General features: G+C 38.7%; 3 protein-coding genes and 2 non-coding genes across 9 annotated transcripts; 4 read left to right on the plus strand and 1 right to left on the minus strand.

Annotated features, from left to right (window-relative positions):
- Positions 1-6,391: 6,391 nt before the first annotated feature.
- LOC133658049 (interleukin-17 receptor A) lies at positions 6,392-21,864 on the plus strand. Its single transcript, XM_062059660.1, has 11 exons — positions 6,392-6,490; positions 6,571-6,592; positions 8,729-8,872; positions 8,939-9,057; positions 9,114-9,234; positions 14,078-14,125; positions 14,207-14,346; positions 15,931-16,005; positions 16,080-16,161; positions 19,333-19,428; positions 20,873-21,864. The coding sequence occupies exons 1-11, from the start codon at positions 6,392-6,394 to the stop codon at positions 21,580-21,582; spliced, it is 1,656 nt and encodes a 551-aa protein (XP_061915644.1). The 3' UTR covers positions 21,583-21,864.
- Positions 21,865-23,785: 1,921 nt separating this feature from the next.
- Positions 23,786-66,188, plus strand: zgc:136858 (uncharacterized protein LOC678543 homolog). Of its 2 annotated transcripts, none has more exons than XM_062059661.1 (19): positions 23,786-23,794; positions 26,475-26,539; positions 26,606-26,720; positions 26,777-26,951; positions 27,025-27,136; positions 37,657-37,763; positions 37,827-37,953; positions 38,021-38,141; positions 39,476-39,561; positions 49,845-49,954; positions 51,221-51,280; positions 51,352-51,415; positions 51,488-51,582; positions 56,294-56,422; positions 64,442-64,556; positions 64,630-64,767; positions 64,836-65,002; positions 65,066-65,148; positions 65,209-66,188. In XM_062059661.1, exons 2-19 carry the CDS (start codon positions 26,482-26,484, stop codon positions 65,402-65,404), a joined length of 2,058 nt encoding a protein of 685 aa, XP_061915645.1. In that variant the 5' UTR covers positions 23,786-23,794; positions 26,475-26,481; the 3' UTR covers positions 65,405-66,188. The 2 variants fall into 2 exon arrangements, with proteins under 2 accessions (XP_061915645.1, XP_061915646.1); XM_062059662.1 differs by having other exon boundaries at positions 65,069-65,148.
- trnag-ucc (transfer RNA glycine (anticodon UCC)) lies at positions 38,166-38,237 on the minus strand. Its single transcript has one exon. It is a non-coding gene; the product is annotated as a tRNA-Gly (tRNA).
- On the plus strand, positions 45,068-45,139 carry trnad-guc (transfer RNA aspartic acid (anticodon GUC)). The gene has a single exon. It is a non-coding gene; the product is annotated as a tRNA-Asp (tRNA).
- A 3,537-nt stretch (positions 66,189-69,725) lies between the features above and the next one.
- On the plus strand, positions 69,726-91,127 carry cnot4a (CCR4-NOT transcription complex, subunit 4a). Of its 4 annotated transcripts, none has more exons than XM_062061356.1 (13): positions 69,726-70,007; positions 73,859-74,094; positions 79,415-79,612; positions 81,210-81,296; positions 81,760-81,861; positions 81,938-82,063; positions 82,147-82,271; positions 82,339-82,545; positions 82,615-82,669; positions 82,738-82,993; positions 85,766-86,302; positions 86,427-86,651; positions 89,488-91,127. In XM_062061356.1, the coding sequence occupies exons 2-13, from the start codon at positions 73,921-73,923 to the stop codon at positions 89,820-89,822; spliced, it is 2,427 nt and encodes an 808-aa protein (XP_061917340.1). In that variant the 5' UTR covers positions 69,726-70,007; positions 73,859-73,920; the 3' UTR covers positions 89,823-91,127. The 4 variants fall into 4 exon arrangements, with proteins under 4 accessions (XP_061917340.1, XP_061917341.1, XP_061917342.1 ...); XM_062061357.1 differs by having other exon boundaries at positions 85,769-86,302; XM_062061358.1 differs by having other exon boundaries at positions 85,805-86,302.
- Positions 91,128-132,068: the final 40,941 nt, after the last annotated feature.

Here is a 132,068-nt window from a genome sequence, read left to right on the forward strand (position 1 = left end):
CTTCAAATTAGCACAGGAGAGAGATTGAACCCTTCTGATTGAAAGTTGATGAAAGAGTTTTAATTACTGCTCCGGTTTGGATTTTATGAGCCCTCAAAGTCGGTCCCGTCCATCGCTGCTTGCAGCTTTAATTATTATTATTATTATTTTATTTTCCTCAATTGATGTACTAACATCAGCCATTTAATTTTTATTGACATCCAGCATCAGGCATTCCTTTCCATTACATCATATTTACATTACATCATATATTTGTTGTTTGCCCTAAATGTCCAAATATTGTTTTGTTTATAAAAATCAGCGATGCCCCTCCCCCCCTAAACTATGTACTAACATCATGTGGATTATACGTACAAACTTGGCATTTTATAAAACTTGTGAATTTGGACTCATGTAATTAATGACCAAAAAGTTATTAGGGATATAAAATGTTTCAGCATATTTCTGTGCTGCCATAAAATGTGTCCCCCCGCCCCTTTATTTTCCTCAATTGATGTAATAACATCATGTGTTTTATTCTGTAGATACTTCGCATCATCTACAACTAAAATTGTGAATTTGGACTCATGTTATTAATCCCGGGACGCCGTCACAGCAAAGAATTGTATTCCAAGTGCTTTAGTTCAGATGTTTACGTTGTCGACTACATTTCCCCACCTGTGCCCAGCAACTCCCAACCTGCAGGCCGGCGGCAGACAACTAAGGATGTCTTTGTTGTTGTATTTGTACCTGGAGCTCCTTGGCGAGGACTGGATGGAGCAGGTACTGTACCACCGGAACCTCTTGGCTTCACTTCATGTTCATGACGGACTTCATGTCTCCTGCACAGGAAGAAGGAAGGCAGAGGATTTAAAATATAGAGCTGCTACTTTCCCTATTGCATTGTCCTATCATGCAATAAAGTACTGCTACGGAAAACAAACACTCTGTGACTGATCATTAGTGACCAGGCCCTTGAGTTAGTCAACCGTTACCACCGTCATATTGAATAAAAAACTACTTTTTGTGTTTGCAAGCCTTAAAAAGCATATGTTTCCAGTAAAACTCACAAGAATGCATTATTTCAGGCATTATTAGCCATTTTTCATGTGTAGTTTAGGAGTTATGTTTAAATAACTTTCATATTTAGTATGACAGTTATACTGTCATACTGAGTAAAAAAAAAAAAACTTGTGTCTTTGCAAATCTTACAAAAGAAAATGTTTCCAGTAAAACTCACAAAGATACATTTCTCCAGGCATTATTAGCCATTTTGCATGTGTGGTTTAGGAGTTATGTTTAAATAAGTGTCATATTGAGTGTGACAGTACTGTCATAGTGAGTAAAACCTAATTGTTGTATTTGCAAACCTTACAAAAACAACTGATTCTAGTAAAACTCACATTTATTCAATATTATAGGCATTTTTAGACATTTTGCATGTTTGCTTTAGGAGTTGTGTTTGAATACATTTGGATTGCTTTTTTCCGCATTATCTCAGGATTCTAAGAACATTACTGTCTTATTGAGTAAAAAACCCATTTTTGTTTTTGCAAACCTTACAAAATGTTTTTTTTCCCCAGTAAAACTCACAAAGATACATTTCTCCAGGCAATATTAGCCATTTCGCATGTGTGGTTTAGGAGTTATGTTTAAATAAGTGTCATAATGAGTGTGACAGTACTGTCATAGTGAGTAAAACCTCATTTTTTTTTGTATTTGTAAACCTTACAAAAATACCTGATTCTGGTAAAACTCACATAGTTTCAATATTAAAGGCATTTTTAGACAGATTGCATGTTTGGTTTTGCATTTATGGTTGTATAACTTTCATATTTGGGGCGGTATAGCTCGGTTGGTAGAGCGGCCGTGCCAGCAACTTGAGGGTTGCAGGTTCGATCCCCGCTCCCGCCATCCTAGTCACTGCCGTTGTGTCCTTGGGCAAGACACTTTACCCACCTGCTCCCAGTGACACCCACACTGGTTTAAATGTAACTTAGATATTGGGTTTCACTATGTAAAGCGCTTTGAGTCGCTTGAGAAAAAGCGCTATATAAATATAATTCACTTCACTTCACTTTAGTATGACAGTTATACTGTCATATTGAATAAAAAAAATAACTTGTATCTTTGCAAACCTTACAAAAGATAATGTTTCTAGTAAAACTAACAAAGATACATGTCTCCAGGCATTATTAGTAGAGATGTATTATCGGTCGATAAATGCTTTAAAATTGTAATATCGGAAATTATCGGTATCGTTTTTTTATTATCGGTATCGTTTTTTTTTTGTTTATTTATTTTTATTAAATCCACATAAAAAACACAAGATACACTTACAATTAGTACACCAACCCAAAAAACCTCCCTCCCCCATTTACACTCATTCACACAAAAGGGTTGTTTCTTTCTGTTATTAATATTCTGCTTCCTACATTATATATCAATATATATCAATACAGTCTGCAAGGGATACAGTCCGTAAGCACACATGATTGTGCATGCTGCTGCTCCACTAATAGTACTAACCTTTAACACTTCATTTTACAAATTTTCATTCATTACTAGTTTCTATGTAACTGTTTTTATATTGTTGTACTTTCTTTCTTATTCAACAAAATGTTTTTAATTTATTTATCTTATTTTATAATTTTTAAAAAAAAGGACCTTATCTTCACCATACCTGGTTGTCCAAATTAGGCATAATAATGTGTTAATTCCACCACTGTATATATCGGTATCGGTTGATATCAGTATCTGTAATTAAGAGTTGGACAATATCGGAATATCGGATATCGGCAAAAAGGCCAATATCGGACATCCTTAATATATATATATATATATATATATATATATATATATATATATATATATATATATATATATATATATATATATATATACTAGGGGTGTAACGGTACACAAAAATTTTGGTTCGGTACGTACCTCGGTTTAGAGGTCACGGTTCAGTTCATTTTCGGTACAGTAAGAAAACAACAAAATATACATTTTTGGGTTATTCATTTACCAAATTTGCAAAATCTTCCACCAAAAATATTTTTCTTAGTGGAATATTTGATGTGAAGTAATGGGAACCTTGGATAGGTCAATAATTCATAATAACATTGATTTTGATTCAATATTATGTTTTGAGCAATGACAGTTTGAAAGAAAAAAAACAGCTTTGTTTTATTAGTCAACATTGCAACTTTTTCTAAATGACATTTCACCCTTAAGCTTTTTTATTTCACTTTTGTTATGTTTTTGTTTATTTTAATAGTATTTTTAGAATGTGCCGTGGGCCTTTAAAACATTAGCTGTGGGCCGCAAATGGCCTCCGGGGCACACTTTTGACACCCCTGCTATAGATAATAAAAAATGAAATGTGATAAATCTATGGATAAAAAGCAGAGCCTGGCGACGTTTATCATAACTCTCTCTCTCTGTCTGTCTCTGCCCCTCCCTCACCAATGCTGCTGTGCGCACAGTTTGTTTTGTTTTTAACCCCTTCTTAACCCTGAACGTACATTGAAAATACACGCAACCCTAACTCAAAATGCCGGACATTTGAGGCATTTAAGAAACTCCGCCCTGACAGCTCCGCAAAAGAGGACATGCCCGGTGAAAAGAGGACGTATGGTCAGTCTATCCTAGCCCGTTAGCTGCTAGCATGTGTGTGTTGTGCCTCGGTGTGCATTGTTTACACAACGTGCGTTACGCTACTTAATATGTCCGTGTGGAAACTCGTTCGGTACACCTCCGAACCGAACCGAAACCCCCGTACCGAAACGGTTCAATACAAATACACGTACCGTTACACCCCTAATATATATACATATATTGCTGTTTTTGTTGACATGTTAAAGGTGTACATGCATGTTGAACATATTGATGCCTTTCTTTCATGCATACAAGAATATAAGTTGGTATGATTGTGATGACTTGCATTGATTGGAATCAGACAGTAGTGATGATAACCTCCACATTTTACAATGGAGGAGAAAACAAGTCCTCCTTTCTGTCCAATACCACATGAAAGTTTGTCCAGCTTCCATACTCCTTTTTATGCACTTTACAAGAAATACATTGGCGGCAAACTCCATAGCCTGCTAACTTTCTGAGACTCTTATTTTGATAGCGCAGGCAGGATGAAGCAGGGCTTTTATTGTGAAGACAGGAACTGTGCAGTTGGTCTTTAGCATTTTGACGTTTTTTTAAAAAATTATGTTGAAATAAAAAGTGTTTCTGGCCTTCCTGTCAGGTTCAAACACTGATGACATCTATTAAACAAGACAAGAGGCAAAGAATTAAACAGAGAAATAATTAAATTTGGACTCAATTTGGACACACGCCTGGACACACTGTACTCTTGTACAGTGTGTCCAGCACGCTCTGCCAAAAGATTGCATGACTCCTTCTTTTATTTTGGACCCTCCCCAACAACATGGCTACTTTTGTTTCCAAAGGACAAAGGTTGGAAAAAGTAAACAGAAAAGGTCGTAAACAATTCACAGGAAAGGTCAGTTCAAAAAGAGTTCCATAAAATAGTTCAAAAAGAGTTCGTAAAATACTTCAAAAAGAGGTCGTCTGGAAATTGGGCAGATCCTGTCATCTCTCCCCTTTGAAGTCCTTGGGTTAGAACAATATCTTTATGTTGATTACCATACATGAGAGAAAACAGGAACACCTTCATCTTGCTCCCCACCCCCCCTTACACAGTGGAGTTTTACGAGCCTTACTCTTGGTAGGTTTCAAAGACAGCTTTTGTCTTCTTGTCAGGACCTCAATGTAATACAAAGTTTTTGTGATCATTTAGAAACAATTATCCAAACACTTCCTGTCGGTCGTTTTTTCTATAATAATGATGTCATCTCACAAGACCCTCGGGTGACGTGAATGTCAATCAAGTGACCAAAGTCACGTCTTGGTGAAGATTGATGATCCATCATTTTTAGCTCTATTTTTTTACTGCCTGGCTGGTGATGGACTGACACACCCTCCACCATCCACCTAATGGACACCCCTGGTATAGACAAATGGTGATGGACTGACACACCCTCCACCATCCACCTAATGGACACCCCTGGTATAGACAACTGGTGATGGACTGACACACCCTCCACCATCCACATAACGGACACCCCTGGTTTAGACAAATGGTGATGGACTGACACACCCTCCACCATCCACCTAATGGACACCCCTGGTATAGACAAATGGTGATGGACTGACACACCCTCCACCATCCACCTAATGGACACCCCTGGTATAGACAAATGGTGATGGACTGACACACCCTCCACCATCCACCTAATGGACACCCCTGGTATAGACAAATGGTGATGGACTGACACACCCTCCACCATCCACCTAATGGACACCCCTGGTATAGACAAATGGTGATGGACTGACACACCCTCCACCATCCACCTAATGGACACCCCTGGTATAGACAAATGGCGATGGACTGACACACCCTCCACCATCCGCCTAATGGACACCCCTGGTATAGACAAATGGTGATGGACTGACACACCCTCCACCATCCACCTAATGGACACCCCTGGTATAGACAAATGGTGATGGACTGACACACCCTCCACCATCCACCTAACGGCCACCCCTGGTATAGACAAATGGTGATGGACTGACACACCCTCCACCATCCACCTAATGGACACCCCTGGTATAGACAAATGGTGATGGACTGACACACCCTCCACCATCCACATAATGGACACCCCTGGTTTATACAAATGGTGATGGACTGACACACCCTCCACCATCCACCGAATGGACACCCCTGGTATAGACAAATGATGATGGACTGACACACCCTCCACCATCCACCTAATGGACACCCCTGGTATAGACAAATGGTGATGGACTGACACACCCTCCACCATCCACCTAATGGACACCCCTGGTATAGACAAATGGCGATGGACTGACACACCCTCCACCATCCGCCTAATGGACACCCCTGGTATAGACAAATGGTGATGGACTGACACACCCTCCACCATCCACCTAATGGACACCCCTGGTATAGACAAATGGTGATGGACTGACACACCCTCCACCATCCACCTAACGGCCACCCCTGGTATGGACAAATGGTGATGGACTGACACACCCTCCACCATCCAGGTAATGGCCACCCCTGGTCTAGAACAACTTGAAGACTTGAAGGGCACACACCAAAGTGTGCGTGTAGTTTAGTGTTAGCAGTGATGATTGACAGGTGACAGAAGTGGAACATCACCAGGCTGTTGAGCAACATTTCCTGTGCGTGGAGATGCAACCTGATCCGGATGTTCTTCATGATAACATCTGCAAGTTGAAATCACACAAGCAAACGTTGACTTCAGCACTTCTCGGGTGTTGTTGACGTGCACCCGCAAACGCCACAATGATCCACGCTGCACTTCTCTGCTCTTTTTTGACAGCTGGCCTTGCGGCTCCATCTTTTCTTCGGACTCTCAACCAAAAACTGGACTGCAACCAACCGGTATGAGACTCACTTGTTTCCTTCACCATAAAGCAAAGGCGTTATTTAAAACTTTGTTTCTGTGTTGGTTTTCCCTGTAGGGTCTTAATAACTGCAAAATGAGTAAGTCCTCTTACTAATGAAGATGTATTATGCCAGAGGTTATTCATTATTTCCACTACAGAGGGGGCCCGGGGCCCACTCAGATTTTAGCACTGAATTAGTCATCTTACTTTTGATTTTAATCGTATTCAATGATTACACTACCGTTCAAAAGTTTGGGGTCACCCAAACAATTTAGTGGAATAGCCTTCATTTCTAAGAACAAGAATAGACTGTCGAGTTTCAGATGAAAGTTCTCTTTTTCTGGCCATTTTGAGCGTTTAATTGACCCCACAAATGTGATGCTCCAGAAAGTCAATCTGCTCAAAGGAAGGTCAGTTTTGTAGCTTTTTCTGGCCATTTGGAGCGTTTAATTGAGCCCACAAATGTGATGCTCCAGAAACTCAATCTGCTCAAAGGAAGGTCCGTTTTGTAGCTTTTTCTGGCCATTTTGAGCGTTTAATTGACCCCACAAATGTGATGCTCCAGAAACTCAATCTGCTCAAAGGAAGGTCAGTTTTGTAGCTTTTTCTGGCCATTTTGAGCGTTTAATTGACCCCACAAATGTGATGCTCCAGAAACTCAATCTGCTCAAAGGAAGGTCAGTTTTGTAGCTTTTTCTGGCCATTTGGAGCGTTTAATTGAGCCCACAAATGTGATGCTCCAGAAACTCAATCTGCTCAAAGGAAGGTCAGTTTTGTAGCTTTTTCTGGCCATTTTGAGCGTTTAATTGAGCCCACAAATGTGATGCTCCAGAAACTCAACCTGCTCAAAGGAAGGTCAGTTTTGTAGATTTTTCTGGCCATTTGGAGCGTTTAATTGAGCCCACAAATGTGATGCTCCAGAAACTCAATCTGCTCAAAGGAAGGTCAGTTTTGTAGCTTTTTCTGGCCATTTGGAGCGTTTAATTGACCCCACAAATGTGATGCTCCAGAAACTCAATCTGCTCAAAGGAAGGTCAGTTTTGTAGCTTTTTCTGGCCATTTTGAGCGTTTAATTGAGCCCACAAATGTGATGCTCCAGAAACTCAATCTGCTCAAAGGAAGGTCATTTTTGTAGCTTTTTCTGGCCATTTTGAGCGTTTAATTGACCCCACAAATGTGATGCTCCAGAAACTCAATCTGCTCAAAGGAAGGTCAGTTTTGTAGCTTTTTCTGGCCATTTTGAGCGTTTAATTGAGCCCACAAATGTGATGCTCCAGAAACTCAATCTGCTCAAAGGAAGGTCCGTTTTGTAGCTTCTGTAACGAGCTAAAGTGTTTTCAGATGTGTGAACATGATTGCACAAGGGTTTTCTAATCATCAATTAGCCTTCTGAGCCAATGAGCAAACACATTGTACCATTAGAACACTGGAGTGATAGTTGCTGGAAATGGGCCTCTATACACCTATGTAGATATTGCACCAAAAAGCAGACATTTGCAGCTAGAATAGTCATTTACCACATTAGCAATGTATAGAGTGTATTTCTTTCAAGTTAAGACTAGTTTAAAGTTATCTTCATTGAAAAGTACAGTGCTTTTCCTTCAAAAATAAGGACATTTACATGTGACCCCAAACTTTTGAACGGTAGTGTATATCAAACATACTTACACTTTACAACCTTGTCAAATACAATAAAACCTTGTGTTAATTGCAAAAAAATCACTATTTATTCAACAGGGAAAAAAAACCTTAGGCTTAGGTCAGTCTGATTAAAAAAATAAGTATGTGTGGGGGCGTGGCCTGCGGGCCTGCAGAGAAGCGGGGCGAGTCATTAGCGGCAGAATGTTTCTCAACTAAACTGATGAATCCAGTCCATAGTGGATCTAACATAATAGTGAGAGTCCAGTCCATAGTGGATCTAACATAATAGTGAGAGTCCAGTCCATAGTGGATCTAACATAATAGTGAGAGTCCAGTCCATAGTGGATCTAACATAATAGTGAGAGTCCAGTCCATAGTGGATCTAACATAATAGTGAGAGTCCAGTCCATAGTGGTGCCAGCAGGACTACTGCCATCTGGCGGCTAAAGTGGATATTGCAACCCCTCAATTGGTGATGTTTCATGTGTCAGGTAAACCGTGACGAATATGAATTCCCTTCAAACTGTACCACAGCTGAGAAACAGATCTTTTTTGGGCTTTGGTTTAGAAACACTGTATTGTCAAATGTCAGATAACTGCTCAGTCCAACATGAGGTGGTACCCAGACAGCTGGCCCCCACCAAGCCTGAGTGGGGTCCAGACATTTTGGAGCTGGGTCTGGACGAGCATGGGCCTGTTCCAGTTCTGAACGTGACATGGAGGATACGGTCAGATGGTGAGGAAGATATTGTCACAAACATTGAAGCACTACTTCTCCTCATGTGTGTTCCCTCCTCCACAGCAAGTATGTTAGCACTCCAGGGGTCCCAGGTGCAGATTGTGGACCAGGACACCAAGCAAAGTCTGTGTGTGCGCTTCACTTACAGCATCCACCAGCAGCTCACTCCGAGCTTCAGCAAGGTAAACACTCTAACATGTTTCCCTTCAAGCAACCACTGAAGCACTACTTTGTTTAGTGGACATTCTGGTTGGATGGCGTGGTGTTGGATGCGGGCCACTCCTATCTGCTGTCAGCTTTTAACTTGCCACAACCCCACGTTGGAGAGTACAGGATCACAAAGCACTTCACCGTCCCAGGTGAGCTTTCACCAGAGTGCTGATGCGCGGTGTAGGACCGAGTTCTGCCAGAGTGCTGATGCGCGGTGTAGGACCGAGCTCTGCCAGAGTGCTGATGCGCGGTGTAGGACCGAGCTCTGCCAGAGTGCTGATGCGCGGTGTAGGACCGAGCTCTGCCAGAGGGTTTGAAGTTCATGGAGCGTACAGCTGCATGACCTCAACTTGTTCTGTAGCAGGGGTGTCCAAAGTGCGGCCCACAGATACTTTGTCACGGCCCACAGCACATTGAAAATATATGTAAATATTTATATATGTATATATACATATACATATGTAAAAAAAAAAAAAAAAAAAAAAAATATATATATATATATATATATATATATATATGCATTTATTCATATATGTGTATATAAATGTATAAATATATATATATATATACATATATATATGGTATGTATATATATATATATATATATACCATATATACATATATATATATATATATATATATTTATATATATATATATATATATATATACCATATATACATATATATATATATATATATACCATATATACATATATACATATATATATATATATATATATATATATATATATATATATATATATATATATATATATATATATATATATATATATATATATATATATATATATATATATATATATGGTATATATATACATGTATGTATATATATATATATATATATATGTATATATATATGGTATATATATATATATATGTATATATATATATATATATACACACAAATATATATATATATATATATATGCATATATTCATATATGTGTATATGAATGTATATATATATATATATATATATGTATATATATATATATATATATATATATATATATATATATATATATATATATATATATATATATATATATATATATATATATGGTATATATATATATATATATATATATATATATGGTATATATATATGGTATATATATATATATATATATATATATGGTATATATATATGGTATATATATATATATGTGGTATATATATATATATATATATATATATGTATATATATATATATATTTACAAATATATATATATATATATTTGTATGTATATATATATATATATATATATATATATATATATATATATATATATATATATATATGTATATGTATATATATATATATATATTTACAAATATATATATATATATTTGTATATATATATATTTGTATATATATATATATATATATATATATATATATATATATATATATATATATATATATATATATATATATATATATATATATATATATATATATATATATATATATATATATATATATATATATATATAGTCAAGTCAAGGTTTCTGTGGTTTATCCGTTCTCAATACCGCGGTAGAGCGGAATATACGTTAGATCAGGAAAAAACACAAGAAGCTATATCATCCCTACAAGCCTTTTTTTTTGCAGGTTTTCCTCATCAGGGGATTTTAATCTAAAATATTATTATAAACCTGCGAAACAGGCTTGTAGGGATTATATAGCCTCCTGTGTTTTTTCCTGACCTAACGTGTATATATATATATATATGTATATATATATATATATATATATATATATATATATATATATATATATATATATATATATATATATATATATATATATATATATATATACACTGTATATATGTATACATACATATATGTATATATATATCCATCCATCCATTTTCTACCGCTTGTCCTTTTCGGGTTTGCGGGGGGTGCTGGAGCTATCTCAGCTGCGTTATACGTGTATGTATATATATATACAGGTATATATATATGACAAAATGTATATATATATATATATATATATATATATATATATATATATATATATATATATATATATATATATATATATATATATATATATATATATATATATATATATATATATATATATATATATATATATATATATATATATATATATATATATATATATATATATATATATATATACGTACGTATGTATATGTATATATATATATATATATATATATATATATATATATATATATATATATACGTACGTATATACGTACGTATATATATATATATATATATATATATATATATATATATATATATACGTACGTATATATATATATATATATATATATATATATATATATATATATATATATATATATATATATATATATATATATATATATATATATATATATATATATATATATATATATATATATATATATATATATATATATATATATATATATATATATATATGTCTTAATTAGATTATCCAAAAAAAAAAATTGTGCTCGAGCGTAATATGTATGTGTGGGAAAAAATCACAGGACTATTTCATCTCTACAGGCCTGTTTCATGAGGGTTCCCTCAATCATCAGGAGATTTTAATGGAAGCATTCACACATACCATGGTTTATATAGGGCACAGGGCGGGTGGGTACAGGCAGGCGTGGGGGCGTGGTGATTGGCTCATGTGTTACCTAGGAGGTGTTTCCTTCTGTGACGGCATGCTGATACAATTTCGCTGCGCTTGTTGAGGGATGACAAGTCTGGACTGTATATAATAAACAGTTTCTCTTTTAAGCATAGGTTGCATCTTTTATTACCACTGTTGTAAGGTGTGCTGGGTGCAAGAATTTGCCATGTTATTGAATATTCAACATTATTGTCTTTGAGATTCCAAATGGGTTTGCTGAGTTCTGTAGTGTTCCGCAGGCTTTTGCTTCTGAAAGAAGCCTTGTGATTGTGCCATCTGGTTTTGAATTCTCCCTCAGTTAATCCTACGTATGTGTCGGATGTGTTAATGTCCTTGCGTGTTACCTTTGCTTGGTAAACGACTGATGGTTGTAAGCACCCCCCGTTGAGAGGGCAATAGGGTTTCTTGCGGCAGTTACAGCCTTTGTCGGTTTTGGTGTCGTTCTGCCTGGTGGTGGACGGCTCCTTTTCAATTGCTTTATTGTGGTTTGAAATGATTTGTCGCATGTTGTTCATGCAGCTGTAGCTCAATTTACCGATTTTTCCCACACATACATATATATATATATATATATATATATATATATATATATATATATATATATATATATATATATATATATATATATATATATATATATATATATATATATATATATATATACGTACATATGTACCATCTCTCACATCTGATGTAACTGTGACTGTCAATAGTATTGACAGTATAGTATTATAGTGTAGAATAGTATTTTGGGGTCCTCAAACTACGGCCCGTGGGCCTGATTTTGGACGGCCCACCAGCGTCCAAAATCAGGCCCACAGGAAGTCCCAAGTATAAAAAATGGTTTTATTTTTTATTTATTTATTTTATTATTATTTTTTTCTTATCTACTTTGTACCGCTTGCTACTCACGGTGTCTCCTAGCCGCTCAGGCAAATCATATTGTCTAAAAATGCATTCTCTCATCGATAACGTGACATCATCGCGCGCGGAAAGTGCGCTAATATACAGTATATCTAATATATATATATATATATATATATATATATATATATATATATATATATATATATATATATATATATATATATATATATATATATATATATATATATATATATATATATATATATATATATATATATATATATATAATCCGCAGTCTCATCACCCAGGAGGTCATAAATAATAAGACACTTTGTCACGTATAACACAAAAGTGACACCAAGATCTGTCTTTAAATATAAAGTATGTGATATGTGTTTTTAGCAGTTGTTACAAAATCAAAAATAATGTCAAAATGGCCGCCACATACTTTGATATTTCGTTATGCAGCCCTTGATGGAAATAGTTTAAATACTACAGATATTAGCTGATAACATTTTTGTTTAAAAATTGTTTGTCTTCCTTTGGTCAAAGTCAAAGTTTATTGAGTAATATAACAGCATTTTAAAACAGCCACTACAGCCTCAAAGTGTTGTACCCATTCAAAACAGAAAGATGATAGATTTTGAAAATAGTTAATAATGAAAATACAGTGAAAAGTACAGAATCAATCAAATGTTAACAACTAAATAAGTACTACACATAAACAACAACAAATTCACTATACATAGAATAAAATAAGCAATATGCATACTGTTGTTCTTCCTCCCAGGGAATCTAAATTACTGGTCAATCCCAAACTCTTTCGATGACATATATGCTGAGTAAGAAGGACCATCAAGACAGAATTGGAATATTTAGAGGTTTGGTTTCACATTCCTGATGGTTTAAGACAATAAACAGACAATCTGAAGACAAAGAGAGGCTGGTAGAATATACAAAGGAAAAGTACTAGCTGCTCCAAACATGGCTATGAATAGAGACATAACTCTAAAACATATATGCATCCTCCACAATACACATAGAAAAACAATCAAAAAAGAAGCTGTTTTGTATTTTCAGATTGTGCCTCTGGCCAACAAAAACCAGCTGTAGGCCACAACTATTTCCCTGTGGCTGACACGCAACCAAATACATCCTGCCGTGTTTACATTGCGGAGAATAACAAACACTTTGACGATGCCTGGTGTGATACATTGCGGTTGTCTACATCTACGCCTAACTGATTGACTCAGACCACTCTAATCTTCTTCATGCCATGTGTCCTGTACAGTACAGAATGTATACTGTGGTGGGGGATAAAATCCTGTACAAGTTTTTGATAGGCTCCAGCACCCCCCGCGACCCCAAAAAAAGGGAGAAGCGGTAGAAAATTGGATGGATGGAACTCTAATCTTGTGATATTTGCTGTCATGGCCAGGATGTGACGACAAGAGAATCCAAAAGGCCCAGATGTGTTTGGAAAATGGTACTTGTATTCCTATTTTTGAGTTGGTTTCAAATCCTGAAAGAAGAGCTCGATATTGTGGTATTTTGTTGGTTCCTTCAGGCAGCATGTGGCACCCTGCGCTCACCGCTGCTGTGTCGCTGCCGGCCGTTGTGGTGGGATTTGAAGCCGACAAGTATTGTGACCTCTACCAAGTCTCCATTGAGAGCGAGAGCGTCCATTTAACCAAGAATGTTTCCAAGGTAAAAAACTGTTTATGGACACACCCCAAAAGCAGTGAAGTTGTCAGGTTGTGTAAATGGTAAATAAAAAGAGAATACAACAAATCCTTTTCAACTTATATTCAATTGAATAGACTGCAAAGACAAGATATTTCATGTTCACACTGAGAAACTTTGTTATTTTTTGCAAATATTAGCTCATTTGGAATTTGATGCCTGCAGCATGTTTCAAAAAAGCTGGCACAAGTGGCAAAAAAGAGTGATAAAGTTGAGGAATGCTCATCAAAGACTTATTTGGAACATCCCACAGGTGAACAGGCTAATTGGGAACAGGTGGGTGCCATGATTGGGTATAAAAGCAGCTTCCGTAAAATGCTCAGTCATTCACAAACAAGGACGGGGCGAGGGTCACCACTTTGTCAACAAATGCCTGAGCAAATTGTTGAAGGACAACATTTCTCAACAAGGAATTTAGGGATTTCACCATCTATGCTCCGTAATATCATCAAAAGGTTGAGACAATCTGGAGAAATCACTGCACTTAAGTCATGATATTACACACCTTGGATCCCTCAGGCGCTACTGCATCAAAAAGCGACATCAGTGTGTAAAGGATATCACCACATGGGCTCAGGAACACTTCAGAAAACCACTGTCAGTAACTAGAGTTGGTCGCTACATCTGTAAGTGCAAGTTAAAACTCTACTATGCAAAGCCAAAAGCCATTTATCAACAACACCCAGAAACGCTGCTGGCTTCGCTGGGCCTGAGCTCATCTAAGATGGACTGATACAAAGTGGAAAAGTGTTCTGTGGTCTGACGAGTCCACATTTTACATTGTTTTTGGAAACTGTGGACGTGGTGTCCTCCGGACCAAAGAGGAAAAGAACCATCCGGATTGTTCTAGGGTGAAAGTGTAAAAGGCAGCATGTGTGATGGTATGGGGGTGTATTAGTGGCCAAGACATGGGTAACTTACACATCTGTGAAGGCACCATTAATGCTGAAAGGTACATACAGCTTTTGGAGCAACATATGTTGCCATCCAAGCAACGTTACCATGGACGCCCCTGCTTATTTCAGCAAGACAATGCCAAGCCACGTGTTACATCAACGTGGCTTCGTAGTAAAAGAGTGCGGGTACTAGACTGGCCTGCCTGTAGTCCAGACATTGAAAATGTGTGAAGGCTAAAATATGACAAGGGAGACTGTTGAACAACTTAAGCTGTACATCAAGCAAGAATGGGAAAGAATTCCACTTCAAAAATGTGTCTCCTCAGTTCCCAAACCTTTACTGAGTGTTGTTAAAAGGAAAGGCCATGTAACACAGTGGTGAACATGCCTTTTTTGCAATGTGTTGCTGCCATTAAATTCTAACTTCATGATTATTTGCAAAAAAGAAGAAAGTTTCTCAGTGTGAACGTTAAATATCTTGTCTTTGCAGTCTATTCAATTGAATATAAGTTGAAAAGGATTTGTTGTATTCTCTTTTTATTTACCATTTACACAACCTGGCAACTTCACTGCTTTTGGGGTGTGTCCATAATGCATAGAGCAGGTTCATATCATATATTTTCCTCAAATGATTATTTCATTTCCCAAATAGGCCAACAACACTTCTCTGAATGTGACGTTTGCTTTGGATGTGTCGCAGCTCTTAAAGTGCCAGTTGACGATAACGGTGAGTTGTGGCTCCTCCAAAAACACCTGAACTGAACACCACATTTGTCATCTTTTCCCTATTTTCTTTGTAAGATAACACCATTTTTCATAAGATGCCAGAAGGAGTCTTGCCGTCCGGAGCAAAGGATCATCAATCACTGCTTGTGTAAGTACTGTCATTTCTAGCTATCATGTGACTGACACCTGACACCTGACAGTCTCTCATCAGCTTCAAAGACAACCTCCTGATAGACAAACCCTGTTTCCATATGAGTTGAGAAATTGTGTTAGATGTAAATATAAACGGAATACAATGATTTGCAAATCCTTTTCAAGCCATATTCAGTTGAATATGCTACAAAGACAACATATTTCATGTTCAAACTCATAAACTTTATTGTTTTTTTTGCAAATAATCATTAACTTTAGAATTTGATGGCAGCAACACGTGACAAAGTAGTTGGGAAAGGTGGCAATAAACACTGATAAAGTTGAGGAATGCTCATCAAAGACTTAGTTGGAACATCCCACAGGTGAACAGGCTAATTGGGAACAGGTGGGTGCCATGATTGGGTATAAAAGTAGATTCCATGAAATGCTCAGTCATTCACAAACAAGGATGGGGCGAGGGTCACCATTTTGTCAACAAATGCCTGAGCAAATTGTTGAACAGTTTAAGAACAACCTTTCTCAAGCAGCTATTGCAAGGAATTTGGGGATTTCACCATCTACGCTCCGTAATATCATCAAAGGGTTCAGAGAATGTGGAGAAATCACTGCACGTAAGCAGCTAAGCCCGTGACCTTCCATCCCTCAGGCTGTACTGCATCAACAAGCCACATCAGTGTGTAAAGGATATCACCACATGGAACACTTCAGAAACCCACTGTCAGTAACTACAGTTGGTCGCTACATCTGTAAGTGCAAGTTAAAACTCTCCTATGCTAGGCGAAAACCGTTTATCAACAACACCCAGAAACGCCGTCGGCTTCGTTGGGCCTGAGCTCATCTAAGATGGACTGATACAAAGTGGAAAAGTGTTCTGTGGTCTGACGAGTCCACATTTCACATTGTTTTTGGAAACTGTGGACGTCGTGTCCTCCGGACCAAAGAGGAAAAGAACCATCCGGATTGTTCTAGGCGCAAAGTGTAAAAGCCAGCATGTGTGATGGTATGGGGGTGTATTAGTGCCCAAGACATGGGTAACTTACACATCTGTGAAGGCACCATTAATGCTGAAAGGTACATACAGCTTTTGGAGCAACATATGTTGTTATCATGGACGCCCCTGCTTATTTCAGCAAGACAATGCCAAGCCACATGTTACATCAACATGGCTTCATAGTAAAAGAGTGCGGGTACTAGACTGGCCTGCCTGTAGTCCAGACCTGTCTCTCATTGAAAATGTGTGTCACCTAAAATAGCAGAAGGGAGACCCCCGGACTGTTGAACAACTTAAGCTGTACATCAAGCAAGAATGGGAAAGAATTCCACTTAAAAAATGTGTCTCCTCAGTTCCCAAACCTTCACTGAGTGTTGTTAAAAGGAAAGGCCATGTAACACAGTGGTGAACATGCCCTTTCCCAACTACTTTGGTACGTGTTGCAGCCATGAAATTCTAACTTAATTATTATATGCAAAAAAAAAAAAAAAGTTTATGAGTTTGAACATGAAATATGTTGTCTTTGTAGCATATTAAACTGAATATGGCTTGAAAAGGATTTGCAAATCATTGTATTCCGTTTATATTTACATCTAACACCATTTCCCAACTCATATGGAAACGGGGTTTGTAGAAAATGTCGAAGCTGCATTTAGATATCATGTATGCGCTTTAAATTGGCTGGCGTTGGAATACTTTTATTTCCAATGAAGTCATCGGTGCTATTAATGCTGACTTACACTGCAAAAAGTCAGTGTTCAAAACCAAGAAAAAAAATACAAAAATGAGGGCTATTTTATTTGAACTAAGCAAAATGATCTGCCAATAGAACAAGAAAATTCGGCTTGTCAAGACTTTCCAAAACAAGTAAAATGAGCTAACCTCAATGAACCCCAAAATAGCTTAAAATAAGTATATTCTCACTAATAACAAGTGCACTTTTCTTGGTAGAAAAAAAAGAGACCTTTTTTTCTCAATATGTTGAAAAATATTCTTAAATGAAGTAAATGCTAGTGCCATTATCTTGACATCATGATATGCACTCGGCATCATGATTTTTCTTTTCATGCTTGAAGTAAGAAATTATTACTTTAAAAAAGAACCGTATTTTTCGGAGTATAAGTCGCTCCGGAGTATAAGTCGCACCGGCCGAAAATGCATAATAAAGAAGGAAAAAAACATATATAAGTCGCTCCGGAGTATAAGTCGCATTTTTTGGGGAAATGTATTTGATAAAAGCCAACAGCAAGAATAGACATTTGAGAGGCAATTTAAAATAAATGCAGAATAGTGAACAACAGGCTGAATAAGTGTACGTTATATGAGGCATAAATAACCAACTGGTATGTTAACGTAACATATTATGGTAAGAGTCATTCAAATAACTATAACATATAGAACATGCTATACGTTTACCAAACAATCTGTCACTCCTAATGGCTAAATCCCATGAAATCTTATACGACTAGTCTCCTACGTGAATGACATCAATAATATTATTGGATATTTTATGGTAATAATTTCACACATAAGTCGCTCCTGAGTATAAGTCGCACCCCCGGCCAAACTATGAAAAAAACTGCGACTTATAGTCCGAAAAATACGGTAGTTTTATACTTGTGGGTAGAGATGTCCGATATTATCGGCCGATAAATGCTTTAAAATGTAATATCGGAAACTATCGGTATCGGTTTCAAAAAGTAAAATGTATGACTTTTTAAAACGCGGCTGTACGGAGTGCTACACGGACGTAGGGAGAAGTACAGAGCAGTTGCGTCTCCCAGTCATACTTGCCAAACCTCCCCATTTTCCCGGGAGACTCCAGAATTTCAGTGCCCCTCCCCAAAATCTCCCGGGGCAACCATTCTCCGACCCCATTTCCAACCAGACAACAATATTGGGGACGTGCCTTAAAGGCACTGCCTTTGTGTGCCGGCCCAGTCACATAATATCTACGGCTTTTCACACACACAAGTGAATGCAACGCATACTTGGTCAACAGCCATACAGGTCACACTGACGGTGGCCATATAAACAACTTTAACACTGTTACAAATATGCGCCATTATACAAGTTAAAAAAGATAGCTGTTGCAATTAATGAGTATTTATGCATTGTAGATTATATAGAGGACATTTATTAGACATTTGTTTTCAACTAATAATCGCTCTTTGTTTTTTGTAGATTCTCCACGGCGGACTGTCATGATTAAAAGCACACTCGTGTTGGTCATTGTTGGCGTTTGCTTTGCCTGCCTGCTGTGGAAAGTCTCTTCCAAAGGTAATATTGCCTCCATCGTGCACTTCACTGTCAATCAATCAATGTTTACTTATATAGCCCTAAATCACGAGTGTCTCAAAGGGCTGCACAAGCCACAGCGACATCCTGGGCTCAGATCCCACATCAGGGCAAGGAAAAACTCAACCCAATGGGATGACAATGAGAAACCTTGGAGGGGACCGCAGATGTGGGCCCCCCGACAACTAATAAAAAGAACATTTATATATTTTCAACTGACAGGAATTCTACTTCTAACTACACAAAACATGTTGAAGTCAATTGTTTTACACACACACACACACACACACACACACACACACACACACACACACACACACACACACACACACACACACACACACACACACACACACACACACTACAATTGTAGTCCAAGAACCATTAAAAATAACTACTAAATAAATCAGAAGTTGGTCATCCATCCATCTTCTTCTGCTTATCCGAGGTCGGGTCGCGGGGGCAGCAGCCTAAGCAGGGAAGCCCAGACTTTCCTCTCCCCAGCCACTTCGTCCAGCTCCCGAGGCGTTCCCAGGCCAGCCGGGAGACATAGTCTACCCAACATGTCCTGGATCTTCCCCGTGGCCTCCTACCGGTCGGACGTGCCCGAAACACCTCCCTAGGGAGGCGTTCGGGTGGCATCCTGACCAGATGCCCCAACCACCTCATCTGGCTCCTCTCCATGTGGAGGAGCATCGGCTTTACTTTGAGCTCCTCCCGGATGACAGAGCTTCTCACCCTATCTCTAAGGGAGAGACCCGCTTGTACCCGTGATCTTGTCCTTTTGGTCATAACCCAAAACTAATGACCATAGGTGAGGATGGGAACGTAGATCGACCAGTAAATTGATAGCTTTGCCTTCCCGCTCAGCTCCTTCTTCACCACAACAGATCGATACAGCGTCCGCATTACTGAAGACGCCGCACCGATCCGCCTGTCGATCTCACCATCCACTCTTCCCTCACTCGTGAACAAGACTCCGAGGTACTTGAACTCCTCCACTTGGGGAAATGTCTCCTCCCCAACCCGGAGTCCTATTATTCTAAAGTACCGGTACTCTTACTTAAGGGTACTAGGTCATTATCAGTGGCCTAGTGGTTAGAGTGTCTGCCCTGAGATCGGTAGATCATGAGTTCAAACCCTGGCAGAGTCATACCAAAGACTATAAAAATGGGAGCTATTACCTCCCTGCTTGGCACTCAGCATCAAGGGTTGGAATTGGGGGTTAAATAAAATGCTCACTGCTCCCCTCACCTCCCAGGGGTTGAGCAAGGGTGATGGGTCGAATGCAGAGAATAATTTCACCACACCTAGTGTGTGTGTGACAATCATTGGTATTTTAACCTTAACTTTAAGTACAATTTCTGGGTACTCTCTGTACACAAGTAATAATGCTAATGACACTGTGACCACATTTGTATTCAAGATCCTGTCACCGCGTCGTCTTCTGCGGCGGATGAACATCCAGAAAGCTTTCAGGTGCCGGGAAGACGACAAGTACTCATCATCTACTCCCTCGACCACCCTCTGTACAAAAACATCGTCCTAAAGCTTTGCGCTTTCCTCACGGCCAAATGCGGCATCCAGGTGGTCCTGGATCAGCTGGACTCCACCAGACTGGGAATACTGGGCCGTGTTCAGTGGCTGGACTGGCAGAGGGAACAAATGGAACGCTCCTCGGCCAAGATCCTCGTCCTGTGCTCGGCAGGAGTCCAAGCTAAATGGAGAGCCATGTGTGGGGAGAAGCCGGTGCTCCTGAAGTCCGACCAGCGCTCACCCTCGGGTGACATGCTCACTCCAGCTCTCAGCCTCATCGTTCCCCGTCTGGTACGCAGTGCTTCCCTGGAGAAGTACATCGTAGCGTACTTCGAAGACATTTCCTCTCCTGAGGACGTTCCCTCGCCTTTCAACGTCACGGTTCGATACAAGCTTATGAAGCAATTCGAGGAGCTCTTCTTCCGAATCCTGGACGCTGAGAAGCACGGCCCGGGTCGAGTTCGTCACATTCAAGGTCTGTCGGAGGAAGAGTATCACCGTTGCCCCTTAGGTGGAGCTCTGCAGGAAGCTATTGAAGCTTTCAGGGAATACCAGGTGGATCACCCACACTGGTTTGAAGAAGAATGGGTGGATGACTGAGGAGAAACCACTCCTGTCAATTCAGTGTAGCATGCATTGTTTTACAAACAGATCTCATTGTGTAAGAGAAAATACATGCATTAGATCAGTGGTTCTCAAACTGTTCTCTCCAAATGACCGACATTAAAAGGCAATAGCGTAAATATTCATTAAAAACAAGGCAGAGGTTTTATTTAACAAGTGTAATATGTTTGGCCACTGCAACATTATACACAGTTTGAACAGTAACACTGTGTTGGAATATAGGGAAGTAAAACACTGACTCTTTGTGGTACGACTAGGTAGAGCCCAAGTACCAGCACCGTTTGAGAATCACTGCATTAGAATAATATCATCCCCACAGTCCCTTATGGGTCGCTGTTCATAGGATTTAGACATGACTCTGATAAATACTTTTCCGCAAAATAGTTCATTGCAGGCCCGGCCCTAACCAATCTGGCGCCCTAGGCAAGATTTTAGGTGGCGCCCCCCCCACATCGGCAGTGAAGTGTATATACTCACAAGAAACCAAATAGCTTGGTCTTTGACCTTTTTTTTTACTTAAAGAAAGCAAATTAACAATCAGAATAGTTAACAAGATAAAAAAAAATATGGATAAATAAATGAATACAAAAAATAAAAAATGAATATATGAAATACAATATTTTTTACATACATAAACACAAAATAAAACGTGTCAACAAGTTGCATAAAATAAATTAAAAATACAATATAAATAAGGCACTGCACAAAACAAGATATCAAACCAGTATGACTTTAACAACTATATTACAAAAAAGGGGATCCCACAGAGTTCTCTATTTGTGCTTTTTAATATTGCATTAACTAGAATGACTTACAAATTACTGCACACCAGGGAGTACTGTAATTACCTAACGTTACATTATTATTTTCCATAACAATTTAGCCCCCTCCACAATATTAACCCGACGTTAAAACAGAACTAGCTATTTATTGATTAGCAATTGCCGAATCATGTAACATTAGCTTAATGCTAAAAAGACAGGTTACTATCACATTCTGTAACAGACAAATAATTTCATGTAGGCTAACGTTACCTACCTGCTACCTCTGTCTTTTTCTCGTTTCTCCTCTTCTTTTCTCCCCTGGGCACCTGACAGTTTTGGCCGTTTTGACATCTTGTGTTTATTTTTTTTATGTGGTGACGTCCAAAAAGAGTCATGATACGGGAAGGGAGGGGGCGCACCGTGCCGGGGGGAGGGGGGGGGGGGGGGTGGGGGGGGCGTAATGTTGTAACAAATAATATTTCTATTAAATAGGCTTTACTTTGCATTTTAATTAACTTGGGATTATTTTATGTATTTAGAAATAATAGTACCAACTTTTTTTTCTTTTTTTTTTTTTTCCTCCAACATTTGTGGCACTGGCGTGGCGCCCCCTGATGGACGGCGCCCTTAGCATTTGCCTATACGGCCTATGCCACGGGCCGGCCCTGGTTCATTGTAATCTAAACATTGTCATAGCAGGAGCATAAAAAATGTTTCCAACTTTACAAATAAGTTTGTCAACTGATAAGAGTTCTCTAAACCCTTTAGTCTCCTTTACACTCTAAATCCAATATAATAACGCTACAAGAAACTGAGCCAATCAGTGGCCACGATACTAATTGTTACTTGAGTATTGATGTATTCAATTTGTTTAGCCATACATTGTTGCACTTGGAAATACTTCATTTAGAACATTTCAGAAGGAAATGTGGTGAAAGTGGATGTTTGAGGCGTGACGTGGCGAGGAACGACTGTGTGTTTAGGTGTACTGTACCATAGTTAGCAGAAACCTTTTTATGGCACAACATGTCATTATGGACTTTTTTATTGGCAAATAAAAAATGGAATATTGTATTTTTTGTCAAAATAAAATGTCGAATGAATGGACTTTTTATTTGTAATAAATGGCTTTTTTTGGTGCAAAAACTCTGATTATAGCCTTATTTATTTACAATCTCATTATATACTCTTTTAATGTATCAATTTTATTTGTTATTATATACATCGGCGAAACTAGAAATATCTTTATTTCCGTGTGTTTTGTGTTCTTATAGTTGATTTTTTAGCCCACAATGAGCCAGTTCTGGAGTAGTTGAGCAGCAGAGTATCTGGCCGATGCTCGCTGGCCGTGTAAACAGTGCTGGGGGGTCAAAGTTCAGGCCTACCGAGAGTCTATCTTCCATTTTTCTGTTGCAGTGGAGAAGGTAAGACACACATCATACACTCGTTTAGATGTATTGTTTTATTGGGTTATACGATTGATTGAAGTCTGATGAAGACCTGTTTTCCACCAGGACTGAATTAGGGCTAGAAAAAAACAGGTCCTGAGTATCTCCTGCACTAGAATTTGGGTGTCAGTTTCTAAAGCGTGTCCCTCTGAAGGTGGAGCATGGAGGACATTTTATACCAAATTATAGTTCCTCTTCTAGAACTTTACTCAAAATGTCTGGTTGCTGCTGTCATTTCCTCTCTTAGTTTTCTCCTTTTTATTTCCCATGCATGTTCCACAGACTCTACCTCATTGCAGCTCTCACATAATCCTTTTAGGTGTTTACTTATGAAGTATTTAGTATTTAATTTAGTGTTTGAAAGTATTTACTTTGGCAACACTAAATTGGCCCTAGTGTGTGAATGTGAGTATGAATGTTGTCTGTCTATCTGTGTTGGCCCTGCGATGAGGTGGCGACTTGTCCAGGGTGTACACCGCCTTCCGCCCGATTGTTGCTGAGATAGGCTCCAGCACCCCCCGCGAGCCCGAAGGGAATAAGCGGTAGAAAATGGATGGATGGATGGAAGTATTTAATTATTCAGTCTGGAGTGTCGTAATATAACGTGTGATATGATTCCTTCCTCTTTTGTGCTCCCCCTTACAGTTCTTCCCGCTCCTACTGTGTTCTGTATATTATATGTCCCAATGTGATTGCCACTCTTTTAAAATATGTTCTTTAATTCAGGATTTTTCCTCTGACTTACTGAGAGCTGGTCTAGCATTAGTGTCTGGTTTGCCAGCTGATCTGCCAATTCATTGCCCTTTATGTCTGTGTGAGCCGGAACCCGTAGGAACCTTAGGTTCGACAGCTAAGATCCAACTCTAAGTCTGAACAGTATTTCATGTATGTCATTAACTATATCTTGTCTGTTTTGCGACCTAAAATTTTGAATAGAGATTAACGCTGACCTTCAGTCCGAGCAGACTATCACCTTTTTTTAGCTGTGACTCTTCTTCGTTGTTCTTTCTTGAACTGCAATCCGCAGCCTTAGTACTAAAAAAGCAGAGCCTGTATTTCATGTGATTGGATCTTTCGATATGTCCGTAAATATTGGATTAAGCATTTTGGACTCCAACGGTCTTCAAACATTACTACCACCCTTCCACTGAGCTCTTGACCATTGGCTTTATACCGAGGCCAAATATCCATCGAAGCTGCAGGGAGCAACCATGTAGGAGTAATTGTTGAAGGTCTTGATAAAGGAAACTGCATTTGTGTTAATTTGATGTCTTCTGCCATTTTCCTGCTCCTCCATGCAAAACTTTCATATTGAGCTCCCTGCTCTCCCAGGATGGTAACATCACCCTTCTTGTAGGGCTCTGTATTTCAGAGTGACCTCAACTGCAATGGCGTCTCCACCTGGAGTGCAGAAAGAGGAGTTGTCCTGAAAGTCTCAGGGCTCGTGTCTGAACTGGTTCCAATATTTGAACAGACTGCTGACCCATACATGCATAGTCTAAAATCGCCCTTACCGTAGCGATGCAAAACCTTTTCATGGCTGCTCTGCTGGTGCCCACCCTCCTCCTTCCATGTTAGCCTAGTGTCCATCCACATACCCAAAGACCTACATGAATTGACTTGTTCTACTACCTGGCCATACGCAAGCACTCTCCTTTTCCATGTGAACACTATAATTGTTTTCTTCCCCACCGATAAGCCCATTCTTCCACCACACTTAGTGCCTCTTGAATGTTATTTGTGATGTGACAAACATTTCTAGCACGTTTCCATAAAGCGTCATCATCTGGAAATAATCAACGCCCATACTGCCTTCAGCATGTTCAAAGATGTCATCGATTGTAAAAGAAAATAAGATTGGGCAAATCACACTCCCTTGGGGAGTATCCGATAGTTCTCTGACCTGTACAAACCTAATCTTTAATATATCTCCAAGTTCGACCCGAGATACCCATCAACCCTAAGGTCTATGGATGTTCTCATCCATCAGGTCTTTGTCATCTCAGGGCATTCAATCGATCGCAACCGGACTGTTTGGCTTGTCTTTGAAGACGTTTGGCCTCTCATTCAAGTAGGCTTTTAAGACAAACCAAACAGTCCAGTTGCAACCGATTGAATGGCCTGAGACCATCAACCCTTACTTGATTATTAGTCGCTCCTTCCAGACCATGTCGTAAGCCTTCTCTGCATAAAAAATACTGCCAACACTGACTCTTTATTAACTTGAGCTTTCCTTATATGCGCTTCCAAACATGTTACAGAATCCATAGTTCCCCTTCCTCTCCTAAAGAATCCTTTTACTCTCCCCAATGTGCATTAGCCTCTCAGTAATCATCCTCTCCAGGACTTTCCCCGAGTGGGAGGTCAGCCCTATAGGCCTATGATTGCTCTGGTTAGTAGGATCCTTCCCTGGCTTTCTTGTCAGGACAATCACCACCTATGTCCAACTTGGAGGCAAAGTTCCAGCCTCCCACACTGTATTGTAAAATCCAAGAACTTCCATGGCAGCTATAGGCCCCATGCTGGCACACACGTTGTCCTTAGCCGGTGCTTGTAATATTGCCCTTCTCATTTCCCTGCTGAGGCCACAGGTTGTACTTTTAAAGCATGCAATATTTAGAATGTAAAAGAAAATGTGCCCTCTTATGTCGTCAAGAAGAGATATGCTGAAGAGAGCGAGCACACTGGTCCTCAGAAGAGGACTGTCAATATTGAACAATGGTGAGTAGTCTTTTAGTAAAGGAGTGTATTGTACACACGTATAATGACGAGGATGACTTCTTTTAGACGGTGTCTTCAGAGTTCACCCATCAGTGTCACAGGCGCTGGCGGAAAACCGACCGGTGGTGGCGCTAGAGAGCACCATTATCACTCACGGCATGCCCTATCCTCACAACCTCAGGTATGCAATGTGGTGAAGGAATGTGTTCTACCATCATGATGAGTGTGTCATTGCAGAACAGCTCAAGAGGTGGAGGCCATTGTGCGAGCTGAAAACGCCACACCCGCCACTGTTGGAGTGATTAGGGGCAAAGTTCACGTCGGACTGTCTTCAGGGGAGCTGGACTTCTTGGCCCGCTGCGACGGCTCCATGAAGGTGTCTCGACGAGACCTGCCCTATGTTGTCAGTCAGGTGAGCCTGCAACACTCAAAGCTGCGCATCGGCCTGCCACGTATTTGACCACCACACTTGACGTGTTCCTCAGGGGCTCTCGGGGGGGACCACCGTGTCGGCCACCATGATAGCAGCGCACCGGGCTGGCATCCCGGTGTTTGTCACTGGTGGCATCGGGGGAGTGCACAGAGACGGACAGAACAGTAAGATCTCAAAGCTAAGAACAATCTAAAGAAACATCGCAACTGGACTGTTTGTCTTGGACTTAAATTGGTCAGATCTAGTTTTAGGCTTAGATTGGTCAGATCTAGTCTTAGACTTAGATTGGTCAGATCTAGTCTTAGACTTAGATTGGTCACATCTGGTTTTGGACTTAGATTGGTCACATCTAGTCTTAGATTTACATTGGTCACATCTAGTCTTGGACTTAGATTGGGCACATCTAGTCTTGAACTTAGATTGGTCACATCGAGTCTTGGACTTAAATTGGTCACATCTAGTCTTAGACTTAAATTGGTCACATCTAGTCTTAGACTTAAATTGGTCACATCTAGTCTTACACTTAGATTGGTCAGATCTAGTCTTACACTTAGATTGGTCAGATCTAGTCTTGGACTCAGATTGGTCACATATAGTCTTGGACTTCGATTGGTCACATCTAGTCTTAGACTTAAATTGGTCACATCTAGTCTTGGACTTAAATTGGTCACATCTAGTCTTAGACCTAGAATGGTCACATCTAGTCTTACACTTAGATTGGTCGGATCTAGTCTTACACTTAGATTGGTCACATCTAGTCTTAGACTTAGATTGGTCACATCTAGTCTTACACTTAGATTGGTCAGATCTAGTCTTGGATTAAGATTGGTCACATGTAGTCTTGGATTTAGATTGGTCACATCTAGTCTTAGACTTAAATTGGTCACATCTAGTCTTGGACTTAAATTAGTCACATCTAGCCTTAGACTTAGAATGGTCACATCTAGTCTTACACTTAGATTGGTCAGATCTAGTCTTGGACTCCGATTGGTCAGATATAGTCTTAGACTTAGATTGGTCACATCTAGTCTTAGACTTAGATTTGTCACATCTAGTTTTACACTTAGACTGGTCACATCTAGCCTTACACTTAGATTGGTCAGATCTAGTCTTGGACTCAGATTGGTCACATGTAGTCTTGGACTTAGATTGGTCACATCTAGTCTTAGACTTAAATTGGTCACATCTAGTCTTGGACTTAAATTGGTCACATCTAGTCTTAGACTTAGATTGGTCACATCTAGTCTTAGACTTAGATTGGCCAGATCTAGTCTTACACTTAGATTGGTCAGATCTAGTCTTGGACTTAGGTTTGTCACATCTAGTCTTAAACTTAGATTTGTCACATCTAGTCTTACACTTAGATTGGTCACATCTAGTCTTAGACTTAGATTGGTCAGATCTAGTCTTGGACTCAGATTGGTCACATCTAGTCTTAGACTTAAATTGGTCACATCTAGTCTTAGACTTAAATTGGTCACATCTAGTCTTGGACTTAAATTGGTCACATCTAGTCTTAGACTTAAATTGGTCACATCTAGTCTTAGACTTAAATTGGTCACATCTAGTCTTAGACTTAGATTGGCCAGATCTAGTCTTACACTTAGATTGGTCAGATCTAGTCTTGGACTTAGGTTTGTCACATCTAGTCTTAAACTTAGATTTGTCACATCTAGTCTTACACTTAGATTGGTCACATCTAGTCTTAGACTTAGATTGGTCACATCTAGTCTTGGACTCAGATTGGTCACATCTAGTCTTAGACTTAAATTGGTCACATCTAGTCTTAGACTTAAATTGGTCACATCTAGTCTTGGACTTAAATTGGTCACATGTAGTCTTAGACTTAGATTGGTCACATCTAGTCTTACACTTAGATTGGCCAGATCTAGTCTTACACTTAGATTGGTCAGATCTAGTCTTGGACTCAGATTGGTCACATCTAGTCTTGGACTTAAATTGGTCACATCTAGTCTTAGACTTAAATTGGTCACATCTAGTCTTGGACTTAAATTGGTCACATGTAGTCTTAGACTTAGATTGGTCACATCTAGTCTTACACTTAGATTGGTCAGATCTAGTCTTGGACTCAGATTGGTCAGATATAGTCTTAGACTTAGATTTGTCACATCTAGTCTTACACTTAGATTGGTCAGATCTAGTCTTGGACTCAGATTGGTCACACCTAGTCTTAGACTTAAATTGGTCACATGTAGTCTTAGACTTAGATTGGTCACATCTAGTCTTACACTTAGATTGGCCAGATCTAGTCTTACACTTAGATTGGTCAGATCTAGTCTTGGACTCAGATTGGTCACATCTAGTCTTGGACTTAAATTGGTCACATCTAGTCTTAGACTTAAATTGGTCACATCTAGTCTTGGACTTAAATTGGTCACATGTAGTCTTAGACTTAGATTGGTCACATCTAGTCTTACACTTAGATTGGTCAGATCTAGTCTTGGACTCAGATTGGTCAGATATAGTCTTAGACTTAGATTTGTCACATCTAGTCTTACACTTACCGTAATTTCCGGACTATAAGCCGCACCTGACTATAAGCCGCACCAGCTAAATTTAGGGGAAAATACAGATTGCTCCATATATAAGCCGCACCCGACTATAAGCCGCAGGGTTTTGATGTGTAATTACCGTAGTATATAGGGGTTCCTGCTACCACGGAGGGGATTGTCGGGACAGAGATGACTGTTTGGGAACGCAAAGCGTCCCATTTATTAACAATAAATCTTTCAATCATTCAATCAAACTTTCACATCTTTGACATGGCGAACAGCATTCGTGCAGAGTACAAATAATATAACGGTGCAAAGTAATACAAAGTGCTCGCCTGTACGTTATCAAAATAACCAGCCTACCGGTATATGAAAAGTCAGTCTTTAATCATTGTGTCATCGTCTTCCTCCTGCGTACTAAAACCACCGAAATCCTCTTCGTCGGTGTCGGAGAAGAACAGGCCGTAAATAAGCCGCACCCTTGTATAAGCCACAGGGACCAGAACGAGGGGAAAAAGTAGCGGCTTATAGTCCGGAAATTACGGTAGATTGGTCACATCTAGTCTTACACTTAGATTGGTCAGATCTAGTCTTGGACTCAGATTGGTCACACCTAGTCTTAGACTTAAATTGGTCACATCTAGTCTTAGACTTAAATTGGTCACATCTAGTCTTAGACTTAAATTGGTCACATCTAGTCTTACACTTAGATTGGTCAGATCTAGTCTTACACTTAGATTGGTCAGATCTAGTCTTGGACTCAGATTGGTCACATATAGTCTTGGACTTCGATTGGTCACATCTAGTCTTAGACTTAAATTGGTCACATCTAGTCTTGGACTTAAATTGGTCACATCTAGTCTTAGACCTAGAATGGTCACATCTAGTCTTACACTTAGATTGGTCGGATCTAGTCTTACACTTAGATTGGTCACATCTAGTCTTAGACTTAGATTGGTCACATCTAGTCTTACACTTAGATTGGTCAGATCTAGTCTTGGATTAAGATTGGTCACATGTAGTCTTGGATTTAGATTGGTCACATCTAGTCTTAGACTTAAATTGGTCACATCTAGTCTTGGACTTAAATTAGTCACATCTAGCCTTAGACTTAGAATGGTCACATCTAGTCTTACACTTAGATTGGTCAGATCTAGTCTTGGACTCCGATTGGTCAGATATAGTCTTAGACTTAGATTGGTCACATCTAGTCTTAGACTTAGATTTGTCACATCTAGTTTTACACTTAGACTGGTCACATCTAGCCTTACACTTAGATTGGTCAGATCTAGTCTTGGACTCAGATTGGTCACATGTAGTCTTGGACTTAGATTGGTCACATCTAGTCTTAGACTTAAATTGGTCACATCTAGTCTTGGACTTAAATTGGTCACATCTAGTCTTAGACTTAGATTGGTCACATCTAGTCTTAGACTTAGATTGGCCAGATCTAGTCTTACACTTAGATTGGTCAGATCTAGTCTTGGACTTAGGTTTGTCACATCTAGTCTTAAACTTAGATTTGTCACATCTAGTCTTACACTTAGATTGGTCACATCTAGTCTTAGACTTAGATTGGTCAGATCTAGTCTTGGACTCAGATTGGTCACATCTAGTCTTAGACTTAAATTGGTCACATCTAGTCTTAGACTTAAATTGGTCACATCTAGTCTTGGACTTAAATTGGTCACATCTAGTCTTAGACTTAAATTGGTCACATCTAGTCTTAGACTTAAATTGGTCACATCTAGTCTTAGACTTAGATTGGCCAGATCTAGTCTTACACTTAGATTGGTCAGATCTAGTCTTGGACTTAGGTTTGTCACATCTAGTCTTAAACTTAGATTTGTCACATCTAGTCTTACACTTAGATTGGTCACATCTAGTCTTAGACTTAGATTGGTCACATCTAGTCTTGGACTCAGATTGGTCACATCTAGTCTTAGACTTAAATTGGTCACATCTAGTCTTAGACTTAAATTGGTCACATCTAGTCTTGGACTTAAATTGGTCACATGTAGTCTTAGACTTAGATTGGTCACATCTAGTCTTACACTTAGATTGGCCAGATCTAGTCTTACACTTAGATTGGTCAGATCTAGTCTTGGACTCAGATTGGTCACATCTAGTCTTGGACTTAAATTGGTCACATCTAGTCTTAGACTTAAATTGGTCACATCTAGTCTTGGACTTAAATTGGTCACATGTAGTCTTAGACTTAGATTGGTCACATCTAGTCTTACACTTAGATTGGTCAGATCTAGTCTTGGACTCAGATTGGTCAGATATAGTCTTAGACTTAGATTTGTCACATCTAGTCTTACACTTAGATTGGTCAGATCTAGTCTTGGACTCAGATTGGTCACACCTAGTCTTAGACTTAAATTGGTCACATGTAGTCTTAGACTTAGATTGGTCACATCTAGTCTTACACTTAGATTGGCCAGATCTAGTCTTACACTTAGATTGGTCAGATCTAGTCTTGGACTCAGATTGGTCACATCTAGTCTTGGACTTAAATTGGTCACATCTAGTCTTAGACTTAAATTGGTCACATCTAGTCTTGGACTTAAATTGGTCACATGTAGTCTTAGACTTAGATTGGTCACATCTAGTCTTACACTTAGATTGGTCAGATCTAGTCTTGGACTCAGATTGGTCAGATATAGTCTTAGACTTAGATTTGTCACATCTAGTCTTACACTTACCGTAATTTCCGGACTATAAGCCGCACCTGACTATAAGCCGCACCAGCTAAATTTAGGGGAAAATACAGATTGCTCCATATATAAGCCGCACCCGACTATAAGCCGCAGGGTTTTGATGTGTAATTACCGTAGTATATAGGGGTTCCTGCTACCACGGAGGGGATTGTCGGGACAGAGATGACTGTTTGGGAACGCAAAGCGTCCCATTTATTAACAATAAATCTTTCAATCATTCAATCAAACTTTCACATCTTTGACATGGCGAACAGCATTCGTGCAGAGTACAAATAATATAACGGTGCAAAGTAATACAAAGTGCTCGCCTGTACGTTATCAAAATAACCAGCCTACCGGTATATGAAAAGTCAGTCTTTAATCATTGTGTCATCGTCTTCCTCCTGCGTACTAAAACCACCGAAATCCTCTTCGTCGGTGTCGGAGAAGAACAGGCCGTAAATAAGCCGCACCCTTGTATAAGCCACAGGGACCAGAACGAGGGGAAAAAGTAGCGGCTTATAGTCCGGAAATTACGGTAGATTGGTCACATCTAGTCTTACACTTAGATTGGTCAGATCTAGTCTTGGACTCAGATTGGTCACACCTAGTCTTAGACTTAAATTGGTCACATCTAGTCTTAGACTTAGATTGGTCACATCTAGTCTTACACTTAGATTGGCCAGATCTAGTCTTACACTTAGATTGGTCAGATCTAGTCTTGGACTTAGGTTTGTCACATCTAGTCTTAGACTTAGATTTGTCACATCTAGTCTTACACTTAGATTGGTCACATCTAGTCTTACACTTAGATTGGTCACATCTAGTCCTGGACTCAGATTGGTCACATCTAGTCTTGGACTTAGATTGGTCGCATCTAGTCTTAGACTTAAATTGGTCACATCTAGTCTTGGATTTAAATTGGTCACATCTAGTCTTAGACTTAGATTGGTCACATCTAGTTTTACACTTAGATTGGTCACATCTAGTCTTACACTTAGATTGGCCAGATCTAGTCTTACACTTAGATTGGTCAGATCTAGTCTTGGACTTAGGTTTGTCACATCTAGTCTTAGACTTAGATTTGTCACATCTAGTCTTACACTTAGATTGGTCACATCTAGTGTTACACTTAGATTGGTCACATCTAGTCCTGGACTCAGATTGGTCACATCTAGTCTTGGACTTAGATTGGTCGCATCTAGTCTTAGACTTAAATTGGTCACATCTAGTCTTAGACTTAGATTGGTCACATCTAGTTTTACACTTAGATTGGTCAGATCTAGTATTACACTTAGATTGGTCAGATCTAGTCTTGGACTCAGATTGGTCAGATATAGTCTTAGACTTAGATTTGTCACATCTAGTCTTACACTTAGATTGGTCACATCTAGTCTTACACTTAGATTGGCCAGATCTAGTCTTACACTTAGATTGGTCAGATCTAGTCTTGGACTTAGGTTTGTCACATCTAGTCTTAAACTTAGATTTGTCACATCTAGTCTTACACTTAGATTGGTCACATCTAGTCTTAGACTTAGATTGGTCACATCTAGTCTTGGACTCAGATTGGTCACATCTAGTCTTAGACTTAAATTGGTCACATCTAGTCTTAGACTTAAATTGGTCACATCTAGTCTTGGACTTAAATTGGTCACATGTAGTCTTAGACTTAGATTGGTCACGTCTAGTCTTACACTTAGATTGGCCAGATCTAGTCTTACACTTAGATTGGTCAGATCTAGTCTTGGACTCAGATTGGTCACATCTAGTCTTGGACTTAAATTGGTCACATCTAGTCTTAGACTTAAATTGGTCACATCTAGTCTTGGACTTAAATTGGTCACATGTAGTCTTAGACTTAGATTGGTCACATCTAGTCTTACACTTAGATTGGTCAGATCTAGTCTTGGACTCAGATTGGTCAGATATAGTCTTAGACTTAGATTTGTCACATCTAGTCTTACACTTAGATTGGTCAGATCTAGTCTTGGACTCAGATTGGTCACACCTAGTCTTAGACTTAAATTGGTCACATGTAGTCTTAGACTTAGATTGGTCACATCTAGTCTTACACTTAGATTGGCCAGATCTAGTCTTACACTTAGATTGGTCAGATCTAGTCTTGGACTCAGATTGGTCACATCTAGTCTTGGACTTAAATTGGTCACATCTAGTCTTAGACTTAAATTGGTCACATCTAGTCTTGGACTTAAATTGGTCACATGTAGTCTTAGACTTAGATTGGTCACATCTAGTCTTACACTTAGATTGGTCAGATCTAGTCTTGGACTCAGATTGGTCAGATATAGTCTTAGACTTAGATTTGTCACATCTAGTCTTACACTTACCGTAATTTCCGGACTATAAGCCGCACCTGACTATAAGCCGCACCAGCTAAATTTAGGGGAAAATACAGATTGCTCCATATATAAGCCGCACCCGACTATAAGCCGCAGGGTTTTGATGTGTAATTACCGTAGTATATAGGGGTTCCTGCTACCACGGAGGGGATTGTCGGGACAGAGATGACTGTTTGGGAACGCAAAGCGTCCCATTTATTAACAATAAATCTTTCAATCATTCAATCAAACTTTCACATCTTTGACATGGCGAACAGCATTCGTGCAGAGTACAAATAATATAACGGTGCAAAGTAATACAAAGTGCTCGCCTGTACGTTATCAAAATAACCAGCCTACCGGTATATGAAAAGTCAGTCTTTAATCATTGTGTCATCGTCTTCCTCCTGCGTACTAAAACCACCGAAATCCTCTTCGTCGGTGTCGGAGAAGAACAGGCCGTAAATAAGCCGCACCCTTGTATAAGCCACAGGGACCAGAACGAGGGGAAAAAGTAGCGGCTTATAGTCCGGAAATTACGGTAGATTGGTCACATCTAGTCTTACACTTAGATTGGTCAGATCTAGTCTTGGACTCAGATTGGTCACACCTAGTCTTAGACTTAAATTGGTCACATCTAGTCTTAGACTTAGATTGGTCACATCTAGTCTTACACTTAGATTGGCCAGATCTAGTCTTACACTTAGATTGGTCAGATCTAGTCTTGGACTTAGGTTTGTCACATCTAGTCTTAGACTTAGATTTGTCACATCTAGTCTTACACTTAGATTGGTCACATCTAGTCTTACACTTAGATTGGTCACATCTAGTCCTGGACTCAGATTGGTCACATCTAGTCTTGGACTTAGATTGGTCGCATCTAGTCTTAGACTTAAATTGGTCACATCTAGTCTTGGATTTAAATTGGTCACATCTAGTCTTAGACTTAGATTGGTCACATCTAGTTTTACACTTAGATTGGTCACATCTAGTCTTACACTTAGATTGGCCAGATCTAGTCTTACACTTAGATTGGTCAGATCTAGTCTTGGACTTAGGTTTGTCACATCTAGTCTTAGACTTAGATTTGTCACATCTAGTCTTACACTTAGATTGGTCACATCTAGTGTTACACTTAGATTGGTCACATCTAGTCCTGGACTCAGATTGGTCACATCTAGTCTTGGACTTAGATTGGTCGCATCTAGTCTTAGACTTAAATTGGTCACATCTAGTCTTAGACTTAGATTGGTCACATCTAGTTTTACACTTAGATTGGTCAGATCTAGTATTACACTTAGATTGGTCAGATCTAGTCTTGGACTCAGATTGGTCAGATATAGTCTTAGACTTAGATTTGTCACATCTAGTCTTACACTTAGATTGGTCACATCTAGTCTTACACTTAGATTGGTCAGATCTAGTCTTGGACTCAGATTGGTCACACCTAGTCTTAGACTTAAATTGTTCACATCTAGTCTTGGACTTAAATTGGTCACATCTAGTCTTAGACTTAAATTGGTCACATCTAGTCTTGGACTTAAATTGGTCACATCTAGTCTTAGACTTAGATTGGTCACATTTAGTCTTACACTTAGATTGGCCAGATCTAGTCTTACACTTAGATTGGTCAGATCTAGTCTTGGACTTAGGTTTGTCACATCTAGTCTTAGACTTAGATTTGTCACATCTAGTCTTACACTTAGATTGGTCACATCTAGTCTTACACTTAGATTGGTCACATCTAGTCCTGGATTCAGATTGGTCACATCTAGTCTTGGACTTAGATTGGTCGCATCTAGTCTTAGACTTAAATTGGTCACATCTAGTCTTGGATTTAAATTGGTCACATCTAGTCTTAGACTTAGATTGGTCACATCTAGTTTTACACTTAGATTGGTCAGATCTAGTATTACACTTAAATTGGTCAGATCTAGTCTTGGACTCAGATTGGTCAGATATAGTCTTAGACTTAGATTGGTCACATCTAGTCTTAGACTTAGATTTGTCACATCTAGTCTTACACTTAGATTGGTCAGATCTAGTCTTGGACTCAGATTGGTCACATCTAGTCTTGGACTTAGATTGGTCACATCTAGTTTTAGCCTTAAATTGGTCACATCTAGTTTTAGCCTTAAATTGGTCACATCTAGTCTTGGACTTAAATTGGTCACATCTAATCTTAGACTTAGATTAGCCAGATCTAGTCTTGGACTCAGATTGGTCACATCTAGTCTTACACTTAGATTGGTCACATCTAGTCTTACACTTAGATTGGTCAGTTCAATTATCTGTATTTCCTTTGCTCTTCTATCACCTTCAAATATTTTTGCTGATTTTTTTCTTTTTCTTGTTGCAATTTCTAGACAATTACAATGCATTCATTTGTATACAAAACAAAGTTAAACTCCAACCTTGTTTACTTGCATGACAACCTCCTTAATCAATCAGAAATATCAAGCAGCTAAAATGTGCCAAACATGGATAAGTGTGGAGAAAGTATTTTGCACTTTTCCCATCATCCCTTGCGATGGATTTAAATGAGTGTCATTTAAAAAAATGTTTTATGTTGATTAGACATTTTTTTATAATAGCCACAAATTTCATTGAGCAGGTTGTGTGACCATTTGTGTTGACTTTTTTTTCACTGCGCCATGACTAGGGAAGGTTGTTTGGAGTGGGTCATATCAGTAAACGCTGCACACCAATGGAGTGAAAGTACAATTAAAGGCAGTTACTTTAGTTGGCCACCGGATGGTGACATAAATCAAACCTCTTGATGTAACAAAGATTCCAATGTTTGGTTAAGTTAAAGTACCAATGATTGTCACACACACGAGGTGTGGCAAAATTATTCTCTGCATTTGACCCATCACCCTTGATCACCCCCTGGGAGGTGAGGGGAGCAGTGAGCAGCAGCGGTGGCCACGCCTGGGAATCATTTTTGGTGATTTAACCCCCAATTCCAACCCTTCATGCTGAGTGCCAAGCAGGGAGGTAATGGCTCACATTTTTATAGTCTTTGGTATGGCTGGGCTGGGGTTTGAACTCACAACCTACCCATCTCAGGGCGGACAGTTGCTGTATTGTTATAATTTTCTAACATTATTTGTACTTATTTGTGCAGGTCTGGATATCAGTGCTGATCTGACAGAACTGAGCAGGACTCCCATCGCCGTGGTGTCGGCTGGCGTCAAGTCTATTCTGGACATCGGCCGCACACTGGAGTACCTGGTAAGATGTCTGCATGGTATTCAGAATGAATTCTTCTAAGTGTAACTGGAACTTTCCAATCAGGAGACACAGGGTGTTTGTGTCGCCACCTATGGATCGTCCAAGGAATTTCCAGCATTCTTCTCCCCATCGAGCGGTTTCACGTCGCCGTATCAAGTCTGCAATCCTGACAAAGCCGCAGAACTCATTGGTAGGTGACTATTTCCATGTCCTGCACGACTGAGGTGGGTCAACATCTTCGTCAAATGTCCCTTCAGAAAGCGCTCTTTCATTGGGCGTCCAGAGTGGCGTCCTCATAGCCGTGCCCATCCCTGAGGAGCACGCCGCAGCAGGCCAGCAGATCGAGGAGGCCATACAGGCAGCCCTGGAGGAAACAAAGTAGGAAAACAGCAACATAAGGTGTGCGTTGGCCGGGAATTGAACCCAGGTCAACTGCTTGGAAGGCAGCTATGCTAACCACTATACCACCAACGCTCTGACATGGTGTCGTTCCAGTTACAGTCAGTGTTCGCGATAACGGCGTTATTAAATAACGGCCTTAGTAAAGTGGCGGTCCGCTCGCTGTACGATCAGTGTCAGAGCTTGGTCCGCATTGCCGGCAGTAAATCGGACACATTTCCAGTGAGGGTTGGACTCCGCCAAGGCTGCCCTTTGTCACCCATTCTGTTCATTACTTTTATGGACAGAATTTCTAGGCGCAGTCAAGGCGTTTAGGGGATCCGGTTTGGTGGCTGCAGGATTAGGTCTCTGCTTTTTGCAGATGATGTGGTCCTGATGGCTTCATCTGGTCAGGATCTTCAGCTCTCACTGGATCGGTTCGCAGCCGAGTGTGAAGCGACTGCGATGAGAATCAGCACCTCCAAGTCCGAGTCCATGGTTCTTGCCTGTAAAAGGGTGGAGTGCCATCTCCGGGTTGGGGAGGAGATCTTGCCCCAAGTGGAGGAGTTCAAGTACCTCGGAGTCTTGTTCACAAATGAGGGAAGAGTGGATGGTGAGATCGACAGGCGGATCGGTGCGGCGTCTTCAGTAATGCGGACGCTGTATCGATCCGTTGTGGTGAAGAAGGAGCTGAGCCGGAAGGCAAAGCTCTCAATTTACCGGTCGATCTACGTTCCCATCCTCACCTATGGTCATGAGCTTTGGGTCATGACCGAAAGGACAAGATAGCGGGTAAAAGCGGCCCAAATGAGTTTCCTCCGCCGGGTGGCGGGGCTCTCCCTTAGAGATAGGGTGAGAAGCTCTGTCATCCGGGAGGAGCTCAAAGTAAAGCCGCTGCTCCTCCACATGGAGAGGAACCAGATGAGGTGGTTCGAGCATCTGGTCAGGATGCCACCCAAACGCCTCCGTAGGGAGGTGTTTAGGGCACGTCCGACCGGTAGGAGGCCACGGGGAAGACCAAGGACACGTTGGGAAGACTATGTCTCCCGGCTGGCCTGGGAAGGCTTCGGGATCCCCCGGGAAGAGCTGGAGGAAGTGGCTGGGGAGAGGGAAGTCTGGGCTTCCCTGCTTAGACTGCTGCCCCCGCGACCCAATCTCGGATAAGCGGAAGAAGATGGATGGATGGATGGATAGTTTTTACGCAACTTTCTGCTCTCTAACAAGGAGATCAAGATTTGTTTTTACATCATACTACTCAATTATCAGCTCCATGTTAGGACATTACATCTGCAATTGAAATATCTTCTTTGTTTGTGCTTCATTGTTTCCCTCAGCGCTAAAAGCATCAGAGGAAGAGACGTGACTCCGTACATTCTTCAGCGAGTCAATGAGCTGACCAAAGGAAAGTCCCTTCATGCCAGTATCCTTCATTACAATCTTTCATTCATTCTCCTTCTCCGGTCTTGTCCCGCTCATATATACTGTGGATAGACACCGCCTTAAAGGCCTACTGAAATGATTTTTTTAAATTTAAGCGGGAATAGCAGATCCATTCTATGTGTCATACTTGATCATTTCGCGATATTGCCATATTTTTGCTGAAAGGATTTAGTAGAGAAAATCGACGATAAAGTTCGCAACTTTTGCTCGCTGATAAAAAAAAGCCTTGCCTGTACCGGAAGTAGCGTGACGTCACAGGAGCTAGTATTCCTCACAATTCCCCGTTGTTTACAATGGAGCGAGAGAGATTCGGACCGAGAAAGTGATGATTACCCCATTAATTTGAGCGAGGATGAAAGATTCGTAGATGAGGAACGTTACAGTGAATGACTTGAGAGGCAGTGATGGACGTATCTTTTTTCGCTCTGACCGTAACTTAGGTACAAGCTGGCTCATTGGATTCCACACTCTCTCCTTTTTCTATTGTGGATCACTGATTTGTATTTCAAACCACCTGGGATACTATATCCTCTTGAAAATGAGAGTCGAGAACGCGAAATGGACATTCAGTGCCTTTTATCTCCACAACAATACATCGGCGAAATGCTTTAGCTACAAGCTAACGTGATAGCATCGTGCTTTAACTGCATATAGAAACAAAAAAATAAACCCCTGACTGGAAGGATAGATAGAAAATCAACAATACTATTAAACTGTGGACATGTAAATACACGGTTAATGCTTTCCAGGCTGGCGAAGGTTAACAATGCTGTGTTAGCGACGCCATTGAAGCTAACTTAGCAACTTAGCAACGGGACCTCACAGAGCTATGCTAAAAACATTAGCTCTCCACCTACGCCAGCCAGCCCTCATCTACTCATCAACACCCGTGCCCACCTGCGTTCCAGCGATCGGCAGAAGGACGAAGGACTTCACCCGATGCGTTTGGCGGCCCGGAGACGTAGGAAGTCAAGGTGAGGTCGGCGGCTAGCGCGGCTAGCGCGGCTAGCGCTCCAACAAAGTCCTCCTGGTTGTGTTGCTGTAGGCCGCTGCTAATACACCGATCCCACCTACAACTGTCTTCTTTGCAGCCTTCATTGTTCATTAAACAAATTGCAAAAGATATCCAGAATACTGTGGAATTATGAAATGAAAACAGAGCTTTTTGTATAGGATTCTACGGGGTACCATAACTTCCGTTACTCTGACTTCGTCACGCGCATACGTCATCATAATGCGACGTTTCAGCCGGATATTTCCCGGGAAATTTTAAATGTCACTTTATAAGTTAACCCGGCCGTATTGGCATGTGTTGCAATGTTAAGATTTCATCATTGATATATAAACTATCAGACTGCGTGGTCGCTAGTAGTGGCTTTCAGTAGGCCTTTAAATTGGACCTCAACTTTCAAAACTAATATCAACATTTCATCTTTTTATGGTTATATTACACCTGTTTGCTCTTATAGTTATTTTGTTTAAACATTTTGTTTTAGTCATAGCATTTTGGCTCCCGGGCCGCACTTTGGACACCCATGGTACAGAGCAAGGGTGTCAGGTTCAAACTTTGATGACATCTATTAAACAAGACAAGAGGCAAATAATTAAACAGAGACCGAATTCAATTTGGACTCAATATTGAGGAGAGTCGTCTGTACACTGTAACCTTTGACAGTATCCCAGCACGCGCTGACGAAAAAAGGTTTACGTCTCCTCCTTTATTTGGACACTCCCTGTTTACACAACAACATCTGCTTCCAAAGGAATGTAAACAGCTCTTGTTTTTGGTCACATTGAAAACAAAAGAAAAAGATGCCTCGGGCTTGGGCTAGTCCTGGATTCAGCTTGAGCAGGTCTTGGATGACAATAGATAACCCCCTCCCGTCTCCTCCCATCGTACACAATGAAATTTTCCAAGCCTTTGCTTGGTGCAACAAAGACAGCCTCTTGTCTGTTCATTGGGAACTCAGAGAACGGAAAGTTTTTTGATCATTTACATACAATTTTTCTGACAAAGGGTGTCCAAAGTGTGGCCCGGGGGCCATTTATGGCCCACAGTACATTTTCTAATGACCTAAAAATCCCAATAAAACCAAAACATAAAAAAAAAAAAAAAAGCAAACAGGTGAAATGTAACGAGAGTCCGTCGCAATTTTGACTCTATTAACACAAAGCTGTTTTTTTTTCTTTAAAGCCTTTGCTGCCCAAAAAATAATAATGAATCAAAATCACGCTTCACGTCAAAAATTACAAATTTAAATATTTTTGGTGGAAAATATTGCATTATTTGTGTGTTAGGCATACAAAAACGAAGTTTTCTTTGACAAAAAGAGCATAAAACAAACCATGAAAAAAATGATCAAAAAACTTATAGTAGACGGATAGAGCCAAAGTTGATCTGGAGACTTAGGTGTTATATATACTGTATATAAATGACTTATTTCTATCACTTTTTATGAGTGGGGCCCTTTTGGATGCTCAGTAATTTTAGTGGGACTTTTTTCTTCACTCACAAAGTAATAATGATTTAAAATCAATGTTATTAGGAATTGTTGACCTATTTAGGGTTGCAATTATGTTACATCAAAGGCTCCACTGAGAAAATGTTTTGAGGGAAAATAGCGCTTATTTTGTATTTTTGCCATAAAAAGAGGGTTTTTACAAAAAATGGCATAAAACATTAAAAACATAATTTGGATTCTATGACCTGAAGTTGATTCAAGCGTTTAATGAATAAAAAAAAAAGATGTTATTTTTAACATTTTTGCGACTGAAAGCCTTCCGGGGCCCCGGCACCACACTTGAAGGGAGCCCTAAAGGTTAAAAAAAGGATATATTGTATTGGTTTTTATAATGAAAAATATCAAAATGGCCCCCCTGCGTATTTTGACTTTTCAGTGTGCGGCCCTCTGTGGAAAAAGTTTGGACACCCCTGGTCTGGAGCGGAGGGTCCCCAACTTTTTTTTGCACCGGGGACCGGTTAAACGTAGGCATTATTTTCCCGGAGCAGCCTTCCACATGTGGCAGACAAATACTGCAAAAACAAGTGCATGCAAAATACAACTCTCCACTGCAAAATGACTAATCTGGCACATTTACATTTGATATCTTCATTAATGTGCAATGTGGTAACAAACATATAACAAATGAAAACTTAGCACAAACAATCCCTCAAAATCTTTGACCGAAAACCACAACACCACCATCACCGTTTAGTTCTCCTAAAATATAGATTGTTAAATTTTGCTCACATTCAAAGATTAGCATCAATACGAATGGCCCATCTAATCCTAAATAACACTGCACCAGCGCCACTTAAGCACTTTGTCCAGTTTTACATCTGCTGTGACAAGTAGAAACACATGAGCCTCCACCAGGGGGCAGTGTAGCATACCCAGATGTAAAACCTCTTTTGCACAATCAGCCTTTTCATATAAAGCCATAAAGGAATGGAACCACCTCACAACAAACTTGAAAAGTCCAACAGATGACTCTTCATTCACAATTGAAGTTAAAAAGTGGCTTTGGAGCAATCAAAGCTGCTCACACGGTCAATAAGGTGGCCACCTTGTTTGACACATCAACTTAATTAGTATTATATTTATCCATGAGAGCATTTTTGTTGTAACTTGTAAGGTGTGTCTGTTAAAATCATGCTTGTTTTTACAAATGATGACAGATGTGAACAAGAGCATGTATTGTCTAGTTATGATGTAAAGGAGGGGTGGTTGTAATGTATAATAAGTATGTGTCAATGAAAGGGCATTTTATGACTTTTTTAAATTTGATTACTTGCTATAGTATAATTTTAATGTTAAAATTGTATTGCATGATTTGTGTATTTCTTTAATTTAGGTAGCCAGGGACTGCAGATGGAAATTAGCTATTTAGCTGTAATCTGGTGCAGAACACATCTGTATTTGAGCTTAAAGGCCTACTGAAAGCCACTACCACCGACCACGCAGTCTGATAGTTTATATATCAATGATGAAATCTTAACATTGCAACACATGCCAATACGGCCAGGTTAACTTATAAAGTGCCATTTTAAATTTCCCGCTAAACTTCCGGTTGAAAACGCCTTTGGATGATGACGTATGCGCGTGACGTAGCCAGTGAAACAGAAGTATCGGTACCCCATTGAATCCAATACAAAATAGCTCTGTTTTCATCTCATAATTCCACAGTATTCTGGACATCTGTGTTGGTGAATCTTTTGCAATTTGTTTAATGAACAATGGAGACTGCAAAGAAGAAAGTTGTAGGTGGGATCGGTGTATTAGCGGCTGGCTGCAGCAACACAAGCAGGAAGACAGAGATGGATAGCAGACGCGTTAGCCGCCGAACTCACCTTAACTTCCGCATCTGTGATCGGGTGAAGTCCTTCGTGGCACCGTCGATCGCTGGAACACAGGTGAGCACGGGTGTTTATGAGCAGATGAGGGCTGGCTGGCGTAGGTGGATAGCTAATGTTTTTAGCATAGCTCTGTGAGGTACGGTTGCTAAGTTAGCTTCAATGGCGTCGTTAGCAACAACATTGTTAACCTTCGCCAGGCTGGAAAGCATTAACCGTGTAGTTACATGTCCCTGGTTTAATAGTATTGTTGATCTTCTGTCTATCCTTCCAGTCAGGGGTTTATTTATTTTGTTTCTATCTGCATTTGAGCCTGATGCTATCACGTTAGCTTGTAGCTAAAGTGCTTCACCGATGTATTGTCGTGGAGATAAAAGTCACTGTGAATGTCCATTTTGCGTTCTCGACTCTCATTTTCAAGAGGATATAGTATCCGAGGTGGTTTAAAATACAAATCCGTGATCCACAATAGAAAAAGGAGAGAGTGTGGAATCCAATGAGCCAGCTTGTACCTAAGTTACGGTCAGAGCGAAAAAAGATATGTCCTGCACTGCATTCTAGTCATTCACTCCAACGTTCCTCATCCACAAATCGTTCATCCTCGCTCAAATTAATGGGGTAATCGTCGCTTTCTCGGTCCGAATCGCTCTAGCTGCATTGTAAACAATAGGAAAATGTGAGGAGCTGTTCAATAGACTACGTCACGCTACTTCCGGTAGGGGCAAGACTTTTTTTTTATCAGATACCAAAAGTTGCGATCTTTATCGTCGATGTTCTCTACTAAATCATTTCAGCAAAAATATGGCAATATCGCGAAATGATGAAGTATGACACATAGAATGGATCTGCTATCCCCGTTTAAATAAAAAAAAAATCATTTCAGTAGGCCTTTAATGTCTCATAATGTCTTCAAATAAAGACTCAACTAAAGTAAAACTTTCTATATGAGGAGTTGCATTACGAGTTTATTAGTGTGTTTAGTCTGGGACAAACCAAAGTTCAATCGAAAAAAGTAGGAATTCTTTAATGTTTCCCGCTAGCAAATGCGTCACAGACCGCCAGTAACGCGAATCGCGATGACGCAACCTGACAAGCAGGGTTTATAAACTCTGTCTGACATGTGTTGGCATACTCCTCGTTAGTATAGTGGACAGTATCTCCGCCTGTCACGCGGAAGACCGGGGTTCGATTCCCCGACGGGGAGATTTTTTTTATTTCTTTCGGGAACACAAACATTGCTTGCTTTAAAGATGCTATACGTATGTACAGACGCTATAAATATGTAAAGACCCTATAAGTATGTAAAGTCGCTATAAGTATTTAAATATGCTTCAAGTATGTAAAGATGCTATAAGTATTTAAAGATGCTGTAACTATTTAAATATGCTATGGGTGAGGGCGGACCTACGTCACTTCCGCCTACCAATCCCCTAGCAACCGGGAATTGGTTGAAAACAAAGCAGCTCACAGCGAACACAGCATTGACAGAAAAAGCATTTAACGAGCGTTGTGGCTTGGAAGTCGGCGTTAAATCCTTCATTTACGCATTTTTACTTATTCGCATATCGTGTGAAAAAACGAAAATGTATTATTTGCGTCAGACTCGTCTCAGTGAACTTGAAAGCTTCTCAGGCTTAGCTTAGCTTGCTAGTTAGCTTAGCCTGCGCGCTACTAAGAAAGAGACGCGGAAGTTATCAACAACAAGATCAAGTGTTAGTGTATAAAATATTGAGAGATTTGAGGGCTACATGTATTGAATGGCAACATGAAAATTATAGGGTTTATTGTTTTTTAAAAACCCAACTGTTAAGTGCAAATTTAAACGACACCGGTTTTCGAAAATAGCTAGCTAGGCTATAGACTATATAGTATATTACTTACTTAACTTAATCCTCTTCTTCCCGGATGGGAAATAAGGCTTCGACGACTCGACGCCATTCATCTCGCTGCTGTGCCCGTCTCTGTGCCTCGCCCCATGTAAGCTTCATCTCTTTCAGCTCCCCTTCAACTGTTCTTCGCCAGGTGTTCTTTGGCCGCCCTGGCTTACGTTTTCCCGGTGGTGTCCATCTTAACGCTGCCTTTGGTATCCCCTCGTTGTCCGGTTTTCGAAAATAGCTAGCTAGGCTATAGACTATATAGTATATACCGCATGTTATTTTTGTACAACAACAACTTCAGCTGTCGAACGTTATAAGGTACAAATTCAACAAGTACAACATTAGCACGGACGTATAGCCAAGTTGTGGTTAAGAAGGTGGATTTTTGTTCCTTATATTTACCAGAAACGAAGTGATCCGAACACACGACCCGCCGGGACTTTGGGGGACTCCAGTGAGAACCGTCCTCGTTTTCCCGGTGTAAAGCTGCGAGCCATTTGTCTCGTCTCTGTGGGCTTTTATCGCGCTTTGGCAGAACAAAATACAACCTTTGTTTTCCCTGTTTCCAGTTGTGGTTAGCACAACCAAAAACAACACAGTTTTTCGGCATTTGGGAGGCAGAATGACGGGTTTAACCAGCGTAGGTCGACAGGTTAAAGAGTAATGGCAACGGTTTGTTTTCAACGCCAGTCTGGTTGCTATGGCTCGAAGAACCCGTATGTAGCTCAGTTGCCCGGATGTCGGCCCTCACCCATAAGTATTTAAAGATGCTATAAATATGTAAAGACGCTGTAAGTATTTAAAGACACTAAAAGTATTTAAAGATGCTATAAGTATGTAAAGATGCTACAAGTATTTAAAGATGCTATAAGTGTGTAAAGATGCTAAAAGTATTTAAAGATGCTATAAGTATGTAAAGATGCTAAAAGTATTTAAAGATGCTATAAGTATGTAAAGATGCTACAAGTATTTAAAGATGCTATAAGTATGTAAAGATTATACAAGTATTTAAAGATGCTATAAGTATGTAAAGATGCTAAAAGTATTTAAAGATGCTATAAGTATGTAAAGATGCTACAAGTATTTAAAGATGCTACAAGTATGTAAAGATGCTACAAGTATTTAAAGATGCTATAACTATTTAAATATGCTATAAGTATTTAAAGATGCTATAACTATTTAAATATGCTATAAGTATTTAAAGATACTATAAATATGTAAAGACGCTGTAAGTACTTAAAGACGCTAAAAGTATTTAAAGATGCTATAAGTATGTAAAGATGCTACAAGTATTTAAAGATGCTATAAGTATGTAAAGATGCTAAAAGTATTTAAAGATGCTATAAGTATGTAAAGATGCTACAAGTATTTAAAGATGCTATAAGTATGTAAAGATGCTACAAGTATTTAAAGATGCTATAACTATTTAAATATGCTATAAGTATTTAAAGATGCTATAACTATTTAAATATGCTATAAGTATGTAAAGATGCTACAAGTATTTAAAGATGCTACAAGTATTTAAAGATGCTATAACTATTTAAATATGCTATAAGTATTTAAAGATGCTATAACTATTTAAATATGCTATAAGTATTTAAAGATACTATAAATATGTAAAGACGCTGTAAGTACTTAAAGATGCTATAAGTATTTAAAGATGCTATAAGTATGTAAAGATGCTACAAGTATTTAAAGATGCTATAAGTATGTAAAGATGCTAAAAGTATTTAAAGATGCTAAAAGTATTTAAAGATGCTATAAGTATGTAAAGATGCTAAAAGTATTTAAAGATGCTATAAGTATGTAAAGATGCTATAAGTATGTAAAGATGCTACAAGTATTTAAAGATGCTATAACTATTTAAATATGCTATAAGTATTTAAAGATGCTATAACTATTTAAATATGCTATAAGTATGTAAAGATGCTACAAGTATTTAAAGATGCTATAACTATTTAAATATGCTATAAGTATTTAAAGATGCTATAACTATTTAAATATGCTATAAGTATTTAAAGATACTATAAATATGTAAAGACGCTGTAAGTACTTAAAGACGCTAAAAGTATTTAAAGATGCTATAAGTATGTAAAGATGCTACAAGTATTTAAAGATGCTATAAGTATGTAAAGATGCTAAAAGTATTTAAAGATGCTATAAGTATGTAAAGATGCTACAAGTATTTAAAGATGCTATAAGTATGTAAAGATGCTACAAGTATTTAAAGATGCTATAACTATTTAAATATGCTATAAGTATTTAAAGATGCTATAACTATTTAAATATGCTATAAGTATGTAAAGATGCTACAAGTATTTAAAGATGCTATAACTATTTAAATATGCTATAAGTATTTAAAGATGCTATAACTATTTAAATATGCTATAAGTATTTAAAGATACTATAAATATGTAAAGACGCTGTAAGTACTTAAAGATGCTATAAGTATTTAAAGATGCTATAAGTATGTAAAGATGCTACAAGTATTTAAAGATGCTATAAGTATGTAAAGATGCTAAAAGTATTTAAAGATGCTAAAAGTATTTAAAGATGCTATAAGTATGTAAAGATGCTAAAAGTATTTAAAAATGCTATAAGTATGTAAAGATGCTATAAGTATGTAAAGATGCTACAAGTATTTAAAGATGCTATAACTATTTAAATATGCTATAAGTATTTAAAGATGCTATAACTATTTAAATATGCTATAAGTATGTAAAGATGCTACAAGTATTTAAAGATGCTATAACTATTTAAATATGCTATAAGTATTTAAAGATGCTATAACTATTTAAATATGCTATAAGTATTTAAAGATACTATAAATATGTAAAGACGCTGTAAGTACTTAAAGATGCTATAAGTATTTAAAGATGCTATAAGTATGTAAAGATGCTACAAGTATTTAAAGATGCTATAAGTATGTAAAGATGCTAAAAGTAGTTAAAGATGCTATAAGTATGTAAAGATGCTATAAGTATGTAAAGATGCTACAAGTATGTAAAGATGCTATAAGTATGTAAAGATGCTATAAGTATGTAAAGATGCTACAAGTATGTAAAGATGCTATAAGTATGTAAAGATGCTATAAGTATGTAAAGATGCTACAAGTATGTAAAGATGCTATAAGTATGTAAAGATGCTATAAGTATGTAAAGATGCTATAAGTATGTAAAGATGCTATAAGAATGTAAAGCTGCTATAAGTTTATGTTGCAAATGACAAAGCAGAGCTTCTCTTTAAGCATCTTGACATGCAGATGTTGCTCTCATGCACAACAATGCTGTTTGCTCTTTAAGCATCTTGACATGCAGATGTTGCTCTCATGCACAACAATGCTGTTTGCTCTTTAAGCATCTTGACATGCAGATGTTGCTCTCATGCACAACAATGCTGTTTGCTCTTTAAGCATCTTGACATGCAGATGTTGCTCTCATGCACAACAATGCTGTTTGCTCTTTAAGCATCTTGACATGCAGATGTTGCTCTCATGCACAACAATGCTGTTTGCTCTTTAAGCATCTTGACATGCAGATGTTGCTCTCATGCACAACAATGCTGTTTGCTCTTTAAGCATCTTGACATGCAGATGTTGCTCTCATGCACAACAATGCTGTTTGCTCTTTAAGCATCTTGACATGCAGATGTTGCTCTCATGCACAACAATGCTGTTTGCTCTTTAAGCATCTTGACATGCAGATGTTGCTCTCATGCACAACAATGCTGTTTGCTCTTTAAGCATCTTGACATGCAGATGTTGCTCTCATGCACAACAATGCTGTTTGCTCTTTAAGCATCTTGACATGCAGATGTTGCTCTCATGCACAACAATGCTGTTTGCTCTTTAAGCATCTTGACATGCAGATGTTGCTCTCATGCACAACAATGCTGTTTGCTCTTTAAGCATCTTGACATGCAGATGTTGCTCTCATGCACAACAATGCTGTTTGCTCTTTAAGCATCTTGACATGTAGATGTTGCTCTCATGCACAACAATGCTGTTTGCTCTTTAAGCATCTTGACATGCAGATGTTGCTCTCATGCACAACAATGCTAAAGTGGGCAGCCACATCTGCTGTGCTCTCGCTGCACGCACCAAGAAGAGCAAGTCACAAAGTCAGCCATCAGACTGTAATATTGTGAGTATTTATAAAACCTACTCAATGGATTTCATTGGCTCTTTTTTGCACATTCCTCTAGGTCAGGGGTCACCAACCTTTTTGAAAGCAAGAGCTACTTCTTGGGTAGTGATTAATGCGAAGGGCTACCAGTTTGATACACACTTAAATAAATTGCCAGAAATAGCCAATTTGCTCAATTTACCTTTAACTCTATGTTATTATTAATAATGAATGATATTTACACTTAATTGAACGGTTTAAAAGAGGAGAAAACACGAAAAAAATAACAATTACATTTTTAAACATAGTTTATCTTCAATTTCGACTCTTTAAAATTCAAAATTCAACCGAAAAAAAGAAGAGAAAAACTAGCTAATTCGAATCTTTTTGAAAAAATTTAAAAAATAATTTATGGAACATCATTAGTAATTTTTCCTGATTAAGATTAATTTTAGAATTTTGATGACATGTTTTAAATAGGTTAAAATCCAATCTGCACTTTGTTAGAATATACAACAAATTGGACCAAGCTATATTTCTAACAAAGACAAATCATTATTTCTTCTAAATTTTCCAGAACAAACATTTTAAAAGAAATTCAAAAGACTTTGAAATAAGATTTAAATTTGATTCTACAGATTTTCTAGATTTGCCAGAATATTTTTTTTGAATTTTAATCATAATAAGTTTGAAGAAATATTTCATAAATATTCTTCGTCAAAAAAACAGAAGCTAAAATGAAGAATTAAATTAAAATGCATTTATTACTCTTTACAATAATTAAAAAAAATAATTACTTGAACATTGATTTAAATTGTCAGGAAAGAAGAGGAAGGAATTTAAAAGGTAAAAAGGTATATGTGTTTAAAAATGTTAAAATCATTTTTAAGGTTGTATTTCTTCTCTAAAATTGTCTTTCTGAAAGTTATAAGAAGCAAAGTAAAACAATTAATGAATTCATTTAAACAAGTGAAGACCAAGTCTTTAAAATATTTTCTTGGATTTTCAAATTCTATTTGAGTTTTGTCTCTCTTAGAATTAAAAATGTCGGGCAAAGCGAGACCAGCTTGCTAGTAAATAAATACAATTTAAAAAATAGAGGCAGCTCACTGGTAAGTGCTGCTATTTGAGCTATTTTTAGAACAGGCCAGCGGGCTACTCATCTGGTCCTTACGGGCTACCTGGTGCCCGCGGGCACCGCGTTGGTGACCCCTGCTCTAGGTCAACATGGTTGTGTTGTGTGGCAGATTTCTAAAAGGTCAACATGGTTGTGTTGTGTGGCAGGTTGTCATCGGCGGTATAAATGTGGATTTTATTGCCAAAGGAAAAAGCAAAAGTCTTCAAGTAGGTGTTCTGATATCATCTTACATCTTAAGTCGCTTCTTACACTCGTCTTCTTCTTCTGCTGCTGCAAGTTTGGACGGACCAACCCAGGAAGTGTGTGTCAGTCATATGGAGGTGTGGGAAGAAACATCAGCGGTGAGTTGATTTTGGTTTTCTGACGATAAATTGTCACACTTTTGTCAATTCCACTTGCTTTGTCCTTTGAAGATTGTTTAAGTCGTCTGGGCCGGCGGCCATTGTTCATCTCTGCCACTGGGAGGGATTCCCACAGCGAGGCCGTCTTCAACCACTGCAGACATATGGTACCTCTCACTGTGAGCCACAGCGCTCCCAGTCTGTGGAACGCTCTCCCTGACCACCTGAGGGCACCACAGACTGGATGCTTTTAAAAAAGGCTTAAAAAACTAGATTATTATCGGCCGATAAATGCTTTAAAATGTAATATCGGAAATTATCGGTATCGGTTTCATAATTATCGTATCGGTTTTTAAAAGTAAAATGTATGACGTTTTAAAACGCAGCTGTTAGGGGTGTGGGGAAAAATCAATTCGAATCGCGATTCTCACGTTGTGCGATTCAGAATCGATTCTCATTTTTAAAAAATCGATTTTTTTATTTTATTTATTATTAATTTTTTTTTTTTTTTAAATTAATCAATCCAACAAAACAATACACAGCAATACCATAACAATGCAATCCAATTCCAAAACCAAAGCCGAGCCAGCAACACTCAGAAGTGCAATAAACAGAGCAATTGAGAGGAGACACAAACACCACACACAACAAACCAAAAGTAGTGAAACAAAAATGAATATTATCAACAACAGTATCAATATTAGTTACAATTTCAACATAGCAGTGATTAAAAATCCCTCATTGACATTATCATTAGATATGTAGTTTATGAGATGCGATGCAAGTGTAAGCCACTGTGACACTATTGTTCAGTTTTTGTATTTTTAAAAAAAATTAATGTTTGCAATGATAATATCAATGAGGGATTTTTTATCACTGCTATGTTGAAATTGTTACTAATATTGATACTGTTGTTGATAATATTCATTTTTGTCTCACTACTTTTAGATTGTTCCGTGTCATGTTTGTGTCTCCTCAATTGCTCTGTTTATTGCTATTCTGAATGTTGCTGGGTCGGGTTTTGTTTTGAAATTGTATTGCATTGTTATGGTATTGCTGTGTATTGTTTTCATTAAAAAAAAAAAAAAAAAAATCTAAAAAAAAATCAAAAAAACAAAAAATAAAAACGTTTTTGAATCCAGAATCGTGTTGAATTGAAAACAAATCGATTCTGAATCGAATCGTGACCCCAAGAAACGATTCTGAATCGAATCGTGGGACACCCAAAGATTCCCAGCCCTAGCCGCTGTGTACACGGACGTAGGGAGAGGTAGAGAGTACCAATATACCTTGAAGGCATTTCCTTTGCGTGCGTGCCGTCCGAGTGACACAATATCTACCGGCTGTTCTCATCACGAAATTAATGCAATGCATACTTGGTCAACAGCCATACAGGTCACACTGAGGGTGGCCGTTTAAACAACTTTAACACTGTTACAAATATGCGCAAACTCCTCTACCACGTTAAGGTGGCAGCTCAGAGAGGAGAACAGACAAAGAGCAGCTCGAAGACCTCTATGAAGAAAACAAACAAAGGACCCAGATTTCCCTCGCCCGGACGCTGGTCACCAGGGCCCCCCTCTGGAGCCAGGCCCGGAGGTGGGACACGATGGCGAGCGCCTGCTGGCCGTGCCTTTCCCCATGGGGCCCGGCCGGGCACAGCCCAAAGAGGCAATGTGGGCTCACCACCCATAGCAGGGGCCATAGAGGTCGGGTGCAGTGTGAGCTGGGCGGAAGCCGAGGGCAGGGCACTTGGCGGTCCAATCCTCGGCTACAGAAGCTAGCTCTTGGGACGTGGAACGTCACCTCGCTGGGGGGGGGGGGGGCCTGAGCTAGTGCGTGAGGTGGAGAAGTTCCGGCTAGATATAGTCGGACTCACTTCGACGCACAGCAAAAGCTCTGGAACCAGTTCTCTTGAGAGGGGCTGGACTCTCTTCCACACTGGCGTTGCCGGCAGTGAGAGGCGACGGGCTAGGGTAGCAATTCTTGTTTCCCCACGGCTCAAAGCCTGCACATTGGAGTTCAACCCAGTGGACGAGAGGGTAGTTTCCCTCCGCCTTCGGGTGAGGAGACGGGTCCTGACTGTGGTTTGCGCTTACGCGCCAAACGGCAGCTCAGAGTACCCACCTTTTTTGGATTCACTCGAGGAAGTACTGGAGAGTGCTCTCCGGGTGATTCCCTTGTTCTACTGGGAGACTTCAACGCTCATGTTGGCAGCGACAGTGAAACTTGGAGAGGTGTAATTGGGAAGAATGGCCGCCCGGATCTGAACCCGAGTGGTGTTTTGTTATTGGACTTTTGTGCTCGTCACAGATTGTCCATAACAAACACCATGTTCAAAAATAAGGGTGTCCATATGTGCACTTGGCACCAGGACACCCTAGGCCGCAGTTCCATGATCGACTTTGTAGTTGTTTCATCTGATTTGCGGCCTCATGTTTTGGACACTCGAGTGAAGAGAGGGGCGGAGCTTTCTACCGATCACCACCTGGTGGTGAGTTGGCTGCGATGGTGGGGGCGGATTCCGGACAGATCTGGCAGGCCCAAACGCATTGTGAGGGTCTGCTGGGAACACCTGGCAGAGTCTCCTGTCAGAGAGAGTTTCAATTCCCACCTCCGGAAGAACTTTGAACATGTCACGAGGGAGGCGCTGGACATTGAGTCCGAGTGGGCGATGTTCCGTACCTCTATTGTCGAGGCGGCCGATTGGAGCTGTGGCCGCAAGGTGGTTGGTGCCTGTCGTGGCGGTAATCCTAGAACCCGCTGGTGGACACCAGTGGTGAGGGATGCCGTCAAGCTGAAGAAAGAGTCCTATCGGGCTCTTTTGGCTCATAGGACTCCAGAGGCAGCAGACAGTTACCGACAGGCCAAGCGGTGTGCGGCTTCAGCGATCGCGGAGGCAAAAACTCGGACATGGGAGGAATTCAGGGAAGCCATGGAGAACGACTTCCGGACGGCTTCGTAGCGATTCTGGACCACCATCCGCCGCCTCAGGAAGGAGAAGCAGTGCAGTGTCAACACCGTGTATGGTGGAGATGGTGCTCTGCTGACCGCGACTGTGGATGTTGTGGATCGGTGGAGGGAATACTTCGAAGACCTCCTCAATCCTACCAGCACGTCTTCCTATGAGGAAGAAGTGCCTGGGGAGTCTGTGGTGGGCTCTCCTATTTCTCGGGCTGAGGTTGCCGAGGTAGTTAAAAAGCTCCTCGGTGGCAAGGCCCCGGGGGTGGATGAGATCCGCCCGGAGTTCCTTAAGGCTCTGGATGCTGTGGGGATGTCTTAGTTGACAAGACTCTGCAACATCGCGTGGACATCGGGGTTGGTACCTCTGGATTGGCAGACCGGGGTGGTGGTTTCTCTCTTTAAGAAGGGGAACCAGAGGGTGTGTTCCAACTATCGTGGGATCACACTCCTCAGCCTTCCCGGTAAGGTCTATTCAGGTGTACCGGAGAGGAGGCTACGCCGGATAGTCGACCCTCGGATTCAGGAGGAACAGTGTGGTTTTCGTCCTAGTCGTGGAGCTGTGGACCAGCTCTATACTCTCGGCAGGGTCCTTGAGGGTGCATGGGAGTTTGCCCAACCAGTCTACGTGTGCTTTGTGGACTTGGAGAAGGCATTCGACGAAGTCCTGTGGGGAGTGCTCAGAGAGTATGGGGTATCGGACTGTCTGATTGTGGCGGTCCGCTCCTGTATGATCAGTGTCAGAGCTTGGTCCGCATTGCCGGCAGTAAGTCGGACACGTTTCCAGTGAGGGTTGGACTCCGCCAAGGCTGCCCTTTGTCACCCATTCTGTTCATAACTTTTATGGACAGAATTTCTAGGCGCAGTCAGGGCGTTGAGGGGATCTGGTTTGGTGGCTGCAGGATTAGGTCTCTGCTTTTTGCAGATGATGTGGTCCTGATGGCTTCATCTGGTCAGGATCTTCAGCTCTCACTGGATCGGTTTGCAGCACAGTGTGAAGCGACTGGGATGAGAATCAGCACCTCCAAGTCTGAGTCCATGGTTCTCGCCTGTAAAAGGGTGGAGTGCCATCTCCGGGTTGGGGAGAAGACCCTGCCCCAAGTGGAGGAGTTCAAGTACCTCAGAGTCTTGTTCACGAGTGAGGGAAGAGTGGATGGTGATATCGACAGGTGGATCGGTGCGGCGTCTTCAGTAATGGGGACGCTGTATCGATCCGTTGTGGTGAAGAAGGATCTGAGCCGGAAGGCAAAGCTCTCAATTTACCGGTCGATCTACGTTCCCATCCTCACCTATGGTCATGAGTTTTGGGTTATAACCGAAAGGACAAGATCATGGGTACAAGCGGCCCAAATGAGTTTCCTCCGCCGGGTGGCGAGGCTCTCCCTTAGAGATAGAGTGAGAAGCTCTGTCATCCAGGGGGAGCTCAAAGTAAAGCCGCTGCTCCTCCACATGGAGAGGAGCCAGATGAGGTGGTTCGGGCATCTGGTCAGGATGCCACCCGAACGCCTCCCTAGGGAGGTGTTTGGGGCACGTCCAACCGGTAGGAAGCCACGTGGAAGACCCAGGACACGTTGGGAAGACTATGTCTCCCGGCTGGCCTGGGAACGCCTCTGGATCCCCCGGGAGGAGCTGGAAGTGGCTGGGGAGAGTAAAAGTCTGGGCTTCCCTGCTTAGGCTGCTTCCCCTGCGACCCAACCTCGGATAAGCGGAAGAAGATGGATGGATGGATGGATAGTTCTAGCTATTTGGCTGTTGTAGTTTTTTATTTTTTATTTTTTATTATCTTTTTATTTATTTATTTTTTTAATACACTGTAGCACTTTGAGGTTGTTTACAATGTAAAGTGCTTTTTACAAATAAAATCTATTATTATTATTATTATGTTATTTGGACTCTATGTCTTCTTTCTCCCGGAAGAACACCAGCGGCGTGACCAGGTTGGAAGGCGCGAGCACAGCGACGTACTGTGCCGTCATCACAGAGAGTGGAGAACTCAGTCTGGGATTGGGCGACATGGACATTCACCAGCAGATAACACAGCAATATGTAAGTTCACCACCGTTTTACCAGACAGTAAGTGATATGTCAAACTGTCTCTATCATTCAAGCTGCTTTCACTCTAAAGGCAATGACTTATGTAACGCCGATGACATCTATTAAACAGTCAAGAAGCAAGGAATTAAACGGTGACAGGATTCAATTTAGCTCAACGAGGAGAGACGCCTGGGCTGTACTCTTGTACAGTCTTCCACCACGCTCTGACGAAAGGATTGCACGCTTCCTCTTTTATTTGGACTTTCCCGGATCACATGGCAACAGCTGTTTCTAAGGGGGTCGTAAACAGCCGTTGCCCTCGGTCACAAAACAGTTCAAAGAAAAGATGCCTGGAGCTTGCGTCAGGTCCTGCTTCCTCTCCGCTTTGTAGATCTCGGGTCAAGACAAGATCTTCCTGTGGATTACAATAGATCAAAGAAACCGACACCTTCATGTCTCTTCCCATCGTACACAGTGGAGTTTTACAAGCCTTTTGCTTGGTAAGATCAAAGACAGCTTGTGTCCTCTCGCCGGGAACTCATGGAAACACAAAGTTTTGTGATAAATTAGATACAATTATTCTGACAATGATTTTAGGTAATCCTGAAGAATTTGGAGGTAATCCTCCTTTTTCATTGTCCCTTGGCAAGTTTACCTGCAATAAGGCGCTTTTGGTAGCCATCCACAAGCTTCTGCTTGAATTTTTGACCACAAAATTGGTGCAGTTCAGCTAAATGTGTTGCTTTTCTGACGTGGACTTGTTTCTTCAGCATTGTTTCGTCTGACCACAGAACTTTCCTCCAGAAGGTCTTATCTTTGTCCATGTGATGTCAGATGAAACAAAAATGGAGCTGTTTGGCCACAATACCCAGCAATATGTTTGGAGGAGAAAAGGTGAGGCCTTTAATCCCAGGAGAAACCAGGCCTACCGTCAAGCATGGTGGTATTATGCTCTGGGCCTGTTTTGCTGCCAATGGAACTGCTGCTTTAAATGGGACAATGAAAAAGGAGGATTACCTCCAAATTCTTCAGGACAACCTTAAAATCATCAGCACGCCACATAGCTCCGCCCCCTATGAAGCTCTTACTGCAGGGAATACAAAGAATTGCTGTTGCAACATCCAGTTGTCACATTTAGAACAGCAGATTCTTTCATTCAACAATTTCAGCTCATTTGTATACTTAGCAAACTCATCTGGCGGGCCGGATCAAACCCGTTGGCGGTCCTGATGCGACCCGCGGGCCACATGTTTGAATCCCCCGGTAGTTAAGTCCTCTCCTGCTGTGTCAACCGTGACGTCATCTCGGTCCGAGCGGAGAGTTTTGGAACTCTCACAGCATTGACAAAATTCTAGCGGGAAGTCTCATTCAACCCTTTTTCGATTACGCATGCACCTCCTGGTACCCCAGCACTTTCAAAACCCTCAAATCTAGACTCCAAACATCCCAGAACAAGCTAGTCAGATTACTTCTAGACCTCCACCCCAGATCCCACCTCACTCCTACCCACTTCTCTAAAGTGGGCTGGCTCAGGGTGGAGGACAGAGTTAAACAACTTGCACTGAGCCTAGTCTATAAAATCAGCTACACCTCCCTGATAGCGAAGTACATGTCAAGCTACTTCCTTAATGACCGCCATAACCACAACACCAGGGGGAGCTCCACTAACCACGTTAAACCCAGATAAATAAATGATAAATGGGTTATACTTGTATAGCGCTTTTCTACCTTCATGGTACTCCAAGCGCTTTGACAGTATTTCCACATTCACCCATTCACACACGCATTCACACACTGATGGCGGGAGCTGCCATGCAAGGCGCTAACCAGCACCCATCAGGAGCAAGGGTGAAGTGTCTTGCCCAAGGACACAACAGATTCCGATCTAACAAAGGTCTTAACTCATTCTCTTTCTATGCCACATCAATGTGGAATGCACTCCCAACAGGTGTAAAAGAAAGGGCCTCTCTATCCTCCTTCAAAACCGCACTAAAAGAACACCTCCAGGCAACTTCAACCCTTGACGAACACCCTCCCCCTCCACATCCCACCTCCCCTGATTGTAAATAATCAAATGTAAATAATCAAATGTAGATACTTATTCTCATGCTTTCTGATCTCTCTCTCTGTGTCCACTACTTGCTGTACATATCCTACCAAGTCACACCTACACTGTTTCAATGTCCATTTCTCTGATGATGCAATTGTTGATGACTGAAGTGTTGATATCAACCAAACCTAACCCCCCCCCCCCCCCCCCCCCGGATTGTAAATAATGTAAATAATTCAATGTATATACTCTGATGATTAACTTGTGTGATCAGGTGCGCCGAAAAGGGGGGGGGGGGGGGGTAAAGGAGACGGATTCTAGGGGCCCATGATGGAGGGGGGCCCAGAGAGGCCCCTAATGATGATGAAATTATAATACAGGGGGCCCTGTAAAGATTCTTTTCATGGGGCCCAAAATCCCTAGCGGCGCCCCTGTGTGTGATGACTGTATTATGATGATAGTATATATTTGTACCATGAATTGATTAACGTGGACCCCGACTTAAACAAGTTGAAAAACTTATTGGGGTGTTACCATTTAGTGGTCAATTGTACGGAATATGTATTGTACTGTGCAATCTACTAATTAAAGTCTCAATCAATCAATCAAAAGCCTTTTTAGGGACAAAGGTATGCGTTTGCGTGCGGACAAGAGGCCTAAACGCAGAGATAAGTATGCATTTATGAAGTATCTGTGTTGGTGTGGACATGGCCTTAGAGAGGTTTAGTCACGTGAAATTAGTCGACAGGTTTAAAAAATGTGACAGGTTTTTGAAGTGAAGAGTTAAATTGGGATCTGGCGACCTCTAGTGGTCTGACTGATTCATTACATTAAGAGCAGGAGGCAGAAAGTTCAATGATCGTTTGTTCTTTCTAAGACTCGTCAACCTTGGAGATCTGGTTTTGATTGATTGGAGCTTTTATTAGTAGATTGCACAGTACAGTACATATTCCGTACAATTGACCACTAGATGGTAGCACCCCAATACGTTTTTCAACTTGTTTAAGTCGGGGTCCATGGTACAAATATATACTATCATCATAATACAGTCATCACACAAGTTAATCATCAGAGTATATACATTGAATTATTTACATTATTTACAATCCGGGGGGTGGGATGTGGAGGGGGGCGGGCGGTTTAGGTTTGGTTGATATCATCACTTCAGTCATCAACAATTGCATCATCAGATAAATGGACATTGAAACAGTGTAGGTGTGACTTGGTAGGATATGTACAGCCAGCAGAGAACATAGTGAGTTCAGAAAGCATAAGAACAAGTATAAAAATTAGAAATACATTTGATTATTTACATTTGGTTATTTACAATCCGGGGAGGTGGGATGTGGAAGGGGGAGGGTGTTAGTCAAGGGTTGAAGTTGCCTGGAGGTGTTGTTTTAGTGCGGTTTTGAAGGAGGATAGAGATGCCCTTTCTATTACACATGTTGGGAGTGCATTCCACATTGATGTGGCATAGAAAGAGAATGAGTTAAGACCTTTGTTAGTTCGGAATCTGGGTTTAACGTGGTTAGTGGAGCTCCCCCTGGTGTTGTGGTTATGGCGGTCATTTATGTTAAGGAAGTAGTTTGACATGTACTTCGGTATCAGGGAGGTGTAGTGGATTTTATAGACTAGGCTCAGTGCAAGTGGTTTTACTCTGTCCTCCACCTTGAGCTAGCCCACTTGGGATAAGTGGGTAGGAGTGAGGTGTGATCTGGGGTGGAGGTCTAGAAGTAACCTGACTAGCTTGTTCTGGGTTGTTTGGAGTCTAGATTTGAGGGTTTTGGAGGTGCTAGGGTACCAAGAGGTGCATGCGTAATCGAAAAAGGGTTGAACGAGAGTTCCCGCCAGAATCTTCAAGGTGCTTTTGTTGACCAGAGAGGAGATTCTGTAGAGAAATCTCGTTCGTTGGTTGACCTTTTTGATTACCTTGGTTGCCATTTTATCACAGGGAAGATTAGCTTCTAGAATGGAACCTAGGTAGGTGACCTCATCTTTCCTGGTGATAACAATGTCACCCACTTTTATAGTGAAGTCACTGAGGTTGATTTGGGACCCAAATAGGATGGATTCCGTTTTACCTAAGTGTATAGATAGCTTATTGTCAGTGATGTTACCATTTAGTGGTCAATTGTACGGAATATGTACTTCACTGTGCAATCTACTAATACAAGTTTCAATCAATCAATCAATCAACCAATTAAGTATGTCAAGCTGGTGTGCTTAGCTGTTGTGTAGCTACAAGTTCCTAGTAGCCTGTAGCCTAGCATGTTTACCTTTTGTAAACAAGGAAACGATGTGTGATTATTGGAGGAATTTAGATGTTACAGTACCTGGCTGTCCTTTGCCAAAGTAAACAAACTGCAGGACTGCTCGTATCAGAGATGTTAGATGCAAGCCGATATCATCCCATACTCGACACCCCTAATGAGTCGTGCAAAAGCTGATCAATAGTCAATATTGCAATGCTACGTGTGGTCCACACTTTATATTATAATATTAGATGTTCTCATTCATCAGGTCATTGTCCTCGAAGGACATGAGGAGCAGGATTTATAAATACTTGACCTCCAGTCCAGTCCATAGTGGATCTAACATAATATTGTGAGAGTCCAGTCCATAGTGGATCCAACATAATATTGTGAGAGTCCAGTCCATAGTGGATCTAACATAATAGTGTGAGAGTCCAGTCCATAGTGGATCTAACATAATAGTGTGAGAGTCTAGTCCATAGTGGATCTAACATAATAGTGAGAGTCCAGTCCATAGTGGATCCAACATAATATTGTGAGAGTCTAGTCCATAGTGGATCTAACATAATAGTGTGAGAGTCCAGTCCATAGTGGATCTAACATAATATTGTGAGAGTCTAGTCCAGGGGTCGGCAACCTTTACCACTCAAAGAGCCATTTTGGCAAGTTTCACAAATTAAAGAAAGTGATGGGAGCCACAAAAAAAATTTACAATTTAAAATGAAAAACACTGCATACAGAGCTTAAATGCTTTGTGCTATATTAACCAGGGGTCTCCGACACACGCACCGGCACGCACTTTAATGTGGACATTTGATGTTAGTGCAGCCCGCGAGTTTTGAATGAATGGCGCTTGATAGCGTCATAATTGCCAATCCTCTCATTTTTCCCCGGGAGACTCCCGAATATCAGAGCGTGATGACACCGCCCTCTACAGTCTGCCCTAACAGTGTACCTGCTTGACCACACGTAAGTGACAGCAAGGCGTACTACCTCAGCAACCACACATCTTACACTGACGGTGCCAATACCCAGAATCCCATGCAGCACTAACTCTTCCGTACTAGTTCAGCAACCACACATTTTACACTGACGGTACCAATACCCAGAATCCCATGCAGCACTAACTCTTCCGCTCAACCAACGCAAGGAGAGGGGGGGGGGGGTTGATGTGTGGGGGGGTTGTGGTAGCGGGGTGTATAATCTAGACCGGAAGAGTTAGGACTGCATGGGATTCTGGGTAATGGTTGTGTTGTGTTTATGTTGTGTTACAGTGCAGATGTTCTCCAGAAATGTGTTTTTCATTCTTTTTTGGTGTGGGTTCACAGTGTGGCGCATATTTGTAACGTAACAATGTTAAAGTTGTTTGATACGGCTACCGTCAGTGTAAGCTGTGTGGCTGATGAGTAAGTATGCTTTGCTGTCTCCAGTGTGTGCGATTAATAACAACATGCAACATGCGGCTGGACTGGCACGCTGTATGTAAATGCTATAGAGGACAATTACTGCAGTGCAATCAGGGCACGCCCTTTATCTAGTATTTATAGTCTAAATAGGATTATTTTTTCCCTGGGAGTTATTTATGAGAGACACTGAGATCCATAAGTCTCCTGGGAAAATCGGGGGGTCGGCAAGTATGTAGCTGAGCCGCATCAGAGTGGTCAAAGAGCCGCATGCGGCTCCGGAGCCGCGGGTTGCCGACCCCTGGTCTAGTCCATAGTGGATCTAACATAATAGTGAGAGTCCAGTCCATAGTGGATCTAACATAACATTGTGAGAGTCTAGTCCAGGGGTCGGCAACCCAAAATGTTGAAAGAGCCATATTGGACCAAAAATACAAAAACAAATCTGTTTGGAGCCTCAAAAAATTAAAAGCCATATTACATACAGATAGTGTGTCATGATATATAAATTGAATCAAGAGGACTCAACGGAAACTAAATGAGCTCAAATATAGCTACAAACGAGGCATAATGATGCAATATGTACATACAGCTAGCCTAAATAGCATGTTAGCATCGATTAGCTTGCAGTCATGCAGTGACCAAATATGTCTGATTAGCACTCCACACAAGTCAATAACATCAACAAAACTCACCTTTGTGCATTCACGCACGCTAAAAGGGTGGTGGACAAAATGAGACAGAAAAAGAAGTGGCATAAAACACGTCCTAGAAAGTCGGAGAAAGTTATACATGGACACAAACTAAGGTGAGTTTAAGGACCGCCAAAATTAGTAGGACAAAACGGCGCTCGCCAAATACTCGAATCAGTGAAGCATGTTTAATATAAACAGTGTGCTTTATAACAATTAGGGAGGTTTATGTCATGTTTGTCCTCCTACAGAAACCATATTAAAACAAAAAATGTATTTTTTTCCCCCTCATCTTTTTCCATTTTTCATACATTTTTGAAAAAGCTTCAGAGAGCCACTAGGGCGACGCTAAAGAGCCGCATGCGGCTCTAGAGCCGCGGGTTGCCGACCCCTGGTCTAGTCCATAGTGGATCTAACATAATAGTGAGAGTCCAGTCCATAGTGGATCTAACATAATAGTGTGAGAGTCCAGTCCATAGTGGATCTAACATAATAGTGTGAGAGTCCAGTCCATAGTGGCTCTAACATAATAGTGTGAGAGTCCAGTCCATAGTGGATCTAACATAATAGTGTGAGAGTCAAGTCCATATTGGATCTAACATAATAGTGTGAGAGTCCAGTCCATAGTGGATCTAACATAATAGTGTGAGTCCAATCCGTAGTGGATCTAACATAATAGTGTGAGAGTCCAGTCCATAGTGGATCTAACATAATAGTGTGAGAGTCCAGTCCATAGTGGATCTAACATAATATTGTGAGTCCAGTCCATAGTGGATCTAACATAATATTGTGAGTCCAGTCCATAGTGGATCTAACATAATAGTGTGAGAGTCCAGTCCATAGTGGATCTAACATAATAGTGAGAGTCCAGTCCATAGTGGATCTAACATAATAGTGTGAGAGTCCAGTCCATAGTGGATCTAACATAATAGTGTTAGAGTCCAGTCCATAGTGGATCTATTATAATAGTGTGAGAGTCCATTCCATAGTGGATCTAACATAATAGTGAGAGAGTCCAGTCCATAGTGGATCTACAATAATAATGTGAGAGTCCAGTCCATAGTGGATCTAACATAATAGTGTGAGAGTCCAGTCCATAGTGGATCTAACATAATAGTGTGAGAGTCCAGTCCATAGTGGGGCCAGCAGGAGATAATCTTGAGCGGAGACAGGTCAGCAGCGCAGAGACCGTCCCCAACTGATGCACAGATGAGTGGTCCACCCTGGTTCCCGACTTTGGACAGCTAGCGCCTCATCTGTGGTCATCGAATCTGTGCCCCCCCACCCCCCCTCTCCACGAATGAGAGGGTGGCAGAGCAGAAAAGAAACGGCAGATCAACTGGTCTAAAAGGGGGGTCTATTTAAAGGCTAGAGTATACAAATGAGTTTTAAGATGGGACTTAAATGCTTCTACTGAGGTAGCATCTCTAACTGTTACTGCTAGAACATTCCATAGTACTGGAGCCCCAATAGAAAACGCTCTATAGCCCGCAGAATTTTTGGGGGGCTCTGGGAATCACTAATAATCGGGAGTTCTTTGATGGCAAATTTCTTGCAGGGACATATGGTAAATCACTGGTCTAAAATATGCAATGTTGTTATTCAAGCTCATGTCTTCTCCCGTCTTCCTGTAGGTGTCCCGGTTTAAGGAGCAGCTTTTGTCATCTAAATTGGTGTGCCTTGATGGAAACATACCCGTTTCCACCATCAGATACGTTTGCTCCATGGCCAAAGAGCACAACATCAATGGTACGGCTTCGAGAACAAAAGGTTGACATTCCACCGCAGCTATTGTGACTATGGACGCTCTATCTCTACTCAGTTTGGTATGAGCCCACCGATTCCGAAAAGGCTTGCAAGCCTTTCCTGTCAGACGCCTGGAAGTCGTTGGCCTACACCTCCCCAAATTTGTCGGAGCTGTGCACCATGAACAAAACGCTGGGCCTCCAGACGCCTGAAGGTGAGGTCTGCATTATCAACACAAACGTGAGGACGGGGGCTCAGGATGTCTTCTGGTGGACTCGCTAGTGCTCCCAAGTTCCTTGGAGCAGCTGCTGAGTCTGGCCGTGGCTCTCTCACGCCCCCTTCTGGAGCACATCCACTGCCTGGTGGTGACCTTGGGGGCAGACGGGGTGTTGGTGTGCGGGGAGCATCAAGCAGGCTCAGTCCGCCTGCAGCCCAGGAAAGACAAGAAGGTGAGACAGGGCATCAATTGATGATTAGAGAACCTTGTAACGTATAATCTTCTGTATCTGGAGAAGAGAAAGCTGTGTGCCGTCCACTACCCAGCTCTGAAGGTAGCAGCACGGGAGACGATGAACGTCTCAGGAGCAGGAGATAGGTAGATGACAACTTCTCTGTCGGTCTTTGAAGAAGAAGTCATCACGGCCATGTTGTGCAGTCTCGCAGGTGCCCTGATGGCGGGGATGGTCCAGGGTCAAGACACGGACACCTGTGTTCGCATGGGTCTCCTGGCCGCGCGCCTGTCCCTCGCATCGCCGCACCCCATCGCCCACGTGCTGACAGCACACTCTGTGGACCCCCACCGGGTTCCCCATCACAGCTGGCCCCCACCCAGATTCTTGTGGATTGACTGAAAATATTTGTACATTATAGGCAGGAGGGGAAAAAACAAGGATTGGTTTTCTGCTCCATTTTTAAGTTAAGTTAAAGTTAAAGTACCAATGATTGTCACACACACACTAGGTGTGGTGAAATTTGTCCTCTGCATTTGACCCATCCCCTTGGGGAGCAGTGGGCAGCAGCGGCGCCGCGCCCGGGAATCATTTTGGTGATTTAACCCCCAATTCCAACCCTTGATGCTGAGTGCCAAGCAGGGAGGTAATGGGTCCCATTTTTATAGTCTTTGGTATGACTCGGCTGGGATTTGAACTCCAACCTACCGATCTCAGGGCGGACACTCTAACCACTTGTGTGGAATCCTAGTTAGGAATACGATGTGAAAAATGAAGGCCTTTCATTTTAAAATCATCGGTATGTGCAATGCATGGATGCAAAATAAATCCTATATTCTGCATTGTTCAGTAAAATAAAGTCAAATAATACAAGCATTAAACTTTTTTTTTTATTTCTGTGGAGGTCCTGCTTCTCCGGGTTCTCTGGACCACCAATGACGCACATGACAGCCGTGTTCATCGTTGCGAACAATGATTTATTTTGCAATAATCTGTGCTTTTCAGCCATGTTAGAGTCTACCTCGCTCGTTCTGCACCTTCAACAACCTCCTCTCCTTCTTGACTGCTGCCTTTAACAGAGCGACAGGTGATCAGACAAACACTCACAGCTGTGTCATCTACGCACCTGTCACTAATCTCGAAGCCGATCTTGACACACCCCGCTTCGCTGCAGGTCCGCAGGCCACACCCTCCCACAATTTCATTAAACTATTTCCAAAGTGTTTCACATAAAAAGAAAAACTGATAGGGTGGTTTACTGTGGTTTCATTGTTTTATTGTCCAATACAGCATGAGGCTGCAACACCAGTCTTGTTTTTCATTCCATTTATTAAATACAAGTAATAATACATTTACATGATAAAATGTATGTAATAATAATCAATACCAATTGATATTAATATGTGTAAAATATGTTGTACTGAAGTCACAGGAAACAGGAAAGTGATTTAACAAATTCCAAAAAATTAGTAATCATCAATTATTAATAGGTGTAAAATATTTTGGACTTAAGTCTCTAAAAAACTTTAAGCGTTTTAACACTAATAAAGAAATTACAGTGCAGAACAGTGTATGAAAAAATTACAGTCCAGTCCATAGTGGATCTAACATAATAGTGTGAGAGTCCAGTCCATAGTGGATCTAACATAATAGTGAGAGTCCAGTCCCTAGTGGATCTAGCATAATAGTGTGAGAGTCCAGTCCATAGTGGATCTAACATAATAGTGTAAGAGTCCAGTCCATAGTGGATCTAACATAATAGTGAGAGTCCAGTCCATAGTGGATCTAACATAATAGTGAGAGTCCAGTCCATAGTGGATCTAACATAATAGTGTGAGAGTCCAGTCCATAGTGGATCTAACATAATAGTGTGAGAGTCCAGTCCCTAGTGGATCTAACATAATAGTGTGAGAGTCCAGTCCATAGTGGATCTAACATAATAGTGTGAGAGTCCAGTCCATAGTGGATCTAACATAATAGTGAAGAGTCCAGTCCATAGTGGATCTAACATAATAGTGTGAGAGTCCAGTCCATAGTGGATCTAACATAATAGTGAGAGTCCAGTCCCTAGTGGATCTAGCATAATAGTGTGAGAGTCCAGTCCATAGTGGATCTAACATAATAGTGTGAGAGTCCAGTCCATAGTGGATCTAACATAATAGTGTGAGAGTCCAGTCCATAGTGGATCTAACATAATAGTGTGAGAGTCCAGTCCATAGTGGATCTAACATAATAGTGTGAGAGTCCAGTCCATAGTGGATCTAACATAATAGTGTGAGAGTCCCGTCCATAGTGGATCTAACATAATAGTGAGAGTCCAGTCCATAGTGGATCTAACATAATAGTGTGAGAGTCCAGTCCATAGTGGATCTAACATAATAATGTGAGAGTCCAGTCCATAGTGGATCTAACATAATAGTGTGAGAGTCCAGTCCATAGTTACAGTGCAGAACAGTGAAAGAAAAAATTACATTTATTTGTATATGTTTTTTATTAGACAGTGATACAATTGGTTGATTTAAAAATAATGCAAACAGTCATTAGAATTTTTGAATATACATCAAACACTTGCACAACTCCACGAGTCCAAAATGTATGTATGTATATAATACATACTAGCTCATTTTTTTACGTGTGTGTGTGTGAAGTGAAGTGCATTATATTTATATAGTGCTTTTCTCGAGTGACTCAAAGTGCTTTACATAGTGAAACCCAATATCTACGTTACATTTAAAGCAGTGTGGGTGGCACCGGGAGCAGGTGGGTAAAGTGTCTTAAAAATGTAGATAAAATTAGTCAAATTTAAAAGAAAATGTTTTCAAATATCATTTTGCATTAAATCAACTTATAATTATTTAATAACACATAGAAAAACAATCTATGACTACTAATAAAAAGAATAACAATCAGCCAATTAAAAAAGTATAGCTAAAAATGAGTCACATTTTAAAGAAAATGCTTTCAAATATTATTTAGCATTTATAACTGCATTTATATTATTTTGCATATATATCTCCTTATGATAATTATATTATAAAAATATATTACTATTACTAAAATAATTATTACTAATAAAAATAATAATAAATACGTCAATAAATCAAAAAGTCTCGTTAAAAATGAGTCACATTTAAAAGACAATATTTTCAAATATTATTTTGTATTTACATCTGCATTTATAATATTTTGCATTAATATCTCCTTATGATAATTTTTGAATAGCAAATATGAGAAAAATGTACTACTATTACTAATACAAATAATAACAATTGAATAAAAAATCAGCCAATAAATCAAAAAGTCTTGGTAAATAGGAGTCACATTTAAAATAAAATATTTTTTATAATATTTTGCATTTATATCTCCCTAAAAATATAATATATATAATATAAAACCATACTACTACTACAACTTAATATAATAATAATAATAACAAATAAAAATAATAATAATACAATTAATAATGGTGATAATAATAATAATAATTAAAGACTAATACAAATAATAATAAACATGATATATTTTACATTTTGGTACAGGTGGGTAAAGTGTCTTGCCCAAGGACACAACAGCAGTGACTAGGACGGCGGAAGTGGGGATCGAACCTGGAACCCTCAAGTTGCTGGCACGGCCCCTCTACCAACTTAGCAATAACGCCCCCATGTGTGTGTTTGTATGTACATATATTTTTTATGTGTGTGTATTTATATTAGGGCTGTTAATCTTTGGGTGTCCCACGATTCGATTCAATATCGATTCTTGGGGTCACGATTCGATTCAAAATCGTTTTTTTTTTCAATTCAACACGATTCTCGATTCAAAAACGATTTTTTTCCCGATTCGAAAGGATTGTCTATTCATGGCATACATAGATTTCAGCAGGATCTACCCCAGTCTGCTGACATGCAAGCAGAGTAAAAAGCTTTTATAACTGTAAAGGACAATGTTTTATCAACTGATTGCAATAATGTACATTTGTTTGAACTATTAAATGAACCAAAAATATGACTTAGTTTATCTTTGTGAAAATATTGGACACAGTGTGTTGTCAAGCTTATGAGATGCCATGCAAGTGTAAGCCACTGTGACACTATTGTTCTTTTTTATAAATGTCTAATGATAATGTCAATGAGGGATTTTTAATCACTGCTATGTTGAAATTGTAACTAATATCGATATTGTTGTTGATAATATTCATTTTTGTTTCACTACTTTTGGTTTGTTCTGTGTGGTGTTTGTGTCTCCTCTCAATTGCTCTGTTTATTGCACTTCTGAGTGTTGCTGGCTCGGGTTTGCTTTTGGAATTGGACCGCATTGTTATGGTATTGCTGTGTATTGTTTTGTTGAATTGGTTAATTACAAGAAAAAAAAATAAAAATTAAATTAATAAAATAAAAAATAAATCTATTTTTTAAAAATGAGAATCGATTCTGAATCGCACAACGTGAGAATCGCAATTCGAATTCGAATCGGTTTATTTCCCACACCCCTAATAAATACATTTAATAAAGTCAAATACACATAAGGCAACAAGAGACAAGAGAAGTATCCTACACTTCTCTTGTGTAAAGTAAATGTGAACAGCCGATATGGGCATCTACATCAACTATATGATTTGCCTGAGAAGCTGGACAGGACAAAAAATAAGTAAAAAATGTAAAAAAAAGATTAAAAAACGAATTAAAAGAACTCCATCTCCCACAATGCACCACTCCGCGCAAACTCAGTGGCAATGTGGTGCTTGCCCCACTCCCTCCTCCCTTACTTTAATGCTAGCTAAGATGGTGGTTTGAGCGTAAAATTGTCTCCCCAACAGCCAAGAAAAAGACAGGGGCAGAAACACCTTTATAGTCTTTTTAATTGCAACCAAACAGCACACCCGCGGTTACACGGAGTGACCTCGTAGAGACATTTTGGACATTTTCACATTTACGTTGGCTTGCAGTCCCCGCCCAATTTCGGTGTGTCTGTGTTGGAGTGGAGTCCTCGGCTAAATACGGACTGGGTAAGTAACGCTAACTTTGCCCGCTTAGCCTCCACTCTCCCTCCGCTCGCTCAAGGACAGTTGACCCCGAATACGTACCTACCGGCTGGCTGGCGAGCACCCCGAAGACGACATATCTTTCCCAACTGAATAAGGCCGCTGTCAGACGTTTCTACCGCGGGCAGCTCAGCGTCTAGCGCCGTGTTAGCTCCCGTAGGCCGCGTCGTTAAGCCCGACTCCGGGCTGCGTTCACGTTAGCATGCTAGCCGTGTTAGCATGCTAGCCGTGTTAGCATGCTAGCCGTGTTAGCACGCTAGCTGTTTCTCACGTTAGCATGCTAGCTGTGTTCACGTTAGCATGCTAGCCGCGTTCGTATTAGCATGTTAGCCGCGTTAGCATGCTAGTCGCGCTCACGTTAGCATGCTAGCCGCGCCGGTGGTCATCAAGCGACGCTGTCAGTAAGTCAGGGCGGAAACGTCACGTCGTGTCATCCGTGTTTATAAAGTGTTGACTTGTCGGCGTCGTCTTGAAACTCCGATGCCCGGTTTCAATGTTGACTCCCACGCTTCCTATTTAAAGGGCAGCTTCTTTTTATCCGAATCGCAGCCAATGTTAGCTTGTGGTGGTCAAATATAACATCTGTCATAAGGTACGACTCATAAGGCGTTTCGTCACTTTTCATTTCATTCACTTGACTGTTGTCGTGTAAATTATATTTTAAGCCAAATGTTCTCTCACCTGCTTCATTTGTTGTTGTATTTTTGTATATGTACCGTATTTTTCCGATTATAAGTCGCAGTTTTTTTCATAGTTTGGCCGGGGGTGCGACTTATACTCAGGATCGACTTGTGTGAAATTATTACCACATTACCATAAAATATCAAATAATATTATTTACCTCATTCATGTAAGAGACTAGACTGGTGGTTCTTAACCTTGTTGGAAGTACCGAACCCCACCAGTTTCGAAAGCGCATTCACCGAACCCTTCTTTAGTGAAAAATAAAATGTTTTTTTTTTTTTTAAATTCAAGACAAAGTTATATGTTTTTAGTAACACTTTAGTATGGGGAACATATTCTAAGTAACAAAGACTTAATGTAGAGTTTTTTTGGACACTAGGGGAACATATTCTAAGTAACAAAGACTTAATTTAGTGTTATTTGGTTAGGGACCCCGACTTAAACAAGTTGAAAAACTTATTCGGGTGTTACCATTTAGTGGTCAATTGTACGGAATATGTACTGTACTGTGCAATCTACTAATAAAAGTTTCAATCAATCAAAAAAAGGGATAGGGTTAGAGGGTTAGGGTTATAATAAGGCCATGCAGAATAAGGCATTAATAAGTACTTAATAATGACTAGTTAAGAGCCAATATGTTACTCAATTGCATGTCAATAAGCAACTAATTAATGGTGAATATGTTCCCCATACTAAAGTGTTACCATGTTTTTTTACTGGTGCACAAAATGAACCGTGTATGTTCGTTCAAAGAACAAAACCAACACAGCGCATAAACTCATAACAAATTACACACTTGCAAATCAGTCTGACTTCTGCTGTTGCCGTATCCGTAATACGCCGATAGGGAGAAGTTTTTATTTACACGATGAGTCGGGTGTGTTTTGACCTCCGCCGAACCCCTGAGCCCGACTCACCGAACCCCTAGCGTTCGATCGAACCCAGGTTAAGAACCACTGGACTAGACGTATACGATTTCATGGGATTTAGCGATTAGTAGTGACAGATGGTTTGGTAAACGTATAGCATGTTCTATATGTTATAGTTATTTGAATGACTCTTACAATAATATGTAAGGCACGTTCTCAGTTGGTTATTTATGCCTCATATAACGTACACTTTTTCAGCCTGTTGTTCACTATTCTTTATTTATTTTAAATTGCCTTTCAAATGTCTGTTCTTGGTGTTTGGTTTTATCAAATACATTTCCCCAAAAAATGCGACTTATACTCCAGTGCGACTTATGTTTTTTTTCTTCTTTATTATGCATTTTCGGCCTGGCGACTTATACTCCGAAAAATGCGGTATCTGCATTGGACTCTGGCAAGCAGTTGTCAAGCATTAAGTGGCGCAAAACCCCCCCCACGTTATTTATACACAATCACTGTCAGTGGTGTATTCAATCAATCAATGTTTACTTACATAGCCCTAAATCACAAGTGTCTCAAAGGGCTGCACAAGCCACGACGACATCCTGGGCTCAGATCCCACATCAGGGCAAGAAAAAACTCAACCCAATGGGATAACAATGAGAAAACTTGGAGGGGACCGCAGATGTGGGGGACCCCTAACCCCTGGGCGACCGGTGCAATGGACGTCGAGTGGATTTAGCATAATATTGTGAGAGTCTAGTCCATAGCGGATCTAACATAATAGTGAGAGTCCAGTCCATAGTGGATCTAACATATTATTGTGAGAGTCCAGTCCATAGTGGATCTAACATAATAGTGTGAGAGTCCAGTCCATAGTGGATTTAACATAATAGTGTGAGAGTCCAGTCCATAGTGGATCTAACATAATATTGTGAGAGTCCAGTCCATAGTGGATCTAACATAATAGTGAGAGAGTCCAGTCCATAGTGGATCCAACATAATAGTGTGAGAGTCTAGTCCATAGCGGATCTAACATAATAGTGAGAGTCCAGTCCATAGTGGATCTAACATATTATTGTGAGAGTCCAGTCCATAGTGGATCTAACATAATAGTGTGAGAGTCCAGTCCATAGTGGATCTAACATAATAGTGTGAGAGTCCAGTCCATAGTGGATCTAACATAATAGTGAGAGTCCAGTCCATAGTGGATCTAACATAATAGTGTGAGAGTCCAGCCCATAGCGAATCTAACATAATAGTGTGAGAGTCCAGTCCATAGTGGATCTAACATAATAGTGTGAGAGTCCGGTCCATAGTGGATCTATCATAATAGTGTGAGAGTCCAGTCCATAGCGGATCTAACATAATAGTGTGAGAGTCCAGTCCATAGTGGATCCAACATAATAGTGAGAGTCCAGTCCATAGTGGATCTAACATAATAGTGTGAGAGTCCAGTCCATAGTGGGGCCAGCAGGAGACCATCCTGAGCGGAGACAGGTCAGCAGCGCAGAGACGTCCCCAACCGATGCACAGGCGAGTGGTCCACCCTGGGTCCCGACCCTGAACAGCCAGAGCTTCATCCGTGGCCACCGAACCTGGTCCCCCCCCCCCCCCCCCCCCCCCCTCCACGAAGGAGAGGGGGGCAGAGCAGAAAAGGAACGGCAGATCAACTGGTCTAAAAGGGGGGTCTATTTAAAGGTTAGAGTATACAAATGAGTTTTAAGATGGGACTTAAATGCTTCTATTGAGGTAGCATCTCTAACTGTTACTGCTAGAACATTCCAGAGTATTGGAGCCCCAATAGAAAACGCTCTATAGCCCGCAGACTTTTTTTGGGGCTCTGGGAATCACTAATAATCGGGAGTTCTTTGAACGCAGATTTTCTTGCCGGGACATATGGTACAATACAATCGGCAAGATAGGATGGAGCTAGACCGTGTAGTATTTTATACATATGGAGTAAAACCTTAAAGTCACATCTTAAGTGCACAGGAAGCCAGTGCAGGTGAGCCAGATAGGCGTAATATGATCAAACTTTCTTGTTCTTGTCAAAAGTATTCTAAATGTGGGCCTTCTGCACTTGCCGTGAAGAGATTTCATCACCTTTTGTAGCATAATATTGGATGCACTGACTATGAGGAGTGTTTTAAAGCCGTCCATTGTGTTTGCACCCTTATTGGACCACATTATAAGATGAAAACATTACAAAATTTACCTCCGGTCACAATGGGGTTAGTCTCACTGTTTTTCTTCCCGTAGCTCTGTGTTTTGCGACCACCCCTTCCGACAACGCTCAGCTTCACCGCCGCGCCCGTCATAGGATGTCCCATAGCCCCGACATGAAGGATGACCCCATGGAGTGCCCCCTGTGCATGGAGCCGCTGGAGATCGACGACGTCAACTTCTTCCCATGCACCTGCGGCTACCAGATCTGCCGCTTCTGTTGGCATCGCATACGCACGGACGAGAACGGCCTTTGTCCCGCCTGCAGAAAGGTGAGAAGGAGAATATCGTCGTATGGGGAAATACAGTGGAGCTTTTAAAGTCCCGTCTCAGTCAGTTGGGTGATGCTTGTCCACCTGGGATTTGATAGCGTTTTGAATATGTCCCATGGGGAAACATAGAAATTGAAACAAATCTAGCGTCGAGCGGTACAAAATGGGTGGATGGATATTCCAAGGTTAAACATCATTATTAACTGTACATTTAATGTTTAACATTGGCAGCTTTGATGTAATATTGATTAGGGGTGTAACGGTACGTGTATTTGTATTGAACCGTTTCGGTACGGGGGTTCGGTTCGGAGGTGTACCGAACGAGTTTCCACACGGACATATTAAGTAGCGTACCGCACGTTGTGTAAACAATGCACATCGAGGCACAACACACGGCATACTAGCAACGACCGGGCTACAATAGACTGACCATACGTCCTCTTTTCACCGGACATGTCCTCTTTTGCGGGGCTGTCAGGGCGGAGTTTCTTAAATGCCTCAAATGCCCGGCATTTTGAGTTAGGGTTGCGTGTATTTTCAATGTACGTTCAGGGTTAAGAAGGGGTTAAAAACAAAACAAATTGTGCGCACAGCAGCATTGGTGAGGGAGGGGCAGAGACAGAGAGAGTTATGATAAACGTGCATGCGTCGCCAGGCTCTGCTTTTTATTTATAGATTTATCACATTTAATTTTTTATTATCTATAGCAGGGGTGTCAAAAGTGTGCCCCGGAGGCCATTTGCGGCCCACAGCTAATGTTTTAAAGGCCCACGGCACATTTTAAAAATACTATTAAAATAAACAAAAACATAACAAAAGTGAAATAAAAAAGCTTAAAGGTTAAATGTAATTCAGAAAAGTTGCAATGTTGACTAATAAAACAAAGCTGTTTTTTTTCTTTCAAACTGTCATCGCTCAAAGCATAACATTGAATCAAAATCAATGTTGTTATGAATTATTGACCTATTCAAGGTTCCGATTACTTCACATCAAATATTCCACTTAGAAAAATATTTTTGGTGGAAGATTTTGCAAATTTGGTGAATAAATAAACAAAAAATGTATATTTTGTTGTTTTCTAACTGTACCGAAAATGAACCGAAACCGTGACCTCTAAACCGAGGCACGTACCGAACCGAAATTTTTGTGTACCGTTACATCCCCAGTATTGATCTATATCGTCTGTATATATTTGTTTTACTAAGCAAGTGGTTGTATTAAGCAGAAAAAGTATCAAGAAAAGCTTAAAAAAGAACTAGCGTGCTATAAAAGCAGAATTTTGCAACACACAGGTGCCCACACTACCACAGCAACATTATAGTACAGGGGTGCCCATTACATGGATGGCAAGCTAGCGGTGGATGGTGGAGGGTGTGTCAGTCCATCACCAGCCATGTATTAAAAAAATAGAGCTAAAAAATGAGACATCATCAATCTTCACCAAGACGTGACTTTGGTCACTTGATTGACATTCACGGCACCCGAGGGTCTTGTGAGATGACGCTGGCTGCTGCCACATCATTATTAAGAAAAACGACCGACAGGAAGGCGGGAAACACTTTTTATTTCAACAGACTCTCGCGCCGTACCTGCCGTCAAAACTCTAGAGACTGACGGCACAGTTCCTGTCTTCACAATAAAAGCGCTGCTTCATCCTGCCTGCACTATCAAAATAAGAGTCTCAGAAAGCTAGCGCGCACAAGCTAGCAAGCTACGGAGTTTGCCGCCAATGTATCTCTCGTAAAGTGTATAGAAAGGAGTATGGAAGTGACGATTTTTGTCCTTTAGAGAAAAGCTGTCTCGTTTTTTTTATTAGACACTTCCGACTAAGCCACACCCCCTTGGTTACTGTTGTCTTGTTTCACACGCTTTCGTCAAAGATGGTGGAAGATTAACAATCACTTGCTCAAATTTCAGAGAAATATAGCATATCTTTCTATTCCCATACTGAAAATCTGTGATCACTTAAAAGTGGTTATATTATGATTGTTTTTCTCTACATGTAAAATATTTCCTTGTGATCTATATCAGTGTTTTTGTGCTGCGAGATACAGTCTTGTGTGCCGTGGGAGATTATCTAATTTCACCTATTTGGGTTAAAAATATTTTTTGCAAAGCAGTAATTATAGTCTGCAAATGATGTGTTGTTGTTGAGTGTCGGTGCTGTCTAGAGCTCGGCAGAGTAACCGTGTAATACTCTTCCATATCAGTAGGTGGCAGCAGGTAGCTAATTGCTTTGTAGATGTCTGAAACAGCGGGAGGCAGTGTGCAGGTAAAAAGGTGTCTAATGCTTAAACCAAAAATAAACAAAAGGTGAGTGCTCCTAAGAAAAGTAATTGAAGCTTAGGGAATGCTATGTAGAACGAAACTAAAACTGAACTGGCTGCAAAGTAAACAAAAAAAGAATGCTGGGTGACAGCAAAGACTTACTGTGGAGCAAAGACGGCGTCCACAATGTACATCCGAACATGACATGACAATCAACAATGTCCCCACAAAGAAGGATAAAAACAACTAACATCTTCTTCATTGCGAAAACAAAGTAGATGCGGGAAATATCGCTCAAAGGAAGACATGAAACTGCTACAGGAAAATACCAAAACAAGAGAAAAAGCCACCAAAATAGGAGCGCAAGACAAGAAGTAAAACACTACACACAGGAGAACGGCAAACAAGTCCAAATAAGTCAGGGTGTGATGTGACAGGTGGTGACAGTACACCTACTTAGAGACAAGAGCTATAGTGATGCATGCTTGGTTATGTTTTAAAGTCATATCCAACAATTGCGACGACGACAATTGCGACAGTCAGAGTTTTGTTTTTTAATGATTTCTGCTGGTGGTGTGCCTAGGCATTTTTTCAACGCAAAAAATGTGCCTTGGCTCAAAAAAGATTGATAAACACTGATCTATATAACAAGTAATGGTGGTGCTTTGCTGCGATGAGGTGGCGACTTGTCCAGGGTGTACCCTGCCTACCGCCCGAATGCAGTTGAGATAGGCTCAAGCGACCCCCCGCAACCCCAAAAGAGACAAGCGGTAAAAAATGGATGGATTGATGGGGGTGCTTTGGTCAAAAGTTTGCATAGATTTGGTTTTACATCTTCAAACCACTTCCTGACTTCAGAATGCGCTGTGTTTTTGGACAGACTTACTTATGTGGCGAAGCCCTCCTCCTTTGACTGCGTCTGCTCCCTGTCAGCCATGTTGTAGTTTTTATCGTTTCCATATTGAGGCTACTGATAGATATGTTATGATAAATAAATAAATAAATGGGTTATACTTGTATAGCGCTTTTCTACCTTCAAGGTACTCAAAGCGCTTTGACAGTATTTCCACATTTACCCATTCACACACACATTCACACACTGATGGCGGGAGCTGCCATGCAAGGCGCTAACCAGCAGCCATCAGAGGCAAAGGGTGAAGTGTCTTGCCCAAGGACACAACGGACGTGACTAGGAAGGTAGAAGGTGGGAATTGAACCCCAGTAACCAGCAACACTCCGATTGCTGGCACAGCCACTCTACCAACTAGCTACTTTGTATTAGAAATGGCAACAGCGGAGGATGATTGTGCATGTACTAGGGGTGTAACAGTACACAAAAATTTCGGTTCGGTACGTACCTCGGTTTAGAGGTCACGGTTCGGTTCATTTTCAGTACAGTAAGAAAACAAGAAAATATAAATGTTTTTGGTTATTTACCAAATTTGCAAAATGTTCCACCAAAAATATTTTTCTTAGTGGAATATTTGGTGTGAAGTAATGGGAACCTTGGATAGGTCAATAATTTATAACAACATTGATTTTGATTCAATATTATGTTTTGAGCAATGACAGTTTGAAAGAAAAAAAACAGCTTTGTTTTATTAGTCAACATTGCAACTTTTTCTAAATTACATTTCACCTTTAAGCTTTTTTATTTCACTTTTGTTATGTTATTGTTTTATTTTAATAGTATTTTTAGAATGTGCCGTGGGCCTTTAAAACATTAGCTGTGGGCCGCAAATGGCCTCCGGGGCACACTTTTGACACCCCTGCTATAGATAATAACAAATTAAATGTGATAAATCTATGGATAAAAAGCAGAGCCTGGCGACGCATGCGCGTTTATCATAACTCTCTCACTCTCTCTGTCTCTGCCCCTCCCTAACCAATGCTGCTGCGCGCACAATTTGTTTTGTTTTTAACCCCTTCTTAACCCTGAACGTACATTGAAAATACACGCAACCCTAACTCAAAATGCCGGACATTTGAGGCATTTAAGAAACTCCGCCCTGACAGCTCCGCAAAAGAGGACATGTCCGGTGAAAAGAGGACGTATGGTCAGTCTATCGTAGCCCGTTAGCTGCTAGCATGCGTGTGTTGTGCCTCTGTGTGCATTGTTTACACAACGTACGTTACGCTACTTAATATGTCCGTGTGGAAACTCGTTCGGTACACCTCCGAACCGAACCGAAACCCCCGTACCGAAACGGTTCAATACAAATACACGTACCGTTACACCCCTTTATAAAAAAACAATTAGTAGTTCTGTTGCTCCAAACACAGGCCTACGTGTCTTCCCCAATTAAAAGAACGACTAGGGGAAAGTCAATTGTGCAATCCTTTGTATTTATGGATGCTAGGTTGTAACCGAGATTTCCTGAACATGAATTTTTCATTCTATTACTGAAATAACTTTTCACTGTTGATGTTCTTCACATACAGCTGAAAATGCAGACCCTCTCAAGCTTTGATCCAACAAAGACATTTCTCGTAGTTTGTCCTCTGTTTTGGAAGTAGAGAGGGTTATCCGGATATCTTAAACACGCATTACAAGTGCCAAAGATGCACACCTAAGGACCATTAAAAAGCAATAAATAAACAGTAGTTCAGCTGATTGTTTGTGAGACAATATGGCAGCTTGGCTGTAGTAGGAGGGCACTGTGGATTCCTGTAGTCTTATTAGTTTAAATACTCTGAATGATTGAGAGACCGGAAGCATAGCCTTTGGCCGTCAGCAAGGAATTTGAACCATTGGACGGGAGCTAGCAAACAGAGCCAGCCTTTGCACTGACAGCGGCGTGAGTCGCCTGCTCAGGCGGCCATGGCAGGGCCTCTTATTTGAGTTCCACAGCCAACATGGTGCTAATTTATCATGGACGCAACTATATCTATATCGTGTATTGCCTGGTGAGTTGAGTGCATAGTCACACCGCTGGAATTCGCACAACGAAACGTTTAGCGTGATATTCAACATCTCACAGCCTCAGTTATAAAGTCAATGAGAAGACGCCCAGACTTATCATGCATAACGCTTCACTCCTCTTTGGTGCAGCCATACCCAGAGGACCCCGCTGTGTACAAGCCTCTGTCACAAGAGGAGATCCAGAGGATAAAGAACGAAAAGAAGCAGAAACAGAACGAAAAGAAGCAGAAAGTGACAGAGAACCGCAAGCACTTGGCCAGTGTCCGAGTGGTCCAGAGGAACTTAGTGTTTGTGGTGGGCCTTTCGCAGCGCCTCGCTGACCCAGAGGTGAGCACACAAGTGGGCAACACTGTGACCAATCTACTACAATGACTGCTGGTTTGATGGATCAATATATCAAAACTCAACGATCTACACTGCAAAAACTGAAATCTAAGTTAGATAAAATATCTCAAATAAGGGTGATATTTGCTTATTTTCTGACTGATAAGATAATTCTTCTCACTAAGCAGATTTTATGTTAGTGTTTTACTTGTTTTAAGGGTTTTGGTCTTAAATTATTTCAGTAAGATATTAAAGCTTGTTGCTGAGATTTGATGACCTATACTGAGTAAAACATGCTTGAAACTAGAATATCAACTGGTGCAAAACTGTGTCATCAACACTCACAAGTATAAAACTACTTTTTTAAAGTAATAATTTCTTACTTCAAGCATGAAAAAAAAATCATGATGCCGAGCGCATATCATTATGTCAAGATAATGGCACTAGCATTTACTTTAAGAATATTTTTCAACATATTGAGCTAAAAGGTCTCTTTTTTATTTTATTTTATTTTTTTCTCTACCAAGAAAAGTGCACTTGTTATTAGTGAGAATATACTTATTTTAAGGTATTTTTGGGTTCATTGAGGTTAGCTCATTTTACTTGTTTTGGAAAGTCTTGACAAGCCAAATTTTCTTGTTCTATTGGCAGATAATTTTGCTTAGGTCAAGTAAAATACCCCTAATTTTTGTATTTTAAAAAAAATTGTTTTTGAACACTGACTTTTTGCGGTGTAGCTTCCAGATACATTTGGAAAGTTTACAGTGGCAGTGAGAAGCGCTTTAAGGTCTATTATTACTATACCCTTTTTTTTAGCAATTTATTTCCATCAATGAGTCTGAGGTCCCAGTTCACACAAACGTGTATTGGAATATGTTGTCCAAAATATAATAATTTAGATACTTTAAAAGTGCTTTTATCAAATCCTACTTTAGTTGGAACACATCACTCTGTCTGTAGCTTTCGTGCTAACGAAATGTTTGTCCATGAGTGTCTCCTCGAAGCGTGAAATCCACTTTTTACATACACACTATAACTCTTTAATTGTCCCATGTAATATATGCCACATATCACATAAAAGAGTGGAACAGGAAGCCAGCAACACTTGCATAGTTATGTGAGCTACATTGCCAATGTTACATTTTAACAGCAACATTATGCTAGGTTAGCATGTTGACTGAAGGTAAATACAATAGAATAACAGCTCTCACTGATGGAGCGTTGGCAGAGATCCAGGCTTTATTTTAAGATGTGCAGTGAAGCCTGAAGTGGTGGGAATAAGGTAGAGTGGGCTCATCTAGCCCTGGGACAATTAGAGTCGATATCATGTCCACAAGGAGACGTTGACCGTATTTCCTTCATGACTTTATGAAAAGCCGCAACTTAAAAAAAGCACCGACTTAAGCACCGTTCCTTTCATAAGTGGCGCAAACAATTAAGAGAGATGATCAATTTTTCTCTCGTTTACTGCTCATAAACAAGACTCTAGAGACACACAGTACTGTTACAGTATCAATAAAAAGTCACTTTTGTATAAAAGGGAGCATTTTATTTCTAAAATCATAAATAATGCTTGTATGTGTTTCCGCCCTACACGCAGGTCTTAAAACGACCAGAGTATTTTGGGAGATTTGGGAAGATCCATAAAGTGGTCATCAACAATAGTACATCTTATGCAGGTTCACAGGTGAGTTCACTCTGTGCCTTCTCTCCTGCAGTTAGCAGGATGTTTAAGTTGCCAAGTTTTTGTTTGGAATGTGTTCATATTTTGTACCACTAGGGCGCACTGGTGACATCACTGCAGTTAGTGTGTAAACAGGTCCGACTTACTGAACACGTCTTCATGTAACTAGTTAGCGCGTCATCTTTTCTCAGAGGTTTTAAGTTGCTCTAAAAGTTACTCTTTTCTCAGATGACATTTTTACTGTATAAGTTGAAACTTAACCAAGCAGGGAACTAAAATCTACAAAGCTATTTGCTAAATTGGGGTAGAGAAAATGAACTCTCTCTCTCTCTCGCTGTCACTCTCTCTGTGTGTCTTTCTCAGCACCACACACTGTGGTTGTACATGTATTTCTTGTTTTTCCAATGCAAACCAACAACATTGCATCATTCTGATTGGTTCAATGTTTATACCTCTACTGGTTCAGGGGCCGAGCGCCAGTGCATATGTCACCTACGTCCGTTCCGAAGATGCCCTCCGGGCAATACAGTGTGTGAACAACGTGGTGGTAGATGGCAGAACACTCAAGGTAACGTGGCACGCCGGGTCACATCACCACGCGCTGTAGTGTGTTGTTGAATGTTCTGCCTTTCTCCCATGTGCAGGCTTCTTTAGGCACAACAAAGTACTGCAGTTACTTTCTGAAAAGTATGCAGTGTCCTAAACCTGATTGTATGTATCTACATGAGCTTGGTGATGAAGCAGCTAGCTTTACAAAAGAAGAAATGCAGGTAATAATCATTGAAAGTGCTTTATTACCTGTCTAAGTTGTTCATTTACGTTAACGTTATGTCATTTTGCATCTCGTTTTTAGGCAGGAAAACATCAAGAGTACGAGCAAAAACTCCTCCAAGACCTGTATAAATTGAACCCTAGCTTTTTACAACCTCCGTCATGTGGAACAGAAAAGTCAAAGAGTAAATCAGGCTCAACACAGAGGTAGGTTTATGTCATTTATTGATCCTTTGTTGCCTTCATTTAGTACATTTGCTTTTTCGCGCAACAGAACCAACAATAGCAATGGTAAAGATGGGTGGCCAACGTTGTCGGGGCACAGCAAACTAGCCAATGGCCTTTCCGAGGACCGCAAGTCCCCGCCGCTGCTAGATTATCTAGACCAGGAGGGTCTCACCTCAGACGGTCTAGATACAGAGCTTGGTCCAGGCCAGTGCTCTGCCCTATCTCCCTTCTCCTCAAACTGTGACAGCAACAGGTAGGTCAGGCCAAGAAGAAATGATGCCTTTCTTTGTTGTTATAATTACACACATTGCTGTGCCCGCAGTCCCAGTGACAAGCCTTCAGAGTCCATTGCTTTGGTGAATGGAGAGACTTTACAGGTACCATCATTTTATAACCATTACCAAAGAGAAAGAATCAAGCAGATGTGCTCTTTTCCCCACGCCAGATACCCACAAGTGACTCCCCGTCCCCTCCCCCGGGTTTAACCAAGCCCAGCCTGGTGGTGCCCATCAGCGTGTTAGACCTCGCAGCCCGTTCACCCTTTGAGGGCGCGGCGGCCGAGTCGCAGTCGCTCTTTTCGGACAACAGCAACTTCCGACACCCCAACCCCCTCCCCAGTGGTCTGCACTCATTTCCTGGCAATTCCCGCAGCAATCCTGACTGGCCCATGACGCCTGAACCACAGAGCCTCTTCACATCAGGTAAAATGACCTTTTGAATGTTTGGAGCAGTTTTCTCTGTACTCACAAAATGATAGGGGTGTAACGGTACACAAAAATGTCGGTTCGGTACGTACCTCGGTTTAGAGGTCACAGTTCGGTTAATTTCCGGTACAGTAAGAAAACAACAAAATATAAATTTTTGGGTTATTTATTTACCAAATTTGCAAAATATTCCACCAAAACTATTTTTCTTAGTGAAATATTTGATGTGAAGTAATCGGAACCTTGGATAGGTCAATAATTCTAATAACATTGATTTTGATTCAATATTATGTTTTGATCAATGACAGTTTGAAAGAAAAAAAACAGCTTTATTTTCAACATTGCAACTTTTTCTAAATTACATTTAACCTTTTAAGCTTTTTTATTTCACTTTTGTTATGTTTTTGTTTATTTTAATAGTATTTTTAGAATGTGCTGTGGGCCTTTAAAACATTAGCTGTGGGCCGCAAATGGCCTCCGGGGCACACTTTTGACACCCCTGCTATAGATAATAAAAAATTAAATCTGATAAATCTATAGATAAAAAGCAGAGCCTGGCGACGCATGCGCTCTCTCTGTCTCTGCCCCTCCCTCACAAATGCTGCTGTGCGCACAATTTGTTTTGTTTTTAACCCCTTCTTAAAGGCCTACTGAAATTTTTTTTATTTATTTAAACGGGGATAGCAGATCCATTCTATGTGTCTTACTTGATCATTTCGCGATATTGCCATGTTTTTGCTGAAAGGATTTAGTATAGAACAACGACGATAAAGTTCACAACTTTTGGTCTCTGATTAAAAAAAAGCCTTGCCCCTACCGGAAGTAGCGTGACGACACCAGAGGAAGGACTGCTCATATTTTCCTATTGTTTACACCAGCAGCGAGAGAGATTCGGACCGAGAGAGATTCGGACCGAGAAAGCGACGATTACCCCATTAATTTGAGCGAGGATGAAAGATTCGTGGATGAGGAACCTTAGAGTGAAGGACTAGAATGCAGTGCAAGACATATCTTTTTTCGCTCTGACCGTAACTTAGGTACAAGCTGGCTCATTGGATTCCACACTCTCTCCTTTTTCTGTTGTGGATCACGGATTTGTATTTTAAACCACCTCAGATACTATATCCTCTTGAAAATGAGAGTCCAGAACGTGAAATGGACATTTACAGTGAATTTTATCTCCACGACAATACATCGACGAAGCTCTTTAGCTACTGAGCTAACGTGATAGCATCGGGCTCAAATGCAGATATAAACAAAATAAATAAACCACTGACTGGAAGGATAGACAGAAGATCAACAATACTATTAAACCGTGGACATGTAAATACACGGTTAATAATTTCCAGCTTGGCGAAGCTTAAAAATGCTGTTGCTAACGACGCCATTGAAGCTAATTTAGCTACGGAGCTAACGTGATAGCATCTGGCTCAAATGCAGATAGAAACAAAATACATAAACCCCTGACTGGAAGGATAGACAGGAAATCAACAATACTATTAAACCATGAACATGTACACGGTTAATGCTTTCCAGCTTGGCGAAGCTTAAAAATGCTGTTGCTAATGACGCCATTCAAGCTAACTTAGCAACTGGACCTCACAGAGCTATGATAAAAACATTAGCGCTCCACCTACGCCAGCCAGCTCTCATCTGCTCATCAACACCCGTGCTCACCTGCGTTCCAGCGATCGAAGGAAGGACGAAGGACTTCACCACGATCATCCGTGCGGTCGGTGGCTAGCGCGTCTGCTATCCGAGTCAAAGTCTTCCTGCTTGTGTTGCTGTAGTCCGCCGCTAATACACCGATCCCACCTACAACTTTCTTCTTTGCAGTCTTCATTGTTCATTAAACAAATTGCAAAAGATTCACCAACACAGATGTCCAGAATACTGTGGAATTATGAGATGAAAACAGAGCTATTTTGTATTGTATTCAATGGGGTACCGATACTTGCGTTTCACTGGTTACGTCACGCGCATACGTCATCATCCAAAGACGTTTTCAACCGGAAGTTTAGCGGGAAATTTAAAATTGCACTTTATAAGTTAACCCGGCCGTATTAGCATGTGTTGCAATGTTAAGATTTCATCATTGATATATAAACTATCAGACTGCGTGGTCGCTAGTAGTGGCTTTCAGTAGGCCTTTAACCCTGAATGTACATTGAAAATACACGCAACCATAACTCAAAATGCCGGACATTTGAGGCATTTAAGAAACTCCACCCGGACAGCCCCGCAAAAGAGGACATGTCCGGTGAAAAGAGGACTTATGGTCAGTCTATCCTAGCCCGGTCGCTGCTACATGCTTGCAAAAGAGGACATGTCCGGTGAAACCGACCGGGCTAGGATAGACTGACCATTCGTCCTCTTTTCACTGGCTGTCCGGGCGGAGTTTCTTAAATACCTCAAATGTCTGGCATTTTGAGTATTGTTTACACAACGTGCAGTACGCTACTTTATATGTCCGTGTGGAAACTCGTACGGTACACCTCCGCACCGAACCGAAACCCCCGTACCGAAACGGTTCAATACAAATACACGTACCGTTACACCTCGACAAAATGATCGTCATAAAACCACAATTATGTTGGAAAATAAATCAAACTCACGACCAGTTAAAATCCTGTTGCTAGATGGATGTGGCATTCTTTATTTTGCTACATTCGGTTTGGATGAGCCAATTTAAAGATGATCAACCCTGACTAATGTTGCTTGCCATTTGAACCAAATTCTGTGAGTTATTTTATTTTCTCTATACTTCAGTAGCACCTCCAGTAACGTCCATCTTTGATCTGGCGACAGACACAATACCAGTGTCGTCCTCCACAGACTGGCAGGCAGCTTTCGGCTTTGGCTCATCCAGCAAACAGCAGGACGATGACCTGGGCTTCGACCCCTTCGACGTCACCCGCAAAGCCCTGGCCGACCTGATAGAGAAGGAGTTGTCGGTGCAGGATCAGAGCCCCGCATCCCCGGGGCCTCTCCCACTGGGGAACAATCACGGGCCCGGCCTCCTGCCCCCCAACGGCATCGCCGGCGCTCCCCACCCCTTCCCCAGTGGTGTACCCCGCCTTCCCCCGCAGCTCCACCACAGAGCCATCTACAGCTCCTTCAGTTTCCCTGGCACTCAGGCCAGTCAGCAGCAACAGCCATCGGCCAGACACCCCTGGATGGGCGTCCCTTCGCGGAATAACCTCACACACTTGAACCACTCAGCCAGTGCTGCCTCACACAGTCATTTCTTGGACCTGAATCTGCCTCCTCAGCACAGCACAGGTCTAGGAGGGATCCCCATCTCAGGTACCGCGTGCTGTGGAGTCTGTCTGCATGTTCCTTCACCCCGCCATAGTCGTTCCACTTGTAGTTCCTTAGCTGGCCTCTACTCTGTGATCAACACCCCACATGTGTTTTCCCCCTCTTGCAGAAAACAGCGGCTCTATAGAAGGCCTAAATGTAAAAGAGTGGCAAGATGGCCTCAGAGCTCTCCTGCCTAACATTAATATCAACTTCGGGGGCCTTCCAAACTCCTCTTCCTCCTCTTCCTCCTCATCCTCCAACAGTGTTAACCACATTGGTGGACCAGCAGGCATTTCACACAGCCTGAGTTGGGACAGTACAGCTAGCTGGATGGACCCTGCCATCATCACAGGTACTTTATGAAAACCTCTCATTTTGATGACGTTAATCTGCTGTTACCAGATACAAAGATGACTATATTGGCTCTTATGCTGTTATCTTTACTCTGATTGCACCAAATTAACAACATGGAATGCTTCTGGACATGCCTAACATGTTACATTAAAGTGCATCTGATGATCATGTTTACATATTTCCACATGTCCGAAAAGGAGTTGGAAGAAGAAGAGTTTTAGTCTCACCCCTTTTATCATTTATAATTCATTCACACTATATATTTTACATGGCCATGCTGTTTTTTAACTGTAATGATGATTTAGAAGTGTTTCTCTTTGACCACATGGTCCATTAACCAGTAGATTACACAACAGAACTGGTGTTGTAATAGCGATTAGACCCAAACTGCTACTAAGCCAGCAATAATACTGCCGATGAATTCATTGTACTATTAGCACAATTCGGCCTGGTAAGTTTGCCTCATCAGTAGACTGCCATGTCCCTGTGTTTTTGTTCGTCTCTCGCTTTTCAAACAGTGTGCAAAAGGTTTTACTACATGCACCTGAGCATAATTGATAGCAGAATTAAATGAAGGAAGTGAATCCTCTTATCATCCACAATCTTTGTCACTGTGCATGGAGGCAGGACCGCTCGCTTCCAACAGCTACCGAGCCTCGCTGGTCGTGACTCGCTAGTGAGAAACGCCGGTAAGGTAACTAAATTGGAAAGAAAAAAGATTATTGCAAGGCCAAATGTTCTCGGGTAGGAATATTTTGGCTTCAAACCGAATGAGCAAGATTATTTTAAGCATGCCGAATTTGTTGGAAACAAATGGCCAAAAAAACAACAAACACACACCCTTAAAGTTATATCAATCAATCAATCAAAGTTTACTTATATAGCCCTAAATCACGTGTCTCAAAGGGCTGCACAAGCCACAACGACATCCTGGGCTCAGATCCCACATCAGGGCAAGAAAAAACTCAACCCAATGGGATGACAATGAGAAACCTTAGTGGATCTAACATAATAGTGAGAGTCCAGTCCACAGTGGATCTAACATAATATTGTGAGAGTCCAGTCCATAGTGGATCCAACATAATATTGTGAGAGTCCAGTCCATAGTGGATCTAACATAATAGTGTGAGAGTCCAGTCCATAGTGGATCTAACATAATAGTGAGAGTCCAGTCCGTAGTGGATCTAACATAATAGTGTGAGAGTCCAGTCCATAGTGGATCTAACATAATATTGTGAGAGTCCAGTCCATAGTGGATCTAACATAATAGTGTGAGAGTCCAGTCCATAGTGGATCTAACATAATATTGTGAGAGTCCAGTCCATAGTGGATCTAACATAATAGTGTGAGAGTCCAGTCCATAGTGGATCTAACATAATATTGTGAGAGTCCAGTCCATAGTGGATTTAACATAATATTGTGAGAGTCCAGTCCATAGTGGATCTAACATAATAGTGTGAGAGTCCAGTCCATAGTGGATCTAACATAATAGTGTAAGAGTCCAGTCCATAGTGGATCTAACATAATAGTGTGAGAGTCCAGTCCATAGTGGATCTAACATAATATTGTGAGAGTCCAGTCCATAGTGGATCTAACATAATAGTGTGAGAGTCCAGTCCATAGTGGATCTAACATAATATTGTGAGAGTCCAGTCCATAGTGGATCTAACATAATATTGTGAGAGTCCAGTCCATAGTGGATCTAACATAATAGTGTGCGAGTCCAGTCCATAGTGGATCTAACATAATAGTGAGAGTCCAGTCCATAGTGGATCTAACATAATAGTGTGAGAGTCCAGTCCATAGTGGATCTAACATAATAGTGAGAGTCCAGTCCATAGTGGATCTAACATAATAGTGTGAGAGTCCAGTCCATAGTGGATCTAACATAATAGTACATCTAACATAATAGTATTTATTGAAGTGCAATTTTTGCTAACAGAGATGAAGTCCATTTGATTTTCATTGTTTATTTAAGATAATCACAAAGTAATTGACCTTCCAATTGGTAAAAAATAAAGCTTTAGTGCATTGTGCCAGCAATTTGAGGGTTTCAGGTTCGATCCCTGCTTCCACCATCCTAGTCACTGCCGTTGTGTCCTTGGGCAAGACACTTTACCCACCTGCTCCCAGTGCCACCCACACTGGTTTAAATGTAACTTAGATAATGTCTTTCACTATGTAAAAGCGCTTTGAGTCACTAGAGAAAAGCGCTATATAAATATAATTCACTTCAATTCACATTATTATTGTACATAATGTTTACATTATGGTAAAATTTGGTTTCAAAATAATGCTGACAATGATATTGTTTATCGGCAAAGATTTGTAGGACAATTTATGGTCCAGTAAAAGTTGTCTGCCCAGGCCTGAGCACAAGCAACATTTCTAAAGGGCATGCAGAGGTACCGTATTTTTCGGAGTATAAGTCGCTGTGGAATATTGGTTCTGTCACCATACAGGGTAGACACAGCCAGCCATGCATTTGAAGTTAATCAAGGTTTATTTCCAGGTATGTCAAATAATGCTAAAATGACCACAATATACCAACCTTTACCTTTATCGCTATTGTTCTTTTGTCTGAGGAAACGTTGATGCGCATGAGTGCGCATGCTCAGGGAAGTTGGGCACGACATTTTTTACGGGTAGCAAGTTTTCTCCAGAACACCAAATGTAATTAGAGACTGGCGGTAATCTGCATCTGTACACCACGACTCAAAGAGGCTTGCTGGTATTTGAATAGGAACATGATTTGGAGCATAGACAAAATTACTGTTGCTTTGCAGTCTGATTGAGTGTGTTTGTCACCCCCTCCTCTCTCCCCACGTACACAGGTATACCTGCGTCAGCAGGCAACAGTTTAGACTGTCTCCAGGACGACAACCCGCCACACTGGCTCAAGTCCCTGCAGGCGCTAACAGAGATGGACGGTGCAGCCAGTTCAGTGGTGCCCAACCCTCAGCCCCTCCACAGCGGCATCCTCGACAGCCACATCCCCCTTCACCACAGAGCAGCCGCCGCCGCCGGCTGGGCCCCCTACCTGCCCCCCGCCACAGCCAACCCCGCCAGCCAGTTCCACTCCCCTCCGCCAGGCTTCCAGACCGCCTTCAGACCCCCGGTACAGCCCGCCACAGAGCTGCTACAGAGTGCCGTCGTGGACCGTCACTGAATACAGACTCCATTTACCCCACTACCACCTTATACCCACTCATCATGTACCCGGCTCCCCCCGCCCCTTCAAAGCCAAACACATCAATCTGCAGAGTATGAAAAATGATTAACATGCTTTCTTATTTTTCTTCTTCCTTTTTGTCTACTCTGAAGGCCTTTTTTGTTTGTGACACACCGCATCTCCTCCGTCTGCTCCAATCACCACTCCTTAGACCTAGACGCAGGGGGGCTTGATCCGTCGTGCAGCTTACCGATAATGGAGAGCACAAGCGACAGCATAGCACTGAGCACCCGGCGGTGACATTTTAAACTGACAAAGAGTCAATTAAGCATAAGTGAGGTCTTCTTTTTAAAACGTAACTAAACATTTAAGCGTGAAGCGTTATCGGACAGTCGAAGCCACCGCGGAGGAACGAAGCAAGCTGTGAATCAAGGACCCTCACAGTCATGGTGAAAGATAGCGGGGGAGGGTCGTAGAACCCAAGACGATACAGAAAGTGGGTTTGGGAGTTGAGGGCTATGCATGGGCTCCCTGTTAGGTGGGCTCGTGGCCCACATTCCCTCTAGTGCAGGGCTCCCACCGGCCGCCGTCCCGCCGCAGGGAACATTTTTGCTGAACCTCTGTATCAGAGGATAGAGCGAGTGCCCGAGCGCGACAGAGCAGAGAGCCGGTCCAGGTGGGAGATGGTGGCACACGATCCTAAGCACGAGGGTTAGACTGGTTACTCCCAGTGCCACCGTGTGGTACCTGCAGTAGCTAGCCCTAACATGGACCGCCACCACGTAGATAGAGGAAGAACTAGACGGGAGGACGTTACAAGTAACTAACAAGGCGTGAGGGCTTAATTGAGGCCTTAACATGGGAGCGAGGAGGGAAAGGAGCTGGGGTGAGCAGAAGAGGCGTGTCCATGATTGCTGCAAACCGTGCAATATTGTATGTGACTTTGGCAACCCTGAGGAAGGTGCTGCAATACAACACAAAGTACTGTAGTAGGGACACTCACACGCTTTTTTTCTGTCCCTTTTGCCTCTCGGTTTGACCTCCCACCGCCTTCTTTTAGAAGTCTTAATTTTCTGACCCGTCTTGTCTTCTCCCCTTTAACCTGTCCCCCGTTAACAGTATTGACACGAAAATGATCAAATTCATCCGGGAGAAACGCTCATAAAATGGGTTTTAATGTAACGTCGCAAAGGAGGAGGAGGAGGAAGAAAAACGATAAGTTGAGGCGCTTAAAAGGAAGTAGACTGTCCTCTGCAGGTCTGGAAAAAAATGAACCTTAAATAAAACTGAAAAGTCAGACCAGGTCTGTTGTCTGCTGTTGTCTGCTCTTTTGTGCTCCATTCATGTTTAAACTCTTGAAGTCCCCTACAGCATGTTAACTCTTGTCCACTAGGGGGCAGCACACAACCCTGCAAAGTGAAAAGTCAGAACCACCAGCAGAGGGCGACTACAGGTAAAACCCTCACCTTCACATTTCTTCATGTTTGTACACATTGTGCTGTCTTATTAAAGCAACGCTGTGAATGCAAGGACTAAACCTCGGTATAGCTCGGTTGGTAGAGTGGCCGTGCCAGCAACTTGAGGGTTCCAGGTTCGATCCCCGCTTCCGTCAACCTAGTCACTGCCGTTGTGTCCTTGGGCAAGACACTTTACCCACCTGCTCCCAGTGCCACCCACACTGGTTTAAATGCAACTTAGATATTGGGTTTCACTATGTAAAAGCGCTTTGAGTCACTAGAGAAAAGTGCTACATAAATATAATTCACTTCACCTACTGTGTTATTACCAGGTGTCCCAATACTTTTGACCATGCACTGACTTGATGTTTCAAGTTCCTGACTATGCTGTGATTGGAGGCTGACCTTCTGGGGACATGGTCACCCCCTCTTGTTGTTGTAGGTGCTGAGGAGGCACCAGCAGAGGAATCATGCGGTCAGGCCAACAAACCAAATATCCAGGGCCAATGAGTCAGCAAGCAGCAGCACCACTGTAGGAGGAGGAGGGTCTTGCTTAGTGAGTGTTCTCTTCATGATAAAAGGAGGATGATGCATGCCTGTATATACACTATTTAAGAATAGTGCAACTGCTAAAAAAAAAAAGCATTTTTCTCTCTATCTCTTAGTGATTGACTGAATGGGAAAGTGTGGCGTTAAGTTTCCTCTAAAAGCATGTCGGACCCTGAGAGCATCAGTGGTGCTAAGGTAGAGTTCATTGATTGATTGGTTGCTGAAGCAGCATAATCATGTTAATTGTTGCTAACTGTAATGAGGGGAATATACTAGGAAATCTAGCAAAGTGAATGGTATGAAGTAACACTTACCAGTGTAGAATAGTTGTACAAGAAAAGTAGTCACCCTGACATGCATGTAATGGAAAGGGAACAAGGCCTGTTTTGTGTGCCATATCTGATTGGATTGAACCTCTCCTAGTTCGCTTTTGGCATTCTATGGTTATCACACTTTTACCCGTGTTGGTCCGCTTCAATTAAAGCAAGGCTCGTCCAGACTTACAGAGAGAGAGAGAGAGAGAGAGAGAGAGAAAGGAATGATTTTAGGGATTTAGGCCTTTTTTGTGTTCTAATCATGCAGGAAAAACTAGGTGGTGGTGGGGAAAAAATCGAATCACATCCAAATTGCAATTTTCATTTATTACAATTCAAAATCAAATCATTCTAAAAAAATGTTTCATTTATTTTAATGATTCAGTTTTTGAAGAGACATTTTAAAGGCCATCTCCAGCTTACTGTCTGCACTTGTACTTCATACGTCCGCAGCCAAAAGGAGCTTTTGTAAACTGTAACCCCTTTTATTATGATTTGTATATCAAATAGTAGATGGCAAGAATCAGTTTGAACCATGTTGAATCTATTCGAATTGTGATTTTGAAGATTCACATCCCAACTAAAACGTGCCTACCATAACACATAATGTGCAATGCAGTTAAATATATTCAAAGGACACAGAAAAAGAGTGAATAGTGCTTGTGTAATATTTTGTCACATGAATTCAACTTTTTCTAACGCACTCTAATAATTGTACTTTTAATGAAGAACGGTGCAGTGTGATGAGTTCATGGACTGTGGGAATATGGGTCACTGGGGCCGTGCGCTCCTTACGTAACAGACTGACACAGTCTTTGTGTCCTTCCCAGTCCCTCCTCTGCCACAGGCACACATACTTGTTTGTTGTTTTAAAGGAGAGAGAAGGAAAAACAATGTGTGTTCAGTTCACACATGCTGGATGTATAAATAAATATATAATCTGGTCTGGCTGCCTGCATGAGAAACCTGCAGGGACCGCTCTCAGCACAAAGCACTCTCTCCATTTGTCAGCCTTTGACAGAGATGCCTCCACTGCAAAAAGTTCACCGTTAATTAGCCTTCTTCTCACAACAATAACAAAATCTGCAAATTCAATCAATCTTTTTCAGCTCCTCATTACAAAGCAGATTTAATGCCACGCTAAACAAACACAAAAAGTGACCGGAATAAAGTTGTTCAATGTAAGAAATCAAGTGGTATTGCTCGAGAATACGTTTGTAAATTTATAAGGACAAAATTGTAATATGATGGGAAACAGTCAAGAATCTAGGGCAGGCCTGGGCAAATTAAGGCCCAGGGGCCACATGCGGCCCGTTAAGCTTTTCAATCTGGTCTGCCGGACATTCCCAAATAATTTTTTTAGGTCTTTAAGATGGAAACTTTAGCTGCCATTATGATGTGCAGTGATGATTTCTAATGACCGTAAGTCTTCAACTATACAAAGTATTTCAATGGTTGGAATCTTTGCTTATGCATGATATACCAGTTACTATGGTCATCTAATTAGTTACTATGGTCATCTAATTAGTTACTATGGTCATGTAAGTCACAGCAGCTCAGACGAGGCACCAAGTAGTGTGGGCGGGAAGCGTTTCCACAGACGCGTAAGGAGATTTTCACAACAAAGTTCTATTGATATATAGAATAGAATAGAAAGTACTTTATTGATCCCTGGGGGAAATTCAGCAAATATCAGATATATCAGATTGTAGGTGGGTTTATTTTGTACCCTTCGCGTTCATATTTCACTGTTTGTTGCATTTTTGTTGCGTTTCACTTGAATGTAAAATATATCGATCGAAAACGGTGTGACATTCATATTTTGTCAATATTCAGTGTTTTATCGTTCATAGAAAAATGTAAAATTCCATTACGTTTTTTAAGGCGGTCTTTCATAACGTTTTTAGCATTCAGTCAGACATTATTGTGAGGTTTTGTATTAGTGTTCCTAAAAATAGATATACCAGCCCCCAGACACATTTTTTTCTCTAAATGTGGCTCCCGAGTCAAAATAATTGCCCAGGCCTGATCTAGGGGAAAAGGGGAAAAAGTAACATTACAAATTCGTGTGAATAAAGGTACGAGCTACAGGGATAAAAGTTACTAGAATAATATTGTAATCTTACAAGATAGAAGTTGTAATGTTAAGACAATAAAATGGTAATGTGTTTAGAGAAAGAAAACCGTGTCAAGTTATGACAATACAACCATAACGTTTCCAGGATTAAAGGCCTACTGAAAGCCACTACTACCGACCACGCAGTCTGATAGTTTATATATCAATGATGAAATCTTAACATTGCAACACATGCCAATACGGCCGGGTTAACTTATAAAGTGACATTTTCAATCTCCCGGGAAATATCCGGCTGAAACGTCGCGGTATGATGACGTATGCGTGTGACGTAGTCAGTTAAACGGAAGTTATGGTACCCCGTAGAATCCTATAAAAAAAGCTCTGTTTTCATTTCATAATTCCACAGTATTCTGGACATCTTTTGCAATTTGTTTAATGAACAATGAAGGCTGCAAAGAAGAAAGTTGTAGATGGGATCGGTGTATTAGCAGCGGACTACAGCAACACAACCAGGAGGACATTGTTGGAGAGCAGACGCGCTAGCCGTGACCTCACCTTGACTTCCTACGTCTCCGGGCCGCCAAACGCATCGGGTGAAGTCCTTCGTCCTCCCGTCGATCGCTGGAACTCAGGTGAGCACGGGTGTTGATGAGCAGATGAAGGCTGGCTGGCGTAGGTGGAGAGCTAATGTTTTTAGCATAGCTCTGTGAGGTCCGGTTGCTAAGTTAGCTTCAATGGCGTCGTTAGCACAGCATTGTTAACCTTCGCCAGCCTGGAAAGCATTAACCGTGTAGTTACATGTCCACGTTTCAATAGTATTGTTGATTTTCTATCTATCCTTCCAGTCAGGGGTTTATTTTTGTTGTTTCTATATGCAGTTAAAGCACGATGCTATCACGTTAGCTCGTAGCTAAAGTGTTTCGCCGATGTATTGTCGTGGAGATAAAAGGCACTGAATGTCCATTTCGCGTGCTCGACTCTCATTTTCAAGAGGATATAGTATCTGAGGTGGTTTAAAATACAAATCTGTGATCCACAATAGAAAAAGGAGAGAGTGTGGAATCCAATGAGCCAGCTTGTACCTAAGTTACGGTCAGAGCGAAAAAAATATGTATTTCACTGCATTCTAGTCCTTCACTCTAACGTTCCTCGTCCACGAATCTTTCATCCTCGCTCAAATTAATGGGGTAATCGTCCGAATAGCTCTAGCTGCGTTGAAAACAATAGGAAAATATGAGGGAGTGAACAACTGACAACGTCACGCTACTTCCGGTAGGGGCAAGGTTTTTTTTTTTATCAGAGACCAAAAGTTGCGAACTTTATCGACGTTGTTATATACTAAGTCCTTTCAGCAAAAATATGGCAATATCGCAAAATGATCAAGTATGACACATAGAATGGATCTGCTATTCCCGTTTAAATAAAAAAAATTCATTTCAGTAGGCCTTTAAGTCATAATATGATGGTAAAAGTCTGGAATTTATGGAAATAAATGTGGAATATTAAGGGGGAAAGGTTGTAATCATAACATTAAAAAAATCCCAAACTTCCGAAAATAAGGTTGTGAAGTTGTTACAATAAAACAGAGATGTGGAAAAAACACATACGAGAATATAGATTGTAATGTAACCAGATGAAAATAATGTAATTTGAAGAGAACAAAAAGTGTAAGATTGCGACAAGAATGGTGGGAAGTTTCGAGAATAAAGTCATAATGTTATTAGAAAAACAATTCCAGAAAGTTATGGGATTAAAGTGGGAATATTACTGACAAATAGGCTGTCATAATAGACAAAGGTGGTTATGTTAGGAAAATAACAAGTCATGTGAATAAAGTACAAAAACAGTCACGTTATGTAGAAAAACTAAAAGTTATGAAAATAAATTTAGGTTTGGAATGGCTCAAGATAAACAATTTCATGTTAAGAGAATGAAGTTGTCATTTGTTGAGACAAAAAAAAAGTGCCAGTTACAAGAATAAAGTTGGTAGAATATGAGGAATTAAGTTGGAATATCGTGGTAAACTAAATATTAGTAACAGTTAAAAGTTACCAGAAGAACGTTGTAAACTTCTATGCACAAAGTTGTGACTTACAGGAAAAAGTAGTCCTGATGGCAGAAACAAAAGTCTAAAAGTTATGTGAATGAAGTCAGAATATTTTTTGGGTAAAAAAGGGTTGTCAAAAGAAAAAGTGGTAAAGTTACAAGAAGAGCGTCAAAAGAATCAAGTTGTGAGTAGTCATGGTGTGAGTCACAAGAATACATTCATATTACAAGATACATTTTGTCATGTTTGGAGAATTGACTTTTAATATGAGTGTCATGTTACTAATGACATATAGTAATGTTATAACAGAGTCTCAAGGTTATGTCAAAAGTTTATTCGAAAATGTCAAGTCAAGGTCGCTTATTTTTCCGACATGATTTAAGAATACATCTCTTTGTTTCTAGTTCACAATGTCCGATAGATAGATAGTACTTTATTGATTCCTTCAGGAGAGTTCCCTCAGGAGAATTACAATTGCAGCAGCCGTGTACAGAGTTGAGATCAAATTTAAAAGTAAAAAGTAAATAATGGGGGAATAAATGGAAACAAAATAGAAAAATATTACAATAAGAATAAAAATAAAAAGCAACAATGAGAATAAAATTATAACAGTAAAATAAGAATATAACAAGTGAAACTAGGCAGTAGTGACCATGTTATGAAATAGTATTGTACTGTTATTGTTTTGCATCCCCTGTCATCCTAGTACCCCCCAGAGAGGAGTTGTACAGTCTAATGGCGTGTGGGACAAAGGAGTTTTTGAGTCTATTAGTCCTGCACTTGGGATGAAGCAGTCTAGCACTGAACAGGCTCCTCTGGCTACTGATAAAGGTATGCAGAGGGTGACTGGCATCATCATTCATGATGCTCACTAGTTTTTCCACAGTCCTCTTCTCTGCCACCAGTGAGTCCAGTTTTATTCCGATTGTAGAACCGGCCCGTCTGATCAGTTTCTCCAGTCTGGAGCTGTCCTTCTTAGATGGACTGCCCCCCCCCCCCCCCCCCCAGCACACTACCATGTAGTACAGAACACTGGCAACCACAGACTGGTAGTAAAGGCAGTAGAAAGAAGCAGAGCTTATTGAATCCTACTCTTTCCTTTCACCAATTAGTGTGTGTCCAATACAGACTCGTACTCACAGGACGGTCTTTGACTCGCTGCTCTCCGACACAGAATGATTTGATCACGCTGCTCACATCTCCTTATGAAACCAGGACCACACAAGTGTACCTTGCCTTTTGTGAGGCTCCAAACCGGACGCACCCAAGCTGTCATGCAGCACCTGCCAGGGCACCGCAGAGAATGCCAAGCCAAGCCCACATCCTGAATGATGGGAATACACTTGAGACCAAATCATCGTAACAATAGATGTTTTAAGTTATGAGAAAAGGTTTAAAGGACCACAATGTTTCAATACTACAAGATAAAAAAAGTTGTAATATTAGGAGGAAAGCATGTCAGTTGTAAATTGAATAAGATGGAACGTCTGTGATGTCACAAGTAAAGAGCCGAAGCAGAACTGCTGTGAATGTCATCTTTCCTTCTTTCTTTAGTTTATTTGGAACATGAACACACTTACAGTATAATACATCACAGTTTCATATCATTTCACTTTACATCATGTCCGAAAAGGAGTAGGAAGAAGCAAAGCTTATTTAATCCTGCCCCTTTCCCACTTCAGAGCGTTTTTACAAATATATACATTCATTTACTGACCTTTTTATAATAAAATAACATCTGTGAATTAGTATACACAACAGTTTTGTAATATATCATTAATTTATTCAGTCATTATTAACATACTGAAATGAAGAATATCTTATTTTCAATAAGGTTGAAAGTATTTCTCATAATTCTTCTTCTTTGTACTTTGTAAGCACTATTAATTTGAACAACCTCTTAAAAAGATCATATCAGTACAATGTTTAACTTCATTACTTAATTCATTCCATAATTTAATTCCACATACTAATGCTAAAGGTTCTAAGTGTTGTACGTGCATACAAATGCTTTAAATTCCTTGTTAGCAGGTTATAGTTTGCTTTGTACATCATTTGAGCTGTTTGCAATTTTACCAAATCACCGAACTTTAATATTTTTGACTCAATAAATAAAGGGTTTGTATTAGGGATGTCTGATAATGGCTTTTTGCCGATATCCGATATTGCGATATTGTCCAACTCTTAATTACCGATACCGATATCAACCGATATCAACCGATACCGCTATATATACAGTCGTGGAATTAACACATTGTTATGCCTAATTTGGACAACCAGGTATGGCTAGATAAGTTCCTTTTTTTTAAAATTAATTTTAAAAAAAATAAGATAAATAAATTAAAAACATTTTCTTGAATAAAAAAGAAAGTAAAACAGTTACATAGAAACTAGTAATGAATGAAAATGAGTCAAATTAAGTGTTAAAGGTTAGTACTATTAGTGGACCAGCAGCACGCACAATCATGTGTGCTTACGGACTGTATCCCTTGCAGACTGTATTGATATATATTGATATATAATGTAGGAAGCAGAATATTAATAACAGAAAGAAACAACCCTTTTGTGTGAATGAGTGTAAATGGGGGAGGGAGATTTTTTGGGTTGGTGTACTAATTGTAAGTATCTTGTGTTTTTTATGTTGATTTAATAAAAAAAAAATACAGATAATTTTAAAAAAACGATACCGATAATTTCCGATATTACATTTTAAAGCATTTATCGGCCGATATTATCAAACATCTCTAGTTTGTATGTTCTCTAGATCCAACATTATATATTATTATAATTGATCTTTTTTTGTAACACGGTTAGCGAATGTAGCGCATATGTGTAGTTATTTCCCCATATTTCTGCACAATAACTCAGATATGGTAATACTAGCGAGCAGTAGAGAATATGAAGTGATTTTTGGCCCAGGACGTATTTTGCTTTATTCATTATTGAAATGTTGTATGTTTAATCTTTTATCTAATTAAGATTTTTTTTTAAAAGTGTTCTCCAGAGAAAAGTTACAGGAAAGTCTAATATCGCAACATTTTTGTTGCACAATTGTCAGTCAAAAGCCACACTTTTGTCATTTGTTGAAATTGGTGCAGTCAAAATATCTGACAAATCACTGTTAAAGACCCCAATATTTGGACAGGAATGCAATTTTCTTGTCAGAATGTCATTCAGGAACATTTAAAAAAAGGTTCTACCTGAATGCTCGCCATTTATTTGCTCAAAACTCTGCGAGCGTTTCATCTACAATCCAGTGGGGGTGTATTTTGGAGGGAAATGTGCTAGCCAGCCCAGTAACCATCCAGCAAAATCTATTCATCTGTGTATAGACGTGAATAATGCTTGTGATTAATCACCAGTTAACTCAACATTTTTGGCCGCCCTAGTTTGGATAAATGCTCCAATTTAATTTACAAAGTCAATTTCTTGACACTTTTGTGTTGTCTTTTTTTTATTTGACAATACGACCATATGAAGTTACCCAAAATGGCTCCTTGCCTGATAAAGTCAATACTCCCAGCTGGAGATAAGTGCACATGCTCTGACGGACACTTCTTGCAGCGTGCACAACTCTCAGCTGAGCCTTTACTGTAAATTGACTTAATGTGTCCTGGGCCAGGAAGACTGACATGCTCCTCCATCAATGGTAATGGCTACACAATAACATATGTGGACCTTTGCTCATAAGATACACACCACTTCTTTCTCTCTGCTGCATGCACAAATGTAAACAAGTGCTTTTGTTGCAGCCAAACTAACGCACGAAGGGCATTGCAGCGTTTTTGTTGATGTTTACTTTCTGAAGGTTTTTTTGCCGCAGGCGAGCACGCGGACACTGCCGAGTACGTCTTTTGAGGCCGTGCCGAGTACCACCTCCAGATGGACAGATAAAAGCAAAAATGGTATTCACGCTTTGCTCAAATTTGTTTGAAAAAGGGTAACACATGGCACACTGACAAAGCTTAACCTATTGTTACTATAACAATCTACATGGTTAATACAGTTGGCTATACTTTCTTTCCCTCCATTTATCTGCTTTCTTTTATATGTATAGTTGCATTTGAAACAATTGTATTGTTGATAATTAGAGATGTCCGATAATATCGGCCTGCCGAAATTATCGGCCGATAAATGCTTTAAAATGTAATATCGGAAATTATCGGTATCGTTTTTTAATTATCGGTATCGTTTTTTTTTTGTTTTTTTTTATTAAATCCACATAAAAAACACAAGATACACTTACAATTAGTGCACCAACCCAAAAAACCTCCCTCCCCCATTTACACTCATTCACACAAAAGGGTTGTTTCTTTCTGTTATTAATATTCTGCTTCCTACATTATATATCAATATATATCAATACAGTCTGCAAGGGATACAGTCCGTAAGCACACATGATTGTGCGTGCTGCTGGTCCACTAATAGTACTAACCTTTAACACTTAATTTTACTCATTTATAAATTACTAGTTTCTATGTACCGTAATTTCCGGACTATAAGCCGCACCTGACTATAAGCCGTACCAGCTAAATTTAGGGGAAAATACAGATTGCTCCATATATAAGCCGCACCCGACTATAAGCCGCAGGGTTTTGATGTGTAATTAGCGTAGTATATAGGGGTTCCTGCTACCACGGAGGGGATTGTCGGGACAGAGATGACTGTTTGGGAACACAAAGCGTCCCATTTATTAACAATAAATCTTTCAATCATTCAATCAAACTTTCACATCTTTGACATGGCGAACAGCATTCGTGCAGAGTACAAATAATACAACGGTGCAAAGTAATACAAAGTGCTCGCCTGTACGTTATCAAAATAACCAGCCTACCGGTATATGAAAAGTCAGTCTTTAATCATTGTGTCATCGTCTTCCTCCTGCGTACTAAAACCACTGAAATCCTCTTCGTCGGTGTCGGAGAAGAACAGGCCGTAAATAAGCCGCACCCTTGTATAAGCCGCAGGGACCAGAACGAGGGGAAAAAGTAGCGGTAGCGGCTTATAGTCCGGAAATTATGGTAACTGTTATTATATTGTTTTACTTTCTTTTTTATTCAACAAAATGTTTTTAATGTATTTATCTTATTTTATTTTATTAATTTTTAAAAAAAGGACCTTATCTTTACCATACCTGGTTGTCCAAATTAGGCATATACCGTATTTTTCGGACTATAAGTCACAGTTTGTTTCATAGTTTGGCCGGGGGTGCGACTTATACTCAGGAGCGACTTATGTGTGAAATTATGAACACATTAGCGTAAAATATCCAATAATATTATTGATGTCATTCACGTAAGAGACTAGACGTATAAGATTTCATGGGATTTAGCGATTAGGAGTGACAGATTGTTTGGTAAACGTATAGCATGTTCTATATGTTATAGTTATTTGAATGACTCTTACCATAATATGTTACGTTAACATACCAGTTGGTTATTTATGCCTCATATAACGTACACTTATTCAGCCTGTTGTTCACTATTCTTTAGACATTTTAAATTGCCTTTCAAATGTCTATTCTCTAACCCTTCCCCAAAAAATGCGACCTATACTCCAGTGCGACTTATATATGTTTTTATCCTTCTTTATTATGCATTTTCGGCCGGTGCGACTTATACTTCGGAGCGACTTATACTCCGAAAAATACGGTAATAATGTGTTAATTCCACGACTGTATATATCGGCATCGGTTGATATCGGTATCGGTAATTAAGAGTTGGACAATATCGGATATCGGCAAAAAAGCCATTATCGGACATCCCTATTGATAATAGAGGTAAGTATTGTTATTATTCATTATCAATAGTGATATTTCTATTGGTATCTGTATTGATCCATTTGTAGTGTAATAATGTTCATTGTCATTTCTGTGTTATTAATATTTACTTCACTAACTGCTTCTCTGCCATCACTTTTACTATCATATTTGTACATATCCTATTTGCTGATGTTGTTCTGTTGTTGTTGTTGTTGTTATTGTTCTTGTTGTCTCTCTGTCTTATCCCCCTCTTGTCCCCACAATTTCCCCCTCTGTCTTCCTTTTTTTCTCTTTCTATCCCCTCCGGCTGCACCAAATAATAATATAAATACATTTAATAAAGTCAAATGCAAATAAGACAACGAGAGAAGTATCCCACACTTCTCTTTTGTAAAGTAAATGTGTAGAGCAGACATTTATCATCTATATCAACGATATGATTTGTCTGAGTAGCTGGACAGGACACAATTTAAAAAAATAAATATATATATATATATATATATATATATATATATATATATATATATATATATATATATATATATATATATATATATATATATATATATATATATATATATATGTTTGGATTCAGTTTCAGGGTTAAAGTGTCAGCACTTTTTTAAAGTCAATTCATGTTTTGATCTGCAGTATAAAAAAGCTAAACCCCAAAACTTTTAGTCAAATTGCAGTTTGTATGTTGACAAAGGTTCAACTTTCCAGCCATATTCCTCCCAATGTTTTTGTTCTATTTAAATGTGTCACATTTGGTCAACTTCCGAGCCTTCGACCTAAAAGAAGTAACATTTTACCAAAAATTTTACAACAATGTCCTTAGAGGCATCGTTTTATGAAAGTATTAAACTATGGAGGCATTTATTGAAGACCGTTGTCAGGTTCAAACTAGGGCTGCAACAACTAATCGATTACATCGATTAAAATCGATTATAAAAATAGTTGCCGATTAATTTAGTCATCGATTCGTTGGATCTATGCTATGTGCATGCGCAGAGGCTTTAAAAAAATTTTTTATTTTTTATTTTTTTAAATAAAACTTTATTTATAAACTGCAACATGTACAAACAGCTGAGAAACAATAATCAAAATAAGTATGGTGCCAGTATGCTGTTTTTTTTCCAATAAAATACTGGAAAGGATAGAAATGTAGTATCTGATTATTAATCGATTAATCGAAGTAATAATCGACAGATTAATCGATTATCAAATTAATCGTTAGTTGCAGCCCTAGTTCAAACACTGATGACATCTATTAAACAGACGAGAAGCAAGGAATCACGCAGAGACAGAGTTCAATTTGGCTCAATTGAGGAAAGACGTTTTTTGGGCTGTACTCTAGTTACAGATCCAGACTGCGCTCTAAAGTCCAGCCCACGTGATTCCTCTATTTGGGAGGTCCCTGGTTACATCACTGAAGCTGCTGCTGAAGGAGGTGGGGTAATCAGCAGCCCCAGAAACAATGTATGATTATACAAAAATGCAAATGTGCTGACACTCGTGATATCGCCCTGTCTCTGCTTTGTCTGCGTCACGGCGGTGTTCGGCCCTGGCAGTCAGCAGGCCGTTCCTGGACACAGACACTAATACGAGACGACTTCCAATCTTTTGATTTGCAAGTCGTCTCTTTGCACAGATAGAGAAGTACTACTTCAACACAATTGATAATAACTATAGCAACGGCCCTTAAGCAGAAGAGTTGTGTGATAATTTATACATAATTATTTTAACGCTGTTTAGTGTGATTATAGTTTGGTGGGTGTTTGATTTAAGAAACATATTTTCCTATAAATGTAGTCAGTTTGATCTGTACATCTTGATTTTAGAGAAATTTAGAAGCACGTTTTTACAAAAATGTCAAATTGTTATTTGTGCAATGAAATTAGGAAAATGTCATCAAATGACAATTTGTAGGATCCCAGGCATTTGCAATTAGAAACATATTTTCCTTTTGATTTTGTCGAGTTTGATCTGTACAACTTTGGGCATCTATTTCACGTCAAGCGAACTTTGGAGGCATATTTTTACATAAAAGTCCAATTATTTGTACAGCGTTCAATTCAGTTACGATCAAATTGCAATTTGTACGAACGCAGGCGTTTTAAATTAGAAACATATTTCACTAATTGTCCAATTCCCATTTGGACAATGTTGGGGATTTGACCTCAGAGGTGGATTTTATTAAACACGTTTTGACACCTCTGGAATTGTATAACTGATAAAACAGTTTGACTACCAGGGCAAAACTTTCTGAACTTCCGTTATTTGACTTTGGAGGCCTTTTTTTAAATAGTGTTTTCAAATGTGTCTACAATGTCCGGGTCAAAGTTCTGTATTTTAACTATTTAATTATTGGCATGCTGTTTGATTATTTTAGTCGTTTAATTAGTAATGGTTCATTTTCAAATGCTTCTATTTTGAATAAGGAAGCGTGTTTGTCTAGGTTTTCCCTTCTGTTCAACAAATATGGTGATACTGTACATTGTTTTCTCCCCTAATACTGTACATGATTATACAACCGCTCTATCATGAAATGAAAGTAAAATAAATGTGCTAAGACGTAATGGCGAGTTAACCCCTGCACTGCAAAAAGTCAGTGTTCAAAAACAAGAAAAAAAAATACAAAAATGAGGGGTATTTTATTTGAACTAGGGCTGCAACAACTAATCGATTAAATCGATTAAAATCGATTATAAAAATAGTTGCCGATTAATTTAGTCATCGATTCGTTGGATCTATGCCAGGGGTCACCAACCTTTTTGAAACCAAGAGCTACTTCTTTGGTAGTGATTAATGCGAAGGGCTACCAGTTTGATACACACTTAAATAAATTGCCAGAAATAGCCAATTTGCTCAATTTACCTTTAACTCTATGTTATTATTAATAATTAATGATATTTATCTTTGTGGAAACACTGATCATCTTAATGATTTCTCACAATAAATATTTATAGAAACAGATAAATATCAATATGCAACACTTTATTTTTATATTTTCTGTAAGTGCACATTTTTCAAATTGAACATTTTCAAATGATCACTTCTAAGGCAGTCTTGTGGTATCACAATATCCCATTTTAACTAGCTAGCCACTAACATTTTTTAACAAATCATGAAATACTTTGCACCATGTTTGTACAAATAATAACTCATGAAAAATACAAAAGTCAACTCTCAAATTTTTAAATAAATCATGTCACACTTTGAACTGGATACCAAATCTGTTATCTGTTTCTTTGTCAGTTAGTGAAGACCAAGTCTTTAAAATATTTTCTTGGATTTTCAAATTCTATTTGAGTTTTGTCTCTCTTAGAATTAAAAATGTCAAGCAAAGCAAGACCAGCTTGCTAGTAAATAAATAACATTTAAAAAATAGAGGCAGCTCACTGGTAAGTGCTGCTATTTGAGCTATTTTTAGAACAGGCCAGCGGGCTACTCATCTGGTCCTTACGGGCTACCTGGTGCCCACGGGCACCACGTTGGTGACCCCTGATCAATGCTATGCGCATGCGCAGAGGCTTTTTAAATAAACCTTTATTTATAAACTGCAACATGTACAAACAGCTGAGAAACAATAATCAAAATAAGTATGGTGCCAGTATGCTGTTTTTTTTTCAATAAAATACTGGAAAGGATAGAAATGCAGTTTGTCTCTTCTATCCGATTATTAATCGATGTAATAATCGACAGATTAATCGATTATCAAATTAATCGTTAGTTGCAGCCCTAATTTGAACTAAGCAAAATGATCTGCCAATAGAACAAGAAAATTCAGCTGGTCAAGACTTTCCAAAACAAGTCAAATTAGCTAACCTCAATGAACCCAAAAATAGCTTAAAATAAGTATATTGTCACTAATAACAAGTGCACTTTTCTTGGTAGAAAAAAAAGAGACCTTTTTGCTCAATATGTTGGAAAACGTTCTTAAATGAAGTAAATGCTAGTGCCATTATCTTGACATAATGATATGCGCTCGGCATCATGATTTTTTTTTTTCATGCTTGAAGTAAGAAATGATGACTTTAAAAAAGTAGTTTTCTACTTGTGAGTGTTGATGACACAGCTTTGCAACAGTTGATATTCTAGTTTCAAGCATGTTTTACTCAATATAAGTCATCAAATCTCAGCAACAAGCTGTAATATCTTACTGAGATCATTTAGGAACAAAACCCTTAAAACAAGTAAAACACTCTAACATAAAATGTGCTTAGTGAGAAGAATTATCTTATCAGACAGAAAATAAGCAAATATCACCCTTTTTTGAGATATTTCATCTTACTTAGATTTCACTTTTTGCAGTGTGAGCCCGCCTAACCGTCCCCTACCTGAAGTCCTCTTTCTGACCCACTTCCTGTTTGCATTACCTCCATCAGGGTGGGCTGCTGACACACACGTTTAATAATTAAGGGTACTTCCGTCATTTCCTCAGTGAAAGTCAGGCCTGTTAAATGTACTCCACCTGTTTAGACCTTGACTGATATTTGCACAATACTAGGTACAGTACACCTGCACACAAGATGCATACCTGATTACATACTGTACTATTATGCCCGCACAAATGGATTCTTTCTCGGAATATTCCGACAAGTTGAGCGTGCATTATTCCTGTTTCTATGATTTCTGTATGCCACAGATTGGGGTTGACGGTATGTATACTGTATATGTTAGATACTGTATGTCAAGGGTCACCAACCTTTTTGAAACCAAGAGCTACTTCTTGGGTACTGATTAATGCGAAGGGCTACCAGTTTGATACACACTTAAATAAATTGCCAGAAATAGCCAATTTGCTCAATTTACCTTTAACTCTATGTTATTATTAATAATGAATGATATTTACACTTAATTGAACGGTTTAAAAGAGGAGAAAACATGAAAAAATGACAATCAAATTTTGAAACATATTTTATCTTCAATTTCGACTCTTTAAAATTCAAAATTCAACCGAAAAAAAGAAGACAAAAACTTAAAGATTTTATGGAACATCATTAGTAATTTTTCCTGATTAAGATTAATTTTAGAATTTTGATGACATGTTTTAAATAGGTTAAAATCCAATCTAAACTTTGTTAGAATATATAACAAATTGGACCAAACTATATTTCTAATAAAGACAAATCATTATTTCTTCTAGATTTTCCAGAACAAAAATTTTAAAATAAATTCAAAAGACTTTGAAATAAGATTTAAATTTGATTCTACAGATTTTCTAGATTTGCCAGAATATTTTTTTTGAATTTTAATCATAATAAGTTTGAAGAAATATTTCACAAATATTCTTCGTCGAAAAAACAGAAGCTAAAATGAAGAATTAAATTAAAATTTATTTATTATTCTTTACAAATAAAAATAAAACAAAATTACTTGAACATTGATTTAAATTGTCAGGAAAGAAGAGGAAGGAATTTAAAAGGTAAAAAGGTATATGTGTTTAAAAATCCTAAAATCATTTTTAAGGTTGTATTTTTTCTCTAAAATTGTCTTTCTGAAAGTTATAAGAAGCAAAGTAAAAAAATTAATGAATTTATTTAAACAAGTGAAGACCAAGTCTTTAAAATATTTTCTTGGATTTTCAAATTCTATTTGAGTTTTGTCTCTCTTAGAATTAAAAATGTCGGGCAAAGCGAGACCAGCTTGCTAGTAAATAAATACAATTTAAAAAATAGAGGCAGCTCACTGGTAAGTGCTGCTATTTGAGCTATTTTTAGAACAGGCCAGCGGGCTACTCATCTGGTCCTTACGGGCTACCTGGTGCCCGCGGGCACCGCATTGGTGACTCCTGCTGTATGTATTAGTTTGTTTTTGGACTGTATATATCCTCCTGAGAACTATTTGTTTTTGGTCTTTTGTCAGAGAAATGTCGGCCACTGCAGAGGACGCCGGTTCTCAAAAGGATGCACAGTCAGTAAGGTATGTGTTTCACCTGACACTGTCAATATGGATACTTGACGCCGGCCTATCGTTAACTGTCGGCTGCGCAATAATAACCATGTGACACCTGCTGATACTGATATCCAGATCATAACCACACGTGTGATTTGATACACGGCAGTAAACACTGCTGGGCTATTTTTGTACTGGGGATATATGAGGAGTGTCTGTCCTCCAAAAACAAAAAGGCTGACTCATCCATTTGACACCGCTTGTCCTTTTTGGGGGTACCTGGAGCCTATCCCCAGCTGCACTCGCACGGAGGGCAGAGTACCGTATTTTTCAGACTATAAGTCGCAGTTTTTTTTCATAGTTTGGCCGGCGGTGCGACTTATACTCAGGAGCGACTTACAGTATGTGTGAAGTTATTAACACATTACCGTAAAATATCAAATAATATTATTTAGCTCATTCACGTAAGAGACTAGACGTATAAGATTTAATGGGATTTAGCGATTAGGAGTAACAGATTGTTTGGTGTTCTATATGTTGTAGTTATTTGAATGACTCCAGTGTTTCCCATAAACTGCCAAGATACCTGTGGTGGCGGGGGCGTGGCTATGGGCGTGGTCACTATGACATCATCGAGTAATTTACATAATTTACTACAATGATTTGATTTTCTCTAAAAAGGCTCAAAAAATGTATACTTACTCATTAATAACAGTTTTGTTAATAAATTAATAACGTCCATCCACCCATTTTACAATATAATTACAACACTTTATGTACATATTTATATACAGATTTGAACAATAAGTTATTCACTGAAATATATTTGTTAATTGTGGTTCTTACAAAAAATATATCTTATAAAATCTAAAAGCTAAAATGTCTCAAAGCTCTGCCCCTTTAATTAGTGCATACTAAATAATTTAACTTTAGCCTACTACTACAACCATATTATTTACCAGCAACATAAAGTGAAACAGAGGCAGAGGTGTCCTGCCACAGTCAGTAACAAATAAACAGAAAACAGTAGTGGTGGTAGATAGACACAGAGCTTCATCAAACATCTGATCCACTGAACAAAGAGCTCCAAAAATCTTGAACTTTAGACTGCCATCCGTTTTACTCCCTACACTTAACCATGTGTTTCCTACTGCCTGCAGACTTTGCACCCTTTGTTATATACACATGTTGTTTCTAATATAAATACATTTAATAAAGTCAAATACAAATAAGGCAACAAGAGAAGTATCCTACACTTCTCTTTTGTAAAGTAAATCTGAACAGCCGATATGGGCATCTACATCAACTATATGATTTGCCTGAGAAGCTGGAGAGGACAAAAAAAAAAAAAAAATACTTTTTATTTTTTTATTTTTTTTAATTTGTGGCGGACGTAATTCTTTCGTGGCGGGCCGCCACAAATAAATGAATGTGTGGGAAACCCTGGACTCTTACCATAACATGTTACGTTAACATACCAGGCACGTTCTCAGTTGGTTATTTATGCCTCATATAACGTACACTTATTCAGCCTGTTGTTCACTATTCTTTAGACATTTTAAATTGCCTTTCAAATGTCTATTCTTGCTGTTGGCTTTTATCAAATAAATTTCCCCAAAAAATGTGACTTATACTCCAGTGCGACTTATATATGTTTTTTTCCTTCTTTATTATGCATTTTCGGCCGGTGCGACTTATACTCCGGAGCGACTTATAGTCCGAAAAATACGGTACACCCTGGACTAGTACACACAAACTAGGACCATTGACCTGGACCAGTACACACACTAGGACCATTGAGTGTTGACAATCAACCTATCCCCCAGGTGTCTTTGGAGGTGGGAGGAGTTAAGTTTTTTTTTAAAATACATAAAATTCAACCCTACATTTGCGCCTTTTAAAAGCGTGCCTAAAAGGGATCTGCACTTTTTAGAGAATTTTGCCTATTGTTCACAACCAGCTATTATCATATATATCTGATTTATGACACCAAAAGACTTACAAAGTTTGCAAATAAATAGATATGATCAAAATAGTATCAATCTCACAAAGTCATTTTGAGAGGTAATGAGGAATCCAGTCACGTAATTCGTGACGTCGTGCTAGGAACCAAAGATCCCTTCCCCATCAACAACAATGCTAATCAAGCAGACTTTGTGAGAGCCAACAATGATTACTTTTGGAAAAATGACGATCCAGGACCTTATATTTTTGAGCCTGAACACAAAGAGGATGAGCACTAAGTTTTAGAAGCAGTTTCATTGTGACACTAGCATCCGCAGCATTGCTAGGTGCTAAACATACAATAACAAAACAAACACTTACTGTAATATTTCCACTCTCGCTGGGATGCCGACCAACGGCACGCTCACATAATTCTGCTTAAATGAAGATTCAATCACAATCGTCACAAAGTGTTAAAAAAAAGTTCCTACAGGAAGTGTCTTGTGGGGTCCACTTCGCCATCTTGGGGATGTGAAAGTGCACCAGCCTGTCAGACCATGGTCACATTTGTGAGAGATGCATGAATTATAATCTAGAATTGACTATTAGCAAGTTTGAGAGCAAGCCGAAGTCAACAATAGCAGCGTAAACTAGCATTAGCTCACTGCTATCAACGCAGCGCTAAAATAGTCTGTCTTATAACAACAATATCACTCATATTTGGTTACTTTTCAGGTCAGGGTGTGTAAATGGAGTATTGTTGGCACTTTCTGTATGTTTTTAGAGATATAATGAGAGGACACTCCATCTGCTGACTCAATTGTTAGATATTTATTTACCATTTAGAATGCATCAAAACAGCCAAGTGTCAGAATTATTCTATCTAAATTATCGCAATACTTTGTGTTGAAATGAGTTCCTAGCAAGAAGACAAAAGCTGTCTTTGAAACCTACCAAGAAGAAGGCTCGTAAAACTCCACTGTGTATGGGGGAGAGCCACATGAAGGGTTTTCTGTTTTCTCTCATGTATGGTAATCAACAGAAAGATATTGTTCTAACCCAAGGACTTCAAAACGTACAGATGGCAGGATCTGCCCAATTTCCAGACCAACTCTTTTTGAACTATTTTATGGACCTCTTTTTTGAAGTATTTTACAAACTCTTTTTGAACTATTTTATGGAACTCTTTTTGAACGGACCTTTTCTGTGAATTGTTTACGACCTTTTCTGTGAACTTTTTTGCGACCTTTGTCCTTTGGAAACAGCAGGTGGTCGGGGAGGGTCCAAAATAAAAGAAGGAGGCATGTGTAGTGGATTGTCCGAAGCTTAAACAGCAACAAAAGTGAATTTAGTACAAAAAATGTATTTACCCATAGTCAAAAGTGCAAGTCGGATTGAGCTGTCCCTGCAGACAAACAAACATCCTCCGGAGGACACACGAATCAAGCAATCTCCCTCAGCCCTTGTCACTTGGCCATTTTTATCTGTTTCCCTCATGCGTCAACGTCCCGTTGTTTTCGACCTGTTTGTTTTGCAACATCCTTGAATCCCTTAGTCATGCTTAGACAATCAAAACATTTTGTAGACTGGTCGGCACGACTTCATATTCAACTTTGTCCTACATCTGGTCTATTCAATGGTATACAATAGAAGAGAAATGAAATGAGCAGACATTATTACCGTAATAGACACGAAATATAGTTCAAAGGTCAGAAATTCTACTACACATGCAATCTTTTGGCAGAGCGTGCTAAGATACTGTGCAAGGGTACAGTGTAAAGATGACTCTCCTCAATATTGAGTCCAAATTTAAATCTGTCTCTGTTTGATTCTTTGCTTCTTGTCTTGTTTAATAGATGTCATCAGTGTTTGAACCTGACACCAAGCATATGTTTTCATGTGAAAGATAAACACATCTATTTCAAGTTTTTGTATATTTCCAGTATGACTGATCTAATACTAATGTCAGAGTGCAGAAGTGCTACTAGTGGGATGTCAATCTCTGAAAATAGCCGAAGGTATTCAGAGAGCAATATTCAAAATGGCCGACTGAATTTGTGGCATTTTGTGATGTTTAAACAGAATTTTCACATACTTTGTGGAGTGTAAACACAATTGGATATGGCTTAATGGATACAATGAAAGTCAACTTGTCTAAGACTGTGCCATTTGGAACTGAAGCAAACTTTGGTTGGAGCTGTTTTGGAATATCCAGGTTATGAATAATCTTACCTGAGGACGAGGAAGAGGAGGCTCTGGCTTTGTGTTGAGGTCATGTTGGAGCAGAAAGAGAGATGGAGAGAGATGGTCACCATCTGCTGTGCAATGTTCTCAGCTTCACAGCATCAGCAGCACAAGTGGGAATGAATCATTTTGCCACCTCGAAAGCTGTGCCCACATATTCTGCCTCTCTCTCCTGTACTGCTGCCCTCCTCCAAAAGATATCTTTCAAAGCATCCTAGGACCTCTGCGGTGGACATTTGTTTGTGGCCTGTTTCTTTTGTACAACATTTCTCTTATACGAGACACAAATGTCCACTCTAGAGCAGTGGTCCCCAACCACCGGTCCGGGTACCGGTACCGGTCCGTGATGCATTTGCTACCGGGCCGGAGAGAAACATTAAATAATTTATAAAGGAGTGCATTTTCTCCTACTTAGCTTTGGCCTGTCCCACTAGACCAGGGGTGTCAAACTTGTTTTTATTGAGGGCCACACTGCAGTCATGGCTGCCATTAGAGGGCCGCTTGTAACAGTAAATAATTAACGAATTTGCCTATGAATTAAAATACTTTAAAAAATTTTTTACGTAATGACTACAAAAAAATCTGCTGATTTTACCACTGTTTTTTACAGAAAAAAACTGGCAGCTTAGTTGCCAGTAAAATATATGGTGTTTTTTATTTATTTTTATTATTATTATTTTTACAACATATTACTGTAAATAGAAATACAGTACCACTCTTTAATGTTATTTTGGCAACTTAGATGCCAGTTTTTTACCATTATAAAATGTGGGACATAAATTCATCAACCTTGGATTTTACAGTAAAAAACCAAAATAAATAAACTGACAGCTCAGTCGACTTAATTTCACTGTAAAAAAACAAACATTGGTCGTTTTTTTTTCCAACTTACAGTAATACGCTGTAAAAAAAAAAAAACTCCCCAAATTTTACAGTAAAATCTATTGGTCATTTTTATAGTGTACAATTTGATGGATAACTTCGAAATCATAAGTTAAGCAGATATTTAAGTACCGTATTTTTCGGACTATAAGTGGCAGTTTTTTTTCATAGTTTGGCCGGGGGTGCGACTTATACTCAGGAGCGACTTATGTGTGAAATTATGAACACATTAGCGTAAAATATCCAATAATATTATTGATGTCATTCACGTAAGAGACTAGACGTATAAGATTTCATGGGATTTAGCGATTAGGAGTGACAGATTGTTTGGTAAACGTATAGCATGTTCTATATGTTATAGTTATTTGAATGACTCTTACCATAATATGTTACGTTAACATAGCAGTTGGTTATTTATGCCTCATATAACGTACATTTATTCAGCCTGTTGTTCACTATTCTTTATTAGGGACTGAGTCCCTTTGGGACAGAGGACCCTATTGAATTTCTAGCGTTTTATTATTATTATTTATTCTTTATTATTATACCGTCGCCTCTTTGAGCTGTAATTTGACCCCCTTAACATGCTTCAAAACTCACCAAATTGGACACACACATCAGGACTGCCGAAAAAAATTGCGATCTAATCAAAAAACCAAACCCGACAAAACTGCCTCCAACTCCCAGTAGGAATGTCGTAGAGACATGAAACAAAAACCTCTATGTAGGTCTCACTTAGACCTTTGTTTCATACACTGACAACCCCCAGCTAAAATCAACAGGAAGTTTGTAATTCCCCCTTCAAAACAAATGTGTAAAAACAGTCACCTTTTTTTCTAACATTATCTCCTCTGAGCGTGTTTGTCGTGTCGGCTTCGAATTAGCACAGGAGAGAGATTGAACCCTTCTGATTAAAAGTTGATGAAAGAGTTTTAATTACTGCTACGGTTTGGATTTTATGAGCCCTCAAAGTCGGTCCCGTCAATCGCTGCTTGCAGCTTTAATTTATTTTAAATTGCCTTTCAAATGTCTATTCTTGGTGTTAGGTTTTATCAAATAAATTTCAGCAAAAAATGCGACTTATACTCCAGTGCGACTTATATGTTTTTTTCCTTTTTTATTATGCATTTTCGGCCGGTGCGACTTATACTCCGAAAAATACGGTATTTATTTGGATTTTGACCAACAAAGTTAGATAATATAATATTTTTTGCAATATTGGACACTTATTTGTTTTCCCTTTCAAACTAGAAAAAAAAAACCCTAATATCTTTAGTAAGAAAATAAGAAAGTAGAGAAAGAAAATATAAGGTATTTTATTGGCACATATTATTTCCAGGCTTTTGCGGGCCATATAAAATGACGTGGAAGGCCAGATCTGGCCCGCGGGCCTTGAGTTTGACACCTGTGCACTAGACACACCAATAAGCTTGTTTATAGATGTACATTAAAACTCCTCATGGGAAGTTGCCATTTGTTATAACTTTGTGACATGATACAATGCACATTAATGAACATATCGGACAGAAAAGTGACAAGATTGTAGCCAAAGGCTGATTTCCATCTGCATCTCATCGCAAAGAAACACTAATTCAGCGTTATAGTGAGTTGTATTTTTTATGTACTTATTCTTGCTGTATTTATCTGGTACAAGTGGAAAGCCGGTCCCTGAAAATAATGCCTACATTAAACCGGTCCGTGGTGCAAAAAAGGTTGGGGACCCCTGCTCTAGAGGACACTCAGTAGGATATAAGCTGTGCTACTTTGGCAAAGAAAAGTGAGATAACTTCCTGTGAATATTTCATGTGGACAGCTTTTAATGAGCTGGGATAGAGATGATCAATAGGACTACAGCTTTTTGGTCTTCCATGCTGCTGATGGGACAAAAGTCAGCACTCAGCCTAAAAGAAGTGGAGAGCAGACCTCCACCAAGTCTCCACAATAATGGAACCCTGCAGAAGCTGACTTTACTGTCAGATGTAAACAAAACATGGCGAGTCTTTTGTTTCTAAACAAACCTCTTTTTGGTCTTGAAGATTCTGACTTGTACTTTTACCCCTGTTCAAGAAAAAATAGCCAGTTTCTTTCCAGTAAGAAAAATAACTTTTTCATTAAACAGTTGATTTTCATGAAAGGTTTATTTAATGTTATAATTTAAAAAACTTGTATTTTCTTTTTTTCTTCTTCAAACAATGACTTAAAAATCATTTTTTTACAATGGAAAAAAACCTTACAATATTGCAGCTTAAATTATTTTTGTGCATTTCAACTTAAAACCAACATTTCTTGTAATGTGATTTTTTTTCCTGTAAGATTCAGAGATTTTCTCCAAATGATATGCTTTTTTCCTTACTACATTTGTTGAATTAGTTTCTTTGTAGTGGTATGACTTTTTTTTTTTTTTTTTTAGCAACTTAAAACTACTTACCGTATTTCCTTGAATTGGCGCAGGGAATATAGTATTCGCACGTCTAGAATTACTGCCGGGTCAAACTCGTTTCTCAAAATAATTAACGCATGCTTGGCCTTATCGCCGGTTCATTATTAACGCCGGATCAAATTCGTTTCGCAAAATATTAATTTTATTATCGCATGTCTATAATTTTCGCCGGGTCAAACTCGTTTCGCAAAATATTTAGCATATGTCTAGAACTTCCGCCGGGTCAAATTCGTTACGTCACGAGTGACGCTTTACCTGTCCTCATTTTCAAAATGGAGGAAGCTGCTTTCAGTAGTTTGCAATCGCACAAAGGAAAAAAGATAAAGAGCTATTCAGTATGATTGAAGGTCCAAGCTATTGAATACCGGTACAGTATGCTAAAAAGAACAGTAAGCAGCTATTTTTTATTAATATACCGTAGCTGCGTGTGTCAAATACTGTATAAGTCATTAAATGACTCCCCCCTCCTGGTGGTAGAGGGCGCTACCGCGCTAGTGATCCTTCTTGCGACTTCCGGTACTGCAGAAGAAGTGACTACACGCAGCAAGAGATTTTTTTTTTTTTTCCTCTGCCTGAACTTTTAACATGGAGGATTACATACCGGTATCTAAAATACAACAGTTTTCTAAACTGGACTTTCAATGGAAGCAGGAGGTAATAATTAAAGGAATATCTCCATCGAGACAGAGAGACTTTTAAAACTGAAGAAAGAAAATAAGGAAGACTTCTATAAACAAGTTATCGATGCTTTTGGTCAGAAGGAGCTGCAAATGGACTCCATTCATAAGTACAGGTAAGACCATAATAAGGTTTTTTTTAATTAAATGTGCTTTTCATGATGGTATGCTTACATCACACTCAAAGCGCACGCCTAAATTTACCGCATTCCTTTTGGTAAACGCCGGAGTGAGAAGAGGTTTTAAAATAATTAGCGCATGCATGGCCATCCCGCAGGCTTCCGGTAAACGCTGGAGTGACAGGAGGTTTTAAATTAATTAGCGCCCCTGCGGCTATTCAAGGAAATACGGTATTTGGGTTTTCGAAAAATATAAATTTATATTTTTGACGTTCTTTTTTCATCATACTATTTGAACTTTAAATTTTATTGGGAAAACATGAGTTTTCTTTGTAACATTACAAGCCTTTCTTTGTTGGTATTGTTCTGATTTCTTCACATCTACAATCTTGTAATGGCAAGATTAGAATTTATCCAGGCGTGGTCACGACTTTTTTCTCATTTCATTACAACTCCACCTAAAAAAGAAAACATTTTACTTGCAACAATTCTTTGAATGCAGTTTTACAAATCTTATTCTGGTAACATTACGACTTTTGTCCTCGCACTAGTATTACTTTAGTCATGTCACATTGCAGGTGTTTTTGTCCTACCATTCCAACATTTTTCTTGCAATGTTACAAAACACTCACATTGCACATTTTTTTCACTTTAATCCCAAAACACCCACTTTTTTCCTACCAATGTTGAATTCTAGCATTACCACTTTTCTTTAAAAGATGCAACTTTTTGCTGGTAACTATTTTTTTCGTGAAATGTTACAATTTTATTCTTGTAACAATAACTTTTTTTTTTAATAACATTGAAAACTTCCATCCATCCATCCATTTTCTACCTCTTCTCCCTTTCAGGGTGGCGGGGGGGTGCTGGAGCCTATCTCAGCTGCATTTGGGCAGAAGGCGAGGTACACCCTGGACAAGTCGCCACCTTGTAATATTACAATTTTTACCTACCTTTTTCACATTTACAACTCTATCAACGTAACATTGCGACTTTTTTCTCATACAATTGAAACTTTACTGTACAAGAATGCCACTTTGTTGGTAACAATTTATTTGTATGTATTTTACCAATTGTATTCTCATAACATCAGGCACCCTAACACCCTAACCAATCTGGCGCCCTAGGCAAGATTTTAGGTGGCGCCCCCCCCCCCCACATCGGCAGTGAAGTGTATATACTCACAAGAAACCGAATAGCTTTGTCTTTGACCTTTTTTTTTACTTAAAGAAAGCAAATCAACAATCAGAATAGTTAACAAGATAAAAAAAAATATGGATAAATAAATGAATACAAAAAATAAAAAATGAATATATGAAATACAATATTTTTTACATACATAAACACAAAATAAAACGTGTCAACACGTTGCATAAAATAAATTAAAAATACAATATAAATAAGGCACTGCACAAAACAAGATATCAAAACAGTATGACTTTAACAACTATATTACAAAAAAAGGGGATCCTACAGAGTTCTCTATTTGTGCTTTTTAATATTGCATTAACTAGAATGACTTACAAATTACTGTACACCAGGGAGTACTGTAATTACCTAACGTTACATTATTATTTTCCATAACAATTTAGCCCCCTCCACAATATTAACCCGACGTTAAAACAGAACTAGCTATTTATTGATTAGCAATTGCCGAATCATGTAACATTAGCTTAATGAGAAATAATTTCATGTAGGCTAACGTTACCTACCTGCTACCTTTGTCTTTTTCTCGTTTCTCCTCCTCTTCTTTTCTATTTTTTCTTCCGTGGGCACCTGACAGTTTTGGCCGTTTTGACATCTTGTGTTGATTTTTTGATGTGGTGACGTCCAAAAAGAGTCATGATGCGGGAAAGGAGGGGGCGCACCGTGCGGGGCGAGGGGGGGTGTAATGTTGTAACAAATAATATTTATATTAAATAGGCTTTACTTTGCATTTTAATTAAGGTGGGATTATTTTATGTATTTAGAAATAATAGTACCAACTTTTTTTTTTTTTTTTTCCTCCAACATTTGTGGCACTGGCGTGGCGCCCCCTTATGGACGGCGCCCTTAGCATTTGCCTATACGGCCTATGCCACGGGCCGGCCCTGCATAACATTATTGGGGACCTACACTTTTGGACTCCTATAGTACATCGCCACACAAAGCTGTGTAGCTTATTCCTTGAATTTCCTGCATCTGGCCAAAATGGTGTGTGTAATTAACCCCCCCTGAGCCCACTGCTCTATGATTGGTCACACTCCCGAGGACATCTGAAGGGCTGGCCAACGCTCATTACAAGCAATATACTTCCCAAACAGAGCGGGGGAGGGAGCAGGTCTCCAGCCTTTATGCCCATAAAAATAAGTCTTGAGGACCCGTTTACATCCATCCATTTTCTACCGCTTGTCCCTTTTTGGGGTGCACACCAAATCTGATTGTTTTGCCCTCAAGTGACACAGATCTGATTTAGTTTGCCAGTCTAAATGCTCCAAAGTGCTTCAAATCTGATCTTTTGCCATCAGATTCACACCACATCAGGAGGTAGTCCTGAATCACATTGGAATCTGATCCTTTCAAATGTGACTCCAGTCTAAACGCAATGTGACCTGAATGTGACTTTTTCGTCATCTTTGGGCGAGCTACGTCACTCGTGTGCGCCCGAAAGACGCAGTCGCTAGAGGAAATGTATATTTCATCACAACATCCTCTTTGGCTTTTTATTTAACACCACCAAATTTTCACTGCATCACTTGTCAATAGTGCACAAATAATAGTCTATACGTAATATATGAATATATATTTTAGTGCACAAATAATAGTCTATATGTAATATATGAATATATATTTTAGTGCACAAATAATAGTCTATATGTAATATATGAATATATATTTTAGTGCACAAATGATAGTCTATATGTAATATATGAATATATATTTTAGTGCACAAATAATAGTCTTTGTGTAATATATGAATATATATTTTAAGGCACAAATAATAGTCTATATGTAATATATGAATATATATTTTAGTGCACAAATAATAGTCTTTGTGTAATATATGAATATATATTTTAGTGCACAAATAGTCTATATGTAATATATGAATATATATTTTAGTGCACAAATAATAGTCTATATGTAATATATGAATATATATTTTAGTGCACAAATAATAGTCTATATGTAATATATGAATATATATTTTAGTGCACAAATAGTCTATATGTAATATATGAATATATATTTTAGTGCACAAATAATGGTCTATATGTCATATATGAATATATATTTTAGTGCAGAAATAATGGTCTATATGTAATATATGAATATATATTTTAGTGCATAAATAATAGTCTATATGTAATATATGAATATATATTTTAGTGCACAAATAATAGTCTATATGAATATATATTTTAGTGCACAAATAATAGCCTATATGTAATATATGAATATATATTTTAGTGCACAAATAATAGTCTATGTGTAATATATGAATATAAATTTTAGTGCACAAATAATAGTCTATATGTAATATATGAATATATATTTTAGTGCACAAATAATAGTCTATATGTAATATATGAATATATATTTTAGTGCACAAATGATAGTCTATATGTAATATATGAATATATATTTTAGTGCACAAATAATAGTCTTTGTGTAATATATGAATATATATTTTAGTGCACAAATAATAGTCTTTGTGTAATATATGAATATATATTTTAGTGCACAAATAATAGTCTTTGTGTAATATATGAATACATATATTTTAGTGCACAAATAGTCTATATGTAATATATGAATATATATTTTAGTGCACAAATAATAGTCTTTGTGTAATATATGAATATATATTTTAGTGCACAAATAATAGTCTATATGTCATATATGAATATATATTTTAGTGCACAAATAATAGTCTATATGTAATATATGAATATATATTTTAGTGCACAGATTATAGTCTATGTGTAATATATGAATATATATTTTAGTGCACAAATAATAGTCTATATGTAATATATGAATATATATTTTAGTGCACAAATAATAGTCTATATGTAATATATGAATATATATTTTAGTGCACAAATAATAGTGTATATGTAATATATGAATATATATTTTAGTGCACAAATTATAGTCTATATGTAATATCTGAATATATATTTTAGTGCACAAATAATAGTCTATATGTAATATATGAATATATATTTTAGTGCACAAATAATAGTCTATATGTAATATATGAATATATATTTTAGTGCACAAATAATAGTCTATATGTAATATATGAATATATATTTTAGTGCACAAATAATAGTCTATATGTAATATATGAATATATATTTTAGTGCACAAATTATAGTCTATATGTAATATATGAATATATATTTTAGTGCACAAATAATAGTCTATATGTAATATCTGAATATATATTTTAGTGCACAAATAATAGTGTAAATGTAATATATGAATATATATTTTAGTGCACAAATTATAGTCTATATGTAATATATGAATATATATTTTAGTGCACAAATAATAGTCTATATGAATATATATTTTAGTGCACAAATAATAGTCTATATGTAATTTATGAATATATATTTTAGTGCACAAATTATAGTCTATATGTAATATCTGAATATATATTTTAGTGCACAAATAATAGTCTATATGTAATATATGAAAATATATTTTAGTACACAAATAATAGTCTATATGTAATATATGAATATATATTTTAGTGCACAAATAATAGTCTATATGTAATATATGAATATATATTTTAGTGCACAAATAATAGTCTATATGTAATATATGAATATATATTTTAGTGCACAAAAAATAGTCTTTGTGTAATATATGAATATATATTTTAGTGCACAAATAATAGTCTATATGTAATATATGAATATATATTTTAGTGCACAAATAATAGTCTATATGTAATATATGAATATATATTTTAGTGCACAAATAATAGTCTTTGTGTAATATATGAATATATATTTTAGTGCACAAATAATAGTCTATATGTCATATATGAATATATATTTTAGTGCACAAATAATAGTCTATATGTAATATATGAATATATATTTTAGTGCACAGATTATAGTCTATATGTAATATATGAATATATATTTTAGTGCACAAATAATAGTCTATATGTAATATATGAATATATATTTTAGTGCACAAATAATAGTCTATATGTAATATATGAATATATATTTTAGTGCACAAATAATAGTGTATATGTAATATGTGAATATATATTTTAGTGCACAAATTATAGTCTATATGTAATATCTGAATATATATTTTAGTGCACAAATAATAGTCTATATGTAATATATGAATATATATTTTAGTACACAAATAATAGTCTATATGTAATATATGAATATATATTTTAGTGCACAAATAATAGTCTATATGTAATATATGAATATATATTTTAGTGCACAAATAATAGTCTATATGTAATATATGAATATATATTTTAGTGCACAAATAATAGTCTTTGTGTAATATATGAATATATATTTTAGTGCACAAATAATAGTCTATATGTAATATATGAATATATATTTTAGTGCACAAAAAATAGTCTTTGTGTAATATATGAATATATATTTTAGTGCACAAATAATAGTCTATATGTAATATATGAATATATATTTTAGTGCACAAATAGTCTATATGTAATATATGAAAATATATTTTATTGCACAAATAATAGTCTATATGTAATATATGAATATATATTTTAGTGCACAAATAATAGTCTATATGTCATATATGAATATATATTTTAGTGGACAAATAATAGTCTATATGTAATATATGAATATATATTTTAGTGCACAAATTATAGTCTATATGTAACATATGAATATATATTTTAGTGCACAAATAATAGTCTATATGTAATATATGAATATATATTTTAGTGCACAAATAATAGTCTATATGTAATATATGAATATATATTTTAGTGCGCAAATAATAGTCTTTGTGTAATATATGAATATATATTTTAGTGCACAAATAATAGTCTATATGTCATATATGAATATATATTTTAGTGCACAAATAATAGTCTATATGTAATATATGAATATATATTTTAGTGCACAAATTATAGTCTATATGTAATATATGAATATATATTTTAGTGCACAAATAATAGACTATATGAATATATATTTTAGTGCACAAATAAGTCTATATGTAATTTATGAATATATATTTTAGTGCACAAATAATAGTCTATATGTAATATATGAAAATATATTTTATTGCACAAATAATAGTCTATATGTATTATATGAATATATATTTTAGTGCACAAATAATAGTCTATATGTCATATATGAATATATATTTTAGTGCACAAATAATAGTCTATATGTAATATATGAATATATATTTTAGTGCACAAATAGTCTATATGTAATTTATGAATATATATTTTAGTGCACAAATAATAGTCTATATGTAATATATGAATATATATTTTAGTACACAAATAATAGTCTATATGTAATATATGAATATAAATTTTAGTGCACAAATAATAGTCTATATGTAATATATGAATATATATTTTAGTGCACAAATAATAGTCTATATGTAATATATGAATATATATTTTAGTGCACAAATAATAGTCTATATTAATATATATTTTAGTGCACAAATAATAGTCTATATGTAATATATGAATATATATTTTAGTGCACAAATAATAGTCTATATGTACTATTTGAATATATATTTTAGTGCACAAATAATAGTCTATATGTAATATATGAATATATATTTTAGTGCACAAATAATAGTCTATATGTAATATCTGAATATATATTTTAGTGCACAAATAGTCTATATGTAATGTATGAATATATATTTTAGTGCACAAATAATAGTCTATACGTAATATATGAATATATATTTTAGTGCACAAATAATAGTCTATACGTAATATATGAATATATATTTTAGTGCACAAATAATAGTCTATATGTAATATCTGAATATATATTTTAGTGCACAAATAGTCTATATGTAATATATGAATATATATTTTAGTGCACAAATAATAGTCTATACGTAATATATGAATATATATTTTAGTGCACAAATAATAGTCTATACGTAATATATGAATATATATTTTAGTGCACAAATAGTGTATATGTAATATATGAATATATATTTTAGTGCACAAATAATAGTCTATATGTAATATTTGAATATATATTTTAGTGCACAAATAGTCTATATGTAATATATGAATATATATTTTATTTCACAAATAATAGTCTATATGTAATATATGAATATATATTTAGATTGGGAAGAAATAGTTTGTTGAAAGAGCAAAATTGAGGCTGTGACACATTTGTTTACATGTGAGTGTCAAAATAAATCTAAGGTAGATCCACGCTGATTTCCGTGTCTCCTCGACTTAACAGACAAATATATGACACTATATATGTCCATTCATACTTTATATTACTTTACTTTACTTTCACATAAAAAAACACTCATTTTTAAGTTGTTGCCACTTCTATTTTATTTTGTGGTAGTAGCAACTTCTTCCAGGTCAACTTCCTTTGTTTTCAGTTAATGGAAGTGACGTCGAGGCCACATTGGGGCCACTTTGGAGCCTGTGCGCGTTTACACTGCAGTCTAATAAAAAATCACATTTTACTTGCAGTGTAAAGAGTCAGCTGGGAAAAATCTGATTTAAAAAAAAAAAAAAAAAATCTGATTTGGGCCACTTTGGCCTGCAGTGTATCCATCCATCCATTTTCCTAGTCAAATACGACCCCACATTTAAAAAAATAAAATGAAATAAAATAAAATTAAATTAAATTAATAATTTCGATCCAAAGCTGCTTGCAGGTCTCACTTCCAAATGCATGACCAATATTATTTGACACTTTGGCATGGTTTAACACGAGTATTGTCACAGGTCAAAAAAGAGTGAAAGTATAATGGACTTTAATATTTAATACTTTTATTCTGGTAACATTATTGCTTTGGTCACATTAGCATTGCAAATTTCATTTTGTGACAATCCACCTTTTCAAAAAAAAAAGTTATTTTGTTACTTTTTTTTACTTTTGTCTAATGACATGACAACTTCGTTCACCTACTATTACAAGGTGAACTTAAATGGCCAGAAATGTTTGCTTGTAACAACTTTTGAGTGTCATTTCAGAACTGTACATTGCAAAAAGTCAGTGTTCAAAAACAAGAAAAAAAAATACAAAAATGAGGGGTATTTTATTTGAACTAAGCAAAATGATCTGCCAATAGAACAAGAACATTTGGCTTGTCAAGACTTTCCAAAACAAGTCAAATTAGCTAACCTCAATGAACCCCAAAATAGCTTAAAATAAGTATATTCTCACTAATAAGTGTACTTTTCTTGGTAGAAAAAACAAATATGAAACATTTTGCTCAATATGTTGAAAAATATTCTTAAATGAAGTAAATGCTAGTGCCATTATCTTGACATAATGATATGCACTCGGCATTACATTTCTTGAAAGCAGCAAACTTATACTAAAAACTAGTTTATTGTTCTTAATGGAAAGGCAACAAGGCAAGCGCTTGTTACTCTCGGGGTCTCCTAGCCGCTCAGGCAAATCATATTGTCTAAAAATGCATTTTTCCATGGATAACATGACATCATCGCGCCAAGTGTGTGCTCTTTCAGTCAATTAGTGTGCATATATACAGCCCGGCCCCCGGACAAAAAATGTTTTATTGTAATTTTGAAGAATTCATTTGAATGTGCATGAACTATTTCTGTTCAAAATTGTTAGAAATGTCAAAATGTTAAATATTAACTGTCAGTTTACTGTACTGTGCCAACTGTACTACTATATGAGTACATATTTTCTATTGTTTCATTGGAAATAAAACAGCAAAGTCCATTTGGCTGTCATCTGTTTTAATTATGAGACACAATTGTGTCAAAGTCATGATTTTTTATTTCATGCTTGAAATAAGAAATGATGACTTTAAAAAAGTAGTTTTATACTTGTGAGTGTTGATGACACAGCTTTGCAACACTTGATATTCTAATTTCAAGCATGTTTTATTCAATATACACTACCGTTCAAAAGTTTGGGGTCACCCAAACAATTTAGTGTTCGAGCCTTCATTTCTAAGAACAAGAATAGACTGTGGAGTTTCAGATGAAAGTTCTCTTTTTCTGGCCATTTTGAGCGTTTAATTGAGCCCACAAATGTGATGCTCCAGAAAGTCAATCTGCTCAAAGGAAGGTCAGTTTTGTAGCTTCTGTAACGAGCTAAAGTGTTTTCAGATGTGTGAACATGATTGCACAAGGGTTTTCTAATCATCAATTAGCCTTCTGAGCCAATGAGCAAACACATTGTACCATTAGAACACTGGAGTGATAGTTGCTGGAAATGGGCCTCTATACACCTATGTAGATATTGCACCAAAAAGCAGACATTTGCAGCTAGAATAGTCATTTACCACATTAGCAATGTATAGAGTGTATTTCTTTCAAGTTAAGACTAGTTTCAAGTTATCTTCATTGAAAAGTACAGTGCTTTTCCTTCAAAAATAAGGACATTTACATGTGACCCCAAACTTTTGAACGCTAGTGTAGGTCATCAAATCTCAGCAACAAGCTGTAATATCTTACTGAGATCATTTAGGAGCAAAACACTTAAAACAAGTAAAACACTCTAACATCAAATCTGCTTAGTGAGAAGAATGATCTTATCAGACAGAAAATAAGCAAATATCACCCTTATTTGACATATTTCATCTTACTTAGATGTCACTTTTTGCAGTGTATTCTCTGGTCTTCCCGGTGTTCCTGTAACCTTTTTTCTTTGTAATATTATCACTTGAAACTTTTTTCCAAATACCGTTACAACTTTTTGCCCCTGACAAATGTCCTTATTGTACTTTTAACGTCTTTCCCGCAACATTCCGATACATTTTTCACGTAACATAACCAATGTGTTCTCGCTGTGGCCTTAATACTAGTCCTCACACTTTAATGCACTGGTTCTTAACCTGGGTTCGATCCAACCCTAGGGGTTCAGTGAGTCGGGCTCAGGGGTTCGGCGGAGGTCAAAACACACCCGACTCATCGTGTAAATACAAACTTCTCCCTATCGGCGTTTTACGGATACAACAACAGCAGAAGTCAGACTGATTTGCAGGTGTGTCATTTGTTGTGAGTTTATGCACTGTGTTGGTTTTGTTGTTTGAACAAGGTGATGTTCATGCACGCTTCATTTTGTGCACCAGTAAAAAAACATGCTAACACTTTAGTATGGGGAACATATTCACCATTAATTAGTTGTTTATTAACATATTGGCTCTTAACTAGTCATTATTAAGTACTTATTAATGCCTTATTTGGCATGGCCTTATTATAACCCTAACTTTCTATTCCTAACCCTAACCAAATAACTCTAAATGAAGTCTTTGTTACTTAGAATATGTTCCCCTAGCGTCCAAATAACTCTAAATGAAGTCTTTGTTACTTAGAATATGTTCCCCTAGTGTCCAAATAACTCTAAATTAAATCTTTGTTACTTGAACATGTTCCCCTAGTGTCCTAATAACTCTAAATGAAGTCTTTGTTACTTAGAATATGTTCCCCTAGTGTCCTAATAACTCTAAATGAAGTCTTTGTTACTTAGAATATGTTCCCCTAGTGTCCAAATAACTCTAAATTAAGTCTTTGTTACTTAGAATATGTTCCCCTAGTGTCCAAATAACTCTAAATTAAGTCTTTGTTACTTAGAATATGTTCCCCTCGTGTCCAAATAACTCTAAATTAAGTTTGTTACTTAGAATATGTTCCCCTAGTGTCCAAATAACTCTAAATTAAGTCTTTGTTACTTAGAATATGTTCCCCTAGTGTCCAAATAACTCTAAATGAAGTCTTTGTCACTTAGAATATGTTCCCCTCGTGTCCAAATAACTCTAAATTAAGTCTTTGTTACTTAGAATATGTTCCCCTCGTGTCCAAATAACTCTAAATGAAGTCTTTGTTACTTAGAATATATTCCCCTAGTGTCCAAATAACTCTAAATTAAGTCTTTGTTACTTAGAATATGTTCCCCTAGTGTCCAAATAACTCTAAATTAAGTCTTTGTTACTTGAACATGTTCCCCTAGTGTCCTAATAACTCTAAATGAAGTCTTTGTTACTTAGAATATGTTCCCCTAGTGTCCTAATAACTCTAAATGAAGTCTTTGTTACTTAGAATATGTTCCCCTAGTGTCCAAATAACTCTAAATTAAGTCTTTGCTACTTAGAATATGTTCCCCTAGTGTCCAAATAACTCTGAATGAAGTCTTTGTTACTTAGAATATGTTCCCCTAGTGTCCAAATAACTCTAAATTAAGTCTTTGTTACTTATAATATGTTCCCCTAGTGTCCAAATAACTCTAAATTAAGTCTTTGTTACTTAGAATATGTTCCCCTCGTGTCCAAATAACTCTAAATTAAGTTTTTTACTTAGAATATGTTCCCCTAGTGTCCAAATAACTCTAAATTAAGTCTTTGTCACTTAGAATATGTTCCCCTAGTGTCCAAATAACTCTAAATTAAGTCTTTGTTACTTAGAATATGTTCCCCTAGTGTCCAAATAACTCTAAATTAAGTTTTTGTTACTTAGAATATGTTCCCCTAGTGTCCAAAAAACTATAAATGAAGTCTTTGTTACATAGAATATGTTCCCCTAGTGTCCAAATAACTCTAAATTAAGTCTTTGTTACTTAGAATATGTTCCCCTAGTGTCCAAATAACTCTAAATGAAGTCTTTGTCACTTAGAATATGTTCCCCTAGTGTCCAAAAAACTATAAATGAAGTCTTTGTTACATAGAATATGTTCCCCTAGTGTCCAAATAACTCTAAATTAAGTCTTTGTTACTTAGAATATGTTCCCCTAGTGTCCAAATAACTCTACATTAAGTCTTTGTTACTTAGAATATGTTCCCCTAGTGTCCAAATAACTCTAAATGAAGTCTTTGTCACTTAGAATATGTTCCCCTCGTGTCCAAATAACTCTAAATTAAGTCTTTGTCACTTAGAATATGTTCCCCTAGTGTCCAAATAACTCTAAATTAAGTCTTTGTTACTTAGAATATGTTCCCCTCGTGTCCAAATAACTCTAAATTAAGTCTTTGTCACTTAGAATATGTTCCCTTAGTGTCCAAATAACTCTAAATTAAGTCTTTGTCACTTAGAATATGTTCCCCTAGTGTCCAAATAACTCTAAATTAAGTCTTTGTTACTTAGAATATGTTCCCCTAGTGTCCAAATAACTCTAAATGAAGTCTTTGTTACATAGAATATGTTCCCCTAGTGTCCAAATAACTCTAAATTAAGTCTTTGTCACTTAGAATATGTTCCCCTAGTGTCCAAATAACTCTAAATGAAGTCCTTGTCACTTAGAATATGTTCCCCATACTAAAGTGTTACCAAAAACATATAACTTTGTCTTGAATTTGAAAAAAAACATGTTATTTTTCACTAAAGAAGGGTTGGGTGGATGCGCATATGAAACTGGTGGGGTTCGGTACCTCCAACAAGGTTAAGAACCACTGCTTTAATATCCTCCTGTATCCTGAAAAACAACTAAACACCATCGGATCCTTACAAATTTATTAGAGTAAATAGAATAAGAACTCATAAGTGCTATCATAAAAACAAGAAACAGATTACCCTTGCATAGATCACAGACCATGCCTTGTTGTCACACACTGTAGCATCATCCTCTGCATAGATCACAGACCATGCCTTGTTGTCGTCACACTGTAGCATCATCCTCTGCATAGATCACAGACCATGCCTTGTTGTCGTCACACTGTAGCATCATCCTTTGCATAGATCACAGACCATGCCTTGTTGTCGTCACACTGTAGCATCATCCTCGGTGAACACAAGATGACAATGGTGCTTGGGTACAATCACTTTGCTCTGCTTGGGATGACGCAAACAAGACTTCCAAAGTCTTTCTTCTTTTTTGTTTGTTTGTTGTCGGTTTTTTGTTTTTTTTTGCTCCACGGTGGGCCGGCTTCTCCCTGGACAGGAAGTGACTTGGTCTTGCTTGCACAACAACAAGAACAAAGTTGCTCGCAGAGGCCCTTAAACGTCCTCGCTGGCGTTCCTCGGCCCTTTTTCGGCCGGTAAAACCCTGTTAACGCTTCCCTTGCATTGGGGGGGTCGGAGCTCCAGCAAAGGGGCTCCTCCAAAACAAAAACATGTCCTAACATTGATGCACAGTCTGGAAAAGGCAAAGCTCATGCAGTCTTCTGTCAACCATGCAGTTTTGTTCTTCCCAAGCTTTAGCGGGGTGGACGTCAAATATCCCTACTTCTTGTGGATTCCAGCTGCGGAGCATCTTGGTCCACTAAAAAAAAAAAAGTGACTATTTCCCTACTATACTTGTTACATTTGATTGCAATAGTAGATATCTACGTTACTGTGTCGCATTACGCCTCCCTGACTCTCTTCCAGCGCTGTTCATGTTGACTCGCCCTAAATCCTGACTGCAAGCGGCCCTTCGGAGTTCCGGGACGTGGCGAAGCATGAGGGGACGGCCTTCGATCCCGCGCCGCTGCCGACGAAGCGTGTAAGTTTTGAAAAAGACGAGAGCTTTTATTGTATTGCCGTCCAGAGTGCGTGTTTGTTTCCATTGAATGCATAGCACCATTCAAACAGCAGAGCAGCAACAATGGCGGGCCGGCCAAGCATTGCATGTTTGATCCAAGTATGGCTGCAGATTGCAATTGTGCAACATGGACCTCGGTCAATACAGTACAGGAAGGTACAAACAACAAACAGGACCCCAAACTAACCTTACAAAGGATGAAAACAAATGCTAATTATTAGAGATATCCGATAATATCGGTCTGCCGATATTATCAGCCAATAAATGCGTTAAAATGTTTTCGGTATCGATTTTTTTATTATCAGTATCGTTTTTTTTTGTGTTTTTTTTTATTTTGTTTTTTTTTTATTAAATCCACATAAAAAACACAAGATACATTACAATTAGTGCACCAAGCCAAAAAACCTCCCTCCCCCATTTACACTCATTCACACAAAAGGGTTGTTTCTTTCTGTTATTAATATTCTGCTTCCTACATTATATATCAATATTAGGGATGTCCGATAATGGCTTTTTGCCGATATCCGATATTCCGATATTGTCCAACTCTTTAATTACCGATACCGATATCAACCGATACCGATATCAACCGATATATACAGTCGTGGAATTAACACATTATTATGCCTGATTTGGACAACCAGGTATGGTGAAGATAAGGTACTTTTTAAAAAAATGTATAAAATAAAATAAGATAAATCAATTAAAAACATTTTCTTGAATGAAAAAGAAAGTAAAACAATATAAAAACAGTTACATAGAAACTAGTAATGAATGAAAATGAGTCAAATGAAGTGTTAAAGGTTAGTACTATTAGTGGAGCAGCAGCACGCACAATCATGTGTGCTTACGGACTGTATCCCTTGCAGACTGTATTGATATATAATGTAGGAAGCAGAATATTAATAACAGAAAGAAACAACCCTTTTGTGTGAATGAGTGTAAATGGGGGGAGGGAGGTTTTTTGGGTTGGTGCACTAATTGTAAGTGTATCTTGGGTTTTTTATGTGGATTTAATAAAAAAAAACAAAAAAAAAACGATACTGATAATAAAAAAAACAATACCGATAATTCCCGATATTAAATTTTAACGCATTTATCGGCCGATAATATCGGCAGACCGATATTATCGGACATCTCTAATCAATATATATCAATACAGTCTGCAAGGGATACAGTCCGTAAGCACACATGATTGTGCGTGCTGCTGCTCCACTAATAGTACTAACCTTTAACACTTCATTTTACTCATTTTCATTCATTACTAGTTTCTATGTAACTGTTTTTATATTGTTTTACTTTCTTTTGTATTCAAGAAAATGTTTTTAATTTATTTATCTTATTTTATTTGATTAATTTTTAAAAAAAGGACCTTATCTTCACCATACCTGGTTGTCCAAATTAGGCATAATAATGTGTTAATTCCACGACTGTATATATCGGTTGATATCGGTATCGGTAATTAAGAGTTGGACAATATCGGATATCGGCAAAAAGCCATTATCGGACATCCCTTTTTTGCCGATATTCCGATATTGTCCAACGCTTAATTACTGATACCGATATATACAGTCGTGGAATCAACAAATTATTATGCCTAATTTATAGTCCTTTTTATTAAAAAAAAAAGATGAATAAATGAAAAACATTTTCTTGAATAAAAAAGAAAGCAAAACAATTTAAAAACAGTTACATAGAAACTAGTAATTAATGAAAATGAGTAAAATGAACTGTTAAAGGTTAGTACTATTAGTGGACCAGCAGCGATTGTGCTTACGGACTGTATCCCTTGCAGACTGTATTGATATATATTGATATATAATGTAGGAAGCAGAATATTAATAACAGAAAGAAATGGGGGGAGGGAGGTTTTATGGCTTGGTGCACTAATTGTAAGTGTATCTTGTGTTTTTTATGTTGATTTAATAAAAAAAAAAAAAAAAAAAATAAAAAAAATTAAAAAACCGATACAGATAATAAAAAAAACGATACCGATAATTTCCGATATTACATTTTAACGCATTTATCGGCCGATAATATCGCCCTACTAATTATTAGGGATGTCCTATAATGGCTTTTTTGCCGATATTCCGATATTGTCCAACTCTTAATTACCGATACCGATATATACAGTCGTGGA

This window comes from Entelurus aequoreus, linkage group LG10 (genome assembly GCF_033978785.1).
Source record: "Entelurus aequoreus isolate RoL-2023_Sb linkage group LG10, RoL_Eaeq_v1.1, whole genome shotgun sequence".
NCBI classification, from domain to species: domain Eukaryota; kingdom Metazoa; phylum Chordata; class Actinopteri; order Syngnathiformes; family Syngnathidae; genus Entelurus; species Entelurus aequoreus.

Excerpts from the sequence above, each read along its gene's own strand:
- zgc:136858 (XM_062059661.1), top strand. The coding sequence starts at position 26,482 with ATGCTGAAGAGAGCGAGCACACTGGTCCTCAGAAGAGGACTGTCAATA. Across the intron at positions 51,416-51,487 it reads TGTGGGAAGAAACATCAGCG|ATTGTTTAAGTCGTCTGGGC; the intron begins GTGAGTTGATTT and ends TGTCCTTTGAAG. Across the intron at positions 65,003-65,065 it reads AGCCCAGGAAAGACAAGAAG|AAGAGAAAGCTGTGTGCCGT; the intron begins GTGAGACAGGGC and ends CTGTATCTGGAG.
- LOC133658049 (XM_062059660.1), top strand. The coding sequence starts at position 6,392 with ATGATCCACGCTGCACTTCTCTGCTCTTTTTTGACAGCTGGCCTTGCG. Across the intron at positions 9,058-9,113 it reads TCACTCCGAGCTTCAGCAAG|TGGACATTCTGGTTGGATGG; the intron begins GTAAACACTCTA and ends TACTTTGTTTAG. Across the intron at positions 14,347-15,930 it reads TAACCAAGAATGTTTCCAAG|GCCAACAACACTTCTCTGAA; the intron begins GTAAAAAACTGT and ends TTTCCCAAATAG.
- cnot4a (XM_062061356.1), top strand. The coding sequence starts at position 73,921 with ATGTCCCATAGCCCCGACATGAAGGATGACCCCATGGAGTGCCCCCTG. Across the intron at positions 82,546-82,614 it reads TCAAACTGTGACAGCAACAG|TCCCAGTGACAAGCCTTCAG; the intron begins GTAGGTCAGGCC and ends CTGTGCCCGCAG. Across the intron at positions 86,303-86,426 it reads AGGAGGGATCCCCATCTCAG|AAAACAGCGGCTCTATAGAA; the intron begins GTACCGCGTGCT and ends CCCCTCTTGCAG.